This window comes from Poeciliopsis prolifica, unplaced genomic scaffold (assembly GCF_027474105.1).
Source record: "Poeciliopsis prolifica strain line A6 unplaced genomic scaffold, Auburn_PproV2 SCAFFOLD076, whole genome shotgun sequence".
Lineage (NCBI taxonomy): Eukaryota > Metazoa > Chordata > Actinopteri > Cyprinodontiformes > Poeciliidae > Poeciliopsis > Poeciliopsis prolifica.
The window spans coordinates 1,389,111-1,498,895 of NW_026562451.1; the positions used below are offsets into that span (position 1 = coordinate 1,389,111).

Here is a 109,785-nt window from a genome sequence, read left to right on the forward strand (position 1 = left end):
CAGTTTACTTTCCTCTGAAGAAGATTGTTCTTTCTCCAGACCTTGGTAAAGTGTTGCCTCATCAAGTATTTTTGTTCAAAATTAATTATTTCTTAATATGCTTTTATTCCCTCATTCCCTCATAAATCTAACCTTTAATTTGAATAAATCTAACCTTTTATTCAAATTAAAGGTTAGATTTTTCTAAAATTTGTCCAACAGCAGCAAAAGATGCATTTATTTTAAGGCTTTTTACACATTTTTCAAGAGAACAAATAGTTGGTATAAAGCCAATCAAAGAGTCCAATTTCTCCTAAACCTGTTAAGAAAATGTTAGAATATTTTTGTTCATTTTGTATGTATAAAGGCAATAAGGGCATTTAGTTTTCCTCTTATTATCAACTTTCAATTGCTCAATAAAGGTAGCTTTCTCAAGTATTAGTGGTTCTGTCGAAGTTGACATCTAAAGACAATTCAAAATCTGTGGCACGACTTATAAATATATATTTACAGATGTTCTCTATCTAATGTACAACTTTTAAATATTTAATTTGTAAAATAGTTAAAAAAACACATATTCATTTATTTCTACTACACAATTTTGTTCATTTTTGTTTTAGTTTGTCATGTTAAATAATTTGCGGATGTAACATGGAATTAAAACATTTGCGAGGCACTTTGTAATAATTTAGAATATTCTAACAGTTAAATGCTCACTCAGGCACTGAAATGCTCTTTCTGCTAATCCATTCATTCCTTTGTCTTTAGCTCTCAGCTTAGAGAACGTGTTGACCTGGTAATTCACTCAAAGCTCCGGAGGAAACTCTGAAGTGTGAGGACTAAAGCTGAAGTGAAGAATGTTGATGTTTAAAGTGATGACTCAAACCTAAGGGATGTAAATAGCTAAAACAGGATGACTGTAAGAGAGCATAAGTGGTCTCATCTGCACAGACATCGTGCATCAACTTAATTTAGAAGGTGAATACATTTAATTTCTTCAATCAGGAAGCCCCTCGCTCACTTCTAATATCTAAAGAAGTGAGCGAGGGGAAAATTCAGACAACAGTTGTGTTGAGCTCTTTTTTGCAGATAGCAGAGAACATGCTTTGCTTTCCACGTTACCTTGAGACAAGGCCATATTTGAAGGAGCAGAGAGAAGCTTGCCATGCTGTCAATGATCCCAGCCTCCTGTTTTTCCTTTAGTAAACCCCAATTATTAAATTCCATGTTTTGCTCTTATCTCGGCAAGGTCACGGCCTCCTCTAGACTACATGCCTCTGTGTTTTCTGCTGCAATCATCCTCCACTCTACCATATTCTGCAAAGTACATCCAATGTTCTGACGGAGCCAGTCCACGTTCCATTATGCCAATATTAAGAGTTAGTTAGGATTTACAATGTTATGCAACCCCATCCACCAACAACACTCTAAGCTGTCAGTTAGTTAACTGGCTAAAGGTCAGGCTTAGATTACACACCTCTCAACCCCCGTGCGAAGAATAAAATGCTTTGTTGAACAAGGCATAAACATTTTGCCCTGAGGAGGAATTAACAAGTTGTACACACACTCTTTGAGAGCATATGCAGATTGAATAAGACATATTATACACCTGTGAGTTGGGTCAAAGTCTGTCAAGCCCTAGCTTATGGTATTAGATAGATTATAGAATCACTCTCTAATAGCAGTCATTCAGTTTCTAATCGCTGCAGCTTGATGCATAAGCACCAAGAGTTCCAGCTAAGGGTTTGTTGGCAACAAGAGCCCCCTTTCTCAAAGGTCTTAAGACAAGTCAGCTGTTGGTGACATCACAGATGCTGGATCATATGTCAGAAACCTTTGCCTGCTGACTTGCATCCCTTGCGGCTCAGCGGCAGCCAAGACCACTTGAAGGGAGAAAGAGCGCTGAGATTCCCTGAAGGGATAAGAGCAGGGAAAGGTGGGAGGGGGGTCACTCTTCAGGGCAAGAACATCTGACCCGGGCGGAGGTTTATTTGTGTGTGCAACCAGGCAGACCGCATCTTGCCATCAGCTTGAGGAGACATTTATTAGTCGGAAAAAGGTTGTGCACGTGAGTCTTTGGAGCTCTGTTTGTGATTATGCAGCTTGTGCTGCGACATGTGCTCCAAACACACCGCTGTTGAAAATAAAACCCTTCACTGAGGTTGGTTTGTCGTTCAAAGAACTGTAGTGCCACCTAAAGTTCAGTAGCACTGATGTGCTATGAACATTTATGATGTTACTCAGATGCAAGTCATCTTTTCTAAGGCTGCAATACATAAAACTTGTAATGTGTAGACTAGAAATCTTGCCTAGAGCTGTAGGGATTTAAGATGCATATGAGTATAAATTATATGCCTTTTATCTGAAAATACCCCTGTAAGAAAAATTCTCTTATTTAATTCCTTACATCACCTCTAAGAAAGGTTGGACTAGTTAACAGTTGCACAAAACATTCATTATTATTTTTTTATTAAAGTATTTTGTTAAGATACAGTTTTTGTTTTACATTTTCTTCACGAATAGATAGTTAAAATTTAAAATAAAAAAAATTACTTTTGAACAAAATGAGCCAGGAACAAGCAATAGATATAAAATAAAAAGCATCACAAGATGGCAGCACAGAGCAAGGTAAATCACTGTTCATAGTCTTCTGTATCACGTTTCAAAGCTTAAAAATAAAATATTTGTGCAAAAATTAGACTAAATATATTTGGACCTGTATGCACGATGTGAACCTGAATAAAATGGAGAAAATCCACAATAATCTTGCAATCAATTCTGTCTTTTGTCTTTGTAATGATGTGCTGTTTGAACATTTCACTCTAAAAAAATAGCAGGTCAAACAAATAATAAACAGACCCAATTTAGAATGAAATGAATCCTCATGACAAATTGGTGTAAAGGTCTTACATGAATTGCACATGATCTAAAAAGTAAGCAAAAACTATTCACATGATCTTTCTAGATGAGCTTGTGCCATATCAAAATGTTTCTCCCATCAGCTTTTTTCATCCCCCCACTATGAATTCATACTAGAAAAAAATAATCAGGAAATTTTATGAGGTTTCAAAGGCCTTCAATCTAAAAAAAATTAATTTCTTCTGCTGTAACTTCATGTGCTACACTGAAGTTACAAATTCTCATTTTAATAAGTTTACAATATGTTGTCCATGGAATTCAGTTTATTTCAAATTTTAAAACAAACAAAAATATTGCACACATTTCCACACATATAAATACATAAATTCATCAAAAAAACAGGCAAGTTTAGTGCAAACCATAACTGTAGTTGGTAGTACACAGATTGCAACACAAATGAGGTCAATCACAGATAAAGTTCAAAGAGGACATCACATACAATGCCATTTGAATTATAGACAGGCTGCAAATTTCTCACGTCCTATAACGCTCCAAATGCACTTGCATCATATCATGAACTTATCTTTGCATTATTTGCAACATTAAAGACAACAGGATGGATGATTTGGTTTGCATCGAGCTGGAAGGACAAGTCATGCCAACACACATGACCTCTCCGGTCACGTTTCACAACGATGCATGCAGATTAACACAGAAGCCTCTACTTGACAAGAGTGAAAACTGAAGTATTTGTTTCTTACTCTGAACACTTTTAAATCCGATCTGGTCAAACTATATTTGCGATTACTCTGTTTTCTTCCACGCAGTAGGTCTTATTGTGAAGCTACGCAGGTATTGCTGTTAAAATAGGCATACTACACAAATCAGTTAAAATTGCAACACTTTACTCTAAACCTATTTGTAGCATTTATAAACAATAACCAAGTATAAGATAAGCTAGAAAGATTTTGATGTCTCCAAATATACAGTGCTGCCACTTGAAAAATTTGTCTGGTTTTTACTTTTATCTCAATTGAACAACTCAAACACATATAAAAAGCTGTTAATAATGATGATTTCATGATCAGTGAAAGAAAAACTCTAAACCAAAATTATAGGAGACAAAAGAGGTGTGCAATATTTTAGATATTGTTTTGGGTTGTTTTTGTGACATCTTGGATGAACCATCAATGCTCTCTTAAAGTAATTTTGGTTCACCAGCATTAGAAATGTCTTTTTAACACGTTCTTGCTTTTTGCTGTCTGTACGGTTACAACTAAAGTGACTTTATCATTCTGCCAGAATTCAGCCTGTAATTGAAATTAGCCTAAAAAGATTGATTGATCACACTTAGTTCATGTGTTCACCACTATGGTGATTACTTTTTCACTTTTTTGTTCTATAAATAAAATTAGTATTTTGAAACAGCTATTTATATATATTCAGGTATCTTTGCATGACATCAGCCTCTATTTGATGACCTGAAACATTTCAAAAGGAGAAAAAAACAGCACTGTATTTCGCTTTGTTCTATGAAATAAAATGTCCCCATGGGTCTTATGGTTGATAAAATATAAATAGACGGTATAATATAAAGAACTATAAAAGTATAAAATAAAGACATCAGTTTTACTTGAAGTGTACTATGTGTTTTTGCAGCTAAATTATGAATTGTAAAGCCATTTCCTGAACTAACCTGACAGTTTTTGCTGTTAATGAATAAAACACTGTGCAAATGGGTAAAGAAACATTCACTGTAAATATTGTTACGGAAGCATAAATCAGGAGTTATTTATGGTTTCAGATTGCTGTGTAGTCAGCTCAAGGATGAAGTTCAGTAGGTAGTGTTACAAAAACTAGAGTTAATTTGATGAGAAGAGTCTTTTTTCCTACAAGTAGTGGATCCCCTAATAGCCCCACCCTTCCCATTATCCTCCCCTTTCTCCCAGCATTGCCCTAAGCTCCCAGCAGCTTCTTGACAAGATAGCCTGGCATGCTGTAGAGGAAGAGGCCGATCATGATGAGCAGCAGCAGGGCCAGCACGATCTTGATGATCAGCCACTTGTAGCGGTTGCACACCAGGTAGCGGATGGCTTTCAGCGGGCTCAGGAACCACAGGAAGGTGGTGTCTGGGCGACTGGATGAAGGTTTGATGGGATGGAAGTGGGAACGTTGGAAACGACATGCAGGTGGAATCATTGGATTTGAGGGTTGGAGGAGGAAGGGGTTATAAAAGGGATAATGAAGAAATGGGAGAAAAGAAAGCTGCATTAGTGCATTGAAAGAAACGTTGCAGTTGTGAGTCGAACAGGTTACTCACAAATTGCATTCATATCGATCTAATGATTCAGAGAAACAAAAGCACAAATCACAGTCAAAGCTTTACAATAATATTTGGTAAAAATGGGTAGATGGGTAAAAAATGCACAGATGACCGAGCAACATCTCCAACAGCTGGCATTGTTTCTACACTCCTTTCTGGTAGCTTCACAAATACAAACTAACACACCCAAAAGAGACTTGATTCAGTCTAAATAATTCCCTTTTTTTAAGCTAGCTGGTTTTCAGTAACAACTGTTTATTATCTATTAGGCTAAAATGTAATAATCTACAAACTAATTCAGTTTAAGGAGTCAAAGGTTTTTCAAGTTAGCGAACCTGCAGCGAGCAAGGCTTTAAAAGAAGCATAAATGTCATTTACAAGGCTTATATAATTTGAGACAAATGCAAAAATGCCATCACATAGTCAACATGTCCCCAGTTGACATGTTAAATATTAGATTCAAGACAGGTGGGAAAATATTCAACAACATGACAGGTTTGGAAGGGTTCCCATCTTCTCTCTTTAAAGAAAATGGCAACACAACTTAGGTTTGCAAAGCTGCATATGAGTGAATTCCAATACTAAGGATAAACCAAAGGAAAGATTTTTGGCCAAAAAGCAATACCAAGACTTCACTCCAACTGTAAAGCACGGTGGAGAATAATTTGAGCGTGGCTTGCTGCCACAGAACATCTGAACTTTGTTTCTTTCTAATAACTGAAATTTGGTCAAGAAGGCAGGAGAGCCTTCTTGACTCTCCAAGAAGAAGAGTCCATTCACAACAACGTAGGAAACGAATATTACCATTTTTAGGTTATTGATTCTTAAGGTGGTTCTAGTAGTTGTTAAATTATTTTGCTCTTCAGATATGACTTTTCTATTTTGGCTTTATATTTTTAAATAACAATATTAAACCCATAGTCTGTTTTGCTTACTTGTAGTTATAGCACAATAATTTTAGAGTCAGGTATGTCAAAAACCCAGAATTAATAGGGTGTACTTTCTTTTTCCATAAAAGAAACCTGAGAATATTTCTTATTTTACAGAGGAGTAACCTTACAAATCAAACTCTTTTGTGACCCTGAAACACTCCTTTCCTTTTCATGAACCATTTATCCAACACTTTACTTAAAACACCTGTTCCAAATAGGTCAGGTGGATACATATGAGATGTACAATGGCGCTTGCTGACAAGAGACACTAAAACAAGACACAAGAGACAATATGAGTGTAAACTCATCTAATTCTAAGGTAGAGGGAGACAAAGGTTGGAGACAGCAGAGAAAACAAAACAAGAGGAGATAGTAAAGACAGCTGAATCCATCAGAGACAGTGAAGAGGGGGCAGAGGCTACCAGCGCATCAGGCCCCCAGGATCTTCTTGACAAGGTAGCCAGGGATGGAGTAGAGGAAGAGGCCCAGCATGAGCAGCAGCAGTATCAGCCCCAGAGCCTTGAGGATCAGCCAGCGGTAGTTGTGCCAGATGAAGTAACGAAGTGACTTCAGAGGGCCCAGAAACCACATTAGACTCGTATCCGGACGGCTTTTCAAAAGAAAGCAGGGGAGGAGGAAGGATAGGAGAGCCGATGAGGCAGAGAGTGGGAGTAAAGGGTGAGTTGTGTGCACAAAAAAAGAGGGGAAGGGACGAGGGGAGAGGAAGAGACAGGGACACAGTTGAAGACATGGTAGGAGGAGAAACGAGTGTGTAACAGTGGCCTTTTAACAGTGCAGAAAGCAGTGTTGGTAAAAAAAAAAAGTAATCTGGAATTTGATTTATGACACACTGCTTATTGCACATCATGAATGAATGTCCAAAAAAGGAAAGCTAAAGAGACCTTTGAGTGTAGTTGCAGAAAACGATCCACACACTTTCTAACTGGAAAAGCCAGTGTTTGTACTGTATTTATGAAAAAATGGATTCAATGAATTTAAAGTCTTACTTTGGTTTCTCCAGTGGGTCTGGCTCATTTCTCCCCAGCCCCACAGGACTTTTCTCTGCTTCCTCTGCAGTCACAAGGTGAAGCTCAGCCTCAACTTTACCCTGAAAACACATTTGTTGCCTTTTACAAGTCTGGATAATATTTTTTAAGTTTTTTCCAAAATCGGCTAAACTATAAAAAAAATATCTTTTCAGAAAAGCTTTTCAAAAACCCTTCTTTTGCCAAAACGGTTTTTCACTTTCATAGTTATTCTATCCACTCTAACTTCCATTTTCCATTTTGCTTTCTATGTAGTAGCTATTTGAAATAGAAATAACCTATTTCTAGCTATTATTTTATGAAGTATTTATTGTTTCTGAAGATGACAATGTTCTTACAGTGAGCTCCATCTCGTCATTCTCGTCACGTGCCACAAAAGGCCACCAGCCTTTGACCCTTTTCTGCTTGAAGATAGAAATGGTGGGAAGCTCTTGCTCATTTCGGATCATGTCAAGGTTGCACAGCTTGGCTGTCTTTGCGCCGCGAGGGAACCTGTTCAGGTCCAGTTCAATAGCCCCTGGAAAATGGTGATATTAACAACAGTCAGACTCTGATGTCACTCTCAGATAAATTAGTTTGCAGCATTACTGTTAAAAGCCCAAAAAATGTAAAATCCATGAAACACATTGAAAGCAACAAATATTCCTTCCCCTTCAGACTGAGTAAAATCCTTGAGTGCATTTCTTGAGTATATCCAGAGAGTTATGTCTAAAGATATCCCTCTCCAACAGCAAAACTAAAACAATGTCCCAACAGCATTTCAATCTAAAAAGTCAAAGTATGACTCGATTTTTTAACACTTATTCTAATAAAAGACAATATCGGTCCTTACCGAGAAAGTCATCAGCAGAAAAGTGGTCGGCATCCCAGACCTGCATTGTGAGACGAGGAGGGATCTTGTATTCAGTCTCGTCCCAGGAGAACATGGACTCTTTCTTAGAGATGACGATCTTCTCCTCAGCCACGAGGTAATCGAATGGGAAGACGAAGCGCCAGTTGAAGTTGCCCTCCCCAGTGAGGGAGTGGTAATGCACATCTGTGTCCTGTTTGTCTTCCTGCTGCCCTTTCAGCCATCTTTGGAGACAGTGAAACAAGAAGCTGTGAGGCAGGTCTCCAAAGCAATATGATATGTAAAGAGATTTTGATGATTATAAAGATCATGCATATAAAAACTTGCAACAGTTGGTTAGTATATCAGCTTAGTGATTGGGATAAAATTTATTGCCGTACTTAACAATTTACATTTGTTAAATGAACCAGTCCAATAAAAAAGAAAGAAGAAAGGCAATTTTGGCTCCTGAAATATAAATCAGATTTAACATCTTCATCATAATGTCAATTAAAGTTAATAAAAATTAAAAATGAAAAAAATTGCTCAGGAAGATGTATTTAAAATATTGTTTGGTGAAATTAAAGCTTCAAATATCAAAGTAGCTGTTTTCATTAACAGTTGAGTGAGACTGGCTTCATGAGTCAGGGGGGCAGAAGAAGAGCTGCTCTCTCAGTTCTCAAAAACACCAATAGGTAGGTCAATTTTCTGCCATCTTTGAAGAATCTTGATGAAACAAAGTGGTTCGATTTGGTAACTGAGATGCTTATAACAGGATGGGTAATAGGTGGAGGCGAGAAACAGCATCAGGAAATGTTTTTTTGGATAAAGAGGGAGGTAGCCTTGTTTACATCTGAAACATCCAGGGTTCCAACACAGGTTTTGTTTATTTAATTTGATTTTTTTTTTGTCATAGTGTGTGGGGCTTACAGAGTTATAAGTGGGCTCTATGCATCGAAGTAGCATCATAACACCAGACATGCAGCATCCCATGTTTAAACATTAAACTACACAAACATGCCTCTGTTGGCAGTGATGGTTTCTCATATGGGTGACATGACCAACCGCTCAGGGCGACATGTGTCTGGGGGCGGCATAAATGCTGCAGATTATCCCCAAGTGTGATGACTTCCATATTTAATATTGAAAACACAAAAATTATGAATATTTGTGTCATAATCACACAATTACCACAAAAAATTATTTTCAAGGTAGTAAACTCATAATCTTAAGAAAAATGCCATTAGAACAAATCCTGCTTTTGTTTTCCATTCATTTTTTTCTTATAATTAAAGATGCTACTTATTAAAAATGCAACCAAGAGAGGAATCTGTAAACACAACACTCTATTCTTCAAACTTAAATCCATACATAATGGTAATTCCACATTTTGTCCAGTCTACATTGGAACCCTTAACATCACAAGATGTGCTTTTGTCATAGATACAATGATTTTGCTTGGCCAGCTGCTATAATGATTTAGGATGTTGCACTGTGTGTTATGGTAAAGTCAAGGGACAACAGAGTCACAGGTGACATCAGCTGTGTAAAAACTGGCTATTGTGAAGAGTGAGGAGGCAGCAAAACCTACTTAAATAAATAAGTTCTTAATTTCAAATCCAGGCTGCAGAAATGACATCATTCGAGCATGCATGCATACAATGACCAAGCACTTCATCAGGGACACATGTACATGATTGAGAGAACGCTAGAAAATTTCTGTTTTCCTTAAATAAGAAAATGAAGAAAACTTTTATGCACTTTGACTGTTGATGCCCCTTTTGGATTGAACAGAGCTGCTGTTAAAAATGGGTGGTTTCTAACTGCATTGTGAGAAGCAGGACTGCAGGAGGAAATACTTGATTAGTGGTATTGAATGACTGAACTGGTTGAGGCAAATAAATAGATTTGTCAATCAAGACAGCAAATGTTATAAAAAAAAACCAGAATATAAGCTAAAAATATTCTGACTCCCAAATTTGTTTTAGAATTCAATCATTGAAACAAAAGACTTTTTGCAGATAAAAGATACTTATGCTTATGAGTGTCACTGGAGTATATGAGTATCACCATCTTGCAATTTCTATGTAAAGAAGTTCTGTTGAGGTACAGTGAAAAAGTAATACATCGAATCTCCTTCATGTCTATCAAATAGATGTAATTTTTATTTTTAAGCAGAAAAAAGAGGTGTCTAGTATTAGCATGTTGCTCCAAATAAAGTGCTTGGTGAGTGTACAAGAAAGTATGCTTCCATGCAAGACATTTTTTCTTTTTCAAATCTAAAAATTCAAAACTCCCTTAAATATACAGTAATATGCAGTAGAGGACCAAACCACTGTAGAAAGAAATTTAGAGCAGATATATCCCCACATTTCACACAGCTACTCTGATCTGAGTTAAGACTATCAATCAATTGTTTTTTCGATGCACTCTGAAGGGAAATGTAACAATATGCCACAGTAAAAAACACTTTTTTCTTCTTTGACTTCTGAGATTTTGCTGCAGGAGTTATGAAGCTTTATCTATTTTTTTAATTCTTAAGCTAAAGACAACTTTTCTCAGACACCTGAGGGCAAAGATATTATTTTACTTTAACGCATATAAATAGAAAATCTGAAGTGCTCTTGGGAAAGAGTGTGTGTCAAAGATTGTATGTGTCTAAGAGGCTCTGTGATGAACTGGTGACCTGACAATACCACAGCTGCCTACTGACACTGTAAATACATGATATAAGCTTCAATGATCACAGCCAAAAATTGCACTAAGACATAATCTGTACATGTTATTTGTAATCTTTCGAATTGATTTAGTTTTTATTGATGATGATATTTTGCTTCCCACATGATCAAATAGTGTATTTTAATAAAATTCAGATGCAGTACGTGGGTATTCAGAAGAACAGAACAGTCTCTGAATCAGTTTTTATCGTCTAAACAGAAAGCACACTATAATCGCCTCCTTATTTGATAAAATACAAGTTAGTCAGCTAATGGTTTAAAATTTTTCAATTGAATCTAGCTGTATCACAGTAGGTTTACGTTAAATTACTCTCTTCATAATGTAAAATGTCAACATGTATCGAGGTTTGGTCCTTACTGCAGTACTTTTTCAGTAGGAATTGCTTTTTGTTGTGTTAGAAAAAGTGGTTGCAACAAGCAATTTTGCGTGCGCCTTGTAGCTTTACAACAGGAAGAGTCACAGAGATATTAATCAAGGTATTTGGGAGCAGGGAAGCAAGGAATTTCCTCGAGCCATGCGATGGAAAGGTGTGTTTACCCCCTGACATAGATGTCAGACATCTTCTCTCCTGTCAAGAAAGCATCGTCCTCTAGAATTACGTCATCAGTGTTCCAAATAATAACACGGAGCTCAAAACTAGAGTTTTAACCGGAGTGGAGAGAAAAGACAACAGACAGGAGACACACCACAAACAACAGACATGACACAATCACGCACACAGAAAAAGAAAAGATGGAAACAAAACAAAAAGAAATAATGGTTAACAGTAAAAAAAACATACAGCTCACACCCACGGGATGAGGCTAGGCTGCCTTGTCCCGCCGTACCTACCCCCTCACAAATATGTCACTGGACTTTTCCCCAGTGAAGTAATCATCGTCTTCCAGTATTACTTCATCAGTATTCCAAATAATCACCCTGAGCTCATATCTAGTAAGAGGAGGAGGGACACAAACATATGTAGTTGCACTTATGTTTAATGTTAAAATGTACATACAAAAGCTGCATTAGACAAAACTAGTCAAAAAAAGAACTCACCAGAATTTAATCTGGAATAAATATTGCTCTGTTAAATACTTCGAAAGCCCTAAATAAATCTGTTTGACTGAATGGTTATCAGGACGATAATAAAAAGTGGAATTCATAAATATTCAAGGTAACATTTGCTTATTGTTGTTCTCAGTACCAACCTCTTTGGTTTCCGTGGGGATATATCAATTGCAGGTCCAGGAGCGGGCATATCCATTGGAAACATGTCCACCCACATCTCAAGTCGCCCCTTTTATGGAAGAGAAAAGAAATCTGTAATGACCAGAGTGGTTTTATTTACAGCTCTTGACCAATCGATTCGATCCCACCTGTTCGATTCCAGGTTTGTCCGGGTTCAGAAGAGGTCTGGTCTCCACGTGTTCAGGAACGAGCTTGCAGCCGACTCTTGGGATTTCCTCCCAGTGGTTCAACACGCTCAGGGCTAAATGCTCCTCTGTTTGCTTCTTCAGACCTGCAACATTAATACAAATACCAAAGTACAAACTGAAGCACGAAAACACTAAAAGCTAAAAATCGCACACAATTTTAAGACAACACACTGAATAATGTTTGAATTGTAATTCTGAATATTGTAACCAACAGTTGTACAAGTACTTTCATTGATTTCAAAATTTTTGAAGAAAAATGAATTCTTACCATTTTCATCCTCTATTTCTGTTGGTCCAGTAAAGATTCGATTTGCGACTTTGACTTTGCCTCCCGGCCCATAATGAGGTCCATCGATCTTCCCTTCCTTACAGAGCTTAGCTAGGATCTGGCTGGGTTTCATAGGATCACGCCAAATGTTGTAACCATGCCTAAAATCAACAGATAACAGAGATTTTTCAAGCTTTTAAGATTTCAACCAGAGACCACTTTTTCAACCTGGAGGCTGGGGTTGCAGTTGCTTTTCACAAATTCAACTCGTCTAAATATTTGAAATATGGGGAAAATCCACCTATTTTGAAATAAATGCACGTAAGAGATTTAATGAACAATGTTTCTAACTTTCTGTTACTGAAACCTGTGTTGTTCTGCAGCAAAAGCACTAGCTTGTGAAAGCATAAATGACAAATTGAGTTTTGTTTTCAGGCCTGGTCTGTTAGCTTCTAAGCAAAGATCTTCAGCTATCACAAAGCAGCATGTATTCCCAGGCTGGACAGCACAACACTTACAGTACTAATACATTTTACACCCATATTCCATTCCGTTTTGAAGAACAGAAAACTCTAAACAGCTGGAGAAATGACTCACAGAATAAAGTATAAAGCTACTCACATAGAATAGTTGGACGCAATGCCGCATGTGGCCCTGAATTTGCTGTAAAAGCGATTCTCCAGGTCAATCTTTGTTTCTCCAATCAGGTCGTCTGTGCCGACCAAATCCCAGTCATAGACAGACACTGTCAACATGGACTCCATGGGGAAGGTGGCTTCGATGTCAAAGGATCTGAACGTGAAGAAGCAGATACATACTGATACATTAAAAAAATGGAGAGTTGGGAAAAATAATTTCACCATATCTCACTTCTACCATTTAAATTCAGCAACTATAAGGAGCTAAAAGTAGCTTTTTCTCCACTCACTTGCCAAATACAGGGTTGAGCTGCTTGGAGATGTAGTTCTCTTTGTCTTTGATTTCTGATTTGCCCAGCTTAATGGCGATGTATGGATCAGCCTTCCCATTAATATCAGCTGGATGAAGGTCTGTGGCCTGACAAGGAAGTAAAAAGAATATTCATTTAAAATGTCTTATGCATTTTTAAATCTCTCTTGGATTGATTCCAACATCAAGAATGTCACCCACCCTGACCACATAGACACGAACAAGAACGTGGATGGGGTCGTTGTGCGGAATGCTCTGGAACATCCCCATATTGGGATCATACCCAGCTTCTCTTGTGATCTCCTGAGAAAGTGGTACTTTGTACATACATAAAGAGCCCTGGATCACAAAGAGATAGACAAATTGCAAGGAAAATTACTCGAGCCAGCAAAGTCACAGATATTTCCACTCAAAGAGGCAACTTTAAACGTTGTATCTTGTGTGGTTCAAAGTCAATTTATGCATATAAACCATTTGTTTACCAGAAATCCTTCAAGAATTTTGCAGTGCCACACAGAAGTAGAAGTAAGCACATTCTTTAAATATTTTGAGTGCTACTACTATTCAGTCATCATAAGAGATGTATAAATTAACTGAATCCTGAAAAACAGAACAGTCACTGTTTTCTACTCTATTCTCTAAGAGTAGAAAACTTTGACCTTATTTGATTAAATACAAGTTAATCATCCAATATTTTATTGAATCTAGATGTATTTCTGTATGCTTGATTTGTAGGTATGTTAAATGGCTGCCTTCTTTATGTAAATCTTTGGCAACTGAGTTTGATCATTATGGCGGTAGCATCTGAGCTTGTTCAGTCACAGATATTTCCACTCTGTGTTCCTACCTTGAATCTGCCTACAATCCTGTCATCATCCAGGGCATGTTCGTGATCATCTCCAGCTTTTCCTCTGTACAAGTTGAAGGTGTGAAGCCAATCCTCAAAGTTGCCATACTCACTCTCCAGCTCTTTGTTGTACACCTGCATGAGCCAAGCAGCATGAAAAATTCAAATGTACTTAGCTGTTTGCTGGCTTGCTGCCTGAGAAACTCACCACTAGCTCATCCACTCTTGCTTTAGGGGGTCGCTTCTCTGAGCCGTCCGCAGCATGACTCCTCTTCTGCTTGGAGCTCTTCTTCTCTTTGAACCTTTCTTTCATTTTGGAGCCTTTTAGATGGAGGTCATCAGGTCTGATATCTGATCAGAATGAGAAACTTTTAAGTTCAAATGGAGTCATGAAGAGGATTAGATGAAGAAGTACAAAACATGTTAGAAGTGTATCGCCTTTTAATTATAAAAAGTACATTTCCCTAAAATGTTGAAGTCAGATGATATGTTCTGATCGTGATTAACTTGTACAACGTTAGACAGGAATTATTCTTTCGGTGCTGCTACAGGAATCCAAATGAGGCATTTTTAAAATAAAAATTTATAAATAAAAAAAACCGTGTGCTAGCAAAATTAGAAGTTGTTCTTGAGTTATGTTACCATAGATTACAAAATACACAAAACTCCACCGAGGTTCACCTTCAGCAGCACTAAATAAATTACCTGATAGAACATAAAACCAGAGGATATAGACATCCAAGTCTAGAGCAATACATATTCAAGTGTTAATATTTGTCACATATATTCTGTAAAAGTTAAATACCTGCAGCCTCAGCTGCTATCTCGAGGTCTTCTCTCTCCTCTGCCTCTGCTTGAGCTGCTTCCTGGGATCTGAGGTTCTAAGAGACCAGCAAAAAATACAGAACAAGATTAACACAAGAAAAAACATAAAAATGAGTCAACAGAGCTGGAAAGAACAGCATACAACCTCCTTCAGCGTCTCAATGGAGGCAAAATACTTGGACCACCAGTCCAGCACTCGCTCATCCGTCTCTTCCTCTTCCTCTACTCCTCCTTTCTTCTTCTTTTTCTTCTTCTTTTTATCCTTGTCACTCTCGTCTTCATTCTTTAAAAAGTCGTAGACACACATTTATTCTAGATTGTTGTTGGTTTTTCATTGAGGGCTCTGAAACAGTTTACTGCATGCGGTTCTGAACTTATTATCTGCTAAATATCTACAGAACTACTCACCATATCAACTTTTACAACAGCATCAGACATCTGGGCATTACATAAAACAGCACAAGGGTTAATACACAATGGATGATACAGGAATGAGCAGCACAAATACAACGGCAGGTAAAAAGCATAGGACAAGATGCAAGGGTAATAATTCTGAGATCTAAGGAAGTACATGCAGAGCAGATATAAATGTATTTATTCAGCTTGAAGACAGGACAGAAATCCTTACAGCGTCCAACTTGACGACTGTGTCCATCTTTCGGACTGCGGGTTCGGCTTCCAGGTTGACGGAGACGTCACCTGCGGGACGAGAGAAGGTGCGGGAAGAAAGGCTGGGTGACGCGCGAGCTCGGGAGCAGCCATTGGTTAGAACCATGTAGCCATTCATTAGCTTAGCTGGAGGGAAGCCGATGATGAAAGACAGCAGCAGAAGTGGGCAGGAGGAAAGGACGAGACAAGAGGAGGCATGCAAGAGAGGAACAAGATAAGAAAATAGAGGTAAGATATCCACAAGAGGGATTTTGAGGAATGAAAGTCAGCAGAAAAAGTAATTAAAACAGAGATATGAAGTTGATTCAAAGTATTCTATTACTTATTGTTTTATTGAGTAAAAAAAAAACGTAAACTTAGAAATATAACAAAAACTGACACAAATAAGTGCAAAGGATCCTTTAGGCTGTAAGTACCTGCAGTGGCCCAATTGTTGCAGCTTTTGTCTGGAGGACTGTAAATAAAATATCTGAGGGTGGAAACAGCGTGGGACCCCACCAGGATGTAACGTCCGAAAGCTCTGCAGTCCACTACCCGGATGTTAAGAGGAGGATGGAGAAGCTCATTTTCTGGCAGATCCTGCGGTAACAAAATGTCAATATCAAGGTCAATGATTAAACATGATGAAGGGCTCAAATAGCAATGAATAATACTTTAGAAAACAATGAAATTGCATGAGAAGGCAATAAGTGAGAAGATGACAAATACTGATAAAACAAAAATGTTTGCAGAAAACACATTGCAATACATTAGAAGAGAAAAAAATACAAACAGGTATAAATATAAAATTGTCCATCCAAGTCAAAAGCTGTAGATATAAAAATCAGCTTAAAGATTTGTAAGGTCTCAGCAGGTTTCATATAAAACGCGATCATGTAAAAATCCTGCCAATAAAATAGGGACAGAACATTAAGAGCCTTAAAAGCCAACAATAAAAACCTGAAATAAATCCTGTACTGGATAGGAAACAAGTGGAGGGAGACCAACACAGGAGTTCAATTTCATTCTCCATGTAAAAACTCTGCAACATTCGGCAATAACTGCAGAGAATGAAGGAATAGAAAGTCAAACTAAAATTGACTGTGATGAGGGAGTGACGGCTTAACCTTTGCTAGAACTGAGACGGCTTAAATCACTCAAACTTACCACTTCAAACCATTTAACCAGGGTGCTGAAGTTGGGATTCTTCTTGTAGTTCTGAATGAGGGCAGATTGAACACCTCGACCTGCACACTCGATGTCCACCCGGGGTCGATCAACTTGGGCCAAATTGATTCTTTTCAGATCCCTTAACCCCCAGAATAATACCTGAATTGGGAAAAAAGAAGAGTCAGATGGAAGTAACCTGTAAAGCTGAAAACACAAAATCGTAGAAGGAACAGTTCACCTCTATGCGGTAGCGACTCAGGATGGGACGTATGCCCAGTGGAACAGGAAGGATGGGTCCACGCTCTGAGTCCGTCGGCCCTTCGAGGGGAGGAAGGTCAGCCCTGCCTCCTTGACCAACCTAATGTGAATTGAAAGGTCAGGAACATAACTGGGTTAAGACATATTATCACATATATTTCCTACAGCCCCAGTGGATGTTTTTAATCATTTGTAGAACCAGTCAGACTTTTACATACAGTTCACTCATCATGGAATGTTAAATGTATGTTATATGTTATTGTAAAAATGCTATACTATTTTTGACAAAAAGTGTTCAGATATTCGGTTATTGTTATTCTGACTACATGTCATTTTCTGCTACTTGCTAGAAAATGGCTTGTAGCCACTTAGTGCTACTATTAGCTAAAGTGGTGCAATGCTTCCATTAAAGTGTTAGATTTGTTTGAAACTGTACGTATGCACTGAATTCTTGTTTTTAAGTTCATTGTATGTGTATGTGTTATGCTACCATACTCCTGAAAAAGAATCACAGTTAAAAGTTCTACATTATTAGTTTTTACCAAAATTCTATCTTAAAATCAATCAAGAAGTGTAAAGAAGTGAAAGTGAAAGGATATACAACTCTGATGAACATGGATAAACAATTAGGAGAGCAAGATAAAGTGAAATGAAAAAAAAAGGAGTTTAAAGAGGACCTTTATTTGAGGAACAGCAAAGTCATGGACAGCGATTAGAGCTCGCCTGATCTCCTCTGCATCAAAAGGTATCTGTAAGAAGTAGTAGTCAAAAGACAAAAGCATTGATTTAAGGGGAAAATAGTCATAGTGATGAGGATGGAAGAAAAATGAAGGAAGGATTTTTACAGCAAAAATGGAAAAGGGACCATACCAAATTTCTAAAATGAAAATCTGTGATCTGTGTTTCCCCTGTTACCTGCAGTAGCTCAAAAGCAGCCAGCAGCTCTCCTGCAATGCTGTTCCCTCTGTATATCTGGTAATACTCCAGCTGTGGGGGGAACCTTGGGGGTCCGTAAGGCTCGTCACGCATCTTAATGGTGGGCTTTGCAAACGTCCGACCTATAAACTCTGCCTTTCCCTGTGCACCACATTGTGTGACATAACAGTGAAGCAAAAGTTGAGGGGATAAGGAACGGGAATCACACAAGTCTGGGTGCAGTTACCAATAACAGCCACTTGGTGTCACTATTAGCCAAAGAGGTGCAATGCTGGACTATTGTTCAATTACTGATAGTACAACTTGTCGTAGATTTACGTAATCATGATTAAATATTTACATCTGTAAGTGATATATAAGTTATAATATGAGTACTCTATTTAGAAAAAATAAGTGAGAACATAAATGAAAATTATGCAGGTAAAAAAAAAAAACAAGGGTGGACAGACAGAAGGAACGAGGGATGGAAAAGCAGAGATTTAAGTTTAAACAATCTTCAGTTATTTTCATAGTTTCACTGGTATTTTTTAAAGTTCAGCATTAAATCAAAAGATCTTACCACAGTGTCCTGGTCATAGAACTCAACAACAATGATTGGAGGATCGTCTCTGAGCTCAGTAGCCTCTCCGAACAGCTCGACATCATCAAACACCAGCAGCTGGTCCCAAGTGGGGCAGAGCGTCTCATTTAGAACCTGCGGCACACACCAGCACGGTTTGCTATGTGAATCGATACAAAAAACTCACACAGAAGTGGGAAGTGTACAGGAAGACTGCTGTTACCTCAGTGACCTGGCTTTGTGAGGAGAAGAAAACCCGAGCGAAGGGGTCTGAAAGCCCACTGCTGTCAGCAGCAAACAGACTCCGGGCCTGGTACATGTGAGCTCGGAGCTGAAACACCTGCTTCACTAGTGAAAACAATAAACACAGAGCTTTTACTTTTTATTCCAACACATTTTTTAGGCATCAACAAATGGTCCTCTCTTTAAAAGTCGGTTGCTAAATTATTCACAGACAACAGATGTGATGAAAGTTTAAAAACATCTTAGCAGGGCTCACAGTTTTTCATTTTCCCTAATTACACGGTGCTTACTATCGTAGATGAGGGTGACTGGAGGAAGCCCAGGGCCTGTTTTGGTGGCTCTGATCTCTTCAAAACCATTCGGGAGACCATTTAGGAAGTCCTTCCGGCTCTTGTTGAGGCCAAGCCATAGATATAACTCCAGCTTAGCCTGGACTGTCCAACCAGCAGGGCCAAACCCCTTTTTACCAGGCAGCTGTGGGCAGAGGTTATAGCAAGGAATGTTAATAATGTGAAGTCACTAAAACCTAAAGCTCCCACAAGAAAACTATTGCTGCCAGAAACCAATAACACCTCAGTATTTATAACAGTTCCAAATATGTTCTAGTTTCAACTTATTTACCACAGTCATTTTAATGCCCCATCTTTACATTTCTTCAAGTTTTTATTAATGTATCTTGACATTTTTTTCATATATTCTGTCTGTTTTGTTATTTAAGTGATTTCACCGCTCTTCTTTGAAGAATGTGTTAGAGTTTATTTCATTTGGTCAGATGCCAAACATGAAGAGTCCGAATGCTAGGCTGCTTTTTTGATTCCAAAGCATTCGGATGTGTGCTTGCGATCAGTCCAAATTTAAAAATGTACTTCTTAATTTGAGGTGAATTTGGAAAATTTTAAGACAGTCCTCACAATGCATCAGTAGCACTGGCAGAGAAAAGTCCCTTAGGATAATGCTACAACCACCATTTTTGACAGTTTGTACAGTGTTGTAAGATTTAAAAAATGTAGCTCCTCCAAATAACTTCTTAAAATTGTTACCAACTACCTCCCTTGTCCTAATTTGCCAGTGAAACTTTTCCTTCAGTAGGGTTTTTGGTTTGCATAATAATTCATTTTTCAGCTATGCTTAAAAGCCAGGTCAGTTTCAGAAAGCCAAGCATTTCAAATAAGCTCTACCAATTCTGCCAAGAAGAGTAAATTAATATCCAGTCAAAATCCTGCCAGAAGTTTTTTTTATTTATGACCATAGAAAGCAGATGGTTGAGTTCTGGCTTGCTAAGAAACAATTAACTAAACATCTGAGGGACTTTGCACATTTGAATCTGTATGTCTAATATGACTAATGAAGTAATGCACAGAAAATACTAACTTTTGCATGTTTCTTTTAGTATATTACAAACACTAATGTTATTTGCTGCATAGCATCACTAAACACCCAAATAATTAATTATTCAAGCCATGATGCCTTCATGTTAATCTGTTATCAGATCTCTATAAAGTTAAGGAAGGAGGACTGATTAAAGACGGGCATGGGTGGTGGTACCTTGAGGAAGACTGCTTTGACTTTTCCACAGTCTTTGCCAGTCTCTTCATCCACCACAGAGTACAGAATGTCTTTGGAAGGAATTCGGGCATAGGCGATGCGCTTGTTGTTACTCATCATCCAGATGAAAACATCTGGGATGCTGTGCTGAGGCTGGAGATAATTTAAAAAAAGGAAACTTCAAACTGTCCTGAGTTCTTTCCTCACTCATGAGCTATTACAGAGTATTAAGGATTGCAGAGAACCGAGTTTCTACCTCATCGGCAAGGAAACGGAGCCTCTGCAGGAAGTTCTGCGCCAGCTTGAGTTTTTCTTTGACCGTGTTTTTCTTCACCTGTGTGCGAATCTGCTTGGCCTGCTGACCCATGCAGTCCTGCAGCAGTAAAACGTGACAGGAAGGTTTAATGATAAAAAAGACTTCTTTTTGTAATTTTTCTCCCACATTTCGAACAGAATAGACAAACATGATCCTGTAAATGCATGCAGATGACCGACAAGAAATAATTAACATCAAATTGCATTTCTGTTTCATTTACTTTCTACAGCAGAAAGATTAGAAGCTACCAATGCATTAATTCACTGAAGCTCCCTCCTGTGCTCAAGAGGAATAAATCTTACCATCTCTCTCATGCATGACTTGAGCCGCTCTCGATCAAGCTTAGTTCTGCCTGCGAGGTTCACATCTTTGTTGGCAAGTGTCACATACCGACTGCACCAAAAACGAGAGAGAAAAAAAAAAGCACACAGAGAAATTTAAATTTATGACATATTGGTGTCAGTGTCTTGCTGGTTCTCAGTGAGAGCATTGTACTACTCTAACTGAATTTAAAAACACAATCAGATCATTAAGTGGAAAAAAAAAAGATTAAATCTGCAGCCTGTTTCACCGTGAAACCCTTAATGCATGAGTTTGTCTGCTGGAGGAAGATTCTCCAGAGGCAGATAACTGCAATTTTATGGGGAGACATGTTTTAAGATAGCATCAAAACTAAACTAGTCCCTTTTGGTGCAGCCTAAACAATCATAGCACTTTCTCTGCAATCACTGCTGAGAGAAACATTCTACAGGGGCTTACTTACTACTATTGACAATTCTGGTTCTGATTCAAGATGATGATACATTCTTTCTCCAGAGCTGATTACCTGCAGCCAATTGCTAGCTCCTCCAAAACTCCCCTGAGTCTGCGCTCCGGAAAGGCCTTCTCTGTCTTCATGATCTCTTGAACATCATTTAAGCCCTCTTCCTGGTGGAGCACACAAGAAAATAGAGTCAAACTAATACTACTAATGTCTACTTAATACATTATTATTATTATTATTATTATTATTATTATTATTATTATTATTATTATTATTATTATTATTATATGCAGACATATAATAACTGTAACATGGTCAGATTTATATACATAGGCTAGTATATAATGTATATGCATACACCCTCACTAATTTTTCATTAAATGTTCCATCTGTACACTCCTGGCATAACTCTTACAAAATATTTGACAACTCTTCAAAGCAAAAAAAAAAAAAAAAAGACAGTTTATTTCAAATTTTAATAGATTTTGTGGTAAAGGTCATTTCAGAGATTTAATGCCTCTATAGTCTACAGAATACTCTCCTATACCAGTTTTGAAAGTTTCATCCATCTAGATTCTGATTTGAGTTGATACTGAAGAATTTGGAATTATGGTTCCTATATTTTAGTATCATTATTTCACCCGCTTTGTGTAAAACAGTCCGTCAGCATGACCTTACCACCACCATGCTTCATTGGTTGCTGAGGGTTCTTAGTTTAAAAAGCTCAAATGAATCCTCCAAATGTTGTTCTTGTTGTTACACCTAAAATACCCAATCTTTGTTTTGTATGGCCACCAAACCTGTGTGTTGGTTACAGAAAAGCCACAATAAATTCAAAGTTGTGTGCTCAGTTATTGTTTTTAGAAATAAATAAGGCTGCATGGTGTATTTTCAGTCCAATCTGGAGAAAAAAAAAGGTTCAACTTCATCAGTAAAAGAGATTAATGGTGCTGAGGATCACAGGTATAAATTAGACACATAGAAAGAGTTAAACTCACCAACTTGTCTGCAATCTTATCCATCATGTTTGAATTATAAAGCCGTCTCCTCTGATCCTGCCACCAGCTCTTGATGTAGACACATGGCTTCTTTTCAAAGTAGGGCAGATGGAAGTAGTTTCTGTACAGTTTGGGAAATTAATTTTAAAATTTTAAAGATTTTAAATGTTATTTCTCTTCAAGATCCTTCCTGTTTAAGCCACCTCAGACCTGTCTGTGATGAAAGGCTTCATGGGAGGAGTCGAGGAGACTGAGGTGAGGTCCGCATCTTCATCATCCTCATCCTCACTGGAGTTTTGGATCAGCTCATTTTCCTCCTCCTGATTCTCTTCTTCCTTCTTTTTCTTCTTCACAGAGGAGGATTTGCTCACACCATCAATGTGGTTGCCATAATTTCCTGTTGGCAGAGTGTTTCAAGAGATTGAATAGAGTTACAGTATCTGTCTATTTTTGTGTGAAGACCAAGAGCTGTGTCAAATACCTATTGTGATTTCAAAACTTATCGGTTTGTCACCAATCTTCCTGTCGATCATAGTAGCCTCCAGAAACGAACCAAACAAGAAGAACTCCTCCATTTTTCCTGTGGCACTCTGATGGAAAAATAAGGCTAATAAGCATTTCTATTCAGAGGAAGGTGAAAGAAAAAAAAACAATGATACTGGTTGCTTCGCACCCTTACAAGTATCCACTGAAAACCAAGGGAGTCTTTTTACCTCTGAGATGTTGGAGACAGGCTCCACCTGAACATCGGTTGAGCAGATGATTTCAGGCAACGTAGTGTCCAGGATCTCCACGGCTACAGAAATAAGGAGGCGTGCTCTGAAGGACACGCCTTCGCCGAGACCATCGTTTAGGTCCTGGTGCTCATCCATCAGAGTGTACTGACGAGTGGAGCCGTACATGTTAACCCAGGCTGGACCCAGGGTGGGCAAAAAGCCTGAAGAAGGAAAATGAAAAGATTTAAGCTGAGCTGAGGTGACATTGTTGCTGAGATTAACATCAATGTTCTACATTCAGGTGTATTCAGTTCAAAATCCTTTAATCCAAACTGTTGCATTATGTTTTGCTAGGTAAAGGGGGTAAATACAATTGCACACAACATTTTTAAGAATTTACTAGTAAAATAAATTAGAAAACCATTCACTGTTTTAATTCCATGTTCCCTCTCCAGAGCAGTGCATGTGCAAAAGCACATCAGTTTGCAGAACAGGGTTTGACCTACAAATCATCACATGCTTTAAAATTGTGGAAAAATAATTAACATGCTCCATCACCAATCATTTCTAATAAGACAATCGACTTCCATGCTGCCGCTTGTGTTTTGACTGATACCTTTATCACCATCGTTTGAGATCTTCCGTAGATCGATAAAGTGGGTTCCTATGGCAACGTCGTTGACCTTATCCGAGTCTCTAATCTGCACCTTGATCCTCTTGCAAAGAGGAGGGAACAGCTCTGTGAAGATGACTTGCTCGTTCCAGATTGGCTCATAGCTGCTTTTCTGGACCGAAGTCTTTCCCTGGAGACATAGAGGAGCAACTTACCACTCAACTCACAGACTGGGAAAATACACACAGAGCTGAAATGGTTACTTACACAGGAGCAGGAATTGTTATCTAAATCTGAACATGTTCCACATACATATTATGTAGACTTATGACCCTACATCATTGCATATCACTCTATTTCAGTTTTCTGGAGCTGATTCTTAGAACAACTCATTTGAGCTTTTCAGATAGTAAAATTGTGAAAATATTGGAGGCTGGTTTTCTGAGGCTGAAAAAGATAAATATTTTTCCTGCTTCAGAATAAAGTGAAATAACCTTAAATAACCCTGAAACATGATTTAATCCTTTAGTGGTGAACCATACTTTAGTTTTTGGGAAGCTGTAAATCTAAACCAAATCCACATCTGTGTGCTTTGTAAGACCTACAGTCCTTCTCTCCAAATTGTCCCCATGGAGTCATAAAAAAATAGAAAGAAAGCACTTAGAAAAAGAGTGAAAAAGAAGAAAAGGAACCTTTTGCCCAGAAAACTGCACTTGAACATAGGGGTCAACAAGATCTCTGTTCTCTCCAATAAAGGCCTTTTTCACATTCGCCATGATGCTGGTGTTCATTTTAGGAAGTCCCTCAGCTCTGTGGATCTTCACATAAAATCTCGCCCATTGCCTCTCCGCTGGTATGCCTTCTGGGAGAAGCAGATTTCTGTAGCACAAGCAGAAGCAGAAAAACATATTCAGAGAGCGGACCACGGAGTGCGATTGCATCTATTGTTACATTTTCACTCAGAAATCTAAATCTTATAAACTTGAGGCATTCGCAGATACTGGATGATTATTGACAAGACAGATTTTGTTTGAGATTGGACGGAAATCTTTCAACTACATTCAATCTTGTGAAATGTTAGCATGAGTATAGATGCTGCATCTCATCTTGCTTCCTTGCAGTTGCATTTTATGTGCAAAATATCAATTTGTTATAAAAATATTTCATGACACTAGTTTATAAATAAATGAATGATTTTGCATATGCAGCTGACTGCAACAAGCAGGAGTTTCAATCTTAAGGTGAAATCTAGTTTTAAGAGAAAGAAACAACATATCACCCTTCTATGTCGTCCTCATCTGTCTCATTGGCTTTATGCGGCGTCTTGATGTTATCACCTTTCCCAACAACTGCAATGTCACACTTTACGTATCCTTTGCACCCTGCTGTGATGTCATCGGGATCAGATAGGATGGCCCATCTGTGGTAGAACTGGTGTTCTGTGACAGATGTCAATTGATGCATTTTTAAACCAGCAAAAATGACAAAATACTCAATTGAAAGCAGCGGACTATTCTTATCAAACAAATATTTTTATTAACTCTTTTGCATACTGGGTCATACAGTCATCAGCTACTTCTTACTGGAGATAAAAAATGTTAGCTTACCAGGCTGAGAGTAAACCGTCCCAACATCCATCTTAAAGGTTCCCACCAACGTCCCGCTTCTTAAAAGGTTTTTAGAATGAATAACCTGAGTAGACACAAAGGACAAAGAACATAATTATGAAACTGATTTCCACAAGAAAAAATAGATTTTCAAATTTAATTCTTAAAAGTTGCACAAAGATTGGATAAGAAAGAGTGTCTTTAAATAGTATGGATTACTAACCGAGATCTTGATGATCTTGTCAAACATGACATCTGGTGGGACGTGGAAATCGAAGACGAAATACTGCAGGGAATAGAGAAGCAGGGTTTTCCATTAAATTGCAATGTATTCACTCCTGCCTGTAACATCAACAGTACAATATCAAATTTTTTTCTCCACTTGGCTCAGATTGGGACGGACTCAAAACCCATCTGCAATCCTGAGTAGGTGCAGGATCAGATACAAAAAAACAGATGATTGATAGTTCTGAGTGCAGACTGTGATTGTTCAGAGAGAGCTGCAGAATTCACAAGTATCAAAACTTTTCAGTAATGAACAAAGAGGATTATCATGTCATCTTCACAGGAAATAAACTTGTTTGAAGTACAAGGATCAGTATGCAGGTACAGGTTTGGCCTTGGAAAATATGTGGCAGCAAGGTTACGTAGCAGCCAATGTTTACAGTGAGACATGGGAAACTTTGGATTTTGCTATATATTAGTTTCCATAACCTTTTAGTGCAAGCAGATAATGAAGATAGTTGCTTTAAATAACAGAAGCTGTCATCTCATATGCTTTTCAGATATTATAATATTGCACAGAAGCATCAACAAACTCTTGCTTTTGCACATATTGATTTATATAAAGAAATGACAGTGAAATCAAATCTTGTGTAATTTAAATCTTAACTTTAACAGGACTCTAAATATTTTTAAACAAGAAAACCTATCAATTAACTAAGTAAAATTGTTTAACTCAGTTATAAAACAACAAAGAGAAAGGTAAAAGAAATCCCTTGATTTTCACAATATAAAGAGTTGTGAAAACATAAGTTAATATACTCTATATACTTAAGTCAGTCTTAATGGTAAGGACTGCAAAGACAGTTATTTATTTCAAAAGCATTGCTTTCTAACCCAATATGAATTGATTTGAGGCATTACTTGCCTAAAACAAGTAAACAAATTAGGCAGTAATTTCACATGATCTTTGTGCAAAAAAAACCCAAAAAACAAATATCTGCAAAAAGCATAAGCCACAGCAATCTGATAGTGAGCACTGGGAACATGAGATGCTGCCATTTCAACTTCTTTGGCTTCAAGTTTTTCTCTCAGTGGGGATTTTCAGTCAGACTTAGGAAATCAATAACAGACAAACTGTCACTTTCACTCCCTGCAGGGCACAACAAAGAGTCTGGGCTCTGGAACATTGTCCTCTACCCTGACTGATTCATCCCAGATCCAGCAGACAATCTTTATCATCACAGGGGGTTGAGTACTCTTCACTTCAACATAATCAATATTGTGTCTTTATTTTGAGTCCAATCTCAAGCTGAAAGCTAAACTAATCCCTCGTATTCCTCAACCTTATCATAATGTAAAGTAAGAAGGTTTATATGGAAGTGTCAGATCACACGTTTTCACGAAGCACGATAAATAGAAAAACAAACAAGTTCTCACCTCATTATAGTACGGACAATTGGTAGACTCCTTCATGGATGTATATTTCTTGTCATCTCCAACCTCCACACATACCACAGGATCCATGTTCAGGCCTATTAGCTGCCGAGCCTCAATCACTGTAATACTGATCTGATGGGAGAGATTATCAGATCTGATTACCTAAACAGTACTATTTCCTTCAAATGATCTTCAGTACTTGTAATTGGAAGTTTCGCTCTTTTAAAAAAGTCAGATAATTTTGTAGAATTCAGTGATCAGAACTAGTTTAATTGGGTAGTGCATGTTTCTTTGGTTTGCAATTTAGTTAAGTGTTTTATATAATTGTAAACTTCTGGAGTTAAGTAGATATAAGTGATGGTTTGTCCTGAAACAGTTCACTGTTGTTTTTGTGTGTATGTGGACTAAACCTTATAAATTCCTGTCTTTTAAGTAGTGCTTGTTTTTCTTTCTTACTCGACTTTCCTTGATTCTTTGGACTATTGTCTTAATGAAAGAAATAAATTAAAACCAAAGAGCAAACATTCAGTACATTCCTCTGCTTTGTATTCATGGCTGTCTTTGTAATTTTGTGCTTTTTTGTTTATTGTGACCTTATTTGGCTTTTGATGTGCAAAGAGACAGAAATTCTCAAAGGAATCCATTCTGAGGAAAGGTGCTGCTGTTTTGTTTTCCTTTTTGAAGACAGAAAGTGGGCTCACACACATACACACATTCGCGCACACAGCGATCAAAGCTTGACATCATAACCACTGACAAGTGAAAATAACAACTTATTAACTTTTCCTCAGCAAGTGGAGTCTATGCTTTGATCGATCAGGGACTGTTAGGTAGGTGGTTATGTTTTATGCCTTCATAAATGCTTTTATAAATAAGTTTTATCTCTGAGATAAAAACACTCAGTGTGTCAAAATTAATATCCCATGTAGCCCTTTTCAAAAAGTGACTGCATTAACATGATTTAGCTTGTCTTTTTAAAGAATGTACCTGAAACCATACTGCATGCTCATTTAGAAAGATTTGCTTCAGCATAGAAAATGACAGAAATCCAGAAGCAATTTGAGAAAATTAACTAGAAAAAGACCCAAGAAGCTGCTTACAAACACACCTGATAATCCACGGGCCTTCCAGAGCTTGGTTCCATCTTGATATCTGGCTTTGACCTGGAAGAAAAAGAAAGAGAGACATTTTCAAAATATTTTCCTTCCTTCGATGTTTAATTCTGCAGAATGAGTTCATTAATCTTAAATCTGCAGAAATGGTAAAAAAAGGACTGTGTTTTCAGTTATCACAAAATTGGATGTAAATGTGTAACATTTTCTCTCTCTGCTTTCTTCGGTAGCTTCTCTGTTCATTCACTTGCTAAATGACTTCATTGTGAAACGTTTTGGTGAAAACAAAAGTCTTTACTTCAAGCAATAAGAAACAGATATAGAAAAACAACTAATGGTACCATAATTGGTTATTTCTCACTGCTCTGAGTTCAGAGAAGACTGCTGCAGCTATGCACAGAAAAGAAGGCTGCATTTGAAGTAACACATTCCCTTTTCAACTGAGCAGTTTTTCTGCACTCCCAATCTCAGATGTAATTGCAATGGTGCCCTACAAAAAGAAGCCATGCATAATAACTCCCCTGCTGTACATTTAAGGGAGCTTATGTCTGTGTGGGACTGTTTCAGACCTTTTATTGGAAACATTAGTTGTGACAGCAGTCACTGAGGCCAAAGATATGGTGTCCGGCTCCAGCATTCCAGCAAGACGCATGGCTTTCTTATCCAGATCTTCCATTTCCAGGACGGCTGGTTCATCTGTTTATGTCATGTAGTGCAATAATCAAACATCAAAACTATTTTTAGGGAGATTTGAAGTCATATTATGAATGATGGTGTGTGTTTTACCTCCTCTTTTATGGTCGTCCTTTGAGGTTTTTGTCTTGCCAAGTTTCATGGCTGAGAAAACTCCTCTCCCTGCTCTATTGAAGAGAATCAAAGAAAAGAGTCATGAAAACTATCTGTCACAGCTGATCTGTCCTCAGATAAACCTGTTTCACATCACATTCAATCAGTTAGTTGGAGCCCTCAGTGGATAAACTTAATAAATGAAGAAAAAATCAATTAGTTCTTTAATGTACTTCTTTGAAGGTTTGTTGGACATTATGGTCAGGTTGCAATAATTCAGCAGATAAAACAAATACTCCAAAACCCCCAATCACAAAACAAGAGTATCTGGTGTCCTCATGATATTATCTGGATCATATATCACCACAGCAACAAAGACCATGTGATGTCATTGAGAGGGTGACAAATGAGGGTCCTTAATAATTAAAAATGTAGGAAACCATCCAGTTTGCTTCGGATATGGATACATGTCAGGAAATTAATGGACAGGGTTTCCATTTGTTTCACTCGGGCTTTCCGAGTCAAGTGTATCAGAGTTCAGCGAAGTTACATCAGGTATGGTTCTAATGAAATTCTTAAATTTTCATTGCATGGTGTTTTAATGTACTTTACAATAAAACTAAGTACAATTCAATTAGATTAGCTTCAAAGGGAAGTCCTTACATATCTTTAAACTGGAGGACAGAAGTAAAATTCATTATTTCAAATTTCTAGCTTCTTTTTATATTTATTATTTTACCAAAAATCAAAGTTTACATTTACATTTCACAAGTGTTTCATGTAAAATCATTTCCTATTGAAACAAACTGCAAAGAGGACAAGAGGTGTAATTTAAACAAATGGCAGCAAAGAAGATTGATTTAAAATTATGAGTGTACAAAATGCAAATTATTCAGTGAAAACAGGAAACACTTCCAACATTATAGTTTAATATTTTATTTAAAAATGAAAAAAATTGCTATGCTTAGTGAATTAATATTTGGAATTTAAGTAATGAAATCAAATTTCTTGTTTTTGTTCAGATAAACTGCAAGTTGAAAGGAGGCAAACATTGGCTTTTATACATACCAAATCAATGACAACACTGATCCCATTCAACTCCACAAACAGGTCACAGTAAATCCACCCCAAGGTTTGCCTTGAACTAAATTCCTTTACAGGAATGCATAAAAAAAGACTGGTGTAATAATCAAAGACAAGGCTGGTAGATGCTGTAAGAGTTGCAGATATCTGTGAATGCTGCAGGGCTGGGAGGACAGGGGGAGAGGGGAACAGGGAATGGTGGGAGGTGCAAGGAGATAAGGGGGTATTGTATTTACCTTTAAAAATCAACTTTGTTTAATCCAGAACAAACGACCACAACATACTTAAAATTAGATTTTTTTTCTTTTTTTTACTGATTGAAGACATTAATGGAAATTGTTCTTCTTTATCTGCTTTATTTTAGCTTTAAGTTCTACAAAGTGCTTCATAATGCATTTATATTCAACTAACCTATCAAAAATAATGCTTTGTTTACTTGTGATTTTAATCACACCGAGGGGAATACATGTGATTTAAAGTTTTGTTTTAAAGAAAAGTATAAAATATTGGACGATTTTATTACATGTTTATGACTGAATTAAACTCATGTTATGTAAAGTCTTTATTTCTCATTTTGCTGATGGACTTTAGAGAGACGACTCGTCTGAGTCGTCTCTCTGAAGGTTATTTGCCAGAGAAATTTCTTTGCACCTGTAAGGAGTAGATAAACAGAGTCCTCCCACAATGGCTTGCTAAAGAGCAAGTTTTCACAGTCTGTTTTACAAATGTTTCTGCTAATTTCCTGTCCTTGGGTGTAAAACATGCTTCAACTCTGTCTGGCAGAGCTTCTTACTTCAATGTGAATGTCTGTTTAGCAGTTTTTTGCTCTCACATGCCAAGATGCTTTTCACTTTTTCTACTGTTTGGGAAAATGTATTTTTCCACAACAGTTATCAAATTTCCTACCAGTCAGTGGATGACTGCCCTTCTGAAAAACTGGTAAATAAAAATCACTCTCCTTTTTAATCTACATTTACACAGAGCAGTAACTGGGATAATGTCAGAAACCAAAACAATGTTGATATATGCAACAGCACTGTGCTTTTTTCAGAGAACTACCAGCTCAATTAAAAATAACATGAATTAAAGAAAATGCATTCATTTATTCATTCAAAACTTCGTTCAGTATCTACACTTGCCACAGTTTTCATTTATATTTAGCACAAAGCAAGGAGAATTTTTGAAGAGATTGATAGCATAGAAGCGAAAAAGGACAAAGGGTTAAAGACACACATTGACTGTGTGTAAGACTATTTCTGTGCTTCTGAATCATTATTTGTATTGCCACAAAAGATTTCCCATGTGAGGAAAACTAACATCAGACCAACATCAAATATTCAATGCTGACCTTTTCAAAAGAAGAATCTAAGCGCATCAGGGCAAACAAAGAGACCAGAAGTATAAAGCAAAGAAGAAAGATTTTACATAAACAAAGAAAAACCAATACTGCTCTCATTTTGTTGTACTATAAAGTTAAGGAAGGGTAAATGCAGGAGGAAAAATCAAAGACAAGGAAGTTCAGTAGGAGAATATTGGTGTGAAATAATAAAAACAGAAGTTATTTTTTTTCCTTTTACTGAAAAAACCCATACAAATAAATACATCTGCACTGTATAAATGATAATCTAAAAATTTCAAAGAGTTAAATGTGGTTTAAAAGGTAAAGCAAAAAAACAAAAAACAAAAAAACATATCCAACATGTTTCAGCTTTGTCTTTCCTGTTCATGAACGCAGCAGATTCTGTTATCATAGACACTCGTCGACCTCTTACTTTCCTGTTTGTTTTGAATTCATACTGCAACACGCTCAGGTACTCTTGGAGCAAACACAATAAAACTTTTAAATACTGCAGTTTCTTGTCCAGGCTCATTAAAAATTATTCCCTGAACACAAAATACATAACAAAATATCCCAATCTTGTTTTTATTTGACATTCCTTATAATCCACCGAAGCAACATTGTTTCTAAGATCCAACAGGGACTGTTAAAGCACAGTTATAGAACAATACATGCATTAAAGACAAAAGTGGATTTAACGTTTCACAAGACAATGTTAATTTCTTCATGGTTGAATGCATATCTAAAAAGCCTTTTTAGATATGCTAACATTCGTGACAATATGAGAAACAAAGTGACTGCAGCTCTGTAGCCCCATGTCTAGAGGTTCATAAAATTCATTTCACCTTGTACAAGAAGGGACAATTTTATCTTAGCATCAATTTAGGATTTAAGGAAGTCAAAAGAAAAGTAAAAAACCAAACACATAAGTTGTTGTGTCCTTGAAAATCCACAAAAGCACGGAGGGAACACAACATGGAGGACTTCCCCTGCCCTATAACTCAGATAAAACATAAATTAAAAAAGAAAAAGAGAAAAAAACAGGCATTTATTAATAATTCATTGACATATACCATATGTTCTGCTCCAGGGATTCAGCTGAATGGAGCTCAGTGAAATCCCCCATCACACCTGTTCTCTTTCTCACACTGGAAGGAAATATTCCAGTGCTTCAAAGTTTTCATTGAATCAAAGCACAGTTGTAATCAGTTCTCCATCATGACTCAGTATTATGATAACTCCCACTAACAAAGATCAAATCCTGCTGAATGCTTTGCAGGCTTCACTTTTTATCCCAGTCTTAACTGTTTCTCAACTTTTCTCCCTAGTAGCAAGATCTTGGTTCATAAAAGAGACAAACATCAATACCAATTATTATTCTTATGATACATTTTTCTAAAGTGCAGCAAAGTTCTGCTTTATTAGCTTATAGGATTCTTGATTGATTTTGAAACAGACGCTCCTCTCCAGTGATCCTGCATGTGTACACTTATAAATTTACTCCAATCATTAGTGCACATTTTAACCCTTCTGCAACTTTAATGTGTTCACAAACAAGAAGTCCACTGAATCTTTCTGACCTAGATACTGCAAACAACTACAAGAACAGTGGAGCACAGTGTTTATTTTTACTTCAAGGCCATATTTTATGTTAATGAAGGGATTACTGTAGCCTTTTGCATAACAATCACAAAGCATTTTTAAGATAATGTAAAGGAATGGGGGGAAAGAAGAAGAGATGTGGTGAGAGACGAGCCAAGAGAATGTTTTTTGCGCATCAGAAACTTTCTATAAAAGGCAACACTTTTAAATTTTTTATAGTGCACTGAAAGCTCTCTTGTATTTCTTAAACCTTTCATTGTAGCCACTGAACTGCAAAATATAGCTTTGGTAAATAAAAGTAAGACAACATTAACCCCTTTTCATTGACAGTTGAGTGATTTCAAATTCCTTTATTTATGTTATTTAACAAAAATGTAATTAACTCTACATTTGATTTGTTTTCAAGGAATAACTGTGTGGAATCTTATCTGTTACTAAAAAATAATGTTCTAAATCACTGACTTAAAGGTTTCTGCTTGTTGTACATTTGAAGCATCATAATTTACAGAGTTCACTTCCTATAGATAACTGTGTGTGGAGAAGCTCACAGGTTGAGCCTCTCCTTCTGCAACCACCCAATCAATTTCAGATGCAGAAAATTATCTGAGATGAAAGCAGTGCAGTCCCACATAAACATAAAGAACTCTCCCGATTCTCAGTAGCAATAAATCACTACAAAGAACCTCTCAGACTGCGTAGAGTAGGTAAAATTTTTTAAAAGGCTACACATCATGCCCTAATCTAAAGAAGCTTAAGAACCATGAAACAAAATGTCATTATTATTTATAATAATGCCTGGAAAGGATTGCAAAACCATTTCGAAGGTTCTAATTAAATCTTAGTCAGCATTGCAGAATAAGATCATCAAACCAAGAGTCAAACATGGCGGACATGACGGTCTGGGGCTACAGTGGTGCTCCAGGACATGGATGGTGTTCTGTGATTTACTAATGGACTTGTTAAATCATAAACTTCAATCTGGTTGACATGCGGTACAATGACATAACAGATTGTTCATGTTCAAAAATCCTAAAATGTTGCTGAAATAAAGCAACTCTGCAAAGAAGAGCACAGCAAACTTTCCTCACATTGAGGTAAAGACTCACAGCCAAATATGCCAACTGTCTCATAGGAGGGATTTCGACCACAGATAGAAAGTTAATAGTATTACAGTTATCAGGTGTAAGAGGAAACGACTTTTCAATGCTTGATTTGAATGTCTTTTGTCCTCTAACAAATAGTCACAATTTAAAATCTGAATTTTGGTTTTAGTCAGGGCTATCTTTGCTTGGTATTCCAGTTTCAAAGCCTGTTTCAAAGCAAAAACAAATTCTATAAAAGGAATAAGATAAGTAGTATAAACCCAGGTATCCTTCCAAATATATACATAGCCAGAGCTGCTCTATATGCTAGGGAATCCCATGACAATCCTTATCTAAAAACTGAAGTATTTTATGTTATTATTTCTTCTATATTACTCTTCATAGTTAAAAACAGCAACTTAAGGAGTTATGTAATAATAGTTAAGGCCCAGCAGTTCTCAATTATATAAAATAAATAACACTTCTGGCAAATCTAACATCGACTACAACATAACTTACACCCGAAAGCTTCACCAAACTTCAGGAAATGCCTAATTATTCAACACAATTGTAGCTTTCTCTCTAAGCTGCATGCTCAGTAACCAAGACAAATAATTAAAGGGCACAACATCTATAATTTAGATAAATTTCCATGTTTAGTATGTGGGCCATATTTCTGCTTCAGCTGATGTGCTGTATTTGCTGTGGAGATTGTTCCGCTTGGAGTCGGTGGAGCGGTGAAGCAGATCCGCTGCACAAGAGACAACTGAAATAAAAAAGTGCAGAACACCTGGACCAAAGCACAATGTGATGCATCATGTAAAACCAGAGCTGTCACTGAGGACTTACGCATAAGAGAGCAGTTTGAGACAGTCATATTGAAAAAAACAGGATCAATACTTGTTGCAGAATATTATTGTAGTAAAACATCATTGCAAAGACTCAAAAAGCTGATTTGATTTTGCACAGATATAAGATGATTATTTATGCATTATAGTTTCATGAAGTGTTAGTTTGACTGAGTTTTGCCAGTGTGTACCACAGGTTAAAGCCTTAACATTTAAAGAATTTCATGTCTGGAGGTCAATAACAGCTTAACCTTTGAATCCATCCCCTTTATGTCTAACACATGTGCTTCTCTCCAGGTACTATTCACTACTCCTGCTTCCCCAGCAGTAAAATGGCACATCAGTGGATTTATTAGCTGGTAATAAGCAAACTGCTGCTAAGCTGGCCCATTGTGGTGTTGCCCACAGCACAAGATGCTTTATGGGTGTTACCATAAATCATCCTGCAGGGACAGACACGGTGTTGGAGGTGGAGATGGAAGAGGGTTGGTGGAAGGAGTGCAATGGTCAGCATTATTAATAGCAATGGAGAAAATTAAGTTCTGCTTATAAAGACATTTATCTCCAATGTAACACAGGAGTGTGAATCAGATTTGATAAAAAAAAAATAAATAAATAATAATGATCAAACACTTCTCCAAGAAATGAAGATGGCCTTTGGGCTGCAGCTGATAGAACAGATATAGTTATGTGTTGGTGAAGTTCTATTTTTGTTCTTACATTAATTAGTGATTCCCTCAAGGATGCTCTAAATCTTTGCAACAAGATTTAAAATGTAAATCTTGTTGCAAAGTTTCACGCTCAAAGTCCAAAAAAGATTTTTGGTTTTGCTTACAGGGGCTAATTTCTTTAAAAGTAATTGTTTATTTAATCACCACTGTGGATAAGTGGCTCAAAATTTGTATAGTCTAAAATTAAAATGTTTCTCCGTAAAGCACAATGATCCCAAACATAAATAAATAATATGTGAGTCTAGTTTACTTTACCTCTTAAATTTTGAATGGCACAAAAAATATATATTTTCTTTTTTTAAGTCTCAAGGGGAATATAAGATGAGAAGGTTGTTTTTTGAGTTTTTGAGATCTTTGGGCCAAAAAGCACAGAACAACAAACATATATTTTTCATAAGATGTCACTTAAGGTGGGGAATTATCAGAGAATTATCAAATACTTCATAGTTAGAAAGAACAGCAATTGAGTATGTTAACTGCAGTTAACAAATAGTGCTGGTTTTGTTTCTCTTATAGGTCAACAACTCCAAGTTCTCTTTTTTGCCCTGCTCTTCCCTTTTCTCTCTTTGGGAGCAGAGGAGTCTTTTCAAGTTATCATCTCCTTCACATTCACACCTCATTACCAGAGGAAGGAAAATAAGAACTGGCTACATGGAGCATCAGAATCGATGAGATGGTAAAACAGTTTTAGAGAGTTTAATTCAGAAAATAGGAAAACTGTGGCGCTGATAATTAGGGAAGGAAAATGTTTGAAAGAAAAGTTGCAAGGCAATTAAAATAAGAGATTAGCGCTGGATTTGTCGACTGTAGGATTTTCTTCATTCTTACCCTTGTGCTGTATTATTGCACATTCAGTTTGGTTTCTCAGGACAAATTCTCTACATCACCATCTGACATGACTGACAGCTCTTTGCAACAAGCAACAAAGACACAGAGTACTTGATGCATCTTTAGCACACGTTGAATATACATTTAAGCTTCATTCAGCATCTGTCTTGCATCTCTCTTGAACCATTTTAGGTAACTCTCTAAACTTATACTTTTTAGTTTATGTTTTGGTCTTACAAGAGCCTTGGGATAGCCTTTACCTTCACTCTCACTGCAAACATATTTCTTTCATTCTAGAGCAGATTAGATGTGAACAAGAACAAATATATGTGCCTGATGTTATTTAGACACGACTTAAATTTTTCCAGGCTGCTATTCAATCTGTAGCATAATGATGTGTTTATGTGTCTGGCTGAGCAGATAGTCTCAGTGAAAATCAATACCGCCTACAGATGCTTTCATGTACTATTCAGCAAAAGCATGAGAATTAACGGTCCATGAATATACTGACTGTGGGCAAAATGAAAAGAGAGAGAGATGAAGAGAAAAAAGAAAGGCATAATCTGAACAGATTTTTGCCGCTAGTAAAACAATAGTTTTACAATCTTATACATGCTTTTCTTGTCTCTTACTATAAAAAGTAGAATAAAAAACTTTCTGACTTCAACAAAACAGTTACAAAATGTTTTTACATTTTATTATGCCTCTTTCTTCTTGTTTTGTATCATTAAAATGCCAAGAAACAACATTAAGAAACATTCTTCTTAAAAATACCATATTATTTTGAAGTGATTCTGCCACTCTTTGAATTCTAGATTTGCTTTCTATATGTGATGAAGACATAAAAACATTTTCTCAGTGTCACACATTAAATCACACAAAAAGGTTTTCTTGTTTTAGGTCTGATTACCAATGTATTTTCTATTTGCTAAATCCCAAAATAATAAAATTCAATGAATTCAAATTTATTGAATTCATTCAATGAGTCCTTCAACTATCATCTTATAACAGTTTGATACAAGTTTGGCCAATTCCTTCAGACAAAACAGGTGTTAATCAACAGGTTTGCGGTTTGCTCATTCTTACTTTTTCGCTCACAACTGTTCAGTGAACTTCAGAAATTTCGAGTTGGACTTTCGGGACTTTTTGATGACCATTCTAAAAACATTGAGGTTTTTGTCCTTAATCCACTTTGTCACCACTTTCATGAAATCTTTAGAATTACTGTGAATTTAAAAGACTGATTTGCATCTAAACATTAACTTCCTGGCTGATTGCTGCAGCAACATTTGAACATACTAACCAAAATCCTCAATAGCAAAGGTTACTACAATAGTAAATCAAATTGTTGTGTAGCCGGAACAGCTATGATCAACTTTAACCCCCCATTTTTTAAAGTAAATCGTCGGATATTCAGGAAACTGTTTATCTTACTTTCTGAAGGTTGGTATGGACCCCTGTAATGACCATCCAGGAGATGTCCCTGACCCGTGGCTCTGTCCGGAAAGCAAGCTGTCTGTTTCAAAAGCAAACATCCCATCACGGTCATCAGGAACATCCAGGAACTCTCCGTCGCTCCACATCCCCCCTGTCCCATCCATCGGCTGGTATCGGATGTCTAGGGTGACACTGGTCTGAAAAGGAAGGAAGACATTAAAACATTGGGACCAAGTTATGACAGTGCTTAGCTTTAAAATTGGCATGTGCTACATATGTTCTCACTTTTGTAAGCGAGCTCTAAGGTGATTTCCTTTTAGAGTTGATTTGCTAAGCAGACATAAAACAAGAAGACTGATCGGCCTAAGCTGTGCCTCCTGCATAAAACAACTTCTAGCCTGCTACAGATGATTTATTGGTTTTAGGATTGGTTTGGATTCAGGAAAAACCAATGTTTCCCAGCTTGGTTGATATATTTCTTTGTCCTTATTTTGCTTGGAGTGGCCCAGGATCACCTGTTATCGCCTGAGAAAACTTTTTATTACATGAATATTATTCACATATTTTGTAGGTCTTATATTTTACAAAACAGATAGTTCTAATCATTTTAAGCATTTAGTATATCGACATAAATGTGTCTCTGAAAAGTATTGATACCTTTGGATGTTACACTCTTTTTCTCTAATTGCAAATCACTTGTGGTCAACAAAATTGAGCTTTTGTGCAAAAAAACCCTTTAGTATCAAAGTGAAAATTGGTTTCTACAAAATTATGACAATTAAAAAATATGTAACATACAGTAAGTGATTGCATAAATATTCACTCCCTTTAAAGTGACTTCAATAGAGTCTTGCTTCAGAGATGCTAACGTGACAGCAAGTTCTTAACCTTTACATTTAAGATTCATTCTGTGAAGAATATTAAAACCTGGTAATACTACTGTACTCTCAAGAAGGATTTTGCTATTTACTGGTGCATCAATGTGGTCTCAACATTGGCATCCAACTTGGCATGACAATAAATCACTTTGGCTCCTGGTGTGCTGCACAAATTCTGACTGACATTTTCATGCAGGCCAGGAACATGGCTGGCCCGGCAGTTTGTCTTTAGCATCTTCTTTGGAGACATGTTTGGACAAATACTATCCTCCTGACAATGACCTAAACTTTATTACAGAGCGTCCAATTTATTCCACTGACAAAGACCGATGAGGGGAAAATGTACTAGAAACTCCCTCCCTTTCTGCTACCCTTCTCTGCGTCACGGTCTTTGCCTTACAACGTCTTCTCCAGGCAATCCGTGTGGTCCACCAGGAGTTAGATTTGTTGCTATGGCAACGACAGTCGTAGTGCTCCCAGGTAATGTCAGGTTTAGTTTTACCGCTCTCTTGCTACAGGGATGCTAAGCAGTGAAATTCTCCTCCCAGTGTGTGTGTGTTGACAGATCTCCTCATGAACACACTGCATGGGTGTGAATATGAGCTTGCATGCACACCAAGGAGCGCTCTCATGCCGCGTTACATCATCTCAGAAAAAAAAAAAAAAACACACCACCAGCACTCTCCAACCCACCAACACAGTCCTGCAGTGGTTTCAGATTTTATAGTGTTTGTTTTACTCAATGCATTCCATCACGGCGTCCTCTTCCTCCCATACCCAGTACACTCCTACACTATATTTTCATTATCAATCACACAGTTTCTCTCTCCAACAAGCTGCTCAGGGCTTAATTTAAAACCAATAGGTTATCAGGACTTCTGCTGAGCATCTGTATTGCATTTAGACTGTGGTATATATGAGATTATTGTTGATGTGAAGCTCTTTAATGATGCGGTCCCTTTTGGCAAATTAAGTTTATTACATCTTTTACTAGAATTGAATGTCCAAAGCAAGTTTAATTTTTCTTTTATATTTCCCATGAGGTTTTCCTTTTTGGATTCCTCAATAGATACATTTATTAATGAAAAGAATAAACAATTTACCCAATAACTTCATCTTAAAGTCTCCCTTAAATTAATCATTTAAGGAGCGATTGACAATTTTCCCTTTGAACCTCATCATGTTTTGAAAAATGTATTTGTAGCCCTTAAACTTTTTATTAAGTTACAACCACAACCCTCAATCTATTTTCTTTAGATTTTATGTGATAGATCAACACAAAGTACTTCATATTTGTGAAATAATTCAAATGCTATTGTCATTTTAATTCGGCCAACAGTGGACTGAATAACTAAGATAACCTTAAATTAAATTCAGGGCAACTGTTGTAGAAAAAATATATTTTCCAAGCACAGGTGAAATCAGATTTATTCTTATATTGTGCACAAGGCAGAGAGCTTGTAGGACAATCAATAATGACACAGTTCTGGGTGAAAAGCTCTGGCAGGCAGAGACAACACATGAGTTTTATACCAAAGATAAGGATCCAAAACAAGAGGCTAGGCAGTCTGATTCTGATGCAGCTATAGAAAACAACTCCCAACCTTGTACATGTAACCCAAATAGCTTCTTTTGGTGAAGCTTGTTTTCACGCTGTAATCTGTCTGCAACATTCACCCAACGCGAATCAGAGAAAATGATTCTGCACATGCAATACATGCATGTACAGTATTGATTACAGTATTTGATTTATTGCAGTTAGAAGTTACATAATCAGTGACACTGTTAAAAGAACATTTAATAAGCTATATTGAATAGAACATTTTTAGCTGCAAAGAGCAAATGCACAACGTTAACAAAAACTGTTAACAACCCAAAAGGAAGATTTTACCTTTATTGACATGTTGTTGTCATCAATGAGGGTATCTGTCAGCTCTAGATGTCCCTCCTCAGCCACTTTCTGAAGCACCATGCAGAACGTCCCAACAAGTCTGCAGCAAACAAGAAAGGCACACAATTTAAAACAACTACAGTAAAATAAGATGCTTTTTATTTATTTATTTATTACCATTTTTTTTCTCCTGCACATTTTTTTAACTACGTAGCCTCACTTAGTCTTTGCAACATCACTTCTGCCTTTTCACTTTCAGTAATAAAAAAATGGCTGATTGTATTTCCTGCTTGCTGATCTACTCTCCACAGTGTTTCCTTCCTCACAGTGTGGAGGTGAATGCGTCATGAACAGAAGCTGCTTTGGTGAGATGAAACATACTGAGAAAGTGCCACACTGTCACCCCCTCACACACAGAATATCACACTTTAAAAACAATATGAAAAAACAAAACAAAAGCTCAAACATTACCTAAACCCCAGAGGTATGGCATGTTTCATTCATTTGGCAGTAGGTTAAGATGGTAAAAACAGTGTATTTATACAATTTAAGAATTTTAAAAGAGTAAGTTGTATTAAATTTCTTTCCAAGTATGGATTTTGCTCGCTTCTGAGTGAGAACCCAGTTAAAATGTTGCAAAAAGAGAATTTGATGGCTTTCCCTGAGTTCAATGATTGTTCTTAATTTCTGTACTTTAAATGTGGAGAAATTATTCATGTCTTCCACTACTAAACACAACATGAATAGGTGGATCATGTGATAAATTATATTAAAAACATTGTAAAACCATAACTCTAATATTAATATACATGGTTTGGATATGGCAACACACGTGATGCTGAACCTACATTCACATCACCAAATAAATATAGGTAAAAACTTCTTTTAGGATTCAAATGATAAGATGATTATCACAAGCTTAATTTTCTCTTAGCAAAACAAATAAAACTAATTTTGCCATCAATGTGCAGTTGGTGACGCCACAAGAAACTTAAAAAGAAACAGGTACTTTGTCTTCTCAGGATGATTAGTCTAGCCATAAGAGATGGTAGATTTTCTCTTTACCGGCTGCTTCTGGGTCATTTCATTCACTTGTGTATCAATGAAAGCAAAAAAAACTTTCCTTAAAAAACACAAATAAATACAAAAGAACGGGATGAAACACGATTGAATGGAGGTCACTGCTGCCCAAGGACCCCTCACAAAACAGAACAGTGGGGAGAAACTCTGTCCCAGGTCCCATTCAAGCTGCCAATTAGAGCTGGTGAATAATTTAAAGAGTTTCCTTCATAACAGAGCATTGTTTGCAGAGCAATAAGTCACACATGTAGAGCAAAGCCACAACCATATGTCATTTCCAACTGAACCTTTGTTTAAGTCTACTCTTAGGTAAGATAAGAAACAGAAAATGAAGCTATTATACTTTTCACATCACATATTTAAATGACTCAACGTAAGTACTATAACAAGGAAATTTCACAAGTGTTTAGCAGGCAGGCAAATATAAATTTGCTAAACAAGGGCATTCATGCAGAAGCCAAACATACACACATTGCTGCGTTGCTCCCATAGGACAATAAAAGCTGACAGCCAGGTGAAAAGTAAAATAATGGCACTCTGCAGCACTTGTAGTTGAACATGAAAACACTAAATACTTTCTAATTAAATTTATGAGCAAAGACTGAAACAATAAAGGCGGGGCAGCGTGTTATCACAGGGTAAATAAGGCAGTTATTATTCCAGTCTTCTCCCTGTTTTAATCCCTCTCTGTGCCTGCTGTCATTACTAGCACCTTCTTTGCCTTTTCCTTTGAAGTTAGTGGCTATGAATTGCTTTTACATTAAGAAGTGAGGCTATACTTGAGCTGGCAGCAGTTCCAAACCCAATAATTTATTCTTGAACTTGACTTTACTTTGAGAACAAGTTTTCTCGTAAGGCATAGAAGGACGCTCTTGCAGAGAAGGTGAGTTATTGTCAGGTTCCCCAGTGAATATATTCAGAGACTTGCAGACTAAAGTTGGAAAGGATACCAAAAGCTATGTGTAAAAAAAAAAAGAAAAAACTTTTTTCTTGAAGTTCAGCTTTGATCCTGTCACAGTAAGTCCAAACCCATTGCATTATAATCAACTACGTCCTTCATCAGACAGGGCTGATCAATACATTCAGGCCTGTTCTGTCGTTTCCTTTTAACCATTGTGACAAGTGTACAAGTGGTGAATAATTGAATTGAGCGGGGCCTATCATGTTCTGCCTCACTTTTTACCATTTCAAAGGGTGCCATTCATTATTGACCAACAATTTACTTCCCTCTGCTCCATAATTCAAACCTCACCTTCCTTTTATTTTGTATTTTCATTCTTTGTGAGTCTCGGGTATTTATTTTTTTTAATTTTTTTTAGCAAACCCTGGCATGACCAAGCAAAGGATCATGAGAAGAAATGCTTAAGTGAGCAGATATTTGAAGATGTTTTTAATGGGTGAGCTCTCAAAAATATATTCTACAGTACGGCTCATTTTAGTTGTTTTTACTGCAGAGAAGCATGTGGGTAGAGTGCTGCTCCAACTTCACAACAGCCAAGTACCATCACAGGAGCGATTCAGAAAGAATCACACACAAACACAGTATGACCCAGATTTATTTCACTCAAGATCTTTTTAATAGAAATAAAGGAACTACAGAACCAGAGCATGGACGCTCTCAAAAGCCGCCTAACATTCGGACATCAAATACGTTTCAGCTATGATGGCTGTTAGTGTATTCAAGCTATAGATGGTACGATGTAACAGTGCGTGCAAATTGTAGATAAAACTCATTATTCCAGTATATTTTAACATAAATTATGAAAGAAGTAAGTTACAATTGAAATAATCTCAGAATGAATTATGATAAAGGATTGTTCTGAAAACCACAATTCTTCGCAACACATCATAATATCTGGAAATACTTTGTGCTGTTAGAAAAAATAAAACAATTATAGTATTTAGATTTACAATATGAAGTTTTCTATAAAAAGCAAGCCAACAGTCAAATTTTGCCACAAATTTTCAGATGGATGTTGAATGGGCCATTTTTAACAATAATATGCTTTCATGTAAATCAGAGGTGCCCAAATCCTGTAATTAAGAACAACTATCCTTCAGCAGATTTGTCCCCTCTCCAACAAACCTGAATCAAATTAATGGCTCGTTACCAGGCCTCTGCAGTATCCAGGTGTAAGGAAGATGATATTCATTATGGGGCCTGGGATTTGGGCACTTGGTCCCCACAATGTAGTCTGTGTTAGGAAAATTGATATTACAATGGAGGCCACACACAAAAAAAAGCCCGTTATGAAAGTATATCTATCAGGCAGGGGAGAAAACTGCTAATTAAACATGTTGTATATGCAGATGGCATACGGTGACCCTCATGCATCACTGCCACCTTTGTCTTATGGTAATGCGATCAACCTTATTGTCATAGGGTGTAACATGCTGGCCTCATAGTGTGTTGGTACTTAAAGAGATGAAGTAGGTTGGTCACCATTTTCGTCATGTGGCCTGTGGACATATGGAGCAGGTGTGAGAACAACAGAAACTATTGTTCACTCTGAATTATTTACTAACTTCCCTGTGCAAAGGTCACTGTAACTAGAAATATTACCAAAAATGCTCACAGACAATTATTTTTTTTTTGACAAACTCTGTTTTCACATAGTGGATTTTTTTTTGTCTATTGATTTGTTGTGTCATTCTCATTCTCATAAATTTATAATTAAGCATCTTTTGGGTTAATGAATATAGCTAAACTGGAAATAGTTGAATTTACAAAAATAAAACTGTTAAAAGTAAAACTGGAGAAAAAATAAAATAAACTTGGGAAAATAAAGAAACATACTTTTTAAGGCTATTTTGTTGACTGAATAAATAACAAGGAAATTATGTAATTGGTTGGTGATTTGTTGAAGATATTTAGCTATGAATTATAAATGCAGATCTTCTTAAAAAAATAAAAAGTCAGAAGAAAATATCAGCAGGGGCCGAATATTGTTGCTTTAAATTGTTAAGAAACTGACTCCACTATTTGTTGAGAGACTGGTGAGTAAGAAAAAGAATAAAACAAAGTAGTTGACATACCAACACTGACACCTTGAAAGATCCATTGGAAATTGCTCATCCTACCTTACTTCATAATGCTAAATTCAATTTTCACACGAATACCAGCTTTGTCACAGTATCAGTAGAGATACTTTTCAAACTATGAGATTTCCAAAACTATTTATCTGATTATGTTGAGTTATGAAACAGTATTCCTGTTTGCTTGACTTGCCCTCACAATAGCGCCACAGAAATCTCGATGTGACAACTGTTGAGAACTGATGCAACTTCTGTGTGCACACCTGTCACCGCCCTTTTAGATCTCAGGCATCTCTGTGCTTGGATAAGAAATGAGTCACCAGCTGACTGTAAGGTTACGCGAATAAAGTCCCAAGACATTAGCACTAACAGATGTACAGAGTGACAAGCGAATAAAGTTTGAATGACGACAAGGCCGTGCAATCTTTCTACAGTCTGGCCCCTTGACTGTTTATAAAAAGGCGTCACTTAACTCAGTGTGAAACCTGACTGGATCTGTTTCAAACACAGGAAATGGACCTGCTTTCAGTCTTTAGAAGGAGACAAACTGCCTCTGCATTTGTAGAGGAGATGGAAAAGCCTGGCAGGAAGCCTTGCAATATTGCCATTTTGTCAAGTAAATGTATTCAGTCTGATCCATGATCCCTGGAAGGCCAGGGACATTTTAAATTGTTTTTGGCTCCTAGACCCAAAAACAACAATTTTGCTCCAAACACACCATAAAATGTTGCACCTGCTCACTTTAACCTCTTCAGCACATTTTGAGTTGCTGTGGCATCATTTTGTCCTTTGACTGGGCTTCACATAAGTAAATTTTATTTATTACTCTCAAGTAAACCTTCTTTGATTGCCTACAGCTTTAGTTGTTCTCCCAAACAACCAAAGATAATGTTTCTGGTTAAAATACAGAAACATTCAAACCAGAAACAAAAATCATTCAGCACTTTGGTTTTAATTTTAAAACTTCAGCCAAGTAGCATATTGTTTCTTTCTCTTCTTTTTCGTCAGCCCAAACCCAGATCTTCAGGAATGACTGCTTCAAAACCTGCCTTTGTCCTTCAAACATGGCCACCTGTGTTTTTACAGAATAAATTACTTATTGACTGAACAACACCTGATATTATTTCAAACATGCACCTTTCAGTTAATAGTCTAATTATACAAGATCTAGAAATCTTTAAAATGACCCCCGAAACAGTGATTCATATGGTTAGTACTGAATGATTGCTATCATTCATAAACTATGCATCTTCAAATTACGGAGAAATAAACAGGGAGTTATTTTCCTCCACTGTAATGCTGTTCGTCATTCTAACTGATGACACAAAATTGTGGACTGCACAAGAGAACTCAGAGCAGATATTAACTTTTTTAATTAAGAAAACACACGATAATTTCTGTTATAATGTGATAATAGTTTAGATTTTTTTTATTATTCCCACCACTGGTGTCACTGAGTACCAGGCAGCTTTAATTATTACTGTATTAAGCACAGACTGTGGCTTGCCTTTAATAGCTCCTTGTTTACAGAGTGTGTTTACACTCATATGAGGGGCAAATAGAAGGTAAATGTGTGGCTGTGTGTATTCAAAAAAGCCTGCGGGGAGAAAGGAAGAGTGTGTTGCATTTCTACAAGTCAACAAGTCAAGAATCTAAGCATTAAACTCTGCTACATTACATTGTGTTTTTCATGATCTGACTGTTTGGATAGTGTGACATGACAAATGAGCCAATTGCAGAGGTTGAATTGCAGTTTCATTACTTCAAGCACTCTGTTGATGTGAAATCACTCATGTCCAGCTCGGTGGTTTACAATGTTTTTACACAGGCAATTTACTCCATTTAAGTCAAGCTCTCTGGGAATTCAAGCTCATTCTCCTTCTAACTTCAGACACACACCAGGTGTCAGTCTGAGTTGGTCACAGGCTGACACTAAAAGACAAGCAAGGCCCCAAGACTACAAATGGATTTACTCTGAAACGCTGTTGGATGGGATGCAACTCACTCTGAATCCAACAGTTTCTGGCAACTCTTAAATTTTAAAAATGGTTCACAGCTTTGCAGCATTCACTCACCAATCTGCCAGTAAGAGATTTTATTAAAGATCATTCAGTATTGATATAATTTAACCGTAATATTAGCATAGAAACAGACTTTCACTGTGTTCACTTTCTCATTTTTTTTAAAACAACCATCTATACTGATATTATTCACCAAAAGGTGATACAAATGAAATTGTTGAGCTGTACATAATACAGTCAGAGCAGGAGTATTAACTCACCTATTTGTGAAGACTTTGCTGTAATTGTACACTTGGATCTCCAACATCTCATTTTGATCAAGTCTGCTGGCAATGGGCCATCGAAAAGTCTGGTACAGGAAAAAAATATCAACGGTTACAAACATATTTTCTGTAAAACGATTTTGTTTGCACTTTGACATAATTAAAAAGCAATGCAACCCCTATTCTGTGCCAGCAGTTGGCAATAACGTTGACATTGACAATTTCAAAATTCAAGAGAGAAGTTCCTAAATAATGCCTACTTCATAGTAACAACTTCACCAACTTTAATGTGTATGGAGGGGAGGATAGATCTGATGAGGTCAAAAGTCCAGCAACTCTTTCAATTCAGAGGAATCAACAACAGGTCCACTGATTTATCGGACATATGGAGCAGCTGATAATTGGTCGATAAACTCATAGTTTCTATGGACACATGTACACCTGTTGTTTTTTTTCTGCCATACTCTGCATTTTTGTTCAGTTTTTAAATATTTTAGTTTTCCTGGGAACACAAGCCCTGAATAATAGATCAACAGTACAGCAGTTTCCTTTAAAATCATGTAAACTGCAATTCCATCCACTTTCTTTAGAAAACATTTCCTGTTTCATTCTCAGTCAATTTAATGAAGATCCATGTGTGAAACTTTTCCAATAAAAACAAATCTTGGTCAAATACTCAGGCACCCTGTAGTTAGCTTAACACATAAGCTTTTAATGCATTTGATATTTCATACAACACTATTCAGTGAAACAAGGCTTGTAGTTTAGCTTTAAACATAACAGCATTCGTGCTATTTGTTCATATATCCACTGTGGTGCTAAAAAGAACCCTTATAATTGCAAACATGACAACAGATTTAATTTTCTTCTGTGATGTTTAGCCAGACAAAAAAATTAAATCACAGTAAATTATTCCCCCCGAAGTGGATTTAAGTAGCTGATTCAAGGCCTAACGTCAGCATACTTCAGCTAACCTACAGAGTGCTGGAGAGTGGAGATATTTCTGCCAAAGGCAGATCTGTTGTTCTGAAGGGAGCAAAATATTAAAATGTTTTATTCATCACACTTAACATCTCTTGAGTTGAGTTGAGTTAACTGGGAATATTAATAGTTTGTTTTTTTCTTGAGATAAAACAATAAACTGTGCTGTAAGTGTTGGCTATTCTTGAGTGAAATCTCAGTTATGATGATAGAGAAGATACAGGATCACTCATTTTAATTACTTTCTAAATATTACTCTGAAGTATGGTTTTTGACTCACTAACAAAAAAATCTGAAAATGTTGCAGCTCTTCATGTTAGCATATTACAGCAAGATGTATGAGTTGTCATTGTAAAAGATACAGGAGTTGGCAGAAGTGTCCTACTTCAGTCTTAATGTTCTGAGGTAATAAAATGGATCTAATAGGATTAAATGATGCGTTACATTAGAATGTATTTGACAAACACATCCATGTCGGGGTTCGGAGTATCCTTAATTGTTTTCCTGTCTTCTTATTTGTGGATATTTTCAGTCACACCAGAGTTACCATAGGTCTATTTTGCTTCTTTGATAAATGTTTTTCTTCTTGTCAACCTTGCCTGTCAGTCGCAATCGACTCTTTCAATTTGCAAATAATGGAATGACCAGGATGAGGTTTTCAAAGCTTTTGATTTTTATCAATAACTTAATCTTGCTTTAAACTTCTCTCCAGCTTTATTCCAGAACAATCTACCATGTTTTTTGGTCTCCATGTTGCTGTTTGTTCTCTGATGTCCTCCAACTGCAGTAAACTCTGACGCTGTTGGATCGCCACATCACTCTGCTTTGCTGCTTCAAACAACAAGTACATGACTACATAATTAAGTAGAGGAACAAAAGCTCTCGCTGTAAAAGTTCAAAGGATAATTTATTAGCCTTTTGGATAACATTCAGAAAACTGTTTTTAATTACAGTATTATGATGAAACAATATCATAACGACAGCTGTATAAAGATTGCACAGGTGATTTAAAACTCATTGACTTCCCACTGTTTTTAGCCTCTAAGTCTGGAAAACACTGCAGGGCAGGAAACACATCCATCATGACTGTCCTATTACTGAATCCTGGAGTTCCCACCTGCTTTCGTTAAACCTGCCTAAGAGGATCTGTGCATCCATATGCATGTACTGCTTTAAACTGGAAGTCTGTACTTTCCTTCCCTGAGGTTCTGCAGTCTGTGCTTTCTTTTCGCAATCTCTAGCCTACTGAGGACAGGACTATTGCCACCTTCAGAGCCTTCACCCACTCCACTTAAACACTTAGAAGCTGCTAACAGCTCTGGAGTGTTTGTCCTTGTCAGAATATATCAACTAAATCAACTATATTGCATCTATTTTATAACAATTCCCCTCCTGTGTGATTTAGCTGCTGAAAAGTAAGTCCCCAGCATGGTGTTAATGATGACAGCACACACAGCTAGGGAAGGGATCAACACTATACCAGCACACATAAGCTCAAATGATGCACATCATAATGAGATTATATTTGGGTTATTCAACTCCAGGAAGACAACAAGTAAGCATGCCAATTTCCCCAGAGAAGCACAGGGTTTAATCTGTGTTTTCACAATAAGCAACACTTATTCTGAAGTATCAGTCTTACCTTTGTTCTCCCTATAAAAAGGTGTTTCAACTTTTGTCCATAGTTTAAATGCTATTAAGTTTTTATTAAGTACTTTACTACACTAGTTCTTCTCTTTTATTGCAACCAAAAAATATGTCACTGTAGTTCAAGCAGAAGAAACACTGTGACACTGTAAGTTTTTTAATCTTATTGGTAAAATGTGGTCAGTTGAATAAACTTTGAGATAATGGAGATTCTTTAATGTCTCATTCTGTGTTGTTTTCAGGCCTGCTGTCACATCTTGATGCACAGCTAAAATCAATCCTCCTCATCAGTGGCATGCATAAATCCTCAACATAAATTAAATCCCTTTTACACTGAGGTGAGTTTTATTCAGGAGTTTTAGGTTTAGTTGCTAGATTTGTTTCCTGTTTCCATCACAGATTTTAAATCTATCTACACTCAAACATGAATTCATTATTTTTACATGCATCATGTATCCTGTTCAGTGGTGCATCCTTTTTATCTCTATCATGACACATTGCTGCAAGTCCACAAAATGAACAAGCATGAATATTAAATTACAGTGAGCTCTGTTCCTTGACACTCTGTAAAATTCACGCTTTAGGCTATAAATTGCCTTGAACCTTGAATGATGAAAAACTGCTGCAATACTCAAACTCTGGCATTCAGTCAGACTTTATCACATAATATGTTGGTTAGAAATGGTGTCAGATGGTAATCTGTAAAAAAAAAGTCATAACTGCTCTGCTGTGGAAAAAAAAATCACCACTAGTCCTTTTTTTTTTAGCTTATCTGAATCATTCTCATAACTGTTCTCAGATGCCTTTTCTCTAGCACTCAGTGCTGTATGAAGTTTAATTGGTAAAGCATGATGGCTCATTAAAAGTGACAGAAATGATCTCGCTCTTGAACGCCTCGTGGCCTATTGGCGCTTCCCTGGGGCTAAACACTCAGATCATCAGATGAGGAGAAAACGTTTCTTTTCTGATCCCTGGAGCATTTTGCTGGTCAGATGGAAAACAGGGTCATCCCAAGTTCCCCAACACATCATTCCTTGATATTTTATGACTGTTATACTAGATTCAAATGTGGGAAAAAAAACTCACCCATGATTAATTCTGAACAATATATTTCCTTCTTTTTTTCCCTTCTACTCTCTAATGTGATAATGAAAGGAGGAATGTGACACAATTAGAGGAGTCTTCTAAGAAGCTCACAGTATTCTGTACTCCAAGTGTGTTGTAATCTTATGATGCAACTCTCTGCACCTTGATTCTCCAGGTTTAGATGTATCCTCGAAGGATAAGAGCAATGACGGTGCAACCCAACTTCTTCTTAGAGCTCCTGTGAGTTAGCTTGGTATAAAATGAACACAGATCAAGGTCAAATGCCAGTTTAAACACTTACAGTGCAGTTCACAAAAAATAACTAAATACATTCATGCTCATAGTTCCCCACTTGGCATCTGTAGTTTACAATTTTATATATTCATTGATCATGTTTTGTGAAATATATTATTCAGTTTGAGGTTGAATTATGTGCTCATATACTCTTAATGCTGCTGAATTCCTACTTGAGCTGTTGTCATTTACTTTATATAGTTTATGCTCTTGCATCTTATCAGAACTAGTTCACGCTTGATGTTTAATTTTTCTAACTTAATGAAAGCACAAAACAACTGCCTGCCTGTCTAACTTGTTTATGACAGACTGCATGACACAAACATTTTTTTGAATCACACACCGATAACTTTTAAACATTGTCCTAAATTGTGTAAAGCTGATGATTTTTTAGTGTCTTCATTCTAAACGGCCATGCAGCATTTTACCAGACATTTACATGACTGCATCTGACACTTTCCATTTTGCACAAAAGGAGGCAAAAAGTGGCAAAATCAAATCTATCATGGATGAAACAAGCATGGCAGATGCTGTTACCGCTGCTCTATTTGATAATGACATGCTCACGCTGAACCAGGTTACAGCTGAGTCTCGTTAGTCTTGCTGTCTGCAGAACAACACCACTTCCATCAATCACGGAACTATTCAGAATTTTGCGCAACTTTGAAACTGATAATCAGATGACGTGCAGCATCCAGATGTACTTCCATAAACGCAGCATGCTGCATGTCACATGTTCTTCTTTACTCGCCAGGTCGACTTTTAACACTGGAGTTAAAATGTGAACTAGGAATCAAGACTCAGTTAATGAGAGCCTTTCTTTGTTTTTCACGTCTTTGCTTGTGAAAGACGCCTTGCTATGCAGTGAGACATAGGATGAGGACAGTTAAGATGCATTCCCTTTTTTCTTAGCTTCATCTTGCCTTGTGTTATTTAATATTAGTCCTCTGCCTTAATTGTTATTTCTGCCAAAGTAACTAAAGTGTACTATTTTCTCTTCCATTTGTTATATGCAAGAGTTATATGTTATACAACTCTTGCAGTAGAGAAGCACATGGAGATTCAATATTTATTTTTTGCCACCTTCCCATAATAAAAGCCAAAGGGATTTGTTTTCTTTACCCAAAACCTTTTTTCAAAAGAAAGAGGTGGGGATTTCTTTACTTTCTTTCTTTCTTTCTTTCTTTCTTTCTTTCTTTCTTTCTTTCTTTCTTTCTTTCTTTCTTTCTTTCTTTCTTTCTTTCTTTCTTTCTTTCTTTCTTTCTTTCTTTCTTTCTTTTCTTTCTTTCTTTCTCTCTCTCTTTCTTTCTTTCTTTCTTTCTTTCTTTCTTTCTTTCTTTCTTTCTCTTTTTTTCTTTCTTTCTTTCTTTCTTTCTTTCTCTTTCTTTCTTTCTTTTTCTTTCTTTCTTTCTTTCTTTCTTTCTTTCTTTCTTTCTTTCTTTCTTTCTTTCTTTCTTTCTTTCTTTCTTTCTTTCTTTCTTTCTTTCTTTCTTTCTTTCTTTCTTTCTTTCTTTCTTTCTTCCTTTCTTCCATCTTCTTTCTTTCTCTCTTTATTTCTTTCTTTCTTTCTTTCTTTCTTTCTTTCTTTCTTTCTTTCTTTCTTTCTTTCTTTCTTTTTTTCTTTCTTTCTTTCTTTCTTTCTTTCTTTCTTTCTTCCTTGTTTATTTTTTTTAACCAGTATGACTTTTGGCAAAAATTGACTCCAGTTATTATTTTGGTAAGGTAACAATATTGTAAAGTTGATTTTATGAAAATACATAAATGACCACATTTTTCAGCAAGATCATGCTGCTTTTCTTTTTTACAACTTCTGAATAAAAACATACTTTTTCACTATTTTACTTAAAACAGATGGTTCAAATTTTTTTTTTTTTTATGAATTTCACCTACACGTCAAGTTTCTCCAAAAGAATATAAAACTATATTAGCGATAAAATAACTTCTTAGAAATATTAATAATTTAAACACACTTCGAAGTGAACCAAACCTGAAGATTTGGTTCCCTTTAAAGAGTTTCATAACTGATATCATGAACTTTATAAGAAAAACTAATAAATCTCAGCAAGCATACAGGAATTAACACCTGTAGTGCAGGAATATCCAACTATCATAACTAAAGGTAGACCTAGAACCTTTCACAGACTTGCCTCTCCGCCACTGAGACAGAGAACCAGGCCCTGTTATACTGGAGGGACAGTTGATCTACTTTAAGCTCCCCTGGTTTTCCATTAAATTTCCTCCATAAAGAAAGTTTCTTTCAGCTTCCTGCATTTGCACTTGTGAAATTCTTTATTACTCAAAGGTGATGGACATGGTTATAGTTAGGAGCACCACACATCCTTTTTTATGCTTTCCTTTGTGACCCAGCTCCCTCTTCACCATGGAGATGCAGTGCAGTTACTGCATCACTGGATGATTTGCGCTTACCTTCTGATGTAATCAGAATGACAACACCGACAATAAAAGCAGAGAAGTCATCTCCCAGTAATAATTTAAAAACAATTCTATTAATACTGTGTATGCAAACACAGCTCTGACTCTGTGTAGAGGGCCCTAATAGTGGACTTGATCTCCTGCATTCTGAACCTCCCATGGAATAACTTTTTTTTTACACCTTCCTTTATTACAATTTGTATCTTTTAACATTTTAGCTGACTTAGAAAAGGTCCAGCGTTGTTTGGCTCAGATTTTATCCTACACACTCTGAATAGTATGTATAACTATCTATCTATACTTGGATGTGTGTGTGTGGTTGTATGCGTGTGTATGTCTGACAGCAAAGATCAAGCAGCATCACTAATAGGCTGGGTCTGCAGTGGAAGTCGTGTTGCGTTTACTGACTACAAGCTATAATTGTTCACCCCAGCAATTCTGTTTCAATCTTGTTTTTCCTTCTCAACTGTGTAATGCTGTACTTTTCAATCTCTGCTCTGTTTTTCAAGTGTCACTCCAACTCTAGTGGGAAATGGAACACTTTTTTCGAACCAGCATTAACATTATAGGATTAGAACTTTCCCCATTTGATGGCTGAAGTTAAAATAATTGTTTTTCCAATCCTGAAGCTGAGGAGAAAGGTGCAGTAAATTTCTTCGACTTTACTGCACCTTAGTTAATTCTTAGTTTTTCCAAAAGTAAACAACCAGCTGACAGTTTTTTTCTGGTTTTATTTATATATGTTGGATCTAATTTGTCCAAAGGTTTAATGTGTCATGGGAGTCCCTTTAAACCAACAATAGATTTTTGTTGTTGTTTTTTACTAAGAGAACCAAGAAAATAGTAGCTCTGTTCTGTTAATTCAACAATATTAGTATATTACCTCTAAGTTATTAAAATAGGACAACTTTTTAAACAAGTAATACCTCCATAAAATAAAAGTTAAAGAATATTTTGTTCTCAAAGGTCTCACAAAAATCCTTTTAAATATTTTTTCCACAAATGGTATTATGTTACCTTAAAGAAACAGTGTGAGGAATTAAAGTTGCTTTGTTGGTTATTTTCTCTTTAATCCCTTTACACTGACAAAATTTGTTTTTTCCTTTTCAGAGAGACACAGAATATTAGTATACCCCAAAGATTCACTTATGTTTTCAAATTAAAAAAAAGAAAAATCAGCATCAAGAATTCTCACAAGATTTAGGAGGGATTTAAAAAAGGTTTCCAATTTTTACTTCTCAAAGTTATAGAGTTTATTAACATAAAAGAGAAAGCAGACATTTCATTGATCAGTTGCCTCTTTTATGGACCTTCTGTGAGTTTTGATTAATGAGGCAAACAATAAAGTCAATAGTTAGGACTTTCAATTCCAATGAATCTGTAAAAAACCGCATGCTGCTGAAAGAGTTGACTGCTGAAGACCTTGCAACTTTTCTTTGCATATTAAAACCCTTTTGATGGTTTTAATATGTATGTTAGTAACTCTGTTCAACTGCATCATTGTTTTTCTTTTGTATTTCTTCCCTGTTCTTAAAGCTTTTAACAATTTAAGGAATAAAGTAGTTTACTTTATTCCTTAAATTAATAAACTATAGCTTAGCTTATCTTTCATGTTTTGGTTGGATTGTAATTGTGTGACTTGACCAAACTGAATTCTGCTTCTGAATTAAGTGTGATTTTATGAATGTGAAACAAACATATTCACTGAATAATATGATTTGCTCAAGACCTCTTTGCTTCTGTCCAACAGTTATTCTACAACAGATGGAAAGTTTTTCACCCATACATCCCCTGCTTGGAGTTTCTGCTTCTCACTATTCATATTTATTTTGTCATTTTTATTATTCTTGGTCAGACAACCCCTACGAAGAAGCAATAGTTTCTTCATCATTATTTCTGGGCTGATGTTTACTGTCCCAGTGGGTCGCTTGCGAAAGAGATGTGTTGCAAGCTGATGCACAGAGGACCAAACAGACAGATGCCCAAACAGAAATATATTTCTAGTTTTTAACAAATTCATAGTGCAGAACTAATACAAAAGAAAAATAACTTTATTACTTTTTCTCTATGAAAAGTCATGAATCTGCAGACGATGGTTTGCCACAGTCTATTGGTTTTGTAACTGTGCAGTTTGGGGCCTAATTAAATTTATTTTGTGTAATGGGTGTTTCTGTTTTCACACCTATACTCTATAACAAAATTGAGGGAAAGCTAAAAATCCCCCAAACGTGGTTTGTCCCTTTGGTCCTTGATTTTATAAAATTTAATGCCACATATTCCCATGCTTAGATTCCATCCAACTGCATGCTTGTAAATTAAATATTTTGCACAAATCATCATTTATTCATAATCTTGGAAGATGTGCTGGCAGAGCACATTCCTGGAGTGTCCCTGAGCATTTAGAGAACTTTAAAAACTGTTTTCAGAACTGGCAATATTCAAACTTGTGCTTCACCCTGAGGCATCTGTTACTTTTATCCTCTCTACCGATAGCCCCACTAGCCAGAGGAACTTCAGCTGAAATAAGAACCTCAGATGTCAAAATCTCTTATGGTATAAAGTTCCCATTGATAATGATGCAGTGAGGGTTCATATATCTGACATTTCTTGCTTTAATCTGTTCAATTCACTCTAAATGAGATTATCCAGACAGTCCAGGAAGAGGTTTGGAAGTGAGCTCGCTGAGGTCTCTTCACTCTATCTCCTGTAAGCTACAACAAGCCCCAGCAGCTCAGGGAGCCCATCAGACTGATGAGGCTTCACCAGCAATGCAAACTTAGAAAAATGGCAAAGTCAGCTATTTCAGCAAACTCTTAAATTGTAACATTTTTTCAAAGGTGACCAAATCTTTCTGCAACTTGTAATTAAAACTCCTACTTCATGTGAAGTAGCATAAAAAAACTAGCAAGTAAAAACATTGTTTTTGGAACAAAACAGCATGTTTTTTTATTCTACATATTATTATATTATTATTGTATTTTAAACGTTGTGACTTTTAAAATGTAATAAAGTATTCTCTCCATGCACTGTCCACCAGTCAGGTCACGTTTCATAGATGTGTTAAAACTTATGATTCAGTTTTCTGAGTTACATCTAAAAAAAAAATCCTATTTTAAAGTCAGACACAATTTCTAAAATCTACACTGACCATATTCTTTAAGCTGACATATAGTTTTTACCGCCATACCTTGGTGTTCATAGTTTAACTTAAATAAAACAAATGATCGCTTTGATCAAAAAACTGAAGATGTGCAGAGCGTGGTTTAACTAACACTGCCGGCCACATACAGAGCAGGACTTTCTGTTCTCTGCTCTAGTTATGTCGAACTTTTGAGGGGGAAGCCCTGTCGTTCTGCAGCTAAAAGCTTCACCATGCACTGAATAATGAATACAGATTCCCTATCCAGCCTATCTGCACACTAGTTCAAAGGCATTCTGCTACCCCATGCATAAAGCAAAAAGACACAGCTATATGCTAATGGCCCTCAACTTCAGGAGCTCTACTGAGCTCAATGAGACCTGCAAATGTTCAAAATGTTGATGAAGACATTGGTGAAAAGGAAGAGATCAGGAGTGTTTTGAAGGGTGAAGAAAGCACAACAATGGGGCAACAGTCACAATAAAGACGCCTGCGCACTTGCATGAACTTATTGCACAATCCTTCAAAGTGCAGGAAGAACATGACATTCCAAGAGAGAACTGGACACTGCATTGATGCTGAGAGATGTCAATGACCTACAGGACAAAGGTGCAAAGATTAGACCAGACTTCAGAGGAGCTTAAAATGAGAGCCAGTCATTGTTGTACCCATTGCAGTTTTAAAATATAAATAAAATATAGTGAAAATATATTTTGCAAAAACACCATCGCTGGTGGGTGTGTACAACCATCTCAGTTCCATGGTGAGTCTGAGTGGAAACTTCCTGATTAAAAGCAAAACAAGAAAACTGGTTATCAGTAAAGGAAGTAGCACTCTGCTTGTTAGTTGATCACAGAAAAAATGTTTTTCTTTGCAAAAGCAGCACTCATATCCTTTGAGAAGATTTTGAATGTGTTTGAGGCATTTTCCTTTTTGTCTTCGGGATTTTATTCTTTCGAGTCTATCCCATAGCACTGCTCTGACTCTCCAGCTTTGGCTAATTTTCCAGCAACATTTCTTTCTTGATTCTCAATTTTCAGCTTGCTCTTGTTTTTTCCCACCTTCTTTTTTGTTCATGTTTGAGTTCATCATAAAACTTGTTTTTGTTCAGTTTGAAGAGTTTGTAGGAATGCGATTCGGGAATGTTTCCCATAATCTCAGAGCAGCAGCCATAGTAAATAAAGACAGGCCAACCATAACCAGAAGGACTCAAAGGAATACAGAGAAGTGTGCGGTTGTCGAGAATATTCTCATTTACTGCAGCTCAAATCCTCCAACCTTTGTTTAAATATTCAGCTTCCACGTCTGGAAGAAGCAGTACTTAAACCCTCTTGCTTTTTTCACAGCTGTAGGAGGGAATGGAAAACCTTTTTTAGAGCAGAGTGAGAATTGAAGACCCTCGCTGGCAATAAGCACACAGGATTTGAAAACATTTCAAGAAATTAGCCTTTTGCAAGTCAGAACTTTTGCAGATAATTCCTTAATAAGACATAATGAAATAACAATGTTCGAAATATTTACTGACAACTTTGTGCGTAATATAGGCACATAAGGAGTGTCTAGGTGGGATTCTCATACGGTTTAAACAAAATGGCTTTGTAAAACATATGGAAATATATGCGCTGTGACTTGCAAAGTATCCATAATCTTTTAACTTTTCTATATTTTGTCACTTCAAAGCTGCAAACTTCAATGTATTTCACTGGGATTTTTGTTAATAGAGTGTCTGGTGTTCCTTAATTCCTCAAAATGTATTTTGTTCACTGAAATTCTCTAAAAAATTTCTAAAAACACAATAGAAAAACTGTATTCAGCTTATATAGCAATACTTTCATTTTGGTGACTTTTCTGGGAAAAAATACTACATTTTTAGGGGTATTTGAGTAAAGAGGGCTGAATACATATGCAGGACACACTGTTCAAGATAAAATATAAACAGACCTGGAGTATAAATTTAGCCTATTTATTTGATAAATTCTTTTAAAAGATTTTATTAAAAAAAAAAAAAGACTTTAGGAAAAGTTCAGGGTCTTCAGAACGCTGGGTACTCCGAATAACAATGTTTGGCTGTTGTGTGGTTGAAAAAAAAAGGTGAATCACTTTACACTTCCTGCTGTTGGCTCAAAATTCAATTATGGCCTTTGGAAACACTAGATAAGCTAATTAAGTTCTCACAGTCCAACTTGTGGTTGGTGAATATTTCCTATCCACATGAAGCAGACTTTAGCCTCAAACACAGTACATACAACCACTCTATCCAGTTTTTTATTTGAAGAATAATAAAGCACCAGATATTTACATTTGATAGTAGAAGTTTTGTTTGGATCAGACTCTTGTATCAACTCCTCCGATTCAGAGAACTCACATTCAGTTTGCTTTCCACTAAATCCTAGACAAATTTAATGCCTCGTTTCTGCCAATTATTGAGTTTCTACCTCAGCTCATTAAGAAAACTTTCAGTGTGTGAAACCAGCATGATGTGAAACAAAGATACCAACCTCATTAAAGTGAGCCACCTCCCCACAATTCTCCGCTACGCGGCTGTAGAGGGGCAGACCTGAAAGATGGAGAGGATCCAGAGATTAAAAGGCAGTTGACTTAATGGCATCATGATAGCTGAGATTGAGTGGGCAGATTCACAGCCTGGGAAAGTTTCCACAGAAAGCAGCAGTCAAAGTTTGCTATGCACAAGAGAGTTTTGATGCATGGCTTGGATGGATAACACTGCTGCTACCGTCAAAAAGCTTTCTGAGTATTTGTTCACAGTTGCTTTTTATTTGTTTTCAGCAGAGGGACAATTAGCCTCATATTCTCCTTTGGCTCGGTTCAAATCTATAATTGTGACCCCAGAGAACAACATTTCAGACAGTTCAGGTAATTATTATATATGAGTTTTGTTAGCAAAACCTATTTTTGTAGCTTGTTAAGCACCCCCACCAAATCCTGATATATGCTGTGATCTTTACAGAGAGTAAAGCTTGCTCTAAAGTAGAGGAGCTAGAGAACTGAATTTGTTGAGGTTTCTTAAAAAAGTTATTCTCTTCATTTCTTACTATAATTTAGTCATAGTAATCAGACACACTTAATATGTGAATTCATCAAGTTGGTTGTTTCAACAAATGTGTTCAAATATTATGAGTGGCAATACTATTTTCTGAATTTAAGATGGCTGTTTTAACAGGGTGAATTGATTACATATTATTTTAACAACAATACACATTGTTCTATATGAACAACTGCTGCAAAACATACAGACATGCAAGGGAAAATATGTATTTCTCTTGAAGAAAAGGATCTGAGTGTACTTTGTGCATGCTTAGTGATTAGATTGCAACATACACACACAGACACAGTGGCCTTCACACTTGCTGGCACTGCAAGTGCTAGTTAAAAAAAACCTTAAAATATGTTGGTATTTTACTGCGGGTACAGATTGTTCCTGTTTTTTGTTGTATAAATATGACTAGACATATTTATACAATAGACGCCTTGTTTTCTTGGGCATGCCTCAAAATGAAAATAATAAATCAAGGAAATTATGAGTGTCTGTAATTATAAATGTAGTTTTGGCTTTCCTTTATGTAAAACAATGACAGATGCATTATTGGTGAATTATGTGAATTAGCTCATTCAAATCAATCAACGTTTGCTGAACTTAAGCCCAGTTCTTCTGACAGATGAGCCAAGTTATTAGGAAATGTGACAAAATGTAAAATCGCCCCATTGCCTTCTATAATATCTGACTAAACCAACAAAATCATTCATAAAATTAGAATAAAAACCAGGAAAGATGTGAATGACAAGACAGCAAATTTCCTAATTAACCCTTTCCAGGCAGATGTTGCAGATTTGCAACAGCTCAGTGCTACTTAGCTAGTCTTTGCAAGTAATTTGAGCCTGAGAGGGTTAACTCTTCAAGAAGATCACACATTTGAAAGAATATGAAAAACAGAAGTCACATTTAGTCTCTTTTAATGATTCAATTTTCTGTTGCTGAAGTGTTTATCAGCCCACTGCACAGCAACACACCTCCCTGATGCCTGCAGCAGCTCCTGATCGCCTGGCTGCTTTGTCCCACTCTGCTTTGTTGAGTTTATTTGCTTTGAATAAGTGAGGCTTAATGTGAGAACATGTGGACAGTCATACAAACTTAAGCACACACAAATATTAATAAAGCACACTGCTCTTTTAGCTGTAATAATACATCTGAATAGAAATCCTGGGTTCTGCCTATCTCTGATAATATTGTGAATAACAAAGCTTGACAATATCTTTTCATTCATCTATGAAGCAAACACACGTCGTCTCGGCTTAGGAGCAAATAGAAATGCACAGCAGAAAAGAGCACAGCTGAAAACATACTAAACCTGTTTTAACTTTCACATTTCATCAAAACAAGTCGCTTTTCATTTTTCCCCATCTCTGTCGCATCTCTCTGAGATTCTGCACCACCTCGTGAAAGCCCACGTCCCTTTGAAGCAGTTTTTAACTAAACAAATAGCACTTCAGAGTCAAAGTGGGAGAAGAGACAACACGCCTCCTACATTATTGATAACAGTGGCCTCTCACAGGAGTGATTTCACCCAATGAGAGAAAAATAGATAATGTGTGGCTTATGTAAGGTGCTCCAAACTAAACTAAAGAAAACTTTCCACCTATCACTTCAAGTTGTTGGCATTGCCCAAAGAGGGAGATATAAAGACTCCCAAAGTTGAGAGAGCATAAATAAAGAGAAAACCTTCCTAGAATGAGAAGCACATGTTTTATTTTATGAAGTGAGAACGAAAGAAGAAGAAAAGAAAAAGTTTGAGATGTGCTATTTTGTTTTGCCTTTAGTTTATATTTTATTTTATTACAGTGGACTCACAGTACCTCTAATATGAACCAAATGTCCATATAAGCATAAGAGAAATTAAAAAAAAGTCTCTACAGAGTGGAAAAATTATTAAAATATATATTTTTAAAAACTTTTCTGTTGGGTGAATGTTAAGACAAGACTTGATAAGTGCAAGACAAGAGCAAAGCTTAAAGTTTTCAAATATCTCCAGGCATTTTTCCATATATTCTCATTAATGAATATTACACACTTAAATAAAAGCTCTGTAGGCTACGGCGCCAACCAATGAGCAACCAGTATAGGAGGACTATTCTTTAAAAAAAACCCAGAGCAACAGATAACAGAGAGTTCATTAAAGATTTGTCAGGAAACCAATTAATTTTTTGGCGCCTCTTCGTTTAAGGCGACCTCAGTTCGTTGATTATATCTGCTTTTCAAAAAAATGACGAATCAATCACGGGTGCAAGAAGACAGTTTATAATTAAGTCTTCTTTGCGTTGATTACAGTTTTGTCATCTCCCGATGTATGAATGGAGGCCTTAAAGTTTTTAAATGAAAGACTACAGAAAGAAAACTGCAGTTTTGATGGAAAAGTAGCAGTAGAAGTTTAATAATTGCTTATATTGAGTTTACCATGTAAATTTCCATGGTCAGCGTCCACAAATACACAAAAAATGCACATAAGTTACAGCTCAGTAAATTGAGATATACATTCCAATCATTCTTGTTTGTCAAACTAATTTTTTTTTAAATAACAATTAATAGGTATTACACATATCATCATGTTTATGTGATGATAGGAGGTTTTACCAAAACCACAGATATAGGTTCTTCATTGTTTTTAGCCAAAGTTATTAAGAGCCACCTTTGGAGTCCCCTGGGATACAAGACATATCCCTATGGATTTTTAAATTAAATATCACTTCCCACCTTGCAGAGAAACCAAACTATTTTATAGTCCAAGCATTCTTAAAAGGACGGAGGTCAAAGCCATCCAGGCCATGACAAGTTTTTATTTATGTTTAGATCTTTGTCCTGTTGAAATAGTCAATTGTTTTTAAGTTAGAGCTTTTTACCCATTAATTTGTGGAGGTAGTTGTCCTTCTACAATTTACTTCAGCAAAGATCCCCAGCATGATTCTACCAGCCCCATGCTTGATATTGTTGGTAGAGTCTTCCCAGATTGAAAAGCCTCACTCTGACTCATCCAAACATATTTTTTTTGTAATTGTGGACAACCAGCTCATGTCCGTCTAGAAGAATTTGCCTTGTTTATGTGAATTTCTCAGATGAATGTTTTCCAACACAACAATGATCCCCATCACAAACTAAAAAGAACAGGAGAATGTTTAAAAACTGCAGTAGGATGTAAAGACAAGCTGAAAATGGTTCAATGGTTTCCCACTCTATTCCCATAGGGAGCGATGTGTAACATTAAGGTGTGCCCCTGCTCCATCACAGCTGTTTCAAATGGCTGAATGAACTCCTGAGCTTGCCATCAAGTTTTCCAGAGGCTGTTAAAGAACCATTCATTTAATTTAAGGTGAGCTGAAGCAGCAAAACACATATAACCTTCAGGCCTGGAGCTGTAAATGGTAATTCTGTGACAATTTGTACCCTTAATCTGGGCAGCAGCTGGCCATCACAATACGCAGCGAGTCGAGCAGATGCACTATATGCCGAGGCAGTCAGTCCTGTCAGAGATCCTACACAATTTTACTGAATTTCTTTATTTTCCTTTCTATCAACTGTCAAATAAAAGCCAAGAATATCTTAATAAAAACAGGTAGAAGCCACAGCAACTCTAAACACATAATCATGCAGCTGTGAGCCAGAACAGCTCCAAAGTAGAAAGTGATTCCTGTGTTGTTCTGCAAAAAGTGTCTGATGGAAAAGTAGCAGCAGAAGTTTTTAATAATTGCTTATATTGAGTTTCCTGAGTCAGCAGCACAACTTAAAATCAGTTTCAGATTAAGTTAATTTGTGTCTACCTGTGAATTATTCAGAATATTAAATCTTATTTCCATATGAATATTATCAAAAGAGAGAAGAAAACCCTTCAGTAAATTGACTCTACACCTCAGCCTATCAATACATGGAAGAGTGACCCCAAGGAAGCTCTTTATACCACACCATAAACAAAGCTGAGCCATTTAAGGTTATTGCTTTCTAAGGAGTTTGGAGCAGCGATTATGTCTAATATTTTATTTATGAGTGTATAATGCAAGACTGTTAAGTTAAGAATATCGTCTTTGACTTTAGTATTTATTTTACACTTCAAAGGCTCTTATACATTTTAAACCCTCTCAACAATCTATTTCTTCTTGACAGACGCTTTCCTGCCCAGACAGGAAGTTTTCCGAGCTGAAAGCGCTAAGGAAACTCCACTGACAGGTTTTAGAGAAAGGCATGACTCAAAATAATCCCTCAGACACAAAAGAGATTGACACAAACACACACTGAACAGAAATATTGTCATACTGTATCCCAAAACTATGCAGCTGAAAACAAACATATCTAAACTGTATCAAGAGACAAATCCCTTTTCTGTTCACACAATGACAGAAAACTCAATTTTTTCTGGTTTAGGTTAGTTGGGATTACCGAGCTTATTTAAATACGGTTATCAAAGGTTGCCAGTCCATTCAGAGGCACACACACTCACACACATCTTAGGAGAATTTGGAACAACCAATTAACAAAAAAGTCATATTTTTGACCAGTTAAGGAGATGAAGCACCTGAGATTTATGAGGAAGTTGTTAAAAGTTTAAGCAGAAAGAGCCCAGGCCAGAACTCAAACCCTTGACCACAATGTAAGACTGTTAACCACTGTACCACCATCCAGACACTAGTGGTAACCTGTAAATCATAGTCTATGCCAAAGCAAGATAGCTGTAGAAGTCTATGGCCTTGCATTTAAAAAGAAACCTGACAATATGCAGCTGCTTCTCCCTGCTCTTCTAAGTGTGCACGACTTACTCATGTTCTCTAAGTTATATTGGATGACAGAGTAGCTTTGGTTGGTAACATTGCACACAGAAACCTTGTATTTTTTCTCTGCAAATACAATTTGGATGGCTCTGGAAGTGAGCTCCTATACCTCAAGCATCTTTCTTGCTGTTCTGTCAGCTATGGGAGAAGTATTGAAAACACAACATGAGGAAGAAGCAAGTGAAATAGTGTGGCAGCAACAAGCAAAGCCCACTGGCATAACAAAACCAGGAGTGTGGAAAAAAGTGTGTGCTAAAAGAAGTTTCATGTCCCATTCATATTCTGAAAAAAAAAAATCTCTTTCAGTTGTATTCTTATTTGTTATGCTCTACTGAGACAAAGTGTGCAAATAACTCAAAGGATCATGCTGATATACACCCCTGCAAAAAACAAAGACAGTAACCGGGCTACGGTGAGAACAAACGTGTATTGGTACAAATGATGATAAAGGAACAACGAATGAGTGGTCACCTCCAAAATAGAAAAGAAAAAAAAAGGAAATAAAAGGACTAGAATATGCAAAGACACAGAGGAGGGTACAGCTAACCAAACAAAAATCAGGAGCATTAAAATTCAACCATAACAAAAGCAAAATAAACCAAACAATGCAGGGGACACTGATTAATCAACACCAACCACAACTACACCTATTAAAATCTGGAACATGTTGTAGTCTAAAAAACACTATTTAGACAGTAGCTCAAATCAAATTTCACAACAGAATGCACACAAATATAAGCACAGAAGCAATAATGTTGTTTCAAACAAACAAAACCTAAAGTGGAAAGTCAGACCTCAAAGAAACTGCAAAACTGTAATCAGCCAAGTCAAAACCTGATTGATGTATCTATTGAAAGCATTAGTTTAGCGGAGATTGGACTGGACAGAATAAGTCTTTTATTATTTATAAAGCAGCTGTCTATTTTCTATGGCATCAATATCCATTTTTTTTAACCTTTGTGAAAAAGCAGTGAATAAAAGAGCAGGGAAAGCATGGACTACGTCCAAAAACATAAAACAGGCAAACATCCACACAGTACAGCGTGTTCTTCATATTTTATCACCTTATACAAATTTTGTAATAATAAACACCTAACTTTTGAAACTGTCATCTGTCAGAACATTTTCTAATGGAACCTTGAAACAGTATTCAAATACATTTTATAATTACAGAGCCACAAACTTGGATGTATTTTTGTAGTATCACCATCCATACAAAAATGATGCTGCCACATTATACTTCACCGTCAGGATTGGTGTGTTATAATGGTGATGTGTATTATTTGTCTTCTGTTGCACAGAATATCGATCAGACACCTTAACTTTGATCCTTTTTGTTTTACCAAACATATCTTCTTCAACCTACTTCCTGTCTTGTAGCATACTACATAAAGAGTATCTGATGGCTTCAAAAATTTGTCATCAGATTATTTCACCTACACTTCAGCTCTCTGCAGCTCCTCCAGAGGTGCCACAGACCATGCTCTGCTTCTCTGCTTGATACTTCCCTTCCCCATGGTGTCAGTTTATGTGGATGGCCACGTCTTGGTAGGTTTGCATCTATTCCGTGTTTTCATATTCAGATGATGGATTAAATTATTCATGGGATGTTCAAAATTTGTGTACTTTATCGTAACCTAACAATGCTTTTAACTTTTCTACAGTTTTATCACTGACCATCCTCCTGGTTAATCAGTAGCCAGGCTAGCCTGGACAGTAGCAGTTTAAATGCTTTAAACATTTACATTAATGTTTAAAGCAAACCTTAAAATATTAAGATATGCTTTATTGTTTCTAAAGCAAATATGTAGAAACATTCACATAACAGTTGTATTCATTGTGCATTATACATTTAATTTCAGTGTGAATCTATGTAATGTATGAGGCATTTTATTTGTGTTTGTCAGAGTAAAGGGGTCCAGATAGAAATGTATTCAATTACTTATTTGTAAAACAATGGACATCATGCATCATTTCCCTACCACTTCACTATGATGTACATGCAGTTAATGCAAAGTAATACATAGTCATATGCTACTTTGTGTTTGTAAAATAAAACCTTGAAAAAATATATGAATATATTGTAATCATAATGTGGGATAATACGAAACAATCTAAATATTCCTGGCACGTTACCGTCTCATTGTGAACCATTTTGAAAAAACAAAGAAATTTGCAACCTGGATGACACCAAAAACTTCCACATACACAAAATACTGGTGAAATTATAAAGAGATGAACTGAATCTACTAAGCTGACAGTTGTACCACGGAGAAAAGGAGCCCAGAGTCGAATTCCTGACAAGGATGACACGGTTCATGTAATATCTGTACCCAAGCGAAATCACTGCAGCACAGAGCCTAACACTGAGAGGCATGCTGGTCTCCTTAGCGCACACAGAGCTGTATGAACAGAGCTGTATGTACAGAGCAGACAAAAGGACAAGAACTGGATGTGGGTTTTGTACCATCTTCCACACTCAAGATGATGACACTGGGATTTTTAAATCAGAGTTGAGGAGGCACTAAGCACCTGTCAGGGAGCACTGATCACTGTCCAAGGTGCTGAAAGATGCACTCCTGTCTCCTTATCTCCCAGACACAGAGTAACACACTGAGTAGTGAATGAATCCACACTTTGTTAACCTTGTCTTATGCGCTAGAGGCCAGGTATTGTACATGTGTATTGTACAAAGTGCGAAATGAGAAAGAGCCTCTTTTTGTACATAATGATAAAAAGAAAACCTGTCATGCAACAGTAATGCAATCTGTGGTTCCATATTATGCTTTAGCGTATTTTCACATTGTCTCACATATAGAATATATTTGATAATTTTGCTGCACAGACAACAGAGCACTTTGACACTTTGCAAAGGCTTTTTTACCCTTGAACCTTTTCTTACGTTGTCTTAGTGTACTATAAACCTCCAGGCATATTATTGCATTGCATTTAATGTGGTAGACCAAAGCAAAACAGGACACATCTGTGAGGTGGGAGGAAAATTGAGCAGTTTTGAAATGCTTCACAAGTAGAAGTTCAGGAAATATAGTGTGCATATGTTTTCACCCTTTTTACTCTAGCATCCCAAATAAAATCCAATTACATTCAGGATTATCCTAATTAGCAAATTTGCAATTTGTAAATTAGAAAGCCACTCATTTATGAAACCATTTATGATACTTCAGGGGTAGCAGAAAGCCCTGAAGGGTCCCACCTGCAGTTTGATGCAAGCCATGAATGGAAAAGTGGGGGCAGCATCATGCTTTGTTCAACAATCGGGAACCTGGACAGACCTGATTAGATTAGATGGCAAACTTCTATGACAACTTAAAGGCTGGAAATGTCTGGGGCAACAATTTGCTCTCCTTCAGGCCAAAAATCCCAAACATTAATTCATGGGGAGCTAAATACAGCACTCTTTCCAGATTTTTTTTTTTCTCTTTGTAAACGTATTTACTTCCATTTAGCAATGATGCACATCATTTAGCAATGATGTACGCACACTGCTGTGCGTACATCATGCAAATTATTTGTACAACTAAATATGTGAAAAGGTGCAAGCAAGTTTTCTGGGATAGAAACTCAACACCACTCGTTTATTATGCCCCACTGCGTCATACACTCGAACTTAAACTAGGACACAACATATTGTTAAACACGCGGGCTTCAACGTGCATAAATGTCGCTCCTACCTCTGAATGTAACTTTCGCAATCCTGTCACCTTTCCCCCGAAGGTGAGCCACCGTCTTCAGGTGAACCACTAGAGACATCATCAGTGCGTTTTGGCCGAGGGGGAGTAAATTTTTTACTCCGCGCAGATAAAACTTGGACCGAATTGGTGCAACCACTGATTTAATGAGAGCCTGTGCTCGACTCTGGACGCGCTCTGCCCAAAAAACAATCACCTCTCCCGCACCATGGGCTTTTATATAAGACAGATAAATTAAAAAAAAAGAAGAAGAAAAAAAACTGAATTAATCACAGGCTCCAGTTAATATTTTCTCCGAACTCCGGGCATGGTCCCTGCTGCCAGTTTCTGTCGCTCATTTCCGAGCTGGCGCTGGATTTTACGCTGGTCGAAGCGCAGGAAGGGCGGGGGGAGCCTTCACTTCCAGCGGGAGGATGCTGATGCTCTAATTGCAGGGTTAAAAGCAGAGGCAAGGAATTCAAAGGAAAATAGCTAATACTCTTTGTTTTATGTGACTGTAACTATGCGACTAAATAATTGGGTATTTATTGACTCGCTGTCTTGTTTACAAAAACTTTGCTTAGCAAACACAAAACGTTAAACCTAAGTTCATAGGAGAACAAGAATAACTCTTTCATATTGTGTTCCAAAACAGAAAGCTGTGCAGGTTTTATGACTGTGAAAATTAGTATAATTATGCAGGTAAGCAAAGATTAATCCTTTATCTTAGATAATTCACGTGTCGCAGGATTCAATATATGTTCCCTGACATTACAGTTGCCAAGCAACTATGTCTCCATAAGTGAGTTAAAAAAACTATCAGAGGTCAGAGGAACAAGGTCCTCCTCTGGCTAATGGTTCAGATGCTGTTCTGGAGACTGACTGGAGCCCACAGATCATGAAACAACCAATCATGCTGACATATGTTTCAAAAGTATTTCATACCACACATTCAAACACCTGGATGAGGCTGAAGATCGATAGAGTAAAAAAGAAGTGAAAAAAGGTGAAAGAACAACCCACAGTATTGTTTGATGGGTGAGAGGATGTCCTAAAATGTTTGTGGCTGACCTTAAGGTTTTACAAATTGTAACAATGCAAGAAGAATGTAAGTTAAGAAATGCTGTTGGAGTATTTGTGGACACTGAAAAGCTAATTAAACTAATTAAGAATTACTAGAATTTTTTTTTTTTCTGTATCACTATGTGGAACTGAACTGCTGAATAGTTTGAATATTTTACTTAGACAATGTCCAATCATAAAACAGTTCAAATCATCAGACACACATAATGATTACTGTTGGATTTAATATATAAAGTAATTACTAAAATCATTATTAATGTTTTGTTGTTTCTGCTAGTTTTTGTTTTTTGACAATTCAAACATAATATTGTTCTTGCTGCCGTAATTAAATATAAATAAATACCATATTGACAGGTTAGCTATTAAATGAGTATTTTATATATGTTCTATTGCATTCATGTATTATATTTAACGTTATGTAGGCGATGTGAAGATAATGATTAGGAACATAAATATATTGACACTCCCGCCCACTCCCTTGAATATGTAAAACAAAAGTTTTGACATTGTGCTATATGCTGAAGATGTTTCTGTTCTTACTGGAAAAAAAGACAAATGTAATGTATGCAGTAAAGAGTAGAAAATCTGGACGAAATGACACTTTCAGAGAATCAGGAGTTACTATGACAGCATATTGAAAAGAAAAAAGCTGGTTTATTGAAGGACATTAAACAAAAATCTGCTTGGAGAAGCAAATAAGTAGTAATAATAGAGATTATATTGTATGCAATTGTAGAGCCTAAAACAAAGATGACCAAAATTATTAATTAATAACAGAACTCAAGAGACTGATAACAAAAGCGTAACTAAACTGAGTCTGATTACAGAATGCTACACGGGTCAGTAAATGAACATATGAAAAGCAGCTGGAAGGGAATATGATGCTATTAATGTACATTTGTCATTTTTATTAAATTAGAAGCAGCGAAGCAGGTAAGAACACCTCTTCTACTGTGTTTGATCTCAGCAAGTATAAGCTCTGATAAATAAGATAAGACTAGACCTTCAATAAAGCCTTGAATCTAATAACTGAATCTAATAAAAACCCCTGCAAGCATTCCCACAATGAAGAGGGAGCCTGAGTTAGCTCGTTAGAGTTAGAGAAAAGTTAGAGAAAATGAATAGATGATTGACCTTGATAATATGAAAGATCTTGTCATGAAAAAGAAAGAACTCACTTTTTTAAAATCTTAAAAAATGAAAGAAAAACTGGTTGTTAAATTGTTTTATTTGTTTTTTAAAAATGGTTTATTATTTTAACGTCAAAGACTCAACAAGAGTTTATTCATTTTCAACACAAATATGCAACATCCAAGTGAATATAATTAGAAATGAAGTCTTCTAACATAAGGCATAAAAATATTGTTTCCTAATATTGTTTCTGTGTGCTGAACATTTTTCAGTGAAAGAGACAACATCCTCCTTTCTTTTAAGAGTCACAAAACAAAGAAAAGACCATCCTGGAAGGGCTGCTTCATCACCCAGTCATTTCATCAGTAATACGCCTGGGTGTGATTAACATAGAATCAGTCAGTGATTGGGTTACTGATGATATCAAGGGTCATGTCTGAGTAACCTGCATAATAAAGCCCAGAAACATCTGGGTGAAATCAGTGGAACAGCTCAGATTCCCAACAATTTTTCCCATATTGCTGCAAGTCTGTGAAACTGGAATGTAGAACTTATGTCCTTTTGTACTTTTAGTGATATTTTTTTCTTTGTGCAGAAAAATGTAATTGGAAAGTTAAATTACAACAGTAAATCATTTTAAAAAGTGAAACATATACAGTAGGTTATATGTAGATGTGTAGTACATAGAGTGATATATTTCTGGTGATAAATTTGATGAGTATGGATTCTAGCTACTAAAAACTTTAATTTTAGTTTCTCAGAAAAGTTGAATATTGCTCTTGATCTATTCTAACAGACATGTCTACTTATGAAAGCATAAGTTCATGTACTGTGCAGGATGTGTTGTCAGGGCTCTTTCATAAATTACTTAGTGGAGGGACCAGCTTGTGGCTTTGCTGAGGTGCTATGGAGGCTCTGGTTGCTTTAACAGTTGCCACTAGCTCATCTGCATCATTGCATCTGGTCTTGGGCTTGGATTTGATAAAACCCAGTGGGCCTACATCAGCAGCTGACAAAGGCTCCACAAATCCTCGCTGACTGAGGAAACATCACACTGGACCTCAAGGTAATTAGACATGGCTCTTCACTCTTCCTGGAGGCTCTCAAATGAAATGCAAAATGTTGTCTGGATTTGAGACAACTGAATAATTTTTTCTGTTTCTTCTGACATTGTCTTGTTGTCGGGAGAGTTTTAACACAAATAATGCAACAGTTGCAACCCATGCGCTGGACATATCTGTATGTGGTGAAGCACTGTCTCCAGCGCTAGCCCAGTCCCTTGTAGAATTTCCTTCAAGTTGATTTTCTTTTACTTCACTCTTCTCCACGGGTTGTTGTTACCCCACTGTTTTTCTACTACATTTTTTCCTTCCACTGAACTTACCATTACCGTATTATGTTTGGAGGCATCACTCTATGAGCATTGATCTTTTTGAGCAGAGACCTTTTGTGAATGGGTCTCCTGGTGGTTGTGTTCCCCATGACTGTATGGGCCTTAAAAATAAAAATTGTACTCAAACCTTTTGGTGTATAATAAATATGAGTATAATAGACACACCTGTGCGACAAAGTTTTTGCAACAAGACGGTTTAAGAGTATTACACTGAATTTATTTGGTAGAATTACAAATTCTTTGGTGTGGATAATTAAACTATGAGTGTCTTGGGCTCTAAAAAAATTGAACACATATAAATGAAATGCAAAAATAGCAACCCAAAACGTTCCAAATAATAATCTATTAAAAAGTTACATCAACGAGAAATAGATTTACTGATAGAAGAAACACCAGTCAAGGCATGTCCATGGTCTCTCTCAAAATGTGTTCTCAAATGGGAAAGATGTGTTCTACTTTTTTTTTTTGACATCCAAGTGAAGCAAATTTGACAAGCAAAAACAACAAAAAAGAAAATGAAACCATATTCAATAAAATGTTGATAGAACTGACTGGAGCACTCGCTATGTTTTAATACCTACTTGTGTAAGCCTTCCAGACAGCCACCCGTTAAATCCATGGAGATGGCTTTTGTTATCAGCACCTTGCCTCTTCACTCAGGGCAATCAGGAGGACATGTCACAAACAGCCTCAAGCATGTGTATAACAAGTCAGAGCCCTTTGCAGCCTGTAGACTGAGCTGACTGAAGCGATATCTCAGGAGGAATGGAATGCAGCTATCTTCACTCAATCTGCTTTTGCGTGAATCTGTAACAGGGTTTTGGCACTTTTTAAAAAAAAAAAAATTATTTGCTGCTTTGCAGAGAAACCACAAGGCAACCATCTGCTTTATTGAGAGTTTTCAGGTTAAAAATGCATTACGTTTTTGTGCTGACTCGTGCATTATTTCGGTGAGCTGCAGTTCAATTTATGTGTGTGTGTGTGTGTGTGTGTCTGCGTGTGTGCGTGTGGCTGTAACACGGTGCTGAGAATCAGAAATGAGGTCATGAAAGGTATCGTTCTGAGAACAGAAGTCTTTATCTCCTTGTTGCTTTTCTGTCTGCACATAATCTGCACAAAAATAATTACAACCAGTGTCCTGTTGCAAATACAAAGCCAACAAATCAAAACAAGTTTTTCTCATGTATTTTTTTAGTCAATCGATATGAATATTAGATGTATATTTTAGGATTCAATCTATGTGTTGCATGTCAGAGTGGAGAACAAAAACCTGGACCTCTAGAAGCTGAAAACCCAATAGTATTACAAATCACTTAAAGTTTAAAGTCTAAGTTGTCAAAGTTGTGTCCAAATTCTCAATTTTTTCAATGCTTTGATTAAACTTCTGAACCGCATATTTTTTTGTAATCTTTATATCAACTTTTCTTGACTTCTCAAACTGGGTTGTGAAAAAGCTGAGTTGACCTTTTTACTGTTGTTTAAATGACTTTAGCCAACTGAAAGAGATTTTAGATAGAAAGAAAATCACCTCCAAAAAAGTAAAAGCATATGTTTACTTTTCTTGGGGAACCTATAGAATAGAATAGAATAGAATAGAATAGAATAGAATAGAATAGAATAGAATAGAATAGAATAGAATAGAATAGAAGAAAACAGGCAAATGACTCAAAAAGCATGTAATAAAACATTTCAAACCATTAGAATGGGTAAAATGTTACATAAAAATGTCTTCAAACAACATATTGAGTCCAGATTGTTATCACATGTAGGGATCAGGTTAGATTCTTGTCTGCAAGCCCAGACCTACAGCGGTGGTGTTTCCAGAGTCTAACTACAGCTGGCAGGAATGACCTCCTGCATTTTCCAGTGAGAATGGATGGCTGAATAAAACTTCTGTGGGTTTATTATGTTTGTTAAGCGTTTCTTGGAGATAATATGAGTTATTTCCAATAAATATTAACTGCGTTGTCATCCTCAATCACCAATCCCAGCCTGGTGAGTTTCATACCAAGGTCAGATGCATCTCACTCTGACAAAATCTGAAGTTGTAATCTCCACATTATAATACAGATGTTATAGGACCTGACCCTCCTCAAGTTGTGGACCAACTCATCCCTTTTTAATACAACCAACAATAACATTGTCAGAAGAATATTTCAATTAATGCCATGTCTTTGAATCGTTGTTAAAATCTGCTGAAGAGGTTGGAAATAGCAAGTGGTGGTATTTTTCCCAGAGGGGCATTCATAATGATGCCCATCAGGCGATTTATGACACAAGTTATGAATAAGCAAATAGCGCCATCTTCTGGCTGCAGTTGTGGAAGTGACGATAAAGAAGCTCTTCCGCACTCAGCTTCCAGTGTTGGTAAGTTCTTCTCGCTTTCTGAAGAGGGAGACATTTTCTTAAATATGAACCTCCGCTGGCTTCATTTTTATCAAATAGTGAACAGAGTTATGCAGCAAGGGCACCTGCAAGAATTTAAAGACAAGAGTACTCGCAGTGAGGGTTTGTCTGTTCATTATTTACCAAAGAAAAAACAAATTTGTTTTGTTTTTCTTTTATTTGTTTCCTTTGTTTTTATCTTCCGTCGTCAAATTTGTTCCTTTTGGATCGCACACTTGAATTGCAACTTTCTGGAAGTTTCCGCAAGTCATTTTTGTTCTAGTAGATAAATCACACCGTGGGATTCAACAAGGTTTCCATCTGCAGGAAGAAGAGGGAGGGTCGGCGCGTCCCTGCCCTCTGCATCCAGCTGTCCCTTCACTCCGCAGCTGCAGAGCGCCACATTTAACAATGGCTGCAGCCGCAAGAAGGACGCTGCTGGCGCTATTCTTTACGTTTTGCGCTCCACAATGCGGATGGGCAGGTAAAATAAATTGTATTATTGCGTTTTAATGGGGTTGCAGGTTTTGCGCCCAGCTGTGCTGCTTGGCGGATGAGTTTGTGTTGCTTGTGCCTTTTTTGAGACTTATGCAAAAAAAAAGAAAAAAAGTTATCTGTAAAAGATAAATTCATTATGTCTGTGCGTGATTGTTAAAGGAGTTAATTTCTGCTTGAGGCAATAAAACGAGTGGACTTTTATTTATTATAATATTTTGCAATAAGCTTTACGTTTTTTATGCATTTGAAAATGGAAAACGTTGCTCAGAATAGTTTGTATTTTTTAATTGAAGCTTCTAAATCTTATGTAGAGGAGAAGTACAGTTACTGAAAGATCTAATCAATCTGCTGTGGCTGCTGTGGTTAGTAGGATGGTGACAAATTTCACCCTTCACCAAAAAATACACTGATTAGGTCCAATTGCTTCCTTTAGGTGATTTTGTGCCAGATTGGTGACTATTCAGGCTGACAGTGGTAATAAATGACCTGGCTGTGAAGTTTTTTGTCCGTCACCCTTCCAATCTTTCATGGGTTATTTATTGTGAATGTGTTTGATAGTAAGCCCGACCCAAATGATTTTAACCCGCAAGTCATTTATCACTTGTGCTGCACATTTTCCTTCAGTATGCACGGACACTAAATTGCAGTACCAGACGTCTTAAAAAATGTCCAGTGTTTTTTTTTTTATAAAATCCATTTTCAGTCACCGAACTTTACATTCTTCAGACAATAAAAATATTCTGAAAATAGAACAAAAGAAATTGTCATAAATTTCAATGAAGCTCAGAGAGTATTAGACAGGAGGTCCCTAGTCCTTTTAGCTGGGTTCAAAGACCATGCTCTCCTTTTTCCTTCCCCCTCCTAAAGTAGATCCAGCACACATCTTGTGAGTTGATCTGTGAGTTTCTATTTGTTCTGGTCTCAAATGTGAGCAATTGGTGCATGAGATCAGTGCTTTCTCTAGAACAGATGCTCTTTGTTGTGGTCTTTCTTTTCTTTATGTATTAAGTGCCATCAATGAAACCTCATATGTTCTCCCACCTGAAAACAACTTAGCAAATTTAGTCTTCAACACTTCTGATCTGAACAAAGTAGTGCAGATGTCTTAAGTTATTGCTTGATTTGGGTGTTTGAGAATCAGCTTATTAATTAACTGTGGATGTACTTTATAGTTTTCTCATTTAAGTCTTCACAGGAGTATAGTAAATGAATTAAGGTATTGCAAAATATCCAGATGTTTTTAGAAACCAGAGCCAACCTAAGGTGGCCCTATGTGGTGTTTCTTTTGGGGGCCCACTTGTTCATTAAGTGTGCATTTAGCCAATTAGTGATCTAATTCCTGTATTCATTACATTGCAGAATATGAAAGCTGCAAATGAACTCTGGCAATAAGGATGCTTCTAAAACTTACTCAACAGGTTTTTTTTCCCCCAACATTACTCTGGATTCAACTTCATCTATCTTCATGTTGAATTTGGCCAGTTTCATACTGGGTGTTAGTGTGGTGTTAGTTTTCTATTTGTAAGAAGGCCAAAAAGCTTCATTGTGGTCTGACCTAAACAGAGTGCTGTTTTTATCCATGTTTCCTGTCTCCTATGCAGGTTGTGTCAAATTGTGTATCACTTTTTTTGTCTTTCTACCTTCTGCTTCTCCATGAAGACCAGATGTCAGTCTCCCACGTGAGTTGTGGATTTTTGCGACCCCTTTAGAGTTATAATGGGCCTCTTGGCTGCTTTTTTAAATAACGTCTCCCTCTTACTAGCTTTTCTGTTTCTGCTTTGAAAAAGGGTTCCCACAACATAATGCTACCACGACTATGTTTCACTATGTGGAGGTTTTATTTTGGCCTTATCCTGCATGTGGGCCAAAACATTAACATTTGATCTTATCTGACCAGAAGGCATTTGATTGCAACACAACTAGCATCTCCTATAAGTTGTGTAAGTTTGATATGTAATGCTTTGTGCACTAACTAGTGAAAAAATAAATATGTGACAGAACTTTTTGAATCCCTTCTGGTAAATAAATGACACTTTAAGGGTGTTGAATAGTTACACATGCGGTTGAGATGAGGTTATTTCTCAGACTTTCTGATTTGATCTGACAGCTGTGTCTGCTGTATAACACTTTAATGCAAACATGAAAGAATGAGGGGGTGGAGAAGAATCACAGAAAATTTTCATTCAACCTTTACCTTTATTTACAATCAATTAGTGCATAAGCTGTAAAGACCCAAGCAGCTGCAGATAACTATACAACAATTTTAAATTATGATGACTACCATAAATATTAAACTATAAAGGTTGTATCTTTAATGGATTGGTGACCTGTCCACAACTCGACTAATAACTACTGGACACAAGTGCCCAGTTCACTGTGTGTCACCTTCTGTCGCATAGAGGAGGTTTACACCTCAGGCTGGCATTGCAAGGAACTGTGAAAATAGTAAAAGAAACAAAACCCCAACAATGTCAAATCTGTCTGTGCAGCTTTACTCTAAAAGCTTATGGAAAGTTTGTGGAGAATAAGTGAGACAGAGAGTGTTTGGAAAGATGGGATCATGTTCTTGCAGGCAAGTGGAATTTTATTCCACTGCTTCTCTTAACATGTTGGGATTCTGCAGGTACTTGGCATTTTCCAACAAAAACCTTCAGAGTGAACAAAACCATAAAAAAGAGAGAGAGAACACAGACTTTCTGTCATAATGTCTGCAGGCAGGACATACATCTATGCTTTTAGTTTTTTCCACCGAATCAGGAAAATTCTATCACTGGCATAATTTCTGACCTGTAACCCCAATGCCCTGCTGCTTGGCTGCCTGTCGAAGCTACCAGTGCTGGCATGAGCAAATCCTGTGATGATGTCATCTCTGGGCGTCCTTCCAAATATTCAAACAAGTACCACCTGGAAGATGAGCGAGCACACCTGTCAGAGCATAACAAAGATCAACCTACTCAAGGTGCAGGAAGGCAGTGAAGTAGAGTGTCACTCTTCAATAGTGAGTAAATACTGGAAATGAGAGCAAGTGTATGTTTTGACAAAACATACACTTACTTTATTCGATAATTATGTTGGCCTGCTTCTGCTTGAAGAAGAAATAAAGAGCAAATAAAAGTTGTAAAATTATATTTCCATTGAAAACTTTAAAAATATTCTCAGTGCTAGCTTTATTACAATAAGAGTCGTTTGCTGAAGCATAAACAGAATTTCTGCCAGAGTTTAGCAGATTGACAAACTAAATCTAAATCAAATTAAGCATCAAGAAGGCATCCCAGAAACAAGTACTTCTTAGGTTATTCATGCCCCTTCAAATATTTCACATTTTGTGATATCGGAATTACAAACTTCTTTGTTTGTGGAGATTTTATGTCACCGATCTACACCAAATAGTTCACAGACATGAAGTGAAAGGAGAAACAAACATAGCATTGATCTTTTTTTTTTTTTTTATAAATGAAAGCAAATAAAGCGTAACTTGACTTTTTAGAGCCGTGTAGAAACACTCTTTGCTGCAATCATAAGAGCAAGTCTTTACACACCAACTTTGCATGTTTAACGATTCACAGGGGACTTCAAGAGTACAGCAATTTTCAAGTCTTACAACATATTCTTAATTGGATTTGGGTTGTGACTTTAACAAGTTGATTCTTAATATACTTAAATATATTTTGATCTAAATCCAAGTGGAGCTCCAGCTAAATGTTTGGGGCTGTTATGCTGTTGAATCTCTTCTCCAGCCGATCTCTAACAGATTCACTCCCAGGATTACACTGTATTTAGCTCCATCTGTGTTTTTCCTTAGTTCTTAATAGCATCCCCACATCATAATGCTGCCACCACCATGTTTCTTAAGAGCGGGATGGTGTGTTAAGGATGAGAGAGGGTTAATATTCTGCCCAACATGGCACCAGATCATCTTCTTCCATACGTTTTTGTGGCACATTGGAAGCAGGACGTTTTGAGGCATTCCTTCAACAATGCTTTTTTCTTGACACTTTTAGAAAAAAATGGCATTTTAAGTGAGCATAACCAAGAAATCAAGAGTTATTATAGGGCTCCTGGCTGCTTCTTTGATTAATGCTCTTCTTGCCCATTCTGTCTGTTTAGGTAGACGCCCATGTGTTGGTGGGTTTGCAGTTGTGCCATGTTCTTTCCATCTCTTGATGATGGATTAAAAAGTACTTTGTGGGACTTTAAAATCTTGAGGTATTGTTTAATTACCCAAACCTTCTTCGAGCTTCTCCACAACTATATCCCCCAACTGTCAGATGTCTTCTGTATTATTTAGATGATGTTTTCTATTCAGCACATGTGTTCATACTGGGATTAGAACTTCAAAATTATGTTTTTGTTACTGGGAGATTCTGTTTTCTAATTATTCAATTCAGTTTATTTTCAAAGTGCCAGTTCACCACAAATGACACTTTTCAATTCAACCATGCATACATTCCTGCTGATTCTGGTTTCCAACATTTATTTGTTTGTTTGTTTTTTTGCAATTTCTGTCTAAGGAAACTCTGCAGATTGCATCGAGTCATTAACTTGCAGCATTCTCTCCTCTTAAAATTACAAAGTGTACATATAAAAGTGACCACTAAAACATATAAGACAAAGAAACCACACAATAAAAAAAGATTAAACAACATAGGGTAAAAAATCAGCATATCAAGTGGTGTCAATGCTCATCCATGTTTGAGCAAAGAGGTGAGCATTAGGAAGTGATTTTCAAACAGTGAGAGAAGCGGTATGTCTAATTTGCAGAGGTAACAAATTAGAGAGACCTCTGCTTATCCTGCCTTGTGCTTAGAATAAGCAGAGGCAGCTTATTCCTCTATTACAGAGGTAGCTGTAATAGAAAAGACACAACATGGTCAGGTAAGAGCTGATTATCTGACCAGAGGGAAAGGCAGGGTATGTACAGATTGAACAGCCCAGAGAGTAAGACTGGAGTAAGACCTCGGAGGGGTAAAAAACAAATAATAAAAAGAAAAATGTTTGTAGAGCCAGTGGAGAGAAGCTAAAATGAGGGTGATGGGCTCGTATTTACTCGTGCAAGGCGAAAGACAGAGTAAGATTAAAGAGAGTTGTAGTAAGATTAAAGAGTTGATACAACTTCACAGCAAGCATTTCAGAACTTTATAGAATTTTTTTAATGTGCATTATTTCTATTCTGCCTTACAAGACCCTCTTTGTGTGTTCTGTCAAATAAATTGTGACAAATTGTGAAAATGTTCATGTGGGTGTGAATGCTTTTAAAAAACGTTGCATTTAGTCTGGTTATAGCAAATCGTCTGATTACCGTCCCATTCCCACAACTAACCACAGGATTAAGCAGGCATAGAGAAAAGAAAATCTGACATAGAAAATAGATGGATGTGCAGAAATGTCTAAACCATGTGGAAATAGTGGTAATATGGGAAGTCTGTTCTGCCTGTTGGAAAAGAGTGAAGTGGAAATGGGTGAAGTCTTCAATGAGGCATAAACCAAGAAGAAAGATTACACACAGGTGCTTTAGCAATTGGTATCAAAATTGCATATGTGGCATTTGTAGTCAGCCAATATTCATAAAAAATGTTTAGAAAACTAGATGGATGCAGTATAAACAGAATGCATTCCATTTCTTGTCATAGATGTAGACAAAATATGGAACAATTTTTTTTGACTGTAGTAGATTAGAGTAAAAAGTTTAATAATGCTCATTCAATGTGAGCTCATAAATATCTCAAAAGTATCTGACAAAACCTCAACTATGAGAATACCAGAGAAGTTGAAAAGGAGGCTTCATGTATGTAGAGCAGGACCAAAGAGCAGAGAGAGAAGGAAAAACTTCAAAATTTTGTTTTTGATAGACCACAATATAATTCGGTCATAACTAAAACTCCAACTCCAATGTTCTTTCTGCAACCAGAAAGACACTTAAAAAGGAGCAACAAAAGCAAATGAGGTGGATTAGGAGGGCTTGCCAACAATGGATGGGGTTATAACAAGAAACTTTGAAGTATCTTCTTTGCTGCTGGGGTTAATCCCAATAAGCTGCTATCATGTTGTGACAATCAAGAGACTGCGGTACTTCAATAGCCGTTAGTCAGGGGCTTGTTGCAAGACAACAAACTTGAAGAAGTTTTCTTGTCGCTGTGTTTGGTCATAGCATCATCAAACACAGCGGTGTTTGTCTCTGAGGACACTTGGATGAAATTATTTAAAACGTTTAATTTACCTAAGGGATTAATAAAGTATTTTTGAATTTGTATTGATTTTATTGAGAAAAACTTGAGTCTAACAGCTGTGTAAACTGTTTTTATATTTATAAAACATTTTTAAACTGCTATCATGATGAATTTTGGATACAGTTGATGCAACACACCAAATCAGCATGTAGAAAAATGTGTGAAAAAATTTGTTTTGGCAGTAGGTTAAAAATTGACAGCCAGGTCAAACAATTCTCTTAAAGGGTGTGGTCAGTGCAAAAGAGGAATATGGTGTCTCACTGGAAGTGATATGTGGAGAGTCGTTTGGGGTTTTATTCCACTGCCAAAACAAAAAGAAACAGGATTTCTGTGGATAAAACATCATTGAAGTAGTTGGGTATTTTCCTTTTCTAAGATACTTTTTGTTGTTTTGTACTGCAAATACAAATTGTATATAGTTATACTTTAGCTATGTAAAATCTTTGAAACAAATCTAATTGATTCGTTTAAAATCATTCAGTATAACAAAGCCTTATTTAAAAAGAAAAAACACAGACAATACCCCACAACCAAAAGTAAAATGAGTGTGACCAATTGCTACTATACTGATGGTCATTTGTCAAATAAGAACTGAAAACAAAATCCATCCAATCAGATTGAAAGTCTAGCATTTTAATTTTTACTTTGATTTTTGAAAATAGCATCATCAAAAAGTACACAAACACAGATTCCTGTGACTGAACATGATTTGTGCAGCATCAACATTACTACAAAAAGATTACTGCCTTCAACTTACTCACATTCATCATGTTACAACCATCATTTTATTTGATGATGATTTTTTTTCTGCTAGATCAAAATAATCAGGATAACTAGTGCATAACTGTGAAGTGGAAGAAAATTGATACATGACTTGAAATTCTTTGTACAATGAAAGTCTAAAAGCTGTGATGGACATTTACTCTGACAGCGGCAAATCCCGTTTTACAAAATTCCCTCAAAAGTCATGAAATTATTCAAGTGTCCACCTGCGTCTCATCTAATTTTATCACAAATAATCTGATCTTTAGGTATTTCAAAGAACTCTATTGAGTCCAGTTTCTAAAAAATGGAAAGTGCATGGCACAATTATGAACCAACCAACTCAGCTGGTCACGTAAGCTGATAGACTCCCAAGGAGAGCATAAAGGTGAGAAGCACTAAAAAGGATCATTTTTATTCATGATTCGTTATTCGTAGTTTGACCAATGACAAACCATAAACAGATTCCTTTATATTCCTAGTTCTTACAAAAATCTATGTGGAAGCAAAATGTATTTTGAAAGATTGAGCATGCTTTCTGGCGTAAAAGAAGGGTCAGTGTGATTTTGTGGCTGGGTGAGAGGGTTTTCTTTTAAAATCTCATTGCAGCTGCATGAGCACTAATAAATTACAGAACTACAGCAGTCATTTGACCTCAGGCCTGAGCTGCTTGTGCTTCTTGTGCCAAAGTATTCATGCACCTACACGTGCCTGCCGGTCTGTCTGTGGGTCATCAGGTGTGCATGTGTGGTGTATCAATCTAACCTACACACAAGGTTATAAAATAGCACACCCTGTCTTTCTGTCCTCATTCTTGCCATATGTATGACTTTACTCCATCAAATTCAATCACTCTTTGTTTGTTTTTGTATCACGGTCACAAACAGAGCAGAGACCATTTTTATTAATTGCTTTGTCTCCGGTCTCCTACAGCCAAGCCCTCCGCTGTCAGACTTTAACGCAACATCTCCTCAGTTAACTGGTTCCAAAAAATTTTGTAGTTGGAAGACAAACATGCATCCGCAGAATTTGGAGGAGTCTTGATTTAATTAAACATATTAGCCTTCCCTTTGCATCATACATTTTCCAAAGAGACAGAAAGAAGTACGGACAGAGAAGTGTAATGACAGGGTTACTGGAAACAGAAACGACTGAAAGTTGTGCTAGAGGAGAATGACTCGAACAGCTGGTGAAAACCACCCTCCCCGAATGACTTATTCCTTAATGAAAAAGTAATTAGGCAAGAAGTTCTGCTTTTATTTTATTTTACTGCTCCGTGTTCATTTTAGTCTCACATCTATAGTGAGAGTGAAAAAAAAATATGATAAGGGATTCCTTCAAAACTGAAACTCCAAAAAGCATTGGAGTTCAATAAAATTCCCCAAACGGGAAGACACCTGTAAGCAGGAGACTTGGAGATGCATTTTAGGAGGCATAACAAAAACATTGATTGTGAATCAGAATAGTGGAAAAACATCCAATTAACACCTAAGAAAGTACCCACACGTTAAAGTTTGAAAATGCTTAAAGCTTCAGACTCCAAATGATAAAGCTATTGTTTATACATTCAAAACTAAACTATGAGACTCACAAGACTTATAAGTTATCCATGATCTGCATAAATGTTTTGGTTTGTTCTCACTGGTCTCATCGGTGGGGTTTCCAGCAACATCTGGAACAGGGAGCTGATTTTACTCAAAAACACCAATGCATCCCACCTGCATTCGATCAAACGTCTTACAGATGAAGTCAGCAAGCCAGATCGCTCATAGTGGAAAATTTGGCCCAGATTTTTTATTTTTGAAGACCATGTGGAAAGTCAGAGAATAATCTCCACATGAACTGTTTTATGTACAAGTGTATGTGCTGGATATGAACGGTTTGAACTTTGTGTGCATTGGTGTTCAGAGGTAGGCAGCATTTCTTCAAAATAAAGCAAGATCGAACTGAAAAAAATAGTCTTGCAGAACAGTTACGTTTGGTTCCAGATGTATAATCAGTAGAAGTTCAATTGACATATTTCCACACTAGCTGAGGGCTTGAAATGGGAACTGAATTTTACATTTATTGAAATAACTTGTGCGGCCAAACTATCATGTAAAATAAAAGGAGTTTTAATTTGATTTTCAGTTTGTAATTGCTGCATAATTGAATCATTGGAATTCTGTGCTATATTTAAAGTAAATTGCAAATCATATCAAGGTTTTTCCTGCGTTACAGAGACCTGAAGTGATGTGTTTTTTGCATGGTTTATGGTGTCAGCATCATTTTTATTTGTTGATTCAGATGGGTTTCAAACATTTACGTAATTTCTGAAGCCTGAAACCAACTGAGATTGTTTATTTCCCATATCTCCAAACCAAGCATTGGAGTTCAGACAATTTATTTTAGACAAACTAAATACATGATTTCATTCTGAAGTGAAAGCTCCACAGTCAATAGGAGAAACAAAAGTTTCTCATTGTCACAAAACTTTCAGCATTCAACATTGTCTGCAGTTGTTTATACATCTGATTAGTTGGTATTTTCTAACGCTACCTCCAGGAGCGTATAGCTCTACATTTATAATGAAGCATAGCAAGAACTATGAATAAATTGGAAACTGTCAGTTGGTTGTGAAGTCGGGATAGAAAATTAGATTTCAGAACCAATATAGTATGTTTTAAAAACAAAAGGTTATCACGTCTGTCACATTATTAATGTTTAGGTCAAATTTATTTTGTCAAAATCATTTTAAAATCTTGTTTTACAGCAGAAAAAACTCTGCGGCCTCAAAGCGGGAAGCAGACAGCTGCAGACAAAGTCTTCAGGGAGAGCTGGGAGCCTTCGATCCATCTGGATGGAAGACCCGTGGACCGCTTCGTCTTCAACTCCAACAAGCCCAGCAGGTCTCATCGCTTCACTAAAGTGAACAAAGAGAGCCGTCCACATTCAGTGGAGGATGTAGGTAAGACAAATGACGTTTAAATGATGCATTGTTGACAATCTGAGATAGTGGATCCTAACAAAGCAAACTGGAGTGAATGTTCAAATATCGATAGAAGCTATTGAAAGGGAAATAAATAGACATGCTGCATAAAAATAAATTTGACTGAGAGTTTTTTTTTTCTAAATTGAATCTTGAGTTCTCAAGTCCAACAGTGATAAGAGGTCAAGCAAATTTATATGCTGTCAACACAAGAAGTAGAGGAGAGAAAAAAAACAGGCTTGAGTGCACATGTGATTGATTTATTTTCTGTGGATTAGTTCATAATTGGACGTACTTCGAGAAGTACTTCGAGAAGTTTTGCCAGAAAAAACAAAGTTGGATCATGACTTGTATATGTGATCAACAGTCATGGACTTAGTGCTTATCCTAGATTGTAAAGTAACATTTAACTCCCTGTCCTGTAAAGAATATTTTGGGCTCTTGGTCCTCCCACACAAAAACAGTAGTCTACATTGTTGAGACAGTGATGTCTGCTTTTGTCATTATTCTAATTGCATCAGTCTTTGACAGCTCAGAGCCAAACTTCATGAGCGACGCAAAGTCTGCAGAAAGCTGTTTTTCAAGCCCCGGCCCTACTCTTATAACTCAGTTCTCTGTGTTGTGGTGACTTGTTATGAGCATGTGTGGTCGTGGAACTGATGCACAGTAGTGAAGTCATGCATCTTCATGTATTGTGTCTCCAGCTTGTTGAAAACAGCAACTCCAGATGCCTTTTGGATTGTGTGTGCTGCTCAGTGTATGTTGTGGCAGACCTTGTAGTCTTTCCAGCTCCGGTGAGGTTCGCCATAAATCTTTGGCAACTGGGCTGAAGTTTTAGTCCTGCCTCTCCAGAAATTCCTCTGGGTCCATATGCTGTTCCCTTAGAAGCATGAAAGCTACATTAGTTACCATAAATAACACCGCTCTCTTTGCTTCCACATCATTAATATGTCTGGCCAGCCACTGTAGAAGCAAAAAATAATAAAAAATAAGCAGACTTATTATAAGATGTGGAATAATGTAATGGAGAGAGGATATTAGAAAAAAACATTCCACTTTTTTCAATATCACATAAAAGGAATTGACCTGCTCACCAGAAAAGAACAACAGAAAGCATACTGGTTAGAGAAATGTTTTGTTCCGCACCTGACAGCATAACAAATGCAGTCAGTTTCTTCTTTGTATTTCAGACCCAGAGTGGATCAATCTGGACGGATTTGCTGTGTTGAGTCATGCACCTGTGAACAACTCATCAGCAGGTAAACTCTGTCTCAAAGAAGAATTGTTTGCACTGGTAACTTTATTAGGTGCATTTGTTCAACTGCTTGTTGAAACAGACACACTAATTTCATTTATTTGTGAAAATGTGGTGAAGATTACTTTCTTAAGTTCACAACAAGTATCAGAAGAGAGAAGAAAAGGGTTTTAAGTGACTGTGAATGTGTCATGGTTGCTGGTGCCAGATGAGCTGGTCTGACTGGTCAGAAACAGCCAATATGTAAACAGTGGTTTTATAAATAGTACAGACATTACAGAGAATGGTCCTAGAAAAAAGAAAATGTACTGAGCGGAAACTGTGTTGACCAAATGTCTTGTCAGAAGTCTAAATGATTGAAAGACTACAGTAGTTACAACAAAGGTATGTTGTATTTCATCACTGGATGTACAACGCTTCAAACCAGATGCGTTAAAGCAGCATAGGAACACACCAAATGTCAGAAATTTCTTTTTCAGCTGTGACATGTAAGACTTTAGGTTCAAAATTTGGTTTAAACTCCATGAAAGCATATATTTGCTTATGCTACCTTGCTTCATTGGTTCGGCTTGGTACTGGAGGTGCCTCTCACTTCATATCCTCTTAAGGGATCTAAAGAAGTTGTGACTCATTGTTTCCTATTTATTTTAACCAGGTATATTTTCCTTGTGGGTCATCCAAAATTTAACATCGAGTAAGAATGTGTGGTAATGGTATATGCTACATAAATGACATCATATTTCCTTTACAATGATCTCAGTAGAAAGCCAAATTGTGTGAAAATTAGTAGCAGGCACATGTGCTTCTTGCTTATTGTCACATTAACATCTGTAAGGAACTTGTGGAACTGTGATGTAGAAGATTATAACCCCCATTCACCAATGCTTTGGGGTTAAATTGGCTTTCTTTTTAGTCCCATTTGTTTCAAATATAGGAAATTGTTATTGGAAGACTAACATGACCAGACTCTGTTCCAGCTTGGTCTGTCTGCAGGTCTTACATCTTTGGCTTTTGAAGTTTTTCATTGGGAGGAGCAGAGAATCAAGAACCACAAATTTCTTTAGTGATAGCAAGGCTAATCAAAATGCTTTTCTATGGGGGAGTGTTGTTCCCCAGTTTTGCTTTAGTGGCTATCCTTAACCAACTACTGGGTTCATGTCAAAGTAATTTTAGACTAAAAAAATGCTTATGACACTAATTAATGGTTAAACAGCAAGAAATACTGATACCATAATAGTAAATAACTCAAGCTAGGGAGAAGGGCAAATTAATTATTTAATGATGGAGGGTTTATTTTGTCCTTGGATTCTATAAAAACAGATCAGCATAATCATAAACTACAATTATGTTTAATCATCTTTTAATCTAAAAGAATGCCAATCAGAGAATATGTCCCCAGAGAGATGCTTAATCTCTTTACATTAGTCTTTTGCAGATTTCAGGAAAACAAATGATAGAATTAACTTTTTTATTTTAACTGAGAAGAGAAAACAACTTCTCTGTTTTAGGATAATCACAGCCAGTTTTGGATTGTGCAAATGTCTCACTGTCGCTGTACTTTGAAAATATTCAATGTTAATTCATAACATCAATTCAGAAGAGCTAAAGGTGCTTGTATCATAATGACATCTAGTGTCATTGTAATGCATTAGATGCATTATAATGGATCCAGTGCATTACAGTAACATAATACACATTATGTAATATGTATCAGAATATATTTTTTATCAAATATATTCAGAACCCAATAAAACTAAGATGCCAAAACTTAAGCTCTTTTATCAGGTAAGCTGCAGTAAATGTACTGTGCAAATGTAAACTGCCATTTGGTTAGTTTGGCTATTTAATGTTTCAGATTATGTGCCGAACTAATCACTCGTGACAAACCACTGGTAAATAATTACTCATTCATCATATGTCATCAGTGCTGTGTATTTTATGTGCAGTTGTTTTGTTCCCCTCCTGACTTGTTAATAAACTATCTTTCCAGATAAACCTCAACTGATTATGTGGGCATGTAGGAAAACTCCTTAGCAGAAAATTGTTTTTGGAGCTGAACCTTTGGGGAAAGTGAGCAACACACTGTATCCTGAGACCTAAATCTTGCAGTTTAACATTTGCAATATTTAGGTTGTTTTTGGATTTGGTGAAATGTCATGGACAGTAGTTAAAGCCAGCTAGTTTTTGAAAAGCCCTGAGTCAAAGAAAACTTACATCTCATCTCATAAAAATCTGATGCAAAATTGACTGAGGTGGCTCTCTCCTCTGAGGCAACAGTGGTATCGTCATGCCAGCGTTGCCACAGCCTCAGCCATCAAGGCTGAAAAAAGAGATTATGAATTAAGTGTACTTTTGGAGTTAATGGTTTGGTTGTCAGTGCCAAACTATGCAGTCTGACAAATAACCAGAGAAAAAGAGAATGACAAATCTGGAAGTTAGCTGATGAAAACCACATGATTCTGGTTCTGGTTTTAGAGAGTAAGTGTCATCAGAGATGTTGGTAAAGTCAGGGTTAAATATTTAATGATGCATTGGCTTATGATAGACTATATGCTTTTTTAACATTCCATTTTATTTGCCTTTTATGTTTCTGTAGGTTGATATGTAAGACAGCAGAATATTCTGTGGAAAAATCAACTCGGCTGTGCTGGCAGGAAATGTGACATACAGACACCAAAGGCAGAAAACAGTTTTTCAGTTTGATACACATTGACCATTTCTTTTCTGGACATCTTTCACATTGGATATCTCATACATTGATTTTCACCTGATACCCTTTTTGTTTTTTCATCAAATGTCACCTGTCAAGTTGACATATGATGGCATTTCCTTTTTTGATAGGACATTTACCTTCAGCTTTTTTCTCTGATTGCAATAAAGAAAAAATGTATGAAAAAACAGATGAAGAAAACAAGAGTAGGAAAGTGGAAAGTGTTTTATTTTTCATGTGTCTTCTGGCAGGTCTTCAGCTTACCACTTCTTCAACCAGATGATCTCCTTCATCGGCCAAAAAGAAGGAGATTGTTTGGCAGTGAGAGTCAATGTGTACAAGATTTCCCAAAGTGCAGTGGCTACTAGGAGTAGACGCAAATTTAAAGCAGAACAGCAGAAGTTGAGACAAATAACAGATGACACATCTACATCTTTTCCTTTTAGTGATAAATGACTTTGTTTACTGTGACCTGAGGATGAATGGAGTATGTGTGTTTAATAATAAGCAAATGTGTAGTCAATGGAACAGAAGGTGGGGTCATTTTCCATGGCAGAGTCCCAAGGAGGCCTTAAGGGAAGGACAAGTCAGTGCTCTGTGTAGAACTGAGTTATGGAGACTCAAAGGTGGGATGAAATCAAGTGCTTTTTCAAAAGTTCCTTATCATCCATCAACAGGTTTTGTCAGGACCGCAGTCAGAAGCAACTCTGCTGCAGGACGAAAGACCAGGGTAGACAGAACCACTCAGCCTGCTGGTGCTGCCTTCACCAGGACACACAGGAGGGCGCCTCAGTCCTCCTCGGGCCCGAGACAGCCTGAGAAAGCTTTGCCAGGAACCCCGCTGTTAGAAAGAAGACGCCAGCAGCGAACCAAGCCTCAGGCTGACCAGAGAAACCGACAAGCACAAAAACTCAGTAAGAGGACCTACATTTTATATAACTGATAACCAGGGATTGTTTGTTTTTTCTGTGATAAGATTGCTAGGTAAAAACATTTTTTGGGCTATCTTTAGTGTTCATAGTGTAAACCCTGGCCGTGCCTGGTATCCTTTTCTATTCATAGCATCTGAGTCCGTTCATGTGGTGTCACTGCAGGCACAGAAGGCCCTTGGGCAGAGTCTACCCAACAATGGAGCAGCTACAGCCAAAACTTCCCCACCAGGTACCCAGATTAAGCTCATTTAGAAAACCTATCAGAAGTATCTATACCACTTTAACTTCTTTGTCATAACAATCACAAACTTTATGTAATGTATTAGACCATAACAAAGCAGTCTTTTGCAAATTTCCTCCAAAGTCCCTTGCATATTGTTCCACAGATCTTCACATCAACTCTGACCACCATGGTGCTGCCAAGACTGCTTTTATTTCCTATACATGATTTTTCATGTAGGCCTAGTTTATTTTAGTCGCATTTGAGCAAAGCTCCTTATTTCAAACAGCTACTGTGTGTCTTGAATATCTAGTGGCAAACCACAAACAGAAGTTATTGTTGCTGTCTTTCAACATAGGCTTTTGTTTTGCTATTCATCTATAAAGAACAGATTTATAGGGTACATAAGTGACTGTTATCTTCTCAACAAATTCTCTTTACTGAACTGTAGCTCTCTGCTGGTCTTCTATAGTAACCCTCTGCTGGTCTTCTATAGTAACCATTGCTCTTTATCGAAATAAGATCATTTTCGTTTGTGGTTGTGAAACAACAAAATGTGAAAAGTCCCATAAATACTTTTTCAAGTCCGGGTGGGAAGTAAATGATTTTGTTCGCACCTAAATATATTTGTCTTGATGTCTGTGAAACTGTGTGTTGTTTAGAGCCTCCTGAATATGAGGCCCAGGACATCAGTGTCAGAGTCATGTCTGCAAAGTCAGTCCTCATCTCCTGGGTTGACCCTGCTGTTGAAATGAGGAAAGTTGACCCCGGGGCATCCAGGTGGGCTTTTAAAAACTGTTGCTGTGTAAACCCTTTTTAAAAAAAATGACAGACTAGAATTTAATGCAAAAAATGAGCTGAAATTAAACCTTAAGCGGCTGATTGTAACAGAGCATTTTCATGTACTCTTTAATCAGATCATACACAGTCAGGTTCAGGGAGAAGGGGGAATCAGCACGCTGGGAGTACAAGGAAAGCAACCAGAGAAGAATAATGATCGACACCCTGTCCGCTGATGGCATGTACGAGTTCTCCGTCAGAATCTCTGAAGGAGAAAAACAGGGCAAATGGAGCGTTTCAGTATTTCAGCGGACTCCTGAGTCGGGTATGCATTGTCACAGCATTTGCTAAAAGAAATACCCTGTTAAGCCTTTTCTCCTTTTTTCTTCATGCTACACCTCATTACTAACACCACATATAAGTCTCTTGATATATATTTTTGGCTGCAGCTCTGTCAGAGTTGGAGCAGTTATGCTATGTCACAGGAGCTCCTGAGCTGTGGTTCACTGGAATGTCAGAATTTATTGCCTGGCTTCCCGTTCAGATCTGCATCTGCAGCTCCATACAAACTGCCATGGGACATTTTCTGTCCATATAAGGCAGCTGTATTTTGTTCAGTTGAAGCTACACCCTTTCCACACACTTTCAAAACCTGCTTTGACCTTTCATACATGATGTTCTTCTGCTTTTTTGCTCCTAATTTTATTTTTACTTTATTCCCCACTCTTTCACAGCGCCATCTGGGCCACCTGAAAATTTTGAAGTCAAGCCACTAAGAGGAAAAGGAACTGCTGTGATTGCAACTTGGGATCCTCCAGAAGAACCAAATGGAAGGATAAGAGGTGACAAAGGCCAAATATCATTTTCTTGAATCTCTGCTATCCTTTGGCATTATATTTATAGCCATGTGGGTTGTGGGTAAATATTGTGAATCTGAATTTCAACTTCTCTTCAAACTAATTTCACCAAGTGAGACATTTAAAATACTTACAAATAGATTCTTCTTGGTGAATATTTGTGCTTTATATACACACAGAGTATATTTTGTCCTACGCCCCTGCTATTAAACCATTTGGGATGAAAACCATAACATATCGGGAGGGCACCACCAAAGCCACCATTGATGGCCTGACACCAGGAGAGCGTTATATTTTCAAGATCAGAGCCACCAACAGGAGAGGAATGGGACCACAGAGCAAGGCCTTCAGTGTTGCCATGCCACGGTGTAAACACATTTGACTCTACATAATATATGCATGCATTTATTCTTGAAAATCACACATCATAACTCCTTGATTGTTTTCACTTTTGTCTCTTCCAGCCAGTGGTACTGCCTCTTCGCTTTCAGAACCCAAGGACCCTCAGACAACTAGTAAAACTATAATTGAACAGGATATTGATAAGAAATCCGACCTCGAGCCCACAGAAATGCCTGAGGGTCCAATTACGACCCCAAAGCCACACAATACCAACAGACGTCTACGTCCACTTTCCCAGACACGCTCTTATCACAGTATCTTCTCCTCTATCAGGGGTTCAGTCAGGAATACAGCAAACAGAGGCTCAACAAGAGGAGCAGAGAGAGAAAATGAAGAACAAGAAGATGACAAAAAACCCACAACACCATCTCCTGTAGTAGAAACAACTACAGTTGTGCCAGAGACAAAAGAGCTGGACAACAATGTCTCCCCTCTGTCTGAGGAGGATGTTGATTATGATGTTCAGCCCCTCACTACAGAAACACCCAGCCTGAAGGCTTTGACACCCTCCCCAACCAAATCTGCATTTAAACGTCCTTATCGACCAAATAGAAGGCCAATCAAGATCAGGGTCCACCAAAAAACTGGATCTAAAAGTACTTCTGTGTCATCCTCTGATTCATCTTCTTCATCATCTTCAACTGCATCCTCATCATCTTCTGCAATGTCCCCAGTTTCCTCTTCTTCTGAAAACTCGTTTTCTTCTACCTCCAGATCATCATTGTCACACACGTCGTTATTGGCTTCCTCACATATTGCAGAATCAGAACCAAGTAAAAAGGACAGCGCTGACTCAACAAACCATAAGACCACAAAAATACACCAAAAACCCGACCTAACTTCAACTAGAAACAGTTTAACACACAGAAAGCCCTTGATCGTTGTCAATTCACAGGAGACAGAGTCTACACCGACAGATACTAGCTCCTCTATGCCAGAGCGCAGCAGCAACACTGGCTCTCGTTTTGGTTCAAGATATGGTTATGGACGACGACAGACTGGATCTTTCTTTCGAGGGAATTCAACTCGTTTGCTAAATGGCTATAAACCATCTGTGACCACACAGTTTAATCCTCCAAGCCGAAGTAATAATCAGGTGATATCAAATACAGGTAGTTCAGATAAAACCCAGTCTACATTAACAGAAAGAAGTCAGAACCATGATACCTTAAATCCTTCTGATCCAAAATCATCCAAGTCAACTTCAAGAAGCACACTGGACAGTCAAACAACATCAGACTCATCAGTTTTTGATAAATCACAGCCCGCAACAGAGTCAAGGTCTCATGGCTCTAAACTTTCACAAGACACTCAAGCATCCACATCACATAGTCCAATCCACAATTTGAATACAGACATATCAGGTTCTTCTCAGTCAGTGTCACAAAGGCATAGTTCTTCAACGTCACAAAACAACAAAAACTCACGGGGTTCAGACACATCATCTAATCGAGACATTTCTCTCAGCAGGAGAAATGAAGACACTGATTACAATAATAAAGATGATATAGAAAGTAAAGCTGAGGGGTCAACTTTAAACTCCAGAGCTCAAACGACACAAGACATTAGGGAAGAAGACAGACAAGACGAAAGTAGTAATAAAAAACCTGTGGGTCCTCGTACAAGAATTAGCTCTTCCTTTGCTGAAAGATTTCCTTGGCTAGCAAGTCACTATCCAGGCAGATTTACCTCGAGTTCAAGGACTTCATATCCCAGGCAGGATGCCAGGACTCCTTTAACGAGGGTGTCATCTTCTGTTGGTGCTGGAAGACCACTCTTAAGAGAGACACCAACTAGGGTGTCTGGGGCAGCTGGAGCTTCAGGAGTTTCTTTAAAGCAAGAGACCGCTGAAGATCTGAAGATTATGACCAGACCTGATTCAATAAAAAATAGTGTTGTACTAAACTCTGGGAAGTCTTCTTTGCCCAATCAACATGCTGTAACTGGTGACACCAGACATCCAACAACAGTTTCTTCCTCTGAAACTGGCTCCCTTTCGCTTGAGAAATCAAGTGTAGTAAGAGACTTCAGTGAGGTCACCCATAAAGAAATATCTAAGAGTGGAAATAATATGAGGGAAAATGTTGATACACTGAGTACAGGGAGGAAAGGAAAACTTACAGATGCAACATCTGTCCAGACAAATCCTGCTTTACCACCTGTCCAGAGACATGAAGAAAACAATGAGAGTGCGGCTGCAAAAGAAACTTTGTCCAGGGCAAGGGCAGGAACTTCTACTGGAATAAGCTCAAGTATTCGTCGTCCTGGCGTAGGAACGAATGGAAGGGTACGGTCTCCTCTGTTAGCTAACAGGCAGCTTGCTGGATCAAGGCTTTCTTTCAGACCACAGCTAGTGCAGAACTCTCGGCTTGGTGGGTCAACACCTGACTCATCTTCAACTTCTTCCTTAAACATGCCCAAACCAGTCCTTACCTCTGCCAGTGATGCTGATCGTGATGCTACTGTGAAAGATACAGAATTAACTGGTGGAAACACACATTCTGGATCGTCATCACCTTCATCCAGAGACACCTTTAGGAATCAAGGGGGTAGGACTCGCTATCCCATAGTTCGAGGTAGCCCAAACAATGGAGGACGATTCAAGCCAGGCAGTGGAAATGGTAAAGTCTTTTGGTATTTGTATCTGTTTGAAAATACTATTTGTACTATATTGATTGAAATGTACTTGAACTAAAGGCAAATTTCTAAATGATAAAGTGTTAAAGTATAATGATTACAGTAAGCTCTGCCTCAAATCTTTTAACTGGTAGGTAAAAATGGAAAGCCCAATCTGACAGCAATGAATGGAAAAGACACCACTTCCTCTCATGGAAGCAATAAGGCTGTTGGACACAAGTTCATCACTGGGCCTGATGGAACCAGATGGGTAACAAATTCTTATGGGCTTCATTGAACTCTTATTCCCCAGCCTGGTATACATTAAATTTATGCTTTGTAAAAAAAAATATATGCATATATTTTGTTTATAGGTGGTTGACTTGGAGAAAGGTGTTCTTATGAACCAAGATGGGCAAGTTCTTCAGGACTCACAAGGCAAAGCCAAGAGAGTTGTCCTTGGAGAAGATGGACGCACTATTTTTGGTAATATACTTTAGATATTTTTTGGTTGCTTGTTTTTTTATGTGTTAAGTATCATATAATCTCAAGGAGTTGAGAAAATTGTATCAATTCAAAAGACTGGTTTGGTGCAAACCAATCACAAGTCTCTGTAAACAGCTTTGTTTTTCCATATTTACTGCATTTATTTTACAACATGAGCATTGAGTTTTAAGTGTGATAGTTTTTGCATTTGAAACTTCTAAAAATACACTCCTCTCTCCTCTTCTATCATATACCACCAGACCATATGGGTAGCCCCCTCGTAAGCCAGGAAGGTATTGCTTTGTTCGGACATGGCAGAGACAGCCAGCCTGTGGTCAATCCCAAAGACAAGGTCCTCATGATTGGAGGAAAACCTGTTCTTGGTTTGGATGTGCCTCCTCCCAAAACTTCAACCACCACCACGACTTTGGCTCCCTCTACCACCTTAGGGCCAACCACAGATTGGACCACAGAGGATTTTAGCACTGCACTGCCCTACCCAACCTGTCCACCAGGAACTTTCTCCAAAACAGATGAATTTGGATATCCAGTACTTGATCCAGATGGAATTTTGGACTGCTATCCTGAAGGTGAGAACATTGACAAGAGATGTCTTAGTGAATTATTTTGTTGCATTACTTAAGCATCACACGCTAACAACATTAACAGGTTTTTGATCCATGGGAAGCCAAATTAATGATGAAAATGATAAGCACACAAAAGTATGACTTCACTCAGTTGAACTTGAAACCATCCAGGGCAAGGCTGTGAATGCTTCCTGTCTGTATCCTCAGAGTCCCATTACTGTGTGTATTACTGTGTGATCTGGTGTGTGTATAAAAGAGCTGAGTGCAGTTAAGTAAGACCACAGAAGCCACATGTAAGTCTCTGCATGTGGAAGCTGGCTACGGTCACAGTACAGACTGGTTAAATACTCTAAAATCCTTCAGTTGCACATTGTTATTGGTGTTACAATATGCCAAAAAACAAGCATAAACATATAACAGGACTTTCCTGTTATGTGCTGCATATTTGTATATAATATAAGTCTAGATTAATTACAACAAGTGCAATGACATAACTTAGAAACAAGTCAAATAACAGGCACAAAGCTGTTTTTAAATGAAAACATATTTTATTATTATTATTGGTTCAGAAACTTTAAATCAACTGTGAGATTGATGCTGCAGCTTGTTCTACTTCTCTGACAGAGGAATCCTCAGGGATGGAAATGGATCCTTTGCTTACAGTGGCGATGATGCCTGATGCTTTAAATCTTGACAAAGGTATTGGCTGCGTTTGGCTTCAGACCAATCTACCACAGGGCTTGAATTGACTAATTGCATTGCATGATCTGTCTGTCACAATTCTGTTTTCATGATTTGCCAACTTCTCCCTTTTCTACTTTGTTGACCTTTCCTGTGATCTTCATATATTTATTTTTTTCTTGAAAGCATTTGTTTTGCTTGATCAAAGTTCACCACTGTGGTCCTGGATCACATCCACTATGCACTGCTTTGAATCACTTTTTATTCTAAAAGCCTCACGTAGTTACAATGCTAAAATGAATGTCCTTGCTTATAATTTCATTCAATGGATTTGCTGTTTCAACTCTCCGTTATATAATTGCTAGAACCTAGCTTCTGCCAAACAGCAAGCTGAATGAAAAACTGCAGGGACTGTTTTGTGTGAGAACTTAGATTTACTCGGTCGCTTTAGGGGATTACTTGCTCATAATAATCTTTTTTTTCTGTTTTGGGCTTGCCAGAAAAGTCTCACTGAGTTTTGAAATATGCTTAGCATTTTCTTGCCAACGCACGGTGCTGGTCAGCATGTTTGTGGACCATGATGTAACAGCACGGTGCACTGGTGCACCCCAAGTCATAAACTGGGATGAAAGAGGAAGGAGTTTATTAAATGTCATCCACTTTTGTGGATGAAATTACATTACAGGTTTGTTTGGTTTGGAGAGTTGTGAAATAGTTCTTGTTGCACACACGGAAAATATGGGTAGCAAAATTACAGCTTTAGATGTTGATTACAAGCAAAGCAATCTCACCCATCTGTCTACAGTAGAGTAAACAAGTCTAACATTCTCATTTTACAGTCATTGTGAAGATTAAAAAACATAAATGCTTAGTTCGGGCAAAAATATTGGAAATGAATTCATTAAGTACTGATTACCATGTACGATTTCTAGATGAACTGTTGGTGCAAACCACCTTACCACCAACTACCACCACAATTGCCACAACTACTACCACTACTACAGTGATCCCATCTACAGAGCCACAACTGAGGGTGTCCAACCGAGGTCCTGTATCGGAGTTTGATCTCAGCGGGAAGAAGCGCTTCACAGGTACACAAACATTTACTTCTGAATCCCTTAGCAAAAATAAATTAACCAGTCATGTCATTAGATGCTCTTGTTGAATTTCTTGTCAACACAAATAGCAAATCAGTTAATGACATGGTAGCAATTCACTGAATTAAGGTATTTAGAGGTTGTGACGATGGCGCACTGAAATTCAAATTCAGAATTCAAGTGCATTTAAGTGGCTTTGAATGTGGTCTGAGTATTAATAAAATGAGCAATTAATATTAGCTTAATTTTTCTTGCAGTTCTTACTCATTGCTTAAGTCTTTTTTAGTGTTTTATGTTATCTAAAGAACACAACTCAAGCCTAACCGCCCAAGAGGCGGTTATTCCTCCTGGACTGTAGGATGAAGTCCTTCAGCATAATTTCAATCAACAAATTTATGTGTTCACGGTGAATGCCATTGATTAATAATAAGTCTGATTTGTATTTTTTGGGGGCAAACCACTTCCACAAGATAAGTAAAATACATTCTAGTGTTTATTATCTTATTTGCATGTTGCTGCAGGAAAATGTCACATTTTTATTAATTGAATGAAAATCAGTTTTTCATACAACATTTATCGCTTGACAGACAGCGTCTTCATGAGACTGTATTACATAAATGATTAAAAGAAAACTTTTCTAATTACTTTGAGATAAAAATTTTGACTCTTTCCCTAAGTGTGTATGTCCAAATGGTTTTAAATGCATCTGTGCTGATACTGTATCTGTTTCATTGAGGAGAGCCAATACTTAAACTCGATTTTAGTAAACGAAGCCAGTATGTCACGACTTTTTGTGTAAATTGCACATGAGAAACGCTTGGGAAGTGAAAGAAGGTGTTGCACTGTTCTCACTGTCTCTATAATACTTATCGGGTATCAAACTGACTTTGACTTTTGAAATTTCAACAACATCCAGCAATTTTTGGGGGTGAAAAGACATCTGGTTGCCATAAAATCAGATTTTGGTCCATCAAGGACAAGATTTATTACTCTCGATCCAGGGAGGGCCATTGACATGAACCTTTATAGTATGTTATCCTTGACTAATGGCTGTTTTTTACTTACAAACAGATTAAATGCACACTGTCACTCTCATTTATATTGATATTTGAGAGGAGCCTTTTAAAAAGTAAAATTTATGACCATATCCTTATAAATACAATATGAATGAATCTGTTCCAAAAGGCGAGCTGCAATGATGCAACAATGCTGAACACCCACAGATTTATAATTCACATGACCATGTGAAAGCTATCGTTCTTCCAACTTAAAAATGGAAATCATAAAAGCTGAAGTGTCTGGCCTCAGCGCAGATAGATTAGTCTGTTGGCTCAACATAGAGACTTCCTCCTCCAAGTTTATTAGATTAATATTTTTAGGTCCACATCCGCAGCTTGCCAGTCCACTGACATGCCTTAGAAAAAAAAAGTGTCTGACAAAGACTCCTGCAGCTGTTGATTTCTAGTTTGTCTGAGCAAATTTTACTCAAAAAGTATGAATTAATCACTCTCATTATCTGAGGTGAAAATATTTTGTCATAATTTATTTCATTAGCTATCCTGAAAATGATTTTATCTGCTACAAATTAATGTTGTATATTTCAGTTAAAATGCTTTTAAACCTAGACTTCAAAATATAATATTTACCATGCATTTCCTGAACATCCTCTGCCCATGGGAATAGTAATTTAAATGTTAAGACAAATCCAATATCAGCATGCCTCACTGAAATAAATAACCTTTTTTTTGGCTTTCAGCTCCTTTTGTGAACTACATCCAGAAGGACCCAGGAGCACCTTGTTCTTTAACGGAGGCTCTGGAGTACCTTCAAGTGGATGTCCTGGAAAACTTGATGGAGAAGGACCACAAGGCAGTTAATCAGAACCAGCCTCCAAAACACAAACCTCAAAACTTCACCGTGGTTGCCATGGAAGGTTGTCACTCTTTTATCATTCTGGACTGGGCCAAACCTCTGAAGGATGATATGGTGTCAGGTAAGGAGTTATTTCCCAAAATAAAGCTGCACTTGCTCAAGTGTCCCCACATTTCAAATGATGAAAACAAACGCAATTTCAACTTCCAATCAATGGTTCTACCAGCAACATCTCTATTTACCAGAATTTACACCAAATTGTTGCTTTCTTTTTATCCATACACAGCTATTAGTTGTTAATAAAGGTAAAAAAAAAAAAAAATTAAATACACTGCATCTTAACATTGTGATATATCTTTGTGTAATCCTCAATTCCGTAACTAGCAGAAGGTGCCCTGCTGAATTTTGGGGAGGGTGAGGCACATCCACCTTCCCAAAAAAACAGAGCATACCCTCTGTTCCTTGATGCTACTAGTTCTTTGAAAGAGTCAGTGTAACCATTATGTCCCTGTTTAATATTATCAGAGAACAATGTACTTTGAAAACACATCTGCTTCCAAAATTCTTGAATGTCAGTGCTGCTGTGGAGATCATCCCCATGGCCTTGACACGTCAGTTTATATTTCCGCATGAAGCTCCACAGGTGAGGTTTTACTCTTAAGAACAGGAGCCAAAAAAGAGCCCTAGTGTTCAACTAAATGGAACCTGTTTCTTCAACCTCTTCTTTACTGTGGTTTGGCAAATATGTTAAACATGTTTTTAGGCATTCCTCATGACTCACTTTGAAGAATTGGTCCCAGAAGTGTTCTGCAAAAACCAAAAAAATTGTTTCTAAATGAACACTTACTGTTTCAGTAAAAAAATAAAACTATGACATAAGGAAAGTATGTAACAAAGAAAAATCGGAAGAAAACAACCAACTGTATGAGGTGTTGCAAGCTATCAGGGTATCACTTTGGCCACACAGAGGAACAGTGTGTTTCCTTTGGCAGACATACACAGTCTGCTGGTCATGCTGTGGACGACTTCATCCTCTGATGTGTTAAACAGATAGATGGTGTGCTGTTACTTGTGTTTTCTTTCTCTCTTTCTCTTGTACTTCCTCTCCTCTCAGCCTGTTGAACTTTGCATGTAGCCTGTCTCTTGAAATGTTTCTTTTCTCCATATTTTGTCTCTTTACAATCACAAATGGAAATATTTTTAGATATTCTATCTGTCTGTCTGTCTGTCCATCCATCCGTCTGTCTATCATATAAAGGCTGATATACATCATAGAGGGAATAAAAATGTGAAACAAGAAAAACAAAGTCACTAGTATTTTTCTTCTACACAGAGAGTGTTCAGCTGTTTTGGTGCAGCTCCAGTTAAAACAGATGGAAAAGTCAGGAGATCCAATAGACTCAATTTGTAATTGAGTGTGTTGCAGAGGTGGTCACCACAAATTTCAAATGAATAACTGAGGGTCACATGACCTGAAGAAACCGAGTAGTGCTTAAGGAATACTCAGTGCAGCCAAGCAAGACAGGAAACTTTATTCATTTTTAAAGAAACCCAAGACTCCTTTCAAGCTTTTTGGGATGTCATAATAGCATGCATATATTTTATTCTATTTTTAAGTAACTGTTATCAAATAAATTGTGAATAGTCATAAAAGTCAAATATTTTTGAAGAAAAGGATTACACTTTACTTTTGCATTGCTTCCTAAAGGTTATATGGTCCACAGTGCTTCTTATGACGACGTCCTCAACAACAGGTGGTCGTCCAGAATCTCCAACGGGACCCACCTGCCTGTGGAAAATCTCAAGCCCAACTCCAGGTAACAGATGTAATGGCGTGCACAATTCATGCATATTTGCTTAGAGAGAGGTTCATGTCTGGTGTTCAAGTGATTTACCGAACTACCTGTGACTGGGGAGGCATAAAAAGAAGAGCCAGATTTTAAAGAGATCTGCTTGGTTCTGATATTTTTACAGTGTAAGCCGATCTCTTTGTGGGGTTTCTTCCCAGCGTTTTATAAATGTGCATGTTTGTCAAACTAGATTCATGCAGCTCACAGTAAATTGTGAGCTGGACCCTGTAAAATTCAGAAAAGCCGTCTCAGAGTACGGTGAATTGGGTAAATGGAGGCAGGCACAGAAACAGATTTAAACCTAATGCGACACGTGGCTGTAAAATTCTGTTGAGAGCTTAGAAAATTGAATGATGTCAACACAGCACTTATTCTCCAACCTTCACTAACAGATACAGCTAACTCTGTCTGTTTCTGGTGTTAGAGTTTCCAAAACCTTGTTCCGCTGTTTTAACAATTCAATAATGTAAACATAAACCCAAGAGAGCTGCTGTTGGAAGCTCAAAGCCTATCTACAATTGCATGAAAGTCCTTAGCAGATTTTTGTTCAGTGTTGACTTAAATTTTAGCCCATTGTCTTCATCAGCACAGATTACTTGTCTTTACAGTGACAGTGTTTGATCAGTTTTGAATTCTGCATTTATCATATCTTACTTAGCATTAAATAATATGCCAATTAAGCATGTGACAAGATTATGTGATTGGTATGACTTCAAAATGGCAAAAGGTCAAATTCCTAAAAAACAAAAAAGGCACTGGAGAAAGTACAAGAGAATGCCAGAGGTTTTTCTTTTTCCTGTTGGATAGAGTATTAAAAATGCAGGGCTGTCTCTTACCGACACGCTCCTGTGCACTACTGCTTGGTTAGCACAAAAAAATTTTGCTACATTTTTCCCTTGTTTACAAGAAAGACAAACTTGGTGACTTTTTCAAGGTACAGATTTTGGACAAGACGGGTTTATTTATGTTGCAATAATCATACACAGGATAATTAAAGGGGCTTTACATAAAAATAATGGAGCATGGAACAAATGTGGAAAAACCAAGCAGCACTGCATAAAAACTATGCATTTAAAATAAAATAAATCAAAGTTAGACATAGCATGAGTGAAATAATACATTAATATTTGACTATAAGAACTGATTACTTTGGCTTAGAAAGATATGAAAAAGAGCTAAATAATGTGGCTAAAACACAGATTTAAATTGTACACGAATACATTCATCCAATTTTGCTTAAAATTGTATGAATTGGTAAAATTTACAATATACCCATATCTTGTCTCCTGCATACTTATATCCACGTACTGTTTTAAAAATACAGTTTGGCTCTTGCCAAATACCTGCCACCAAGCACCACAATTGCATGCAGGAGTTTTCCACAAGTTTTCTAGTTGGGTTTTCCTTCCTGGCAGCTACTTTCTACCAAAGATCATATTGTGTTTTCTTTTAAGTTGAAAGCTCCCTTTTCAACCACAGCAGTGTTACACCTCTCTCCATATCCTCACATGGAAAATTCCTCCTTTTCATAGGACTGATTAAATGTTAGAATGAGAAATGAACCTCATGGTTACTTTAGACTCCTCCAAGTTCTGCAGGGCATTTCATAATGTTCTTCTCATTCAGAGATCACCACAATACAGATACAAAAACATTCATCTCAAACATTTTTTCTAACTTGTGGTAAATCTATGATACATAATTGGATACACGTGTTCATAAAATCTGTTCATGACTACTTGCACATACAATTATTTTGTCACTCTAAATAACATCAGTTTTAAATGATTCGATTGTATTGGTGTAGCATTTTGCACTGTTTTAACACTGCCTCGCATTCACTGGACACAGTTCCTTCCTTTTGCCTTTTACATTACATCATCTCTCACCAGCTGCATTGCTTTATTGTCTCTCACTCTGAGAAACATTTTGGTCAATGTCGTCATATGGCCGTAGTGATTGGATCCAGGCTTGTGGCTGCATGTGATGAAACCTTTTGGGTAGAAAGTGATGGACCATGAACATACTGTATGTGGCCTTGCAATGTTGCAGAGTCAAAAAATATTGCATAAATCAGTCGTTTACAGTGGAAAAGTTTGCAAACTCTTCCAGTTATCTGCTGCGTTTTCATTGTGAGAGGCTTTATAATTCATCACCTACCTAGAGACAGCGTGCGCTCAGTGCATGAGTTTGTTTTGCCCCTTGGCAATAAAATGTGTGACATGTACTAAAGCTCTCAGTCAGTCAGAAATGTCTCAGACTATGCTCTTCACGTCCCCATTTTTCCATTTGCGCTCAACAATTAAAAACCTATTTAACTGTCTCACTCTTTCCACAGGATTTTTTCCCCTCACTTTTATATTCATCCTGTACACTTATCTGTTGAGTCGATCTCTGTAAATGTTTCTTTTTCACTCTCAATCACCTTTTTCTTAACTCCCACTTCCCTAGGGTCCTTTCAGCAAACAGCTTCTCTATAACGCTCTAAGCCCTTGAATCAGAGCAACTAAAGCATGCCAAGTCATCTGCTGCACTCATTATCTTTTCCAGTCATAACACATTGGGCAGAATGACACTGGAGCCACTGAATCGCTCATTAAATCTCAGCATTGTGCTCTTCTTCAATGCAGGTACTACTTCAAAGTGCAGGCCAAGAATGTGTTTGGTTTGGGACCATTCAGCGAGACGTTGACCTATGTCACTGAGTCAGGTGTGTATGCAAAAATACATATTGAGATCCTCTTTGGTTGAAATATTCTAAACAGCTCTCTATGTTGTTTGTATTGAATAATAGTGAAGGTACAAGATGTGAACAAGAGAATAGAAATTAATGATCAATGTTTCATTTCATTATTTCAAAGTTCATTTTTTGTTTTGAATGACTATCACATTTCTCCTTTCAGATGATCCTCTTCTCATTGACAGACCACCTGGTGAGACTCTCTTTGATTTCAAAAATCTTAAGAGAGATGTTAACTGATGTACTGATTTATTTAAAGTGAAATACATAAAAAAACAACAAACTTAGTGAATATTTTGAGGAAGTACTTAGGAAATAGAAATTAGAAAAGCAGAAAAAACAGTCATGTTTCAGAACTTTCCCCTTTAGTGACCTTTTCCTGGCTAGTCTTTATTTTTTCCACTGTAGATACTCATGTAAAACAGATTGCCAAGATATCAATTTATCCCCCTTTACTTTACCCTGAACCTTCAGGGTGGAAGTAAATGGATGTAAGTTCAAACTCTTGTGCAACTCCACACATTATCCATAACCCTGGCAAATTGATAATTGTTTAATTGTTGCATTGTGTCATTGTCATTCTGTTAATTATGAACCTATCAGGAACAAACACCTCGGTTGAATGAAAAATAATGTTATGCCTAAATCTGTCGGGGCTATGTAAATTTTGGTCTAACTGTTTTTTTTTTATGACATCAAAAATAACTTAGAAGATAAATATTAAATTTCTACAAGTCACCATCTTAAGATTTACAGCCTCTGAATTCTGTGGGGGAAAAAAAATTAGGGTTTTAAGTTGTTTGTTTCAATTTTTTACAGCATTAATGTTCTAACGGGCATATAAAAACAACCACAACTCCCTCAGGAATGTGTCATCTGACGGATTTTGGCTCATAAGAAATAAGGCACGCTGATGTGTGTATGTGCAGTTCTCTTTTAGGACACACCATTCTGAGTTTATTAATAAAACATCTGCTAATATTAGATGTTTGCTTTGAGTCTGATGCCGTTTTAAAGCTGCCACATGTTGTGAAGACAAGTTTACTTCTTCACACTTTTTCAGCAGCAGGCAAGATATAGCACAATTCCTCTTCTGTTTTTTCCCATTTCATTAGGTGGAGAACCAATCTGGATTCCTTTTACCTTCAAGTATAACCCAGTCCACAGCAGCTGTAAGGGCAGTCAGTATGTCAAGCGGACGTGGTACAGAAAGTTTGTGGGTGTCGTTCTGTGTAATTCTCTACGTTACAAGATCTTCATGGGAGATGGCCTGAGAGGTAACGCATTAACTTAAAAGTGTGGAGTACTTAAAAAGAAACTTGATTTATTCAACTTTTTGAATAATTTCCACTCCCCAGAGCCTTTTTACAGTATAGGGGATACATTGGGCCAAGGTGAAGACCACTGCCAGTTTGTGGACTCCCACAAGGACGGAAGAACGGGGCCAGCCTACCTCTCAGAAACTCTGCCTTCAGCACAAGGTAAACACAAACAGCTGCACACATGGCTTGTAATTTATCATCTTTTTCCATGCAGACTGAATAAATAGTTAGGCTGCAACAGAAGAATTCCTTTTTATTTATTTATTCATTCATTTATGCAAAATAAAGTTTGAATGGAAACTTGCTTTGTATTGGCAGACTAAAATTGTCCAGGTTTTGTAAAAAGGCGGTGTTGTTAAACCATTAATTAATTGATTTATTCAGAATTTTGCTAGATGGAAAATATTAGCAAATATTAAACATTGATTGTTTTTCACCAAAAGTGTATGTTTGGTTTGAAGACCTAATAATATTCTGGCCTTTGGTAAATCCTCTGTATTACAGGATATTACCGCGCCTACAGACAGGAGCCAGTTACGTTTGGAGTCATTGGCCGGCGTACATCACATCCATTTGTGGGCTGGTATGAATGTGGGGTTCCCATCCCTGGAAAATGGTAACTCTGCTTGAAGAGGAGACATTTTCCATGAAATTGAACAGCTCAGCATCCTGCTACAGGCTCTCACCTGCTGGTTTTATTAATTAAAAACAGACTTTTGCCAACAAGCACAAAAACACCACTATATTGTAATATTGCTTCAAATAATAAATACAAATATGTACTTTTAACTGCGAAGTATATTCCATTACGATGCACTTTTTATATAAAGCAGTCTGTATATGAGAGAAAAGAAGTTTGGTCTTGCTTAGCATACTTGGTATTACAAAGTATTAACAGATACAGGTCCTTACCCAGTGTTATTTATCTCATTGATAGCAAACATGTGGTGAATCCAGTGACACTGAACCAAAACAGAAACTGCAAGATAAACTGTACAAACAAGCACTAGAGATGTTTATAGGTCTGTTTATTTTCTATCTATGGGATTTGTATTACGTATTGCTATGATTTTTTTTTTACTATTTGTGTTCTACACCCATCATACTGTTTTTAATACCCCATTTGTATCTCCTTGAAAATTTAAATATTACAATGTAAGTTTTATATGTATACGGACAAAGAATAAAAGATTAATTATGTGCTCAGGAAATGTCAGACGTTAAATAAAGGTGCTATGACAAACAACTGCAATCCAAAAACATAAGTTATATTATGCATTCTCTGCTACCAAATTCTGAAACGTTATGCACATCGACTTTCACAATGCTTTGGAACATGTGAGAAAGACAGGCAGTGCAGAAAATCAAGTTAAAATTAAATTCAATGCAGAGATTTTTTCTCGGATTGTAGTTTTCCGGCCAATTGCCGATTACTGATCTTCAAAAGGCCTGGACTGCCAATTTTGATTTTCATGGTTTTGTTTGAAATGTTGCTAAATATGGCAAGAAAGTTGTTGAGTTTGTAACAGTGGTTTGACTATTGTTAACTGCAGACATGCAGGCCTGACCTGATGAGTGAATTGATCAGACAAAGCAAAACAGGACACTGACTAAATTTTAGACCTTTGTTGAGGATTGGCTAAATCAATTCCACATGTCTTGCTATGAATCGGAAGAGTCCTCTAACTGAAGGCTGCTAATTTCACTCAATGGTTTTAAACTAATGGGTCATAAACAGCCGTCATCTTAACTTCATGGCGTGCTGAGGAGGTAGTTCAATAAGGGAAACAATGCCTCACATGTCACTTCTGCAGAAGTTCAAACATGAAAAAGAGCATCATCAGAAAATGCTGCATATTAAAAAGGCTGTGGGTATAATGTTGGCTGGAGGTTGCACTGTGATTTGTGGTTTGTGGTAAATTTTGTCAGGCTACAAAAGCTGGTGCAGCCTTGCACCAAATTTTCCAAGCAGTAATACTTAAATCAGTCACAGACATCACAGAGCACTTACAATATTAATTAAGATTATAATTATGCAAACTTCATTTGCAACTGAGTTTTCTATGCAATGGCCTGTATCCTTTTTTTTCACCACTCCAAGAAACTGATCTTGTCTTCAGTGTTACCCTTGGAAATACTCTTTGAGAAGAAACTGTATAAAACTAACTGCAACCAGTTTTCTTTCCTCAATTGTATAAAGCATAATCCAATTACTTAATATGTTTGTTGGAACCTTCTGATACAATCTTTCATGGACTGGCTTTCATTTATTTCCCAAACGAGGTGTGGTGTTTCAAGTTGACTTCACCATTTAAACACTAATTATTCTTAATCAGTCATAAATAACTATGATACAAAGGCAAAGTGTACCATTATGAGCGGGTCAGCACCACAGTAAACTGGGTGGAAAAGTTCTTCCAACAGCGTTGGATTACTGAAGGGGCCTGCTTTGTATTTGTTGCCAAGTAATCATTACTGCATTTATGGAATTCTGAGATTATTTCTCAGACGTCAGATGGATTGTTGTTTCTCAACAGTTCAAAAGCATTAACACACGCTTCTCCTTTCAAATCTTTCCTAACAATGATTATGAGCATTTTTCTGTCAAATATGATTCTATCAACGGTATTTATAATATTCAGAACTCATACTGTGCTGTGTTTTTCTTCCACCTTCACTTTAATAACAGAAAAGGCTTATTATGAGCAGGACTGTGTACTTCTGAAGAAGGATAAAGTATTTCTCCTCAGAAAAATTTAAGCGTTTGAGACTTTGCTTTTAGATTTGCAGCTGACCACTTAGTCATCACTCTAATGGGTTATTAGTGCGCATTGTATGCATTCTTTCCAGGTATGCTTGTGTAAGTCTCTGATATCATATGCTTTCAGGGAGTGATGCACATCTCTTTGCCCTCAAAACATTTTTATTGGCTGCTGCTATTGACCTGGGTGGAAAAATATAATCCATTTCAACCACACTAAGAAAAACAACCCTTCTCTCGCACATATGATGGGTCATACAAATCTTTTTTGTTCCAGAAAATGAGACGAGGAGCAAATGTAGGCAAAGGAAGAAAAGCAAAACACTGTCTTGTGCAGAATTTTCAGACATAAATCTACACACAAGTGAGAGAGAGAGAGAGCAGTAAAAAGTTGCAACTAGAAAGGCTTGAGAGTAAAACATACTTTTCCACTAATTTATCTGTGCTACGGTTTTCTGAGAGGGATGAGAATTCATATTTTCATCAGCTGCAGAAAGTTGCCCTGGTAGTGAAGCAGCAAAATAGTCCAAACCATCACAACACTACCTCCATGTTTGACAGGCGGTATGTTCTTTTTGTGGATGTGATGTTAATGTGGATCATCAAAATATTTCTTAAGATAAGCTTTTGAATTATTTTTGGTCAGCACTTGGAACTCTTGTATGGATGTCCAGTCTTTTTCTCGTATATTGTTTGACCTTAAAACTGCTTTTTTATTTGCTCTGCTTATCGTTAGTCAATATAACATTTTGTTTGAAGAGCTAAAACACTTAAATGTGACTAAAAGCACATTTAAGTGAAAAATGAAAAGTTTTCTATGAAGGCCTGTTACTGTTTTATAGCACTGTAAAAATACATTTGTCGATGAAGAACAATGTTTCAGAGAAATTTTCAGTTCAAATGCAAAGGGGTTTCAGTTTTACTTGCAACATTAATCAACTCCACCACAACAAGTCAGACAGTAAGTCATCACAACATTGCACTCGTTCACTTTTTTCCAAGCAGAAGTAGAATGGTTTTTCCTCATGTTGCCTGTCATGTTGATAAATTGGAGCTAGACTTTTGATGTCATTTGCTTTTTGCTTTGGTCCACAACCAGGAAATGAAATGAATCTCTTCCAGTTGACTGCTTGTGACAGACTCCCTTTGCACACCAGTTATTTTCACCAGGCACAATTGAAATCTGTTTTGGAGATCAGTATCACAGCTGCAGAATGACCTGCTGGTAAAAGTATAATGAGACTCTCCGTCTTCTTGTATCTTTTGCAGAAGCATTTAACTTATAGCGGTCAATGACCCATGCCTTTGTTGTGACTAATAACTTTTGTAGGGTTCCTAGCCCTAACTGTCTAAATTGTGTATAATCTGCGATAAACTTAGATTTTCCTTGTCTCTGGCTCCTTGAAAGGATTGGTCCTACAACCATCAACAGGAGAAAACAATTAAGTCGAATAGATATAGTTATCGATCCACCCTTTTTGTAATTAGTTTGTCCACAGCTATAATTACCTCAAGATTGGCTGTTAATTCACTTTCAAACTCCAGCATTAAAAAAAATAAACACTTGCCTGCTGCAATTCCAGTGATAAATACTGATCTGTGATGGCAGAAGAGTATAAAAATATGAAGTCTTGTATCAGTGTTTGTGTCAGGGAAAACATGAACTCAACTTTAAATCACAATGTTGCTGATTGTTTCAAAGAAGTTACAGCCATCTGACAAAAGCCACATTGTGTTTATCACTCCCAATAAAAATACTTTCTCTATGGTTATGTTGTGACACAATACAATACAACCAACACCAAAATTGAAAGAAAGCATCAGAAACCATTCCAGTACTTAATGAAGCACTCCAGTCATCCTGGAAGCTTTGGCCACCCACAGTAGTGTCCTAATTGGTAAATGATTAAGAGCCAAATACTAATTCAAGATGACCACTGAATGTAATGATCTTAGTCTGGATTTGACAGGTTGTAGCAGCTGGTTTCTGTGAGAATCGAGTCCTAT

At 37.0% G+C, this 109,785-nt stretch overlaps 2 protein-coding genes across 8 annotated transcripts; one reads left to right on the forward strand and one right to left on the reverse strand.

Annotated features, from left to right (window-relative positions):
- Positions 1-2,431: 2,431 nt before the first annotated feature.
- otofa (otoferlin a) lies at positions 2,432-68,508 on the reverse strand. Of its 6 annotated transcripts, none has more exons than XM_055021405.1 (48): positions 68,167-68,508; positions 59,143-59,201; positions 47,062-47,150; positions 40,665-40,764; positions 37,893-38,092; positions 28,946-29,019; positions 28,729-28,855; positions 28,156-28,210; positions 27,048-27,179; positions 25,609-25,671; positions 25,386-25,470; positions 25,058-25,217; positions 24,471-24,657; positions 23,782-23,968; positions 23,163-23,386; positions 22,931-23,039; positions 22,660-22,846; positions 22,450-22,570; positions 21,515-21,615; positions 20,991-21,081; positions 20,629-20,745; positions 20,373-20,525; positions 19,118-19,301; positions 18,808-18,932; positions 18,585-18,719; positions 18,005-18,166; positions 17,767-17,838; positions 17,070-17,189; positions 16,829-16,990; positions 16,099-16,261; positions 15,642-15,808; positions 15,422-15,451; positions 15,159-15,296; positions 14,994-15,069; positions 14,397-14,539; positions 14,189-14,323; positions 13,543-13,680; positions 13,322-13,449; positions 13,015-13,185; positions 12,394-12,554; positions 12,066-12,208; positions 11,898-11,986; positions 11,245-11,343; positions 7,972-8,213; positions 7,478-7,656; positions 7,101-7,201; positions 6,516-6,703; positions 4,867-4,975 (listed from the first exon to the last, which is right to left on the reverse strand). In XM_055021405.1, exons 1-47 carry the CDS (start codon positions 68,246-68,248, stop codon positions 6,523-6,525), a joined length of 6,147 nt encoding a protein of 2,048 aa, XP_054877380.1. In that variant the 5' UTR covers positions 68,249-68,508; the 3' UTR covers positions 4,867-4,975; positions 6,516-6,522. The 6 variants fall into 6 exon arrangements, with proteins under 6 accessions (XP_054877385.1, XP_054877386.1, XP_054877382.1 ...); XM_055021406.1 differs by lacking the exon at positions 11,245-11,343 and adding an exon at positions 11,539-11,637; XM_055021410.1 differs by lacking the exons at positions 6,516-6,703; positions 11,245-11,343 and adding an exon at positions 11,539-11,637 and having other exon boundaries at positions 2,432-4,975; positions 18,588-18,719.
- A 6,058-nt stretch (positions 68,509-74,566) lies between these two features.
- fndc1 (fibronectin type III domain containing 1) lies at positions 74,567-107,235 on the forward strand. Of its 2 annotated transcripts, XM_055021475.1 has the most exons (22): positions 74,567-74,639; positions 84,395-84,589; positions 85,801-85,869; positions 89,253-89,489; positions 89,638-89,736; positions 90,390-90,507; positions 90,645-90,832; positions 91,242-91,349; positions 91,544-91,732; positions 91,829-94,387; positions 94,538-94,653; positions 94,757-94,868; positions 95,129-95,458; positions 96,080-96,154; positions 97,069-97,227; positions 98,990-99,226; positions 100,814-100,922; positions 103,586-103,665; positions 103,859-103,888; positions 104,811-104,972; positions 105,054-105,176; positions 105,522-107,235. In XM_055021475.1, the coding sequence occupies exons 1-22, from the start codon at positions 74,567-74,569 to the stop codon at positions 105,635-105,637; spliced, it is 5,484 nt and encodes a 1,827-aa protein (XP_054877450.1). In that variant the 3' UTR covers positions 105,638-107,235. The 2 variants fall into 2 exon arrangements, with proteins under 2 accessions (XP_054877450.1, XP_054877452.1); XM_055021477.1 differs by lacking the exon at positions 96,080-96,154.
- Positions 107,236-109,785: the final 2,550 nt, after the last annotated feature.

Bases quoted from the DNA above. Each gene is read 5' to 3' on its own strand.
- otofa (XM_055021407.1), bottom strand. From the start codon at position 68,248: ATGATGTCTCTAGTGGTTCACCTGAAGACGGTGGCTCACCTTCGGGGG. The intron at 29,020-37,892 runs GTAAGATAAACA...TCTCTTCAATAG, and splicing joins TCCATACCAACCTTCAGAAA to AGCAGGGAGAGGAGTTTTCT. The intron at 21,616-22,449 runs GTGAGTTTAACT...GTGCTCCACCAG, and splicing joins ATAAGATTGCAGACAAGTTG to GAAGAGGGCTTAAATGATGT.
- fndc1 (XM_055021475.1), top strand. From the start codon at position 74,567: ATGGCTGCAGCCGCAAGAAGGACGCTGCTGGCGCTATTCTTTACGTTT. The intron at 97,228-98,989 runs GTACACAAACAT...TTTGGCTTTCAG, and splicing joins CGGGAAGAAGCGCTTCACAG to CTCCTTTTGTGAACTACATC. The intron at 99,227-100,813 runs GTAAGGAGTTAT...TGCTTCCTAAAG, and splicing joins GAAGGATGATATGGTGTCAG to GTTATATGGTCCACAGTGCT.